Consider the following 130,044-nt stretch of genomic DNA (forward strand, 5'->3'; position numbering starts at 1 on the left):
TCTCCAACAACATAACTAGAACTGCTTTTCAGAACCACAGCTGTTGGATGATTAGATTATACTATGGACATGATTCCCTGCCACACACTAGATAATCGCTGCTTTTTAAAAGTTGGAATCCCATTCTAAAAGTCTGGCTGATATGTTTTGCAAATCAAATCTTTCCATTTGTCATTGCTAGGAATACTCAGACGCCATAACCACTTAGATAACAGTGACTTGTTCTTTAGCCAACAAGGAACCAATTCCTAATCCTCCTCTATCTTTCTCCTTGGTAACAATCTGCCATGCACTAATTAACTATTTTAATATGGTTAGATATTCAATCCGTACAATAATTTCATTATAAGAGATTTACCAATATCCTTTAACGTTAACACGCTCGATTCTAAGATTTTTGTTCAATGATTGTAAATTAGGATACCCTAGCTACTTAATAGGTGGATAATATACAAGTAGTTTAGCTCAGGAGCATAGTTCTCGGATTCTGTCCATCTAAAAAAGAATTTGAGTTATTGGTCTAACTAGAGGCCATCAGATTAACCTGAATTAATTATTTTTATTAAAATAACTTTGTTTTTCCTTTTAATTTCATGAAATTAATTTAATGAAATTTAAATCAAGTTTGACTAGATGAATTAAATCTTTAAAATCTAACTAGATTTACAGGTTTTACTAGTTTAATGTTTTTTTTTCTAATTTGATTTGAAATATAACTGAATTAATTAATCCATTAGAGATGTACTAGCAAAAGAATGAGGTAAGAGATTCCATCATGCCGGCCCTGCAGTATCCTTGCGGGATACAAAACAGGTCTACTTTTCAACAATCATACTAGCAGAAGAATGTTGATGCAGTAGCCGAAGGTGAATCTAGCTATCGTATGACACCTGAACTGATACAATCAATGGTGGAACTAGTGGGTTAATATGAAAAGTTTTCTGCTTTTTGAGTCGACCAGCCTCGTCAACAAGCCTACGAAAGTACGTGGAACTTGTGCCCATCAACATCATGGATTCATATAGAAACGTTTTCTGCTTCTTGAGCACTAGGCAAGATTTTATAATAATAAGAAATCATATTTAATATCATTCTTACAAGCATGAGATGCGATAATTAGCATTCATCAATCACAAATAACCACACTAATTACTCACAATTAATTAAGTGACTATGTACAGAAACACCAACTTATTTCAAATCACGGCATCTATTCTTGGACCAGCCAAATCTGGTTGATATGCTTGTGCAAGCCATAAAACCGATTCATACACCAACAGTTTGAGTTGTGTTGTGATCCCCACCTCCTTGATCAGTAGAGTTGTGATTTGTAGAAACTCTGTTCATTGATGGAGAAACCTGAAATATTATTGAAAAACAAAAGAAAAAAAAACCTAATTAATAATCATCTTAAACAAGGTTAAAAAATATATGTAAAATAGTTATTAAACACCGTCTAATCTACTATTCACGAAAATTAATCAACCTATATTGACCCTGCCAACACTATGGGCTAACTCGCGACTGAATAACTCAATCAAAATTTAATTTAATTTTTTAATATTTTTTAAAGCAATATCATTTTGATTGACCTCAATTAACTCCTCCATTCATCCCTTGAGCTGGAATAAACCAGGTTCAATAAAAAGAACGATAAAAATTACTTTATCTAATATATAATTTGTAGTAAATGATGGATGTAGTGTTTTTAATAATATATAAAACAGAAATAAAATTCTGAAAGCAAACACATGCCATGCTATATGCCTGGATATGAGCCTCCTGATGACGACTTGATCGATGGAAAACATTTGGGATCAGGTCTCGAGCTATCTCTGAGATAGCTGCGATGTCTAGCAAATGACCAAGAATTTGCTGGTAGGATCTAAGGAGTGCCTTCACAAGTATGAGAACTCCACATAAAGCCAATAGAAAGTATCCAAAAGGAGGGGCCAGTATCAACAGGAGTAAATCACAAGTAAGAACTCCAGAAAGGAGGGAAATGTATTCAAGCGTGACAAGAAAAAGTGTTTCCAGCAGCTGGTGGGCTCGTTGTAATAGAGCTATCAAAGCTGTTGAGTAGACAAAGGAGGTCACAATGTAAAGCAATATAATAGTACCATGTTCCTCAAAAAGGGACATTCCTTTGTTTGGATATTTCAGCTGAAGAAGAGCTAGCAACACGAAATTGAGAAAGCACATAGCAGCATGCATGGCGGTGGTGGAACTCATGATCAGCTCCAGCAGTTGCTCTCTTGCCTAACCAAAACATGAACATGAGATCTTAATTGCTTTAGATCATGAACAAAACAAAGAATATTACAAATTAATTAATGAATATTCCCCACAAACATGGGATTACATGCCTGCACATTTACCATATTCTTCAAATTCTTCCTTTCCCTTCTCTTAAGCCAATTCTCTCCTTCAAAAGTGAATTAAGGATTCAGTAAGTTCTAGGATATTTAACATATGAGAGCTAGATACAAACAAAATGGCTTGTGGTGGTGCACTCCATCTTGCCAACCTCATGATGTCTGGATGAGGTGATAAGCCCTTTTATCTCCACATTTTTTTAAACTGAGAATGCCATGGCGTAGGTGAGATAAGAAGAATTTGATAAAAAGCAGTGATCTTTTATATAATGCCTTTCCTCTTTCCGAGTAAAGATATGTTTAACCTATAGCTTTACCTAATAAACTTAAAGAAAGATGTGGTTGACAGGCTGCTATATATTGCCGCATCTCCCACCAATATTTGTTAATTTCAGGAAACTGCTGGACTTATAACTCAACAGTACAAAGTTGTAAGATCCAATCAATATTCAAACACTTGCAGGCAACATGAAAATACCTGCATTAGCGAGGTGGACCAGTTGCTTAGTTTCTTTTGAGAGGGCTAATTAAGCCGCACAACCTTTTGATTTCCCAAAATTATTCTGTAAAACAAAATTAAATAGATGCAGCACTTATCAAGAGAGAAACTGGGTCATTTGTCCTATTTCTTAGTCCATATCAACATTTGATGTTTAAATTTGAACAGAAGGACTTCATCAAATAACAAAGTGCATGTGGCATAGTTATGGAATCTGGTTTGAGGTTTTATCCGGGTTTAGAGCTCAGATTGGGCTAATCCATGGGTTACCAAGTTGATTATTTTGTTCAAAACAACATCAATATAAAATATCATTATAGTTCTTTTTTAGAGTTGACTAAATTAATTTTGGTTGGGTCAATTGATTGATAGATCAACTCACTAGATTACCCTAATTTAACTAAGTCAATATCTAAAACAGTTTGAAGAGAAAACATGACCGGGTCAAGCTTCAAGTTTTCGATCAACCCACTAGAACATGTTTTTTTTTAATAACTATATATCTAGGATGGTTTTATTAAAAAATTAACTGACATATTTTGTCCATGCCAAGGCTTGAAGCCCGAGCATCAGTGAAGCCATGCGTGTGACTTAAGGCCTAAAACACATTTTATTTAGGCGCTCTATTCTCTAAAAACTTAAGTGTTATTTGGAGTAAATTTTAACTTTTTACATTCTCGCTATATAAGCAACTATAAAAACTTGTTTCTTTCTTACATTCATGGGATAGTCTTATAAGTTCTTATTATTATTTCTCCAAAACAAGCTGTCAACCATGGTTTTTTTAGACTAATTTCTTATTCACTTATAATTTATTTAATCATGTGAATAATTCATGTTAAAGAACTTATGTTGAACAATAAATCCCAATGAAATTTTAACCTGAAAAATAAGTGGACTTTATTTTTAATTTGACCTCAAATGTATTGATTTTGGTCAAGATTTATTTATTTATTTTATCTTGTTCTGCTTCACATTTTCCCTAGGATGGTTTATTTAACTTTTTAAACAGGATCTCAAGGTATTTTCTTTTTCTCCATCCCTTTCCCTAGACTAATTTGATTGTTAATTCAATGTTTCACAAATTCAAAATCTATACTTTGAAGTGAAACTTTAGGGTTAGAAATGTCATGTTTGTTTTGCTTCAAATCTTTGCTGCCATAAATAAACTTCAAATTTCATACAGCAAATTTCATTAGTAGAATGCAAAGGATAACAGACATGAACCAAATTTAGTTTGGTGTAGCCAACCATTTTATGCTACAGGACACTAGTTTGATTCTCACGCTTCTATATATACAGCAAAAAATGACATACATTCTTCCCAAATTAGTAAAAAATAATTTATTACCTCTACAATTTTGATCTACAATCTGTCAGCTACCTATAAATAACATGTTCTTATGATGTATAACAAATAAAATAATCTGATGAAATAAAAAAAACAGAAATTACGTACTTCCATTCCTAAAAGAATGTTGATAAGATTTTTTTTTTTAATAATTTTTGTTTTAATTTGCTGGCTAGATTGCTGGTTGGAGCTTGTTTGAGGTGGAGCTTGTGTTTTTTTTTTTTTTAGGTATTTTCTGTTTGGATTTTATTATCCTTGTTCTACTAGGCTGTATTCAAGTGGTTTCTTATTTCTAATTTTAACCTCTTAGTCTCCATTATATATTTCCCTCCATTTCATGAGAAAAAAACAAAAAAGAAATATCAAGAACTACCAATTTCCTTGAAGCCATGGCCATCAGATTTCTGGCTTTGTTTCAAGTTCTTATTATCTATTCTACTTTTCTTCACATCATTCTTCCTCAGAATTCATGCAATGCATCTAATATAGTACCCAAACTTAAGCAATGTGGATTTGATGCAATATATAATCTCGGGACTTCAATTTCAGATACAGGCAACTCAGCCATAGATAATCCTTCTATTTGGCAAGCCATGTTTCCTTATGGAAAAACCATTAACGAAGCAACTGGTAGACCCTCTGATGGACTGTTAATAATTGATTACATTGGTGAGCAAACAATCTTCTTCTTTCTCTGTGTTTTACGTAACAATTATTACTTTTGAGAGTAAGGCTGGATTAATGCTATGAGAATTTTGCTTCCAAATTTTGCAGCAAGATCAGCCGATCTCCCCTTGGTCGTTCCCTATAAGAATTCTAGTGCATTACATTTGTCAACAAGTCGTGGAGTGAACTTCGCGTACAGCGGCGCTCCAGCCTTGTCAGAGGAAGCTCTTGCAAAAAAGAATATCACCCTAGATTGGGCAAAGCCTACTCTCAGTGTACAACTTGGATGGTTGGATGATTATTTCAAAGGATACTGTAATAATGTCAAAGGTGGTTAGTGGTTACTATGATATACTTCCCACTCATCATATCATCTATCTAGTTATTAAACTCATCACAACCTTTCATATCGATACACTAACTTGTCGATCTTAAACTTGATCTGAACTATATTTTATTTTTATTTAATTTAAAAATTAACCTGATCAAACCTAGATTAACCTAGTTATCATACTCAATCAATTCAATTGACTAAGTCAAGTTCGAGTAAGAACTGGTCAGGTCAGCTTAGTATTTACAATTTCAATCTCATATGTGTTTATCTTAGTGTTTACAGATTCCTCTATTTAATAGAACTGAAAGAAAGGCCTATAAATTTTAATCTTACACTTTGTTACGTTTGATAGACTGTAAGGAGGCAGTCAGCTCGTCACTTTTCATGATAAATTTCGGAACCAACGACTATGGTTATGCATTCAGCCAAAATCATAACATTGAAGAGATAAAGAAGAATGGCTTGGTGTCTGACGTTGTGGAGGCTATAAAACAAGCTCTTCAGGTACCTTAATATATATTTTTCCTTTTGTTTTAATTAATTACTTATCAGAAACAAGTTAATATGTTTTTTTAAAAAAAAAGAGCCTTTTTGTGATCATTGAAAATTAAATCAAACGTTTTGAGTTCTCAATCCTTGATTATTTTATCTTATTTTGTGGTAAATAAATTATGTTGCTTTAATTGGCTACAGAAAATCATTTCCCAAGGAGCTAGAAAAGTCCTCGTCTTTGGAGTAGCCCTAGATGGGTGTAGACCAATCTCAGTAACTATGGAATCTGCTAACAAATCTGCCACTTATGATCGATTTGGATGTGTAAAAGACAACAATGACTTCTGCAATTACCACAATGTTCTTCTTCAAGAAGGCCTTAAGGAATTAAGAGAGCAACATCCTGATGTACAAATAGTATATGGTGATCTTTACAATGCAATGCAATCGATTTTGGATAACTCCCAATCTCTTGGTGAGTGCTTTTTCCCCTTCATACACAATTATGTATTTTAATAAGAGAGTGTTTGAGTGTGTGGTAGTGGTTGCGGTTCAAAATGTTTTTTGTTCGGAAATACATCAAAATAATTTTTATTAATTTAAAAAAATTATTTTTAACATCAGCACGTCAAAACGATTTGAAAACATAAAAAAATTAATTTTAAATAAAAAAAATCATTTTTAAAAAAAACGCTGCAACGAGTAGGATTCAAATCAAATTAATTTGTTCGGATATAATATGGTTCTCACATGTTTAATTACTTCTTGCAACGTGTAGGATTCAAATCACTGACAGAAGCTTGTTGTGATGTCGATGTCGAAATTAAAAAGAAAGCTGTCTTGTACAAAGATAAACTCTGCGGAGCTCATGGTACCATAGTTTGCCCTAAGCCTGAAGAATATGTCTTCTGGGATAATGGACATTGTACTCAGAAGGCAAATGAGCAGCTGGCCGACTGGATCATTCAAGACATCTTCCCCAAGTTTCAATGCAATGCTTGACATATATATAGTTCAAGTATTATTCAAGATGATTTGAAATTCATGTTCTTGCTTCTTGTATCTTGGTTTCCTTTCTATATAATTTGTTTATTTTCATGATTCTTATATGTTTTGATCAAAACACTTTCTTTCATATAACTTCATAACTGAAACTCTAATGACAGACAATAAAAATATAAAATTTCGACTCTCAACTAACTCTCTGAATATTTGGAACCAAAACCATGCTTAAGAATCAAGAACATACACTAATAAAACAGAAAAGGCATCAAACATCGACGGCCACCTTTTGAGAGAATCTAAAACTACCTTATTTTATCAAAATCAATCACAATCATATTGTCTTAATACTTAGTAACATCAACAGCAACTCCAAACAAGATTTAAATAATAAATAGTGATGCAGGCAGAAGCTAAATTGAACAGCAATAGCATAAAAAACACAAGAATTTAATAAGCGAAAAGAGTTGCAGATATGAACCCTAAATTCGTAGGTTCATTCTTTGAAATTTAGATATATGGTCGATGTTTTTTTAAGAGGTTTACAAGATCTTTAAATAGGTCAGGAAAACCTGTCTTTACTAGAAAACAACCTAAAATCCAAAAATATTAGGGAAATTAAAACAAAACCCAAAATAAAAATAATAAATCCTAGAAATCCTAGAAAAACAAAAACAAAATTAGCCCAAATAGCACCTTTTGTGCCTAATTCTAGAAGATCCAATAGTCCGATAAGCAACATAGTGACTTCCTATAAGATAACTTCTTGTAAAATCACCTGGAAAAATTTAAGTATAATCCAACAATCAAATTTGTTGTTATCTCAGTTTCAAGGATCTAACAAAGTTTGGCACGACCAAGCTTTCTCTTGGGCTCAAACCTATCCCACTGGCCACCCATATAGTCTGTTTGGATCAGACCCTTATTTAGTAGTGTCAGATCCTCACTCAAATACTCAGAACCTTTAGTTTCTCCAAGTTTGGTTGTATCATTCTCCCCAGGTTGAAAAGAACTCATCCTCGAGTTCTATTATTTTTTTTCAAATAAGGTGTCAAGTGATAAACATTAAGGACATCAGAAGTTTTTAGATGGCTATGAAGGCAAAGAGAATCCACTAGAAACTTATCACAAGTAAGCACTGCTCATACTAAATCACCAACTCCAAACCCAACCCTTCTGATACAGGGCTTTATACTTCAATTTGTTGTCATTGAATTGTCTTCTTGATATGCTCATAAATACCATACAAGTAATAAGTCGTACCATCAGCTTGAACACTCAGTTATCCAATACGAGGGATAGGCATCAACTCCAGCACTCCAAAAGGGTTCTATCCATAGACAATCTTGAATGGACTTAGTTAGATAATTCAATTCCAAGACCTGTTATAAGCAAACTCTGCTTGCGGTAAAGCCAAATCCCATTGTTTCAACTTGTCTCCTATTAAACTCCACGGTAAGTTACCAAGGCTTCAGTTAACCATCTCTGCCTGCCCATCTTTGTAAGGATGATATATACTACTAAAATTCAGTTGAATTCTCATCTTACCCCATAAGCTCTTCCAAAAGTTACTTGTAAACTTCAAATCAATAGAGAAAATATATGCAAGGCTGATTAAATAAGTCCTACTTGCTCAGAACATGGTTTGGCTCTATTTTTTCAATAAATGTCAAACTTTCATCGCGAGCTACAATGGATGGTGGAATCCTAAGAAGGTGAAAGTAGAGACAGACTTAAAGGGTGTTAGAAATGTGGTAGCCATAGTTTTTCAAAGTGTTTTTCACTTTGGATAACACTAACATGTTAAAACAATCCATAAACATTAAAGGAATTAATTTGAAGTAAAAAAATTAACAAAAACACATGTTAAATTCCACTCTCAAACACCCCTTCAATATTTGAGAGGAAAAGACAGTCTAGAACAACAACCAGTCGTGTTCTTAATAACACGGGAGGATTTCAATTGGTTTAAGAATTGGTGGAGGTGCAATGGGAGTTCAATCAGAAGACACTTCCTTTACTCAAGAAGTCACTTGCAACCTTACCGACCATTTTCAACTCTCTTGTTCGCTTGTTGCATGCTATGTTTTTAATGGAAAGAGCAGAATATACTGTTTCAAGAATATAGCGAAAAAGAAAACATAAATTACCTCAACAGTATTCCCATACCTTCAAGATCAATTACACAAACCGTTTTTTGGAATCTTTTTATGATTGATTGTAAGCCACCTTCATGTCATCAACTATTTTGGAATTCTTCAGAATACAATATTTGTGTTCTTGAATTTGGCTATTCAATTTTTTTATGTCAGTTTATTTTTTTGGAGCCAATTGCTTCTGAGGAAGCGCTCTCCACCCAATATCTCGCCGGTAGAACCCTCCTGGCCAGTTGATTTCCTCAACTGCCTGATAAGCTCTGTCCCGGGCCTCTTCAAGATCTCTTCCAGTGGCAGTGACCCCAAGAACTCGGCCCCCAGTAGCAATGAAGTTGCCGTCTGAGTTCAAGGCAGTTCCGGCATGAAATATCTTAACTGTTGGAGCAACATTCTCAGCCTCCTCAAGGTTTTGAATCACAGTCCCCTTTTCATAGGACCCAGGGTACCCCTTGCTTGCCATAACCACCACCATGGCAGACCCTGGAGACCATTTCAGGGACACTCCACTTAGCTCTCCTCTACTAGCTGCAAGCAGGACTTGTGCTAGATCCGATTCCAAGCGAACCATCAACACCTGCACATTAATGCAAGAGAATCCCCCATTAGTTTTATGTCGCAACTATTGATATACCACACTTCCAGCAACTTTTGTGGGATAATCATGACAGCTAAAATCTGATGGCCAATTTATAGTGTGTTCAATCATGCACATGCACATGCACATGCACATGCACATAAAAGAAAATCAGCGCAACCTCCCCACTCATCATCGCCAATATAGATAACCCAACTGGATATTGCTTTAGTTTATGCATACAGTCATAATTTGAAGGTATGAAGAAACCATATCTGAATTACATCATGCTGTTTATTGATAATTTGAAACAAGTATTCAGGTTGACCCAATCACATCACAAACCTGTTAGGGAAAAAACCAAAAACCACGTCCTTTAATGATCACCTAAAATCTAAAAGTTTATGCAGTCAGTCACTGTTAAACGAATAATAAGACAAATGATAGAAGGTTTTCACCAGGAAGCAACAAACTACCAACAAGCTAAAAATGACCAAACTCTAAACTTTGATCCTTGAGCCCTGACGGGAACATATATTTTCCCAAACCAACAGTTTCAATAAAAACTCGTTTCCCCATCATTAGTAGCATAAAAGTGGTATAGGGCAGGATCTCAATCAAAATACAGCTTCTCCATGGGTATTTCACTTTAATCAAGCAGCAAATGCTGCATAAGACCACATCGGCACAACACTAATTCCAAAGACACAAGAATAACAACGAAAAAGAGACAAGAATATGGTGAGAGAAACTAAAAGAAAGCTAAATGGCCAGGGAAATAAGGACAAGCCTTCTGGGTTTTCCCTTTCACCATTTACTCTTACACATATATCCTAAGCCCACTCTGTGAGTAGTAGATACTGTAAACTAACAAGACATAAATAACCCAATAAATACAAGGGTCTAATGATCGCTCTTCCAAAAAATATAAATCAACATTGCAAATAATAATTCAGTTTCTCATGCAAGAACTGGGTTTATAATTTTGAATGCATATTACAGCCTGTATCTAACCTGACACTCAGGGTCGCCAAAGCGTACATTGTACTCAATTAGCTTAGGTAAGCCAGTCTTCTTCTCAATCATCAGCCCAGCATACAAAACACCTACAAACTTGCAACCCTCGGCTGCCATTCCCTTGACTGTTGGGTGAATTATAGTTTGCATGACCACTGACTGAAGTTCTTTTGTCAATACTGGTGCTGGAGAGTATGCCCCCATCCCACCAGTATTGGGACCTGTGTCTCCATCACCAACTCTTTTATGGTCCTGAGCAGATTCTAGAGGAATAGCATTCTCTCCATCCACCAGGGCAAAGAAAGACGCTTCTTCTCCTTCCAGAAATTCTTCAACAACTACGCAACAACCTGCAGAACCAAAAACACTCTTCACGAGCATTGAATCAACAGCTTCATATGCCTCCTCTAGTGTCATGGCAACAATAACTCCTTTTCCAGCAGCCAAGCCATCTGCTTTTATGACAATAGGTGCTCCCTGGTCCTCAATGTATTGCTTTGCAGAAGATGGATCTGTAAATGTTTGGTACTGCAACAATAAAGAAAGCTTTAATAACAGGGTTCCAGCAACAAAGAACTGGGAAAGCAAAGAGAGTGCCTTGAAACTTTTAGTCAGGTACGAATGAGAGGATTCCAGGCACACTATTTTGTTTCAATTTTTTTCATTTTCCAAGAAAAGAATTACTGATGAAACTAAGACTAAAAGAAAAGAAATGGCAATTGGAAATGTTCAGGAGAAGCAAGAAGGTTTTGAGTCTGCCTGGTAACTAAAACCTAAAGGGGTAAAAGGAATAAACCTTAGCAGTAGGAATTTTATATTTGTCGCACAAATTTTTCATGAAGTTCTTTGAACCTTCTAAAGCAGCTGCTTCTGCTGATGGCCCAAAAGTAGGGATTCCAGCTTTTACTAAATCATTTGCAAGGCCAGAAACCAAAGGTGCCTCTGGTCCCACAACAACCAGTCCAACACCCCATTTGCGGCAAAAGGAGATCACTGCTGAGCTATCAGAGATGTCAAGCTCTGGAATACAGGTAGCATTTCCAGAGTTAGAAATCCCTGCATTGCCAGGAGCACAGAAGACTGCATCACAGGAGGGAGATCGCTGCAAGGCATAGCAAAGTGCATGTTCTCTTCCCCCTCCACCAATAACCAACACAACCAACCTCTTTTCTGCAAAATTTGTAGGTGAAGGAGGATCAATAAACAAGAAAACAGTAAGACTAAAAATTTAACAACTATTTTAACCCAATTCTTTGTCTCCCATCTCAATAGAGAAAACAAAAACAAAAACAAAAACAAAAACAAAAACCTGTAGCAAAATATCATGGAAGTGTATGCAAAAATCAGTAAGATTTAAATGACTCCATGTACAAATAAAGAGGCAGTCTCAACTATGTAAGAAAGGAAAAATAACCATCATTGCAGCAGTAAAAAACTTCCCTACTTGATGACAAACTATTTCATCTCATTTATAACTTATTGCTAAACAAAAGAAGAAACTGATACATTTTCACGCAAGTGCCTCAAAAATAGATAGACCACCATGGAAATGATTCACAAGAAAAAACTAGTACCATGGTAGGAAAAAGGAACTGCATGCATAGTTTATGACAGGTATCGGCGACTGCTTTCACAATGGAGTTAACTTCCTAGGATTACCCGATAAACTTTGCAAATTTGAAGATGACATAAAAATCGGTGCTCAGAAGATCAACAAATAGGAACTTAAAATCCCCACTTCTCAGGTTTTAACCACTTACTCAATCTGACCTCAAAGTATCAAAGTTCCTACTCTTAAGTACAAACTTCAATTAAAAAAATGCAATGGAATATCATCTCAAAGTCCATTGATTGTTAATTTCTGCTCACAACATCCTCTCATCTTGTGAACAATAGCCACCTAGGCATGCTCAGCTACCCAGACAAAAATAATAGGTAAAAAAAAAGCTAACTGGATGATCAAAGAAACCAATAGGAAAAAAAAAAAGAGCAAGAAGAGGCAGTGGAAGTTGCAGCTGCACATCCTAAATGTAGAAAATTATGGAACTCCAACTCATACCAAAGGCAAAGGCAAGTACAACTTGAGAAAGTGATGATGTATATTCTTCATTCTATAAGTATACTAAAAATCCAAAGATAATTTAAGCATAAAAACAACAAAAACCAACAAAAGTTGCAACAGTGGGTCATTTATTTACCATCTTAAACTCTTTTTAAAAAGAAAACCCAACGATACTATGAAATGAAACATAGGAATACAAAACCAAAGACCATGTGAACAAATAGATGAACAGGAATAACAAAACTAAAATCATCAGTTCTTACCAGAAGCAATATTGCTGCCAGCACCAACTGAAACCGACAGCTCTGATTTCTGAGCAACACATTTGAAGACGATGGGAAACGATCTTAAGCCCTTAATTACATGGCATGAGTCCCAAGAGCTTTTGTTACCATAGGAAGTCAAGGGTCCCACAAAGCTTACCGAAGAAAACGAGCTGCTGAGGAAACAAGATTTCTTGTTTGAAGGCTGAAAGCAGCTATTGAGAAGTTTGAGAGAAGGTGGTAGGCTTAAGGTAGCACAAGACATGCTTCTAGCCCTCTGGATTCTAAATCATGCAGGTTTTGTTTAAACTCAATTTCCCCTACCCCCAGCTAGTATGGGATTAAGGGCTTGGTCATTGACGTAAAACTGCAAAAAAAAAAAAAATAGATGAGCATATGTTTAGATGCTTGGCAGAAAAATAAATAAAACGAGGGGGTGGTATTCCCCAATTAGATTTTGGGTTACCAAAAACCTAAGAATTGTTTTTCGTACTTCATTTCCCAAAAGAGATTGATATAAACAAGTACAGTGACACCATTGCTTGTTACATCTTTCGCGAGCTGGACAATTTGATAGCATTTACATCCTAAAGTTGTTAAGTCAAGACATGGAAGAGAACAGATGCTATGCTAAAAAGTACCACGTTTTGATTTTCCCAGAAACAACCGCAATCAAGGGCAGCCCTGAAGTAAATAGCTAGAGCAAACCAATTCAAAACAAAAACAGCACATGGACAAAAATGGCATACCAGAGCAACCCAGAATCTGATATGAAGAAATAAATAGCAATAATGTAAGGAACTGAACTAAAACGTTAATTACTGGTATTAAAAGAAGAAGCTAATAAACCCCATTAACACAAAAGCAGATGCTATGCAGCAGCAGAGAAGAAAACTGTAAAAAGAAGGAAAGGAAAGGAAAAGGCGAATCCATGTTAGAATAAATCAAAAGTTAACAAGTGGGACAGCTTTTTACCTCTTGAAATCGAAGGGAAAATAGACTTGTAGGGGGGGAGAAGAGGGTGGAGTGGACGGGGATGGGGAGTCAGCAGATTTTACGGAGCTGAGACAGAACCCCAAAGACACTTGAGGGTTTATGTGTTGTGTCGTTGTGTTTGTGTTTGTGTTTGTGTAGTAGCAAGTCAGTGACTCACAGTCCTGCCAAAATATAAATAGCGGCGAAATTTGGGTTAGAATTTGTGGAGTAACTACGAGGCTGTTTCGCATTTCGTTTTTACCTTTGTTAGGTTTTAAAATTGCGTTTGCATTGGGTGGGGGGGGATATATATATATATATATATATATATATGTTTTTGTATTTTTATAATGGGTTTGATTTATTAATATCAAAAAAAAATCTAAAAAAAAAATTAAAAATATTTTTGAGTAAAAATAACAATACCAAATACACTTTATGCTAAATCAAAGCCCTTAATTTTTCATTTCCCAATATAATTTATTTTGATCATACTCTCCAACCTCTTAATCAATAAGTATACATAAAAGGAGTAATTGTTTCATAGATTATTATGGATTGTTACAGGAAAATTATTATTTTATGTTTAAATGGGTTGCTTTGGTCTTTACTACTAGATCTTTGATCATTAAAAAATTATTTAGGAGTATTTAAGTATTTTTATTTTTACACAGTAAAAATATGTTTTTACCATTGAAATTAACAAAATCTAAAGTTGTTGACGAAGAAGGTTTTTTACTTTTCATTAACTTTTAAATGGTAAAAAAAATTCTTTATTCTATGATTAAAAATTATTAGGCTGCTAAGCAAGGGTTTTTTGGATTTTTCTATTCTTCATGTGTGGCAAAGTATGAATTTTACCTTAGAAAAAACAAAAAATAAGGTTTGTGTTCAGGGGTATATTTTTACTTTTACATGAGTTTTTTTGGGTAATTACCATGGTTATGGAGAGTGTTTTGATATTTTTTACATTTACTTTTTAATTTTTTAATTAAAAAAGTTGTTGCTGCATGTTAGGCACACACCAACAAGTGGATAGCATCTGCGCTATTTCGACACCACCCGATAGCCAAACGTGATCCTCCATCGTCTCTTTAGATGCGTCAATATGTTCTCTTTCATATGATATGGCGCGCGACAGTGTATGATGGTTGAATTATCACTGGTTATCATTTTTTTTCTTTCTTTTCTTTTTCCTACTAGATAAAGGGCACAATTTTTCTCTTTGTTTTTTTTTTTTTCAATTTCATTTCTCATTCTTTTTTATTTCTTATTTTATTTTTATTTTTTTTAGATCTTTTATTTTATTCAATTTAGTTATTCAATTACAATTTCTCACATATTTTTTTATTTTTTTCCTTATTCTTTTGATTTTTTATTTTTTTTTCTTGGTCTTTTTATTAAACAAAATTAACTTTAAATTTCATCTTTAATCAAAGCTTTATGAACATTGTCAAAAATTCACAAAAATATTTTAACAAGAATTAAGCAGGATGGATTTTATATATATATTACAAATAATTGAGCCTAGCACTATTATAAATCGACGAGGAACGGGACATACTACTATGCCTTGTTAATGAAAAATCTTAATTATCTAAAATTACAGCAACAAAAAAATTAATCAATTTTTTTCAATTCTCTCAAAAACTGGGATTTCTTGCCATTTTACTAAAGGCATGGGCAACCCTGGTTTGAGCCTCCAGGAACATACAGCGTGAAGGATGTCTTCCGCTAACTGTCCAAGCTCATTGCAACAGAGGCTAGGAGATTTCAGGGCATGCACTAGCATCAAACTATCTATTTCCAGCGTAACATCTGAGTAAGTTCAGACCATGTAAACCTGCCAAAGTGCCAAGGCTTCACCAACTTCCACAGAGACTGGTTTCTGCAAGGCTTTTGAAGCAGCTAGCATGACTTCTCCTTTTTCATTACGAATAATCACTCCCAATGGAGGAGGGTGTCAGCTTTTCTCAACTGTCTAGGGAGCACGAGCCATATTTCGGTTTTCAGAATCATATTCCTGGAACCATGCTAGATACCAGGCCATGCAATCTGCAGCTTCTGAGGAGTGATTCTCGAAGACAAGGAGATTTCTCTCTTCCCAAATATACCAGACAATACAAACCAGCATCTTTTCACCATCTACCTCTTTGGCCATATCCTGCAGCCACTTCTTTGTAGTGGGCAACCTTCCAAACCTTCACTGCCCAAGGACATTCCAAAGACATCTGGCAGATATGGTAGAAACCTGGACGTACTCCTTTCTTTCAAGGTTGCATTTCATGGGGAAGGCATCTAGACATGTTCTAATTGCTAACAAAGTTCAATTTCAATACAAAGTTCCACCATTGTCCTTCATTGCTAACAGAGGAGTTGCTGCTGTTCCTCTTCATTTCAAAATGACAAGCACTACAAACCGAAAAAATGTCATCGCTTATGAATCCTTTAAAAGTTATTTGGGAGTGGTTGCGGTTGTTTTTTAAAATGTTTTTTGTTAAAAAAATATATCAAAATAATATTTTTTTATTATTTTTTAAAAATTATTTTTGATATCAGTATATAAAAATGATTTGAAAACATCAAAAAAATATTAATTTGAAGTAAAATAAAAAATAAAAAAAAATCAATTTTTTTTAAAAATACTTTTAAAACACAAAAACAAAACGGATACTAGTAAATGAATTTGTCATTTTTGTTGTTAGAAAAATATGCTGCATTGATTGACAACTTATTTTTCCTTCAACAGGGCCTTGCAACGCAGCCCTCATCCCCTCATTATTTTGTGATGATAGGTTATTCTTATACTCACGAGATACAGAAGGAGCTTGGAAAGAGGAAGTTCAAGTCAGCAAAGTGGAAAGGAAGAGATGCAACAAGGAGAATCGATATTCATTGTTTAATATGCCGATTGTTTTTTCACAGATTCAACTTTCATATTTATTGTGATTTTAATGAAAATATATTTCTGATAAAAAAAAATACATGATAACTACTAGTACCAACAAGGCTAAAAGAAAGAACTTGAAAATGGAAAATCAAAATCTCTCATATAGAAATATACACAGAAAAGCCTTGAAGCATTCTCAAATGTCAAGGGCATAGCAACTTTTTCACTGCAACAAAATCTTCTCCTCTACATATGCTAAGTGAGACTCATGCATTACAGATTGCAGGAATTGAATCATCCCCTTCATTAGAAAATAATTGTGAACCATCAAATTATTCTGGATAAAAATCTATGTCCGCTGGTGGACCTCTTTGAAGTTTTTCTTGTAGATCTGATTGTTTTGGTAGTACAAGCTCAGTTCCCTCGCCAAACGTGGAAAAATATCTCTCTAAAACCATCTGCAACCAGAAAGGGGCAGTACATGAGAAAAAAGAAGATAGAGTTAGCAGAAAAATAGTGAGAACATCACAATATGAATACATCAGATATCCTTGACATGAAATTGAAATAAAATGTGATAGCGCACCACGGCAGCATAGGCATCGACTTTCTTTTGCCGAGTAGACTTGTTGAGGCCCCTGAAATAGTTGAGAAATAGTTGTCACAGATACAGGTCATAACTACTGAGAAATTTCTGTCAGCTGTAGAAACATTTGTTTGGCATACAAGTATCCAACAAGTAGGTACCATTATTTATAAATGCTTGTGCAATTTTTGCATTTCAGTGTAATAATGCAACCTTTAATTTATCAACCTGTATTTCTGCAAGGTAAGACGAAGCATCTCCCTTCAAATGTTAAAACAAAAACAAGCACAATAAGGTGTTATAAAGTGCAATCCCAATCACAACAATAAAACCTCAATTTGCATGTCAAACTTGAGATCAGTTCAAGAAATAAATTAGATCTTCTACACAATTATTATTTTTTCTTGATGCTTAATAATCCAAATAGATTAACACAAAGTGATGATATAAAAGAAGAAGAAAAGAAGCAACACACCAAGCATCTCATCTGTAACTTAAAAAATAAAGAACCTAATATATCATTATATACAGCAGAGAAGTCTAACATCCACCAAAAAATGACCCTTTCCTATCGATGATCGCGGTGATACCACCTTAGGAAACCTACCCTGCGCATTTAGATACCGGTCAACATGTAACAAACCAATTCATAACACATGCGACTCCCAAGAAAATCCAAACTTGCAAGCTATTCAAAGATATAGAACAATTTCACAAAGACGAGTGAATTTAACTAGGGCAGATAGCACAATGCTACATAACCGCAAAAATCTATCAAAAAAGTAGCACTAAAATAAAATTGTTTAAAGGAACAATTACATGTCAATCATTCGGTTAGTGGCTTCCGTTGATGTACCGTGTTCATCTTGTAGGTACACTCTCCAACCCCTGAATTTTAAAACTATGAATAACAATTATAATCCATATCTAAATGAACAGAAGCAGAACAAGCATAAAGACAGGTACAGTTTCACCTGTGAGCAGCTAGAACAGCAAACCTTCCAGCAACACTACGAACTTTGTTGGATTGTGGAGTTTCCTTACCATCCCAAGATTTTGGAAGCCCAATTATGAACTCATCTACCTCCTATATACAAACCATCATTTCCTTACACTATCATCAAAAACTAATACATGGGCCTTTTGTTTTTCGTAAGACAAGAAAACAAGAGATTTCTACCTCGTTTTCTGCAATTTCAAGAAGTCGAAGCTCAAGCTTTTGTCCTCGCAATTCCAAAACCTAAACATAACATTAATAAAACTCTAAATCTTCAAAAAAAAAAATACTAAGAATATATGGTAGTAATACCGTGAGAGGGCGAACGGTAAAGCCTTTGCTAAGGGCAACACCAGAGCGAGACAGTCCCAAGTCGACCCCTAGACTAAACCCTCCTCTCCACAGTGGGTCATTCTTCCGGCGAAGGGCATTGGGGGGGATTTCTTGAATGGATAACAGAGCCCTTAATCTTCTTCGGCATGGCTTATCACTATCAAGTTGAAGGGAAGACGTAGTGAAATTGGGAAATAGGAGATTGGTGGATGCCCTTTTAGAGAAGAAAGGCAACTGGTTTGAGTATGAGAGTGAACAAGACATTGTTTCCTCCTGCTCCTGGTATTTGGCTGGCCTTAGAGGATCAGTTTTTTCATAACTCATTTTTAAGTTTTTAACTTTTATTTTTTTTTATAAAAATTTTCATAAGAATCATTAAAGAGTTTTCCCCATAAAAAATCATTATTTTTCTAAATGTTAGTCATTTTAGAATATTTTTTTTTATTTTTTGCTATTTTTTATATGTTTTTAGGGAGTATTAAACAAGAAAAAAGAGAAAAATCAAGTCAAAAAATACAGAGAAGAAAAATTTAGTATAAAAGGAGAGAAAAATTGAGAAGTAGAAAATTTTGAAGAGAATATAAAAAGAGATTTTAATGAAAAAGTTAAATATCCTGGAAAATAGATTATTTTTATATGTTTGACAATATTATAGAAAATAAATTTAAAAATACTTTTTAGTATTTAATTATGTTATAAAAAATAAATTAAAAAATAATTTATTAATGTTTTAATTTTTTTCCTAGTTTATCTAACATATATATAACATTATATCAAATGTAACTATTTAACAATTTACAATAAAAAAATGAGATATGAAAGGAGAAATGATGGGAAAAAAATTATTATATCATATATTTACATAAAATTTATTTTATAAAATACAAATAATATACATATTTTAAATAAAATATTATAGATATATAAACTTGTTAAATATTTCTCAAGTAAAATCTATTGATATTTTTTATTTTTAAAATTTCAAAATAATTTTTTTTTTCATTTTGAAAAAGCCAAATTAGTTAATGGTAAGTAAGGGTTAGATATTTCGATTTTATTGGTATAAAGATTTTGTATTGGGGGTAAATAAATACAAAATTATTTTGATAGGTTTTTTATTTTTTTCAAGAGGGTTTAGGCAATTATCCCTTTAATATATATATATATATATATATATATATATATATATATATATTAAACACTTTAAGCTTATGTAAATAATATAAACACTTTACATCAAACATGGTTATGCATAAATATTAAGTCTTGATGTCATAGCCATATATATAAATTCAAATTAAGAAACATAAATATTTTTCACTAAATAACAAACATAAATATACTTGTTAAATAAAAAACATTGATTCTTTTATCCTAGTAAAATCATCTTAGCAGATAGACTTATACTAGTGTTGATTTATGAAATTTTGAACCCAAATTTTTATCAACGTAACATTTTATTCCATAAATATTTTTGCGAACACTTTATTTTGGACTAAATTATTAAAAGCATCACCAAGAGTACTCTCATCAAAACCTTAGGTTTTGAAATGTAAATGCTACCTCTCTAACTTTTCCAGATAACTTTTCAACATCATCATCATCTTATGAATATGGTTTCTCTTCATGTGTTGCCTTTTTTATGCACTAGAGAAAAATATCTTATTCTTTTGAAATTTCTTCATATGAACCATCATTTTCAATATAAGTAAATTGCACTTTAACGTTCTCTTCCAAGTCGATGTAGCCATATAGAATTTTCTTTTAGCTGCTATATATAAATTCTATTTTTTTCTCGTTCAAGCATAATAACCCCTGCAACGATAATGGATAGAGCTGCTCTTATACACGCCACATCAATAATTTTATTATCAATAACAAGTAAGTGAGATTTTACCCAAAATAAATAGAGAAATAAACATTCAAAATACATATAAAATATTTCCACAATCAATACAAGAAATTATTAGTAAATAATATGATGCAACTCTTGCAAGATGAAGGTGACATGTACTTGCAAACATTAATGTGAACACTTTTAGTAAGAAGCTAGGAAGCTTAGTGATAAAATAGCTGAACCTATCAAGGCTAGGGATGCTATTTGTACAACATAACAAAGCTTTAGCATAGTTTTTGTTTAATACAAATAAAATGTCTTTGTTTAAGTGTTTTTAATATAGTTTTCGTCCATTTCTTTTTTATTCCAATTCATTGTGATTTTTTTATTTTAAGATTTATAAAAAGGAAAAAAAAAGCTGATAGGATATAAAAATTGGTGAGAAAAGAAGATATTTGTTTGGGGATAAAAAAAAAAAAAAAAAAAAAACAAGGCTATATTAACTATAATCAACTGATCAGGGATTGTTTCATAATTTTTATACCCTATAGACTAATTTATTTAATTTTGTTAAACTATAGAGACTAAATCTTAATTAACTCAAATAATAGTAGTACCGATTTTAATTTCTTTACTGTTATGAATACAATATACTAAAGCTCTTAATTTCTGAACCATATAAAAGGGACATAAATTGAAATATCTTTCCAAACTCTTTCAAGAACGATAATTATTAAAAACAATTTATTAAACATCATATTATTATATTATTATAAACCAATCTTTTTTTTTTTATTTTAAGCAGTCCTTTTCACATGAATTTAAATTAAAATTACATATACAAATACAAATTAACTAATTTAACTGTAAATTGTCAAACTTGAAACATTTTAATTCATTATTTATCCATTTATCCACTCATCAATAATTTAAATAAAATATATTATATATTTGTAGATATATTAATTACCAAAATAATACACCTGCAAAACAAATTAATTCTAAGTAAATGACAAGCTATAATGATGGGCATACCATAAATATACATCACGAGTTACAGTTGTCTTCAAGTAACAACAAAAATACACCTTCACCAACAAGCAAACTTTAAAGCCTCAGGTTTCACAATTTATCCCAACTCCTTTCGCAGCACTCTTTCTCATATCAGGTAGAGGATGATCAGAGGAGGAAATTTTTACAAGTTTTGATACAAGACAACGGCATGTAAGATGAGTAGAACAAGGTTCCTGCAACAATTCCTAGGTGTGCAACGCCATGAATAAGTTCTGTTTACGAGCATACTCTGGAATGAGCCTGTTGACAATATCGGTCGGTATGCCTGAGAGCTCTGCCGAAACGAAACAGATTTATAAATTATCAGTGGCAAGAAAACTGAGGCAGAACAAAGTGAAAAACAATTCCAAATAGAATTCAGGTGAGAAAACCACAAAATTGAGGCTACTTTTTTTTGTGGCAAGGAAAGCTGTTGTGGAAGTTGGAAGACGTTCATTCAAGGACTAGGTTTAGCTTCTTGAATATGTCTCCAAATAAACATAGCAGCACCATGATGCACTGAAGGAAACTTACCCTGGGATTTAAAATTAAATAGTGGAGGAAGAGGGCGACCATTTGGGAGGCGGGTAGTTGGATCTCTCAATTCATCAAAGAAAGGGTGAACACAGGCTTCCAACTGCAGTACCACCAAACAACAAACCAAATTGATTAATAAATGAAGCTCATCACTCGAGCAAACAACTTAAAAACATGATAAACTTACAGCAGTGCATCGCAAATTAGGAGAGTACTGGAAAAACCTACAGACGAGGTCTACCGCTTCTGGGGGTAAACGCTTTTGGAAGACCTGGTGAATGAGAATATCAGACAAGATCTCAATAGTAAAATGAATTCTTGTAACAGAAAATATTGATTACTAATGCTTGCAATCGCAGTGCCGATACAAGAAGCTAGTGTTAAAGATAGGAGATGCATCAAGATGCAGGCATTCAGATATGATAAGACCGTTCAACAAAAGAACAGTCTATCTGAGAAGAAAGTTGAGCAACTAATATATGTTTTGGCAGCGTGTTAATCTCTTATGAAAGGACATTACATGTAGATAGGATGCTTTGAGATTTTTACTAAATTTTCTATGTTTAGCTGCAAACATTTCCAAGATTTAAGCAACTAGAGCAGGAACAGCTTGCCCAGGATGAAAACATGGACAGTGACTTGGAGGACCCTTTATTAGTTTTAACAATATGGAATCCATCTTTAAGAGAGAGAAAAGACTTGAATGTAGTAACCACTATATTATACTGCAAATTTTCAGCCAACTGAAACCAAAAAAAAGATGTAGAATAGAAGCCAGAAACATCATTAACTCTAGTTCACATTTATGTCTCCTCTCTCATTCTCAGCCAATTAGACAAGATAATTCCACTAGCTGCTCTACACTCTCTCGAGTCAATAGGTTAAGAAAATTCCACTAGTAATAATAACCTAATTTCCCATGTACTGCATTAAAATCTAACTATAAGTCTCAAATTTGTACTTAATTCATTTGTTTTTTTGTTAAGAAAGAACATAAAAGAACGTGAATTGATAAACAATATTCTAAGCTGTTTTGGTACCTTAGACATATAAAGATATAATTTGGATAGCACACCATTCTTGTATTTTCTCATAATGGCCACAGATGAGATTTATTTTCCCATGTTTTGGACTTGCAAGAGACTTTTATTGTTTAAGATATGATTATGTGCATCATTTGACTTGTTATTGAATGCATTCACAAATTTTAGTTTCAAAGACTACAATTTGAGTTATTTATTTCAAAGTTTGGATGATTATTTTCGTATTTCAGTTACTCTCATCTCTCACTCCATGCCACCAAGTAGAATAGGATCAAAGCCACAACTATCCTGCTAGTATGACACCCAAAAAAGTATTCTGCACATACTGCCACTGAATCAGTGGAAGTTCTTCACCATGAAACAACTTTGTAGGGTTGCAGCAGCGATTTGGCAGCATTGGCTTATTGGCACAGTGGGCTGACAAGAGTGGAGACTTGGACAGCGGACAGTCCAAGGCATGCTGAGACACAGTAGGACTGGCAGCATGGGTGTTGACAGTTGGGCAGTTGGTTTGTGGGGGGCAAGCCAAGGGAGTTATGGCAGTTTGGGACAGTTGGTGGCAATTTTCAGCAGTTTCTTGTGTGGGGAGAAATGGCCAGAACAGAGGGACATGTGTCTTGAATGGTGCTGGAACTTAGGGACAGTTTCCTATTGTAACTTCCACTATGTTTTGTAATATGTAGGCTGTAAATATTACTGTAGCATGCAATCAGAATGTGCATAGCACACAAGATGGACATTGTGTATTCCTTTTGTTGAGAGTTAATAAAAGGTTGGGAGTTTTCCTGTAATCTGCCATGTTTGAGTTTATGCATTATGTTGTTCATATTCATTTGTGTATTCCGTTTATTTACAACATTGAAAGAGCGTGGGAAACCTTTTGGGTTTGTGGGACAAATTAGTTGTAGGCAAACACGAGTGAATCGGTGGGCGAAAGGGCCAAGTCTAGCAGGACTAGACTGCCACATAGGGGCTGAAAATTTTGACGAGAAAGTTGACCCTGTGACAATTGATATAGAGCCTGCCTACTAAGAGAGAACTATAATCCTGTCACTTTCTACTATATAATTAAGTGATTTCATACCAACCAACCTATGTCCCACTTTCTTAAAATCTAGTGGCTACCCGGGCTTGCTCAGTAACTTTTGGGCCACCTTGTGGCAACTACTGTATTTAAAATTACTACTATACCCTGCAGTGACATTTTAACAAAGGTAAAAACTGATGTTGGGAGAGAGAAAAGTAACAGAGGACTTCTTTTTCCCATAGCAGCTGTATGGCCACCATAAAAACAAAGCCAAGCAAATCACCATGAAAAAAACACTAGAAGATACTAAATTTTCTGAAACTAATGTAAATCATAAATAAGTTACACTCTAAACTCGACTCTTCCAGACTAATTCTCAAAACAATTTCTGTAAAAAAAAAAGAACAGAAGAAGAAAGAATTAAAAGACTGTCTGTGATGACTTCCACAAAATTATCAGTGGTTGACTATAAAGGGGGATTAGGTTTGTATCCTGACCTGCCATTAGATCAGTTGGCCTCCAAAGAGGAGATATTCATACAGCCATAGCATGGATGCAGTATCAAAGGTTTGAACTTATATGCTAAAAGAATATGTAGCTCTTAAATGAATCATCTAAAGATAACATGTGAGATTCTAAGACTTCTGTGACAGTTAAATCACGCCTTTCCCAACAAAAGAAATTTAAACTAATGGTATATTAACTATATACAATTTACTGCTTCTCAAGATCACCACAACCCAAGTTAGCTAGCCCAAAGTAATTCCACAAGCTTACTCATTTGTTGGGTTCTATATGTATCAAAGATAGAAAATTTGCTTAACTAAGCTAGCCAAATTTATAAACTAATGAGCAACTCATTAAAATCAGTATAGAGGAGGAATAATGCATACTTTGTGCCATGGATGAGGCTTTATCTGTGGGAACTTAAATTCTGTATAGTTTGGGTTCATGCACTTTATCTCCTCCCTGGTTGGTGTTCCCAGAACCTGAAAAAACATGGAATTGTTAGCACTTTCTTCTTGGGAGTTGACATTTTCAACTTAGTGCAATCAGAAACACAAATGAAGGCATGTGAGAAAGGTAAGTTTTCTGTCTTCAATTCCATTCTTAATCTCCGAAGTTTAAATTGTATGTTTCTATAAAATTGACTTTCTTCTTGGGAGTTGACAATTTCAACTTAGTGCAATCAGAAACACAAATGAAGGCATGTGAGAAACGTAAGTTTTCTGTCTTCAATTCCATTCTTAATCTCCGAATAAATTGTATGTTTCTATAAAATTGAAGTTTTTCTTCTAGCTCTTTGATGTTTCTGTTTGCCACAAATTGGCAACCGAGACAATAAGCTAAGATTACAAAATCCAATGTCATTCTTCAACATTTACCCATTTCCTATCCAATATAGTCATCTAGAAAAGATTTTCAGAATTGAATTCTTTCCAGGGTAATGGGATTTAAGAAAAAATAGTCCAATAAGTATCTTCCCCGTTCCAAAACATTGAGCTTCACTTTTGTGCCATTATAAAACTTGGGCTGCCTTGTTCAGCAAAGGGAACTAGTTAAATCTAATTCAGCAATCACATCTTAAGAGGAAAGATATTCTGAAAAAACATGTGAGAATCAATAGCTTTGTCTACCTTAATGATCTCAACTAGTTGGTCAACTCCACTTTCACCAGGAAACAAAGGCTGTACAGTAAGTCAGAAAGAATCAATTAATCTGAAGAAATAAAGGGAAATGGTAACAACTATAGTAAGCAGAGTATAAACCTACCTGCCCAAGTAGCAACTCAGCCATCACACAACCAGTAGACCATATATCAATAGCAGTTGTGTACTCGGTAGCACCAAATATCAGTTCTGGAGCACGATAGTATCTTGAACAGATGTATGAGACATTTGGCTCACCTTTCACCTGTTAAAATGACAAAGGAAACAAGCTCAAGCAAAGGAGGAAGGAGAGGCAAGCATAAATATTCACTGTTGTATGAAAGCTTACCAGCACTTTAGCACTCCCAAAATCACATAGTTTCAGCTGATGTGTGGATGGATTCACCTAAGCAATGGACAATTTACTATTAAAACTAACAGAAAAGGGAGACATTTGAATAATTATGAAATGAATGCCAGTATCAAATAGAAAAACTACTTCTATCCAATCAAAATCAAAGCAAATACAAATTATGAGTTGGCATAAAATGAGGATGACCCTATCCTGTTTAAGCCACATTGACCACAACTAGATGCAACTAAAAGTGAGCTGTGCTAAACAACTTAAACTGCAAGCTCTTGGCCACCAATAAAGAAAGGTTTTTTCATATATTTCTTCAATTTGTTCCAGAAAAGCCACACGGCATCTATACATATACAGAGTATAGGAAAGTTTAGTTGTTTATAAATTTTAAACTATTCAGTTCTCAATACATATTTTGAAAAGGAATTTTCCCATCAAAATGTTACATCAATCATGAAAACATGGACCACCATGTGTGTAACTGAATTGGCTAGGCAACCACTAATTTGCATACTAGATGTTACTTATACATATAAATCTCATTCTACATGCACATGGGTTTCACCAAACAAAACCTAAATCCTTAAACAGAACATCTTACCAATAAGTTTTGAGGCTTGATGTCACGGTGACAAATACCAATGCAATTGTGTATATAGGCAAGTGCCCGACATATCTGCACTCGAAAAAGGAAGAGGAAAAACACAATAAGAATTGGTGAAGATTTATACACACATTACCATTTACCAGGATTTAAGCCTTGGTAACTTTAGCATATTTAATCTATGGATGACCTACACTACTTTTTGGTGTTTTCATCATACAGCTGTAGTAATTTAGCACTAGCATATAGGATGCTATGATAGATATGATAATGCAAACCATTTTATAAGTGGAAAACATAACTAATGGTTGAACCCAAAATTATTCGCTCCTAGAAAAATTTGCTTGTCCATCTGTGTCATGTAGTCCTCTCTCTGATGAAGCACCGTTCCCTTACCACCTCTCCACTCCCAGGGAGACAAAAAAAATTAAAAACAACAAAACAAAGCGCAGGGTGATGAGTTGCTTGACAACTCATGCCAAGCAGACAGTGTCAAGATTAACACAGAAGCTGTGTTCTATCTCCATAAACACCTAGGCTTTGATGTCAGGATTAAGTCTTGCATTTTAAAAAGTTTCATGTTATTGGCAGGCTGTGCTTCAGAAATTTTCTCAGCTCTTGTCAACAACAGGAATTATGCCAACATGGCTTTACAATCAACATGTTAGATGAAGGTTTGAAACTTTGCAGCCAAGTAAAGGTAGCGTTCATCAGTTCCATTTCAGTTTCTCAGCTGCTTTTGTCTTAAAGTTTCAAAATATCTCATATACAAGTGTATGCACACAGATAACACTGGCAGTTTATAACGAATTCGAAGTTAAAGGTAAATTGACTGTAATTGAGGGCTTCAAAATGCTGGTCTTGACTTTCTCCTAGCAAACCAAAAATTAGAATAAAACAGGTAAATGATTTTAATGGCATCCCTTAATGCCACTAGGCAGGAGGATCTTGTGACCTAGGAAGAATTGCTCCAAAATTCAGAGATAATCATCTTATATCATAAAATAGCCACTAGTAGGAGAATTTTGATCATTCCAGCTATTACAAAAATCCAGAAAGAAGTCGCTAATCAGTAGATCATTTGCCTGTACCAAGGACTTTACCCTCAGTGTTAGAAAGAGACAAATTACTGAAGAGCCATGCATCTCCATACCTCTTTCTAGCCTAGCCATGTGTAACAGAACAGCGGTCAGCGGTCAGTACCTGATTCTCATAAACCTGAAATGGAATTCCAAAACTCACTTTTTCCCTTTATTTCTCTTCTTACTCTCTCAAACCAAACTAAACCCTAATATTAACCTGCATCCTGAGAACTCAACCCTATTTCTGAAATTGGTGATTAGATCATTTAACCTTCCAAAAGCACCACCATAAACCATGTCATTCATAACATATCAGTGGCCAGCAATAAGCCACCGTATCATTCATCAAGCCACCTGCCAGCTATAAGCCCTTTACATACAATTTTGCAAACACCATCCAACATGAAGAATGACAAGGTATGAAGAAAGGTTTAGACCTTAACCTAACATGGAAGAACAAAAATTGGGTTGACATCTTAATCTCCAGTATATAAAATAGTAAGAACATTGTCACAAAAATAAAAGCAATGAAATTATGAGAAAAGAGTAGCTTTTAGTTAACACCACTTCCCACCATATAGCCACTTGGCAAGATGTAGCATTTCATCAGTTCAAATTACATGTTTTGAGCATGTCTAAGATGGCACCAGAAAATCCCTTGCACCTTTCAAATACCGTAGTTAGAAAAAAAAAAAAAAAAAACCTCTAGTTTCTACAGAATTCCTATAACTTTTTTTATTTCTTTTTTATATTTCACAAGCAGTGGGATTGGGATACATCCACCTTGATGTTTTGGAAACAGGCCTCATGCTTGGTAGCCCACAAGAACTAGAAAATCACAAGATATCCGAAGGTAAGACTTGAACCTGGAACCTCCCCATATCCTAGGGCAAGTCTTTAACCACTTGTGCTAACCCTTGTGGATTGAATTCAAATCACTGTTTGTAAGAGTACGATTGCTTTATTCCCCCCACTCAATTCATGAAAGCAAGATACATGGGACTGAAAATAGTCATAAACTAGAGACTAAAAAGGTAAGATGCCAAAATAGGACATAAGAAGGAACTAGCCAAATTGCGAACTAGCCAAAATAGGACATAAGAAGGAACAAGCCAAATTGCTATTTTACCTGGTAGGTGTAGAGTTTAACATATATTAAAGGCATTCGTTGGCTGTTCCTGCTGTAGTTCCTAGCAATACGATTAACAGTGTCAGGAACGTATTCAAGAACAAGATTTAGGTAGAGCTCTTCCTTGTCTGTAGTAGAAAAGAAGCTGTGTTTAAGGGCAACGATATTTGGATGATCCAGCATTTGCATAATCTGTAACTCCCTGTTCTTGTAGCGTTTGTCTTGGAGAACTTTCTTGATGGCAACAATCTCTCCAGTTTCCCTACATTTCGCCTGCCAAAAGTAGTTCAGATAAAGTTTTTTAAAAAATGTAATTTAATAGAAAACAGGGAGCAATCAATTCAATGTACAGCTATACTTACTTGAACAACAACACCAAAGGAACCAGTTCCAACCACATGTTCTGCTATATAACTGATAGTCTGTCAACCCAAACAAAGCAGAAGTTACTTAGATGTAAAATTTTCATCAACTAGGATCATATACAGAATGAGGTTTCTGTACTGCATTAATAAGTTTCCAACCTGCCTAGATTGACCATTTCGACCACCAATAGTGGTCCTGATAACATGCCCTGCTTCTGCACCCACACCATCAATTATATCGGGTTCACTATCCTGCAATGGAAGAGAAAGGAGGACTTCAGTAGATACAGAAAACATTAGTGAAGCCAGGTAAGCTCAATCGATTATGGAAATTGAGCATTGGTTTCTAGAATGAGTGAACCTCCCACATGAAGATCAAATCACCACGCAAACAATTTGCCAGTGTTTCAATTACAGAAGATACTCAAAGGAAGAAGCCAGTCATTTGATATCTAACAACAACAGAAAAGGGACAACTCAGAATAATTTAAAACAGAATCTTCTACAACATGGCAACTTACTCTGTCCTCGTCATGGTCCACCTTGTCCCTCAATCTCATCTCAAGCATCTCCCTGCCCAGCCAATCCACAGAACTAGACGAACTTTTGAAACCATTAACGGACCTGGAACTTCCAACTCCCCCATTTCCTAAGCTGGCAGACGACATGAGTACACGCAACAAGTATTGCACTTGCTAGTATTTCCTACCCTCATGACACTTTGCAGGTCTGCAATCCACCCAATCCAAGCACTTATCTTCCTAATAGAATTACAAAATTACAAGTCAGACACGGAAACTAAACATTAAAAAAAAAAAAAAAGATGCTAGAGGAGAGTTAATTTCACATACATAATTTATCAATCAACTCAAATAATTATTCACGCTAAATTTCACATCATATAATCTACAAACAACTTGAAAAGTTAACATAACCAATAAAAGCAATCGAGGGTTCTTTATGTAAGCTTGAAACTGCATAAATCCCATCAAATAAATGCTCAATATCCATGCTACAACTACTTAAACGATAAAATCAACCCAGAATTATATGCAGCACCACAAATAAAAACAGCCCAGTTGCTTGAAATTACTCTGCTTCTATCAAAACTATGAACCAACAAAAACTCAAAGATTGTAACTTTAACTGGAAATCAATGTTTCTTGTCGTGATCTAGCAATAAAAAACAAAACCCACAATTTAAACGACGCTAAGAAGATGAAAAGGAAAAACATCAAACACTGAAACAAACTTGGACAAGAATACTCAGATCTAGACCCAAAATTGTACCTCAAAAAACCCGAAAAAAAAAACATTTGATTAAACCATAATTACACCAACTCTTCAACAGATTCAACACAGATCATGATATAATAAATCAAAGACTCAACAAATAATGATCATACTAACCTGGAAATGCTTCAGGAGAGAGGAAACTTCTTGCATTTCAGACTCCAAGTGGAAGTAAAAACAAAAAAAAAAATGTTCTTCGATTGATTGATGAAACAAATATTTATTAATATAATAAGTAGTGCTTTTTACTCAAAGTATATTAATTAGTGATTTTGGGTTTATGGGTTTTCGATTTTCGATTTCCTTTTAAAAAAAAAAATATTGATTGTTTGACAGTTACCTGACAATGTTCAACAGCCTCTTCTCCCTTCTGATTCTGACCTCAATATATTATCTTCTGCTGCTCCTTCTCTCTTTATTTTATTATTATTATTATTATTATTTCATTATTATTTGGGTGCATGACACTTCGATGTATGCATGTATAATTTATAATATGATTATAATCTCTTTATTTTTTAATTTAGAGGGAGACTGTATCTATGATAATTATATTTTATATCCATACATACTTTATGTTATACACTCTGACTCCTCCATTATTTTTCGTTCTCATGTATAATAATTAATAATGCATGATTGTCCCTTTTTTATTTTAAAAAAATCATCTCGTATATGTTTGTATAAATATACGTCAACAAGTGTATCTATCCATGCCATAGTTTTAAAACCTGGTTCGGCCCGGTAGGTCGATCCAGGACTGGAATCGAGCGGGATTGATGAAAAAATAGAAAAAGTCATGACTCGGTGTGACCCGGCCGACCCGGCAGGTTGACCGGTGACCCGGTTGACCTGGCAAAACCCAGTCAAAAACCCGGTTGCAACCCGTTGACTTTTTTTACTAAAACGACGCCGTTTTGAATATTTTTTTAAATAAAAATTGACCCGGCCGACCCGGTCAAAACCCGAAACCCGGACCTTAGACCGGGCTGGGTTTAAAAACTATGATCCATGTTGTATTATAAATAAAATTTTAAATTAATTTTTAATATAAAAATCATCTCATGTGCCATACGAATATTGTAGGTAGGGTTCTAATTTAATGTATAACATAAGAAAGAAATAATGTCGATGTTATTTAATTAATGTACTAAGATGGATTTAATGAAAGAAATTTAATGCTGACTTCAATATTTAAATCTAAAAATAAATATATTCTTTTAATCATCATATAAATCCATTGAAATTAATATGAGTGATTTACTAATTTATACATGGATGTTGTACAAAAAATATACTCTGTTTTTTAGCATGGAAAGCCAGGCCTCTCAATAATTAGCATTTGACCAGCCACGTTTGACAGCTGCAATGACCGGCTGTTGATGATGCTCCACGCCATGTTTTCTGACTTTTTATATACTATCCTGCTTTTATATTTTAAAAATATTTAAAAAAAATTAAAAAATTTAAGTTTTTTTATTTTAAATTAATATTTTTTTAGTATTTTCAAATTGTTTTGATGTTCTGATGTTAAAAATAATTTTTAAAAAATAAAAAGAATATTATTTTAATATATTTCCGAGTGAAAAACACTTTGAAAAATAATTTATTAATATAAAAATTTAAAATTTTATTTGTTTTGACCATTCTTCTTAGAAAAAAGAATCAATAGAATTTTATTTTAAGAAAACTAAACGATAATGAATTATTGAAATTATATCACTTCAAAAGTATTGCACAATTATATTTGAAATTAGAAAATGTAAAAGTTATAAATAATAATAACAACAACAATACAAAAAATAATTTTAATACTTTTAAATTCAAAGTTATAAAAAATTATCTAATTCATAACTCGGTTCAAGATTCAGATTACGGGTTAAATAATTAACCTAAATCAATCCAAGATAGTATTGCTATAAGATATTTAAATTAAAATATGATATATGTCAAAATCTAGGTTGATACATCACCGACCCGACCAATAAATACCAATCAATTTCTGGTTTTAATATAAGACTTCAACCTAATTGCATGATTTTTAATTTTTTAAAAACATTTAATATCTTGAAAGGTCAGATTATTAACAAATATATATATATATTCAAGCAAAGTGATAGTAACTTCATCCAATCATCATCATGCATGCATGAAAAAACCTAAAGATTGACCTAGAAATGATTTTCTGTTCCAATTATTGAATGGTAAAAAATCTATACCCAACCTAAATGATGACCACATCAATAAAATAAATTGAAGAAAGGATCTTGTCTTCAATTTGTCCTAAAATCATTTTAATTACACATGCTTCTTGATACTTGGTGAAAGGGTATAAAATCTATAGGTTATAATTCATGGGCAATTCCAGATTTTTCATCGGTTAGTTTGTATTTGATTTTGTGGTTCATTTTTATTTAAAATTATTTTTTTACTTGAAAAAATATTAAATTGATGTTTTTTTATTATTTTTTTATTGTCTTGATATGCAAATATCAAAAATTAAAAAAAAATATTAAAAAAATATTTTTTTAATATTTTTTTAATTAAAAAGCACATTGGTTTCTTTTTTAAAAAAATTATTTATCTATATTTATGAATCGGGTGAAAGTTGATCCAATCACCCATTTAAATTAATATATAATCTAGTCAATACTCGGTTTGATTTAAAAAAAAAATAGTAAAACAACATTGGTCTAAACATTTTTTTTTATCAAATAATATTGGAATATTATTTTGAATTAATTTATTTAATTCATAAACTAAATATTGAGCTGGGTCATAAACCGAATTTATTGAATAACTTTGATACAAATCATGATTTAATTTAATTTAATTATATTCCCGTCTTTTTCTTATTTTTCAAGCGGAGGCGTGGCCATGTGACGCTGCCTACGCTTTAAGCAGTTATATTGGCCCTTCCTTTCCAAACCAACAACGTTTGGCACGTGGCATAGATTCCATAGAGGACCACAAGATGCGGGACGGTTTGTCAATTGTTGATTATCCAAGAATTTTCTTCTATGAAATAAATTCCAATTTATGTGATTTTGATTTCTTTTAATAATTGTGTATTGTTTACTAAGAAAAGTAAATTAATATTTTCATACTACATAAAAAAAAAAATCATAGCTTGCTTTAAATGATAATTGGCAATGCTAATAATATAATTAAAAATTGATTTTTAATATAGCAATCACTTTTTAATAATTCTATCGATGAAGAAAATTCTATAAAGTTTTTAAATATATGTTATACGTGCATACAAGGTTAAGAGTATTTTTTTTTGTTTTAAAAGTATTTTTAAAAAAATAATTTTTTTAATTTTAAATTATTTTTTCATATTTTTAGATCGTTTTGATATGTCGATGTCAAAAATAAAATTTAAAAATAATAATATTTTAATGCATTTACAATCCAAAATACTTTGAAAAGTAACAACTATTATAATACCAAATAGACTATGAAAGAAAAATCTAAAATAAATTTAAATCTAAAATATAAAATCTAAATTTATAGATACAAAATAAAAGTAAAATCTAAAACTATGAAAGAAATTAAAAAAAAGTGCACTATCATGAGTAATAAAGTGATTATACTATTTTAGAACAAGAAAAAACAAAAATAACAAGGATATGTTATTTTTCTTGTACTTCATTTTTCTAAAAATAAAAAAATTTATTTAAAAACTATAATAAATATATATTTATTTTATATCAATATATTTATCTTTTTAATAAAATATATTTTTGTCTCTCATATATAAATCTCTCCGCTCTATGCTTTGGAAATTTTAGAGAGGAGGGAGGGGGCACATACCACTAAACTTCTGTTTACTTGCTAGTGTTGTTTGCATAGAACTTGAAGTGTTCACGATGATGAAACAACAAAATTACTTTGCTCCCTTATTTTTTTTTAATAAAAAATAAAATAAATCACACAAATTTAATACAAGAATCACAATCGCACCCCCCTAAACATGCTTTTCCTCCGACGTTTTCATGAGAGAAAAGATAACTTCGAGACCTTCAAAAAAAAAAAAAAAAAGTAATCATTGGAAGCAAAAGGAAAATTCAAATAACATAAAGGGAAGGATATTGGCATGGTTGAAAAAGGAAAAGTAAGGAGGGTAGAAAAGTAGAAAAAACACCCATTTTAATTTGTTTGGAGGTGTTTTTTTTTTTGGATCCATATAAAAAGCATGTATTTTTAGTTTTTAAAGATGTGGTTTGTGCTTTAAAAAAGCATGCATTTATAGTTGCGGCCAGCAACAGACCCGACTTAGTTTAGAGATCAGATCACTACATTGTAAAGTTAATTTGAGAGCATCAAATCAATTATTTTATTTAAAATGATATCGTTTTAATATTTATTTCAAGTGCTTGGAATATACCTAGATATGCTCAACTGGATTTGGTATGGGAAATATGTAAATTGATTCGAAGCAAGTTTCTAAATGAGATTAAGACGGTGTTTGAAAGTGTGGTAGCAGTTGCTTTTCAAAGTATTTTTTGTCCGTGAACGCATCAAAATAATATATTTTTTTAAAAAATTATTTTTGATATCAGCATATCAAAGCGATCTAAAACCATAAAAAAATTAAATTTAAATAAAAAAAATTAAATTTTCATGAAATGTGATGCCTAACAGTGCCTAAATCTAGTTTTAGAATATCTTAACGTTAGTGGCTACTGGCTATACACCCTTTTTCCTTTCCTTTTTTTGCATGCTTCGCATGGATTGGTTGGACTTTGGAGCCTTTAAAGCAAACTAAGATTTTTTTTCTTGTGATGATCAGTGGGAGAGCTGGGGGGGCCTCCATGCATACACAGTTTCAGAAAATTCAAAACCTTAGGAGGTCAGTGATGATATGATACATGTAAAAGTAGAGCTACCCAGAACAGAAAAGCAACAGGATATTAAGTTAATTAATATATAATATAGTTTTAAATTTAATATTAAATCTAACTTTTTAAACCAAAACCTACCATTATGTCGAGCAAGCTGTTAGCACCATCTCTCAAACTTTAATTAGATCTCACATAGAGCGACTGTGCTCCCTCCCTCTCCCTCTCCCTCTCTGTCGCTCTGTCTCTCTCTCTCCATGCGTGCATTGATGTGAGTGCATGCATGAGTGCCTGTGTCCATAGGCACTGTCAATACAGATGGGTTATCTCTATCAGAAAGGGACTTCAATCCTTGATGATGCACCGTTTCATGTTTTTAAAGTTAGGGCAAAAGAAGTCCTTGATTTCTGAAAAAGTCAAGTACTGGTGGGATTTGATTGATAGACAAGACCTCTAGTAGGGTGAAACTGTTGGGGATTCCGACCGGGGGTGTACTGATAATTGCTCAAAGGGGAGGGGAAAGCACACTGACACACAATATTTAACGTGGTTCGGCAAAACCGCCTACGTCCACGGGAGAGAGTCATTGTATTAGAGATAGAGAAAGGGTTACAATACATACATGTAGAGGAGGAGGATTACATCCACTCTACTCAACTCATCAACTTATCTTTGCTGCACTTGCAGCTGCTGCAATGGCAGCAAGGCTGCTGCCATTGCAGCCTCTCTTTCTCTCTTGATCTCTCTACTGCACTCACGTTCTCTCTCACCTTTTGCTCTCTCATAATGTCTCTATTTATAGGCATTTCATGGCAGCTGTTCTTGCTTTGTTGTCAACATTTGTGGCTGCCAAACTCCAGCTCATTCAACAATGGTGGCTGCCAACCTTTGACATCTTGGATGGGTGCACATGCAATGGCAACAACCCAACAATCACCCCCTTTGCCATTCATGTGGGGCAACTGTCCTCTTGCTTCTTCAGCACAGGCTTGCATCTTGCAGCTCTTCCAAGCTTACCATTCTGAGAGCGTCTTTGGCCAAGTTTGCAGGTACTTGCCAAACCTTTCAATCACCAGAGTCACCAAAGCACACCTTTTCTCACACAAAAGGATCACTACAACCAGATGGTCTGCCACTTCACATCTGAAGAGTGTTAACGCTTGTCTCTGGGACACAACATTCCCCTTCGAGCGTATCAACCATGCTCGGTCCGGAATGATTCATCAAGCCTCACATCAAGGCTTACAACACCCCCTCAAACGGAAATTTATATTTCCAAGTGCGACAGTCATTATCTGAGTATCTCAATATGATCACGAGCTCACCACTCTTCCAAGAGTCTACTCATCCAGGAGTTGCGCCTGCCCTCTGTTCCACCCTAGGAACCACGCCTTACTTCTCCGTGAGTCTCCCGCTCTTAGTCGTAAGAGTCCAGGTAGCTCTCCACCTTTAACCATGGGGGCAGCCCATAAAGGTTGATCCATATCTATCTTCATACTCTGAGTATTACAATGCCATTACCGAGCTCACCACCTTGACAAGAGTCAACTCGTTCTCGGAACCTGCGCATGCCCTTCTGCTTCTTCATAGCAGCCGCGTCTTAATGCTCCACAAGTCATCCACTTATTGTCCAAGGCAAATGTCTTCTAGCTCATTGATCTTTAGCATGGGGGCAATATCCATGAAAGTCAATCCTGCATTTGTCTCCATACTCATCATAGCCACTTTATTGGTTATCCATCTGTCCACTCATATCCAACCATCACACTGGCTCTGGGGTTGTTCTGAACTTGGGCTCCTATCGTGGCCCATACACCTTCTCTAAGGTGTCTTCGCCCGTTGTCATGGGGCGGTCTGAACTGGGGCTCCTCTCATGGCCCTCACACCTTCTCCAAGGTGTCTTCGCCTTTCATAGGCGGTCGCATCCTCCTTCAGCTGAGATGCTTCAAAGTGGCTCCAAAAAAGTTCTCTACCACCATGTGCACTATGGGAGAGATTACTGCCACTGACTACATAGAAAGAGAAACTTGCGGTATACTCCTCGCAATCCTCCACCTCGATTTCTATGTTTGGAGCTTCTACGCCTTTCTGCTTGACAGCTCCACCTACACCAACTCTCTTTGGTGTCTTCGCCTTTCATCATAGGCGGTCGCCTTTTATCACAGGCGTTTGCACCCCCTCAATTAGGTGCCTCTGCAACAGCTCTCTTTCCATCCTTGCATGCATTGGAAAGGTCTTCGCCTGTTGTCTTCATCAAGAGCACAAGAGACTTCATGTTGTACAAACTTTAACAGTCTCTGCTCTGAGCTTCATCTGGGAACACTTCTTCTCCTTGCACCTGTTGTCTCATTACAGTACCTCGTTGGATCTTACAGGTACCTCTGCACAATCTCCGTGTGCCCTCGTGCAATTTTTGCTCTCCAGATTTCTCCCTATTCCTTGCTTATGTTTGACAGCAGCTCATCCTGTCACAACACCTGTCCAAGTCAAAAATAGGGTGCCAATCTTTATCCCCTTGCTGTATTTCTCTTCCATTATCAGGGTCTTCATCAATTCTCCCTTCGAGAAATCACAGTCACCGAATCTAACTTCTTTGGAGAAATCACCACTTCATCAGATCCTTGATCATACGGAACCCAACTGTTCCCTTGTGCCGTCATCCTGCTAGTCTTCAACCGTTTCATTACAAACTGCTATATATACGAAAATAGTACCGTATGGATAATCCTTCCACTAAGCAAGTTCCCAGGAAAGATTGGAGGGGTCACACTGGTCCCGCTTAAAACCCAACCTCCTAGACAGAACTTCTTAGGCCATATCTATCCATCGTACTGTCTTTCCGTATATACAACCATTTGCTAGCTTTGTTGCGGCTTTCCTTTACAAGTGATCTGGAATATACTGGTTTAATACATCATTTCTCAACATCTGGCGAGACTACCAGTTCTTAGATTCATCAAGATTGGTCTTCATCAATTTCCACTCTCCACCTCAAATCGTCCACATGATCGGGTGTCCAGAGTGTCCCAATTTTACCTTCCCTCAAGGCAATTAAAATTCTCCCCATTTAGCAGTTCAGCACATATAATTGGGTAAACATGTGCACCTTCTTCTTTTTCATCTCCATCGACCACCATGATGACCTTCAGATGCCTCCTAATCGGGCAATCTCTTTTGTTAATTCACCACCACCACTTTCGGTCTCAAATCTCAACGATCGGACCGTACCATTGCATCCGGAACGATCAAATTAGCTGGAAACAAGTCTGAAATCGTCCAAATCGCATTTCAGACGGCTAAGATTTGATCAAAACAATTCTGGCCTGATGAACGGCCCAGATTCAATCTCAGATCCGGTTGCACGTAGACTCCGCTGCACAGAATCTTATCCCTTGGCTCGCGGCTCAGCTCGGCTCCTTTTTGGCTCGGCTCGGCTAAACTCGGCTCAGTTTGGCTTGAGTCTGGTGACGTGGCAGGTGGGTCCAACTTTGGTGACGTGGCTGCTGACATGACATGCCTACTGTGCATGATGACTTCACCATTACATCAGGCTGATGTCACCATGGGCCATGCTACTGTACATGATGATGTCACAATTACATCATGCTAATGTCATCCCTGACATGTCTACTGTTCATGCTGACATCACTTTTACGTCATGCTGACGTCATCCTTATCCGGGTCAGCCACATGGGTCGGGTCAACTGGTATTCGGGTCGGGTCAACTCATCCGGGTGAAGAAGACGCGTGGGGCGCGTCTGCGCGCGTGGGCAGACGCCTTGCCGGAGAGTGATGGAGAGTGCGGCCATGTCCGACGTCCTATTTTGACGCCGTTTTCACCAGTGGCTTCGTCTCGGCCTCCTCTACACAGTGGTATGGTCAAAACACCATTTTGAGAACTTTCATTTTTGAGCAAAAATCAAACACCCCTTTAAACCATGTGCTCTGATACCAATTGTTGGGGATTCCGACCGGGGGTGTACTGATAATTGCTCAAAGGGGAGGGGAAAGCACACTGACACACAATATTTAACGTGGTTCGGCAAAACCGCCTACGTCCACGGGAGAGAGTCATTGTATTAGAGATAGAGAAAGGGTTACAATATACATGGAGGAGGAGGATTACATCCACTCTACTCAACTCATCAACTTATCTTTGCTGCACTTGCAGCTGCTGCAATGGCAGCAAGGCTGCTGCCATTGCAGCCTCTCTTTCTCTCTTGATCTCTCTACTGCACTCACGTTCTCTCTCACCTTTTGCTCTCTCATAATGTCTCTATTTATAGGCATTTCATGGCAGCTGTTCTTGCTTTGTTGTCAACATTTGTGGCTGCCAAACTCCAGCTCATTCAACAATGGTGGCTGCCAACCTTTGACATCTTGGATGGGTGCACATGCAATGGCAACAACCCAACAGAAACAAGATAGAGGAAGAATTACCTGTTGATTAATATTCAAAAAAATAAAAATAGAGGAAGAAGAAAAGGAACGAGAAGGAAACTTGAAACTTGGATCGATCTTTCAATATATATACTGGTAAAATGATCTCTCCCGAACCCCAACAAGAACATGAAACTTTTATGGAATGTGATAAGAGATACAGTGATAACAATGTAATTAGAGACATATATATATATATGTAATAAAGGGAGAACAGAAAAGAAACATTCTTTCATGTATAGTTATTAAATTCATGGCGGTTTTGCCCTAGTTGACGAGCCAACACAGTCTAATAAACTTCATTGATTTTTTTTTAAAATATTATTTAAAATAATATTATTTTAATTAAAAAAAACCAACAATAATATTGTTTTAAGATTGATGTAATAAATTCAGGTCATACCATGCATTATGAGATACAAATTCATAATTCATGTCTACCAAGTTGCATCATGGAGAGTGCAATAAACCAGGATACATGAGACTAAATATCATGTGCGTTTACATTTATTTTGAACAATTAATCATTACCTTTTTTGCATGATGTTGATGAGTCAAAGCCACATGCACTGGAAGGTTGATGATCCCCATGATTTTGATTTTATAATTGTGGTCAATCTTGGCATTCTCAAATAATATTTTTTAAGGAATTATTTAGTATTGCGGTCAAACCGTGCCTTTGAATTTTTTTAGATTTTCTTAGCTTCAAAATAATTTCTTCTGTATTTTTGGATTATTTTATATTAATGTCAAAAATAAATTTTAAAAAATAAAAAATATGTATTATTTTGATGTATTTCCAAGCGAAAAACACTTTGAAAAACAACATATATCACACTCCCGAACAAAACTGACACTAACAGAAAATCGATAAATACAAACAGAAATACCAAGGATATATTTAAATTGCCGACGGATTTTACCAACGGAAATATTCTCTCGGTATTTACCGAGGGAATTACAGTGGGAAAAAAATAATTAAAATAAAGCAAAAAAAATAATGATGTGTCATTTTTACCAACAGAATTCCCGACAGAATTTATTTTGTCAATAACCCCGTCGGTAAATTCGTTGGTAAACTGTGAGCATTGTTCATCATGTCAATTACAAAGGGAATCACCAATGAAAAATCTTGTCGGTATTTTCTAGAGAGTTTTGGAACTGTTCACTTTCCAATTGCACTGTTAATTCTTGTTCTTCTTCTTTTTTCCAAGCGTTTTTAGTATTATAGAGTGTTGATTTATAGTAATTTAATTATTTTATAGTTTTGTAAAATGGATTTTTTTAAATAATTATCGATGGAATTACATATGGTATTTTTCCGAGGGAAATACCAACGGAATGAAGCGGATAATTTTTTTGCGCGCCTTTTCCGTCAGTAAATCCATCGTTAATAATTTTTTTTTTACCAACGGATTTACTGACGAAAGAGTCATCGACAGAGCATTTCTGTCGGTGATTCCGTTGGTAAATTAATTACCAACGGAATGATAGTACAAATACCGATGGAAAATTCCGTATGTAATTCACCGACTTTGAATGAGGTCTTTCATGTCCCTAATATAAGAGCAAATTTGGTCTTTGTGTTTTTATTGGAAAAATTTAGGACCAAAGTACCATTTGAATCTAACAAGATTATAATAACTAAGAATAATATATTTATGGGAAAAAGATATTGTAACCATAGACTTTTTGTACTCAATGTTGCTAATAAAATGAATGAAAATGTATCTTCCTCTGCTTACTTGTTTGACTCTATTGATTTATGACATGCTAGATTAGGACATGTTAGTTTATCTTATCTTAAGAAAATAAATTCTCTTGGTTTAATTTCTAGCTTAAATTATTCATCTATAAATAAATATGAAATATGTGTTAGATCAGATAAAGAAGATGAGTATGTTATAATTAATTACTATTATGAAAAGAAAGGTATAATACATGAAGTCTAATGAGGTAGCTGAAAGAAAAAATATAACTTTAAAAGAAATGGTGAATATTATGCTAGTTAGTTCTTCAACACCTGATAATTTATGAAGATAAATATTTTATCTTCATGTCATTTATAAAATAGAATTACTTATAAGAAAATTGGTTTAACATCTTATAAATTATGGAAAGGTTATTTTACCAATTTAAATTATTTAAAAGTATGGGGTTGTCTAGCTAAGGTTATGTTACATGAACAAATAAAAAAAGAAGATAATTTCAAAAATTTCTTATTATATGTTTATTAATTATGCTGAAAATAATGTTGTATATAGGTTTTTAGTTTTAAAAAATGATATGCTAGATTGCAATACTATTATTGAAGCAAAAAATGCAAAATTCTTTAAATACATTTATCCATTAAAAAAATAAATTTCTCATGCATCTGTTAATAATAATAAAATTAATGAAACTCACATTGAGAAAGTGAATATGTGAAAAATATATCTTTAAAGATAGTTTCCATGCACGCCTCGGGTTTGTTTTTCTATTTTTTATTTCTGTTCTTCGTCACATTTTGTCCAACACAGATATGTCTCAACCGTCTCCATCTCTTCTCTTCTAAGTCAATAACCAAATGTTAGTCTATAGCTGGTCCATAAGTTCCTCTATTCCTTCGAAGAAATCTCTGATGGATCAATGGAGTTTCAAGGACTTCACCTCACACTTCTCACGGCCGAACCCTCTCCACATAACCTGTCTCACAAAGAAATAAAACAACAGCAGGATCATCCACAGCAGGGGAAACATTGACCTATAACAATAGCTTGCCTCAAGCTTTGTTTCTCAAGCCTGGTGATGAATCATGCAGTGACTCAGACAGATTCACTTAGATAAACCAAACATGATAGAGTGAATACGTTCTTCAAGAAGCCTGTTACTATCAATCAACTAGTTTGATGGCTCCCGGTTCTGGTCAACTTCAACAAACCTCTTATGGTCTTATCGTGAAAAGGCAGTATAAGAAGCCAATGATAGGACAAGTCAGTGAGTGCACGCATACCTCTGATTACTCAGCTTTGAGCTTTTAGGACTCGACACTTCTACGATCAAGTCCTTCCCACAATTCAAATGGCTCAGTTGCTGGTGTGTAAGCATGTAACACAAGCTTTCATGGGGTGCTGAATCTGCTGGACTAAGCACGCTAGGAACAGATATCAAGACAATATTTTGATCTGCACCAACTCCTCCACCCCAATCACTCACAGCAATGTGATGAATCCCCAAGTATTTTTGTGTGCACTGGTCAGTAAATCAATTCGAAGATGGAAGAAGACGATATCAGTATTGTGGCTAAAAACTTTAAACCAGAAAAAAAAAATGGAAATATGAACAAAGAAATAGGAAACTTACTATTTACTCGTAAAATGTTTGTGGCTAAAAGGAAAATCAACTCCATTAGCTCATCTGAATAAGTGATTTGGCATGTGGTGAGCATACTTCTCAAGCTCATATGGAGGAAAAGATAGTTCCATTGGGTCGAAACTTGTTTGAATAGAAAGCATTTTAGTACTTTACTGGAAGTGAAATCATCATTGATGAAAAGAGTGCAGAGCTTGAGGGGTGCCAATCAGCATGCATTTAATTGTTCGTGAATGAAGAGTTACTACTCAGATTCATTGCTATTATTTTTCTGCGTTACATCCTAAAATAGAAGATACTAGTTAGGTGCTAAGCGTCAAGTCGGGAGCCAATTTTTTTTTATATATATATAAAAATATTTAAAAAATCTAAATTCAATAATATTGGGTCGTAAAGAAAGATCCGAGCATTTAGTGTCCAGCGTTGCAGCTAGGTTTAAGGCTCTTAGATCTAGAGTTGCAGTCAAACCCAATGTTTTTGGGTCAGGTGTTGCAGCTACACCCAACGCTCTTGAATCTAGCTGCAATGCCAGCCCAAGAGCATTGGATCTGGCTCGAGCCCAAGCCAGACCCAATAGTAATATTTGTAATATTAATAATAATATATAACTTGTCTTACCCAAATTCATATATATTTTTTAATCTTTTCAAAAAAAAAATATGGTTTTTTCTTCCATAGTAATAATATTTTTTTTCAAATTTATTATTAATAATAATAATAATTTTACCCTTCAAATCTATAATTGTTTATCAATATTAATGATATTTTTTCAAATTTATTAATTATTATATTAATAATATTAATTATAATAAAAATAATAATATTTATAATACAAGTAATAATATTTATAATAACATTAAACTTATCTTACCCAAGTTTAAGTGGGTCTGGTTGCAACACCAGGCCCAAAAGCATTGGGTCCCTCTTAAATGTCAGACCTAAGAGCTTTGGGTCTAACTACAACACCGAACTCATTAGCCTTAGATCCTGACGACGGACCCAAGAACCTTGGGTCCTGACATCGGACCCAAGAGAATTGGGTCCTGAAGGTTTGGAAGCCAATTCCAAGTGTTTTGGGTCTGGAAGCTAATTCCATTAGCCTTAGGTCCTAACACCGAACTTAAGAGTTTTGGATCCGGACGTCGGACCCTGAGTCTTGGGCTAGACACGGTTGCAAAACTCAAAGAATTTAGGTTTACACCCCTGCCACACCCAAGCACCTAGGTCAAGCGCCCTTTTCATGCCCTAAGTTTTTTGGGTTTAAAAGGAGATGTCAAACCAAAGTTAATAATAATAATAATAAAAACAATAATAATTGACTTTACTTTTCAAATCAAATCTATATTTTTTTTATAATAATAATATTTATTAGTCCCAAATCAAATCTATATGTTTTTATTATAACTATATTTTTTGTTTTATAGTAATAATTGATTTTACCCTTCAAATCAAATCTTTATAACTCCCAATTAATAATAATTTGAAAATTCAATTGCATACATCTCCATACCATACAAAATTCCATCTTAGATGTTCACCTCATCCTTTCTAGATTCTTGATATAATCTTTCTCACATTTACATGTACTTATTCCAAGCACACTACTTCACATCAATATACACTTACTTACTTAAGTAATACACACCTGTTATCATTTTAAATTTTCGTATCATCCAGTCAACAATTTTTAACATCACAAGACATAAATACAAGTCCATATTTTTCTCAATTACATGCGTGTACACAAATTGATACATGCTCAATTAAATCATCATTCTCATATTAATATACACCAATTAAATGCAATTAACAAGCATAAAAAAATCAAATTACATCAATCTCATAATTCCCTATTTTGGCCGGCCATAACAACCCATCACACCATAAATTTTTCTTTGTTATTTTGACCCATTTCTACAACATCTAGCATCCTCCCATGCTAAGTTAACAATTTCAGAACTAATTATTCTTTCCTCTAATTTTGCCCAAGAACCCTAATTCTTTAAATTAGGGATTTCCTAAATAAACTGTTAAGAACTTGAATCAATACTAATCTTCATGGTTGGAGAGTTTGCTGCTTCTTCTCTCAATTCTCATTTAGGAAAAAATCTCATTGTTTTTTGCAAGAATGAAGGAGGGTAACGTTTTTCTCCTCTCCTAGGCTGCTGCCGTTCAGCTTATAAAGAAAGGGAGAGTGACATTTATCATGTACAAAAACACCCAGACCTTCAGACTTCGAGCTAAAATTGGCATTTAAAATCATTCATGCCTATAATCATACATTAATTCATTTAAAAATTCTATAATACTTTTCTAAATATTTCCAATCCAAACTTGTAAAAAAAACCTCCATGAATTTTCAGGTTAAAAATATATACCATGCCCTTTACATTCGCCGAACCATATTTCTCAAATTCATACACATCATTTATACAAAGTTTAAACAGACTATATTGAATTTCAATAAATTATATCACAGAACATCCTTTCATCGTGGATTTAATCTAGGGGTTTCCAAGCACACTTAATCATTATAGATCAAATTCATCATTATTTATTATAACAGAAGCAGCCATTGATCAAATTCATCATTATTTATTATAACAGAAGCAGCCATTGATGTTTCATTAAAGTGCCCAGGTTTCAAATTAAAGAGCTATCCGTGACACAAAGGGGTTGGAAACTAAATTCAGAGTCTGTTAATTCTTGTTCTAGGCATCATAACTCACAAAGAAATGCAGCTACTAAATGCAAGAAACCACAAAAACAAGTACCAGAGAGAAAGAGAGAGAGAGACCTGGGATGGGTTTTGTGAAGAGAAGTCCCACGTCAAACAGGCATATATGCAGTGACCATGTCAGAGCTCGCGTTGGGGCTTAAGAAATGTTAAAAAGAAAACACAGCAAATTCACCATCCATGTGATGCAGAGGTTTTTTTTTTTTTTTTTTTTGAAATGCTAAACCAAACCCATCACAATCCATCACCGTGTGTTGTAACAAGGCAATTTCCCATTTCAGCCAATACAACACAGACCGATTAGTTCCTACCAATTACAATATTCATCCACGCTTTTAAAATCCTATCATCAGTCAAAGCCATTCACAACAATACCAAGCTTTGCAAAAGACCCACACCTTCTACACTTCGACAAGAACCCAGTATAGGTAGCCCTAACTCACGAAACCGCGTGTAGCAGACTGCTTAACGAGACATACATATAACAACTAAAGGAATCAAGGTAGCAACACTTTGCTGTGATATATACACAGTTTAACCACGGGAATCCACCTATAGAAGTAGAGAATATCCCAATATCCAGTCAGTCAATGGCAAGAATGAGGACACAAATGGCTGCTCCGTTGTGTAGAACCCAGTAAAGGGATAGATGCCCTGGCAAAAACTGTGGTCTTATGTACGATTATAACAATGATATCTTTTTCTCCTTCCTTTTCTCCTATTCCGAGCTGTCTTTGACTAAGATCGGGATTTCACCAAACCCAAGTATTAATTACATCAATACCTGCATCATTGATGTCAACTTTGAATTTTCTTCTAGGTTTCCCAAAGAAAAACCTTCTCCACTGCCGATACTTCAAGCCTGATCATCTGTATAACAAAAAGGGACAGCCGCCAGCATACAGCAACTGCATGCTCCAAAATTTCACAGAGACTACACATTCCACTGCAGAAGTAATGCAAGACAGTAAAACATCATCAACTCGCCAAAAAGCCTTAACCAGAAATCAACATGATATCCATCAACTCAAGCAAAAGGCTGCTATTTAATGAATGAAACAGATGTAGTTGACCACTGAATTTAAATTTAGAATGGTGATGAATTTAGATCTATTATATAATACACAATTATTACGATCAAGATGCATACAGATTTGTTTATGGTCACGTTCAACAAGCTTAGTTGCCATTGACAACCCTAATGCATCTACAATATAATTTTAGAAGCCCAAAGCCCATCCCTTCATGTGTCAGAGTACTGGTTATCAAACCATCCAAATGTTGGTAATCATTGGTCTGAATGGTCAAGCTCATCATTAGGGACTAGGAGGATGCTGGCTCAAAAGAGGGAAGGAAAAGGAAGAGATAACAAGAAAGAGGAAGTGATGTAAGGAAGCACTAATATTGTGGCCTACCCGCACAACCCCCAACCCTCCAACTTTCCTCCAGTCAGTTTCATTCTAAGCATATAAAAAGGCAACAGGAAGGGCACAAGATTTAGGATAAAAAAAGAAAGGCCACTAGACTTATCATAAATGTTCTTTAGTTAAAAAAAAAGTAGCAAACATTTACAGGGAAAAACAATAGAGACTTACCATATCAAAACACTAAGAACCAGTTGACTTTTGAACCCAGACTTGCTTCTGTGAATCCAGGGAGCAAACCTTCAAGATATCAGTAAAAAAGAAAGAAAAGCAAAAAACAAAAGGAGGTAAAGTTTAACATCCAAAAATTAAGTGTAAGCACCTCATGGGACCCATAACCAGAAGAACCACCTCTTTTAGGAGTTTTTGCCTCAACAGTGGAGCCATCAGCATCCCTCACAATATGTGATGGTCCCCGACGACCAAAATGTTTATGTGATCCTACATAAAATCAAGCATCCAAGTTGAAACATGTAACTCATATTCATGATTAACACACATGAATTGCCAATATAAATGCTGAAGCAACATATAAGTTGAATGACAAACAAAAAAAACACTAACCATTATCTAAAGAAGAATGATTACCACGCCCACTTCCAAGAACTTTTACTTCTCCACTCCTTAAATTCAAGGAGTCAACTTTTACATCACCATGGTTTCCTAGGAGATTAAAGACAAAAGTTACTAAAACAAGTCACTTGAGGGTAAAACATCCTGCAGCCGAGAGTTGTTTCATCTTCAAACTGGTTAAGGTTTTTTTTTTTTATTTCATGTGCTGTCATATGCTTGTATTCTGCAAGTGGAATAAGCAATCATTTGAATTTAAAACGCAATTGCAAGGAACTCAAATGTCTCCAATATCACAGCTATGAACATATTTAGGCTGAAGATGACTAATGGCTTACCTTGTGAAGAATCAAACACCGACTGTGTGGATTGACTTGCAGATGATAACAAGGATTCATCACTTGCATAGGATCCATCTGATCTGCGGAGAGGAGTCCACACTCCACGATCAGGTCTATCCTTATTTCTGGTGCGCTTTTCCTGCTTCTCATTTGGAAAACCATGCAAATCATTCCCAACAACCTTGTCATCTGGTGTTCCATTTGCATCCTTCAAACCCAACTGTGCATGTGGAGGCCGAGGAGGACGTTTTTCCTTCTCTAGATTCGAGGTTTGCATCTGTGGCTCAGAATGGACTCCAGAGGATCGAATATGACGTGAATCCTTGTTTAACAGTATGCTTCTGATCATCCTTCCACTGGTTTCACGCCGCTGGCTCTTTAGAGCAGTCGAACTAATTATATTTCTATCTGAAGATGATATGCTCTGTTGCTGAGACATGGTGCCAGTAACCTGCAGAATCAATAACCATTAGAAACATGGTTTCAAAAATAACTAAGGTATCTCATGGTAATCATGATAAAACAAATGACAAAAGCGGGCAAAGAGTCATTTAACAACCAAACATAACTAAGCATGAATTATGGTTAATAACAGATAATAAACACATTTCAAGGCTAATCTCTCAGTCAGAATATGGGAAAAAATATTAGTTAACAGCATTCCAATCAGCACCGGTTAAGCATAATTATTTCAATCAAGAGCAACCCAGATATTATTCTGTGCCATTTCATTTGGCACAAGCCAACAGCAGACAAATTAGTTGCAGAACATCCATCTAAGAAGGGTCCCCACTAACACGAGATTGTACAGAAAAATCATGCCCTACTGTCTGTCTATGTATTTAGTATCTTCACCAGAATTTTTGCATTAGCTTACCTTTTGCACCCTTCTATTTAAGCAAAATTTCCTTCCTCTTTCTTGCATCATTTTCCAGGTTACAAGACATTAAAGAGAGGGGGTGAAGGAGTGAGAAAAGGTACTATCCAGTTGCATATTACAATTCCTCAAATACATCTCCCTTATCCTGCAACTTTCCCTCTTGTGATGCATTTCCAAGGGGCATTGAGAACATTAAACAAGCTTTCTCCATTCACAGTGTGCTAAGGTAACTCTGCCAATTGAATCACTAATGAGGGAGGACAAGAGAAATGGAAGGCTCACCAGTGAGATTTCCTTCTCCTTCCCTTTCAGAAGCAGGATTTTCTTCTTCCCAGAATCAGTAATTCCAGAAACTACTGAAATAAAAACATTAGTAACAGGCCATGCTCGATGACAGTGCTGGGAGTATAAGTATATTGAAACAAAAGGATAAAAATAAAATACACATGGATTCTAAGAAAAAAAGGCTCATTTAAATATCTATAGAACCCTGCATTCTTCACTTCCTTCCTATTAATTATGAGATGAAGGTACTTAAAATATCAATAATGGAGCAAACTGCGAGTCAACAATCTCAGACAAGTATAGGGAACATGTCAATGCATCTCTCTTCTGGGAAGAGATGCAAGATAGCCTGCAGCTTTTTCTTCTTATAAGAAAAAAGATTTATTCATAAAAATTAAGAACACGAATTTACAACTTTATAAAAAGGAGAATGAAGGGTGCTTTTCACCAAAAAAATGAAACAAGTGCTAATGCATTCCCTCAAATAGTGAAGAGGCTGAATGCAATTTGTAATAGCATACAGTATTAAGACCATAAAACAGGCAAGAACATAGTATTCAGTTTAAGCATCCTTGAAAAGCTAAGAATTAAGTTTCTCATCATACCGCTTTCATCTTCTAATACTGCAGTCCCAGACCCAGAACCCAAAGTTACAGCATTAGAAAGTTGCTGATCATCTCGCTTGGGAACGTGCACATAAGTTGATTTGTCTTTTCCACTTGTGCTTTTTGCAGTGTCCCTTAAAACATACTGCCCATTGGGCAGGGGAAAGAATTAATAATTTCCAAAAATATTGCATCTCAACATTCACTAATTATGGTTTCTAAATGGTTAAACAAACTTAAATATGCAGGTGAGGGTCAAAGGAAGGACTATGCAACAATATGGAAATGGAATCCTTCAATGAATAAAGTAACAAGATCCAAGCAAGCACCAACCCAAAAAATTCTAACAGGCTTGTATTTCCTATTGACAGGTAATTAACACCAAAGATGTTTTCTAATAGAAAACATAAATCTTCAAATACAATTCATGGTTTGGATCTAGAAAACAAGCACAAAGGACAATGTTTTCACCTTTTCTGATGTACAATGTTAATGTACAATATTTCTGTATTCCTCGCATTTTACCATTTCTGGCGAACACATGATCCCAACATGCAGAATAACCTCAAGATAGATTTAAGGCACTATCTACAACTTGCAGGGTAATTTAGAACAATACCTCAACAAATACTAAAGAAACAAGACATTAAATGTTTTCCATCTTCAGAACACCACTACACTGAATAATTTAAGCTTCAACCACTTGCAACGCTTGTTTCAATCATCAGGCCCCCTTTAATAATTTATCAAGCACTGCCAGGGATGCAGATTATACCAGGCTCAAAGTTCCATTGAAACAAAATCACGTAAATCACAGAAAACATGCAAGCTAGTAAAATAACTTCACAAACACATTCCCCTATGTGACTTCAGGAATAAATATAAACATGTACCATTGTTGTTGAAATTCTCTTCTTCTCAGAACCCCGTTTCAATGAGGATGAACTAGGACTTCCACTGCCACCAGCCCTTCTGCTCAGTTTCCCATTGGACAATATCCTCTGTCACCAAAATCAGAATTACTTTATGAAATTGTTATGGTTACATATAAGATAACCAGTAAAACAAAAAAAAATCATGCAAAGAAAACAGCCACACAATCAAGGAAAATACATCAAAATTGAATATCAGTGTCAAGACTTTAAATGCATATTAAACCATGAAATGAGCAAAGACATGTGTGCAGTGCACTACAAAAGAAAGTTATTCTTACTGCAAGTAAATTCCAGCTTTAAGTTATTCTCACGGTACCCTTTATTAATAACTACAGAGAAGAGTTTAAAAGGTACATATTTTTATTATTAGCATCTGAACTAACGCAAGGACTAAAATTGTGGCTCGCAGTCTTATTTCCCAGCGCAAATAATTGTGAAAGAAAACTAGAAAACCCAAAGTTCATGGGAGGCCATTTTTTGAGCTTGTGCTAGAGTTATGTTAAGATTTTTTTTATGAAAAGGTGTTGCTACATAACATCCAAGAAAAAGAATAATTGCCCAATTGAAGCGATTGTACATGCTAAATGGATTCATTGCAAATTAATATACAGTAATTAACAAAAGACTGTCCTGAATTCACCGACACTAAAGCTATTCACAATAGCATATAAAATTGAAAAAAAAAAAAGCTGCTTAAGTTAATTGACAATATTTGCATCTCTCAGTCACAAATATTCAATTTCAAACAATACCCGAGGTCCATTCTTAGCAACTCTTTTCTGTCGAACAAAGTCCATTAAAGGTGTGACAATGGGAGCATCTTTTGCAGCACCTGTATATACATCATGGGAAAATATCAAGCAAGACTAAACGAAAAATGAACTCCAATCCAGACAATCCAATCATGCATTCCCCCTATTTCTAGTACGATTATTTCAAAACGCTGCCTTTCAAGATCTTTGTGACTAACCAGCTCTTTCTGCTTCTCTTCTCTCCAGTTGTATTTCAGCACTGGGAAGATTCTCGACAGGCTTTGCAATTAATTCAAGGAACTCCAAATACTCAGGATCTAGATGTCAGCAAGGAAATGATTGCATTTACAAATATCAAAATGATGAAATGTTAATTTCATATCAACAAAAATTCGTCAATTTGATTCCACAAAAAAAGAAATCAAATACCTTTTGATATGGTGCCTTCCCGACCATCCTTCTTAGACCACTGTTTTGGGACGCGCTGTGAAGGAGAATACTCAACAATAGCTTTAAACTGAGTGCCTAAAAATACATGGAATAATAAGTTATAAAGATTATCTTACATCAGATCCTGCAATGAAAGACCGTGGTTTAAATACAAAAATATTTATATGTGGCCGCATGATTAGTGTATTAAAGATTTACCTTTCTCATTAACAAATATGTGGCCATTAAAGAACTCAGCAAAGTCAATAACATCCTCAGGCCTTTTGAAATCAATATAGGCTCTAGAATATGATTGATGCTTCTGGCTGGGAAACAATTTTAAGAAACAATCAGAAGGAAATACTATCAATCACACAGTTCACTCAAAACATGAATATGGGTTGAAACCATCTATCTTCACGTGTCATAATTTGATTATAGAAATCAGTGACTTGAAGAAAGGGTTGAACTTTCACCGAGAATCAACTCTTTAGAAAAGCAATAATACAACCGTCTAAAGTCTAATAAAATTTTGAAAAGGAAGCTATAAAACAGTCAAAAAGAGAAATGCCATGACAATTTGCAAACTGAAATTCCCTCCAAGAATCCAAATATTTCATCGATTCTCCGAGACATATAAAGAGGGGATATGAAAAACAGTAACAACCTATATTCAATTGCAGACTACCTAATTCTTTTCAAAGAATAAGAAAAACAAGATACCTGTACCACATTCCACTATTAGGGGAAAAAAGAAACTCCTTCACAGTCGAACAAAGGAAGCCTATAACTTGATAGCTACTTATAGTTCAGAATATGAGCAAGGAGAAAGAAACACAAATCGATCATGACAGAAGTTGAAGGATTAGCAGATAGATAACTTAGCACTCTCCTGTTTTCCCTGGTTTAATTAAACAAGGTAAATCCAAGCACATAAGCTATCAAATTCTTAAACATAAAAAAAACCCAGATAAAAAAAGGAATGTGCCAAACAGTCAGGAGTCTCGTGTTCTACAAAATTCAGCTAGCTAATTTCAGTTGATTGCCCATTACGCACCCAACCAATCCCCTTGTTAAAAAAATTACCAAGTCTATCCAACTTCATTCGAGGTAATAATCAAACCCTACCATACATGGAGCAAGGATAACATAAAAGAATAGAGGCAAAACTACCTCAAAACACATAGAAAGCCCTAGACGACCCTATACGAAACTAGAATGCTAGATAAAACCCTCAATCAGGTAAAAAAATGTAAACCCTAACCTGTTGTTGCCAGGACGATAGGAGAGCCAATTGTAGCGGCCAGAGAAAGCAACATCGATTTGCTCGACAAACATCGGCTGAGAAATCCCCGGCGGCAAGTGGCGGACCACCACTTTGGTCTTGTCAGACTGACCACCACCCTTCATGACTAAAAGAAAACAAAAGGAACAACAAGAAACCCTAGAAATCTAAAATCCCCAAATCGAAAGTGTAAAAACTCAGATGGTTTGCAAATTGGTTTAAGAAGATCGAAAATCAGTGTAAGATTACATCTTAATCGCGTGGAAATCGAATCGATCGAGAGAGATTGCGTGCCCTAATTTTGAAATCGAGCCCTGATCGCCATGCAGTAGGAAAGTCAGAGAGAGAGAGAGAGAGGAGTGTCGTGGGTATGTGTTGTGTAAAGGGATCGAGAGAGGGAAAAGGTGTGTCTTCGTAATCGTGTATATATACGATTACGGAAATTGGAGTAAATTATAAGTTAGTCCTTATAGTCTTACAAGAAGAATTAAATAGTCTTTTTAGTCTTAAAAACTAATTGGTTAGTCCTTTTTATCCTTTTTTTTTAACAAATAAAAGAAGGGGGAAATAAGTAAATAATATAAAAATATTAATGAGAAAGAAGGTATTTTTAAAATAAATTAATATTAAAATTAAGTATATATTTTTTAAGGGACTAGTTAATTAGTTTTTGAAATTAAAAAATATTTAATTCATTTTGTAAACTTAAAAGGAATTAATTTATTTTACTACTTTATGGATTTTTTTTTAAAATCATTCTCCAAATATTTTTTTTTTTTTGGAATTCAAATCAACTCCTTGTCTATTTTTTCTAATTTAGTTTATCCTAGGTTTCAGAGTATAGAACAATATCGTTATTGTGTTTGGAATAGATTTTCAAATTAAGGAATTAATTTTAATTATATGGGGTGAAAATAGTTTTTGGTAATTAATGATTGTGCTGATCTTATTAGTATTTGAAGTAACTAAATATTTGGCTAAATTCTATTGATGTACTTTTAATATATAAAATAATCAATAAGGATTGTAATGTATTAAAAATAATTTAATAAATATATTCATTTATATTAAATAATCTATAACTTTTCAAACTTACATTACTTATGTTTATGCTTTTTTATGGGAGTAATTGTTAATTATAGAAGGAAAAAAAAAGGTTAAATATAATGATATATAGATATATCATTTTAATAAAATCACTATATGAAAGAAAAATGAAATTGACTTACATAAAACACTAGCTTATTTGTTATATGTAAATGTAATAGTAAAAAAAGACAATAATAATGGAGAGAGTTTTTTATATTAATTAAGAAAAAGACATCAATAATAAGCTATTTTGCTATTGGTTAAGCAATTTAAAAAAACAAAATCTGCATGGCAGGCTCATATATAATTATTGATACTATTATAAAAATATTAAATTTTATTTGAAAATTATGAGATAACATGATTTCTTAAATATTATTTTGATGATTTTATTTAAAGATAATTTAATAATAAAATATAAAAACTAAAACAATTAAATAAATAAAAAAGGTTGAAGGCCATAAGAATCAAGCCCATTTAAGCTTGCAAGGCTCGTGAGTGAGTTTGATCGTTTAAAATAGTCAGGCACTTTTGTGTCTGTAAAGTTAGGCCTACACACTTGATTTATAAATTTTTTTTTTTATATGAACACAGACAATGAGACATTCATTGGAATAAAGATGGTTGAAAATTCAATGTATTTTTATCTAAACATATCATACAAATCTCAATAACCCAATTTTCAACTCCCAAACACTCTATAACAAGGCTAAAAACTCAAAATAAAACTTAATAAAAATAAATTTTAAGGATTTCAATCTTATTTTTTTAATATAATTAAAAACCAAAATCACCTCACCCAACTCTCCTCTCCAAGATAAATATAATGACCATAAAAATCGGCATTTTATGGTTAAGATATCACATGTCAAGCTCTTTCTTTCTCCTCTTTCCTTTTTAATAACTCAACTCTTTTATCTCAACAAGAAGGGTATAAAACCCGAGAAAAACAAAGTTTTAGAGTAAAAATATAAAAAGTTAAAATCATGAGGATATGGATAAAAAAATAAAAAAAATCACAAAGTTTTAAAGTCAAAATATAAAAAGTTAAAACCACGAGGACCAGGTCTAAAAAACAAAAAAAATCAAGGACCAAAATAGTATTTCTTTCATGCTCCTTGGACAATTATAATTACATCATGTTTTTTTTTTCCTTGTCGAAGGGAGTGAGAGTGATTTTGGTTCATAGCTATATATGTTTTTGCCTACTACTTGAAAATAAATCTTAGTACGTCACAAGGTAAAAGACCAAAGTCTCCCTGTTATTGAAATCCATCAACCAGTCTCAGATCTCCTGCACAATATAAAATGAAAACAAGTGAAAAATCGTACACAAGTGGCGTGAATGGTGGTTAAAAGAACATCTATATGAATATATATATATATATATATATATATATATATATATATATATATATATATATATTATTTTCTGGTCAAGGGAGAAAAGTAGTGGTGACTGAACTGTATTTGGGGCAGATTATTTTGGTGGTGTTGAGACTGTAGTAATAGTTATTTTAAAAAATATTATTTTAAAAAATATTATTTTAAAAAAAATATATTAAAATTTTAGTTTTTTAATATTTATTTTTGATATAACAAATCAAAATAATTTAAAATTATAGAAAATTAACTTGAAGCGGAAAAATTTAGAAAATGTTATGGATGAATATAAAGTGCAATTTTTTTTTCAATGTGCGAGAGAAAATGCAATTAAGAATAAAACCTAAGAAACTAGTTATAAAATACATCCATGGAAAATTGAAGATAGTTAATGAAAGATTTACACAAGATCTTACTCGTGATCAAATAAAAATCTAATGAAATTAATCCCTTTTGAACATGTAATAACTTTTTGTGAAAAATAGAATAGCCATAAAAAAATAAAAAAATAATAGATGTTATAAAAAGAACTCTACAATATCCAACCGAGGTATGAAGAAAATCCTAATAGATGAAAGTCTTTTTTTTTTAATAAAATTTTTTAGTGATTTTCACATCATTTTGATATTCAGATATAAAAAATAATTTTTTAAAATAAAAAAAATATTATTTTAATGTATTTCCGAACAATTTTTTTTTTGAAAAGCAATTACTGCCAAACTCTTAAACAACCTCTAAAAATTGTGTACACGTTTTTGTAGTAAAGTATATCTTATGGTTCACAAACATTTATTGTACTGTACTTTAAAAGACGTGGAAAAAATACAATGCATTTACTGTGGATATAGACTTATTGTACTGTTGACACAGAATGTTTGTACTATGGACAACACTATAGCGCACAAGAGCTTTGTTTTTGCTGTTTTTTAGTTAAAAAGTCTTGCTAGGAGTATTGTCTTTTCTTTTTTTTGTTCCAAAAGCACAAAGCCAGACCCAAATCGTTTCCGAAAGATGTTATTAGACCTGGTTCGACAGCCAAACCCACCGTTATTGGATATGGCTTGCAGTCAGATCCAAAAGTATTGGGTCCGGTTAGGCAACTGGACACAATGCTATTAGGTCAGGCTAGACAGCCAAACCCAAGGATATTGAGTCTGACTTGATCATCAAACCCAAAACTTTTAGGTCTAGTGCTCTATACTCATCATATTTATTTTATATTTTAAAAAAATTATTATTAAATACTGGGAATTGCGAATTAATATAATAGTATATCTATAAATCACGTTAATTTGCATAAAAATAACGGTATGTTCAATATGAACATGTCGTCTTGTAAAACTATTTGTTTAGTGTATTTATTTATGCGCTAATATTATCATAAAATACTAAAATGCAAAAATATTTTTATTTTTTATTCCAAAACAAAACAATAGAGGTCAAACTTAAGGAAAGATCGAGCATGGAAGAGCATCATTAATCAATAAATACAGCAAAGCAAAAGGAATCCAAGGGAAGAGAGAGTGTTTGTTGGGTTGGAGTTAGGGCTTTTTGTCTTTGACACCACACTGCCACTGCTTGCTCTCCTCCACTACCACTCCAAAGCCAAGACCCAACAACTACTAGCAATATAAAAAGCCAAGAAAGAGACTGGCATCACTCCTCTTTACTTGCCTCTTAAATCTCTGCCTCCACCCCTCCCCCCCCTGCTCCCATCCACATCCAGTAAGCCCTCGTCCTTTTCTTTTATTTACCTGCTTCGGTTCTGTTTCTTGTTTCATTTATCTTTTGAGGACTTGTTGGTGTTCTAATGTTGTTTTCCTTCTTTTTTCTTGTTTAAGCAGCTACATACAGCAGTAATATAACTCCTTTTCTGTCGTGTGTGTGGTTGTGTGATGGGAGAGAGAATCCCACCTGGGAGTTACTTCCAGTACCCTCCCTCTGGAGTCCATCATGCTTCTCCTCACAGGTCCACTTCTTTGCCTTCAGATCTTGAAAGGTTAGTTTTCACTCCTCATGTTTAATTGTCTTGCCGATTGATCTTTGTTATCTTATTATCTTGAAAGGTTGTTGCTTTCTCTAGCTTGTATATCATGGTTTTTGTTTTCCTTTTTATGTTGTGGGGTTGTGCTATGATTGATGGTTTCTATCCTTTTGACTTATTTCATGCTATTTTTGGTGTGGATGATGGTGTTGTTTTCACTTCTTGGTGTTTATTTTCATTAAACTATCACGTTCTTGTCTAAGAGAAAGAGGTTGTGTTTGATTTTTGGTATTGGTAACTTCTATTTTAAAAGATTGTTGCAGTTGAAATTGAAGAAAACTCTTTCTTTTGTTCTCATTTGAGAGAGAACTTCATGGATGATTTTCTTTTTTAACTGCAAAACCACATGCTAATAAGGGAAATCAGAGCAAATATTTCTTGTTATAGTGGTTCACTCTCTCTTGTGGAAAGAGTCATCATACATTGATGTTATTTCAAGCGGTTCTTCTTGTATTTTTGTGATTATCATGCTTTTCAGTAAATGTCTTATTCTTCTTTTGCCCTGCTTTACATGCCGATCGCTTTCTTTCCCAACAAAATTTGAACTTTTTCCCTAGATTTTTTTTCTTTTCATTTTGGTGTTTTTGTTCCAAGCATCTGCAAGTCATTATGGCACGATGCTTCTTTCAGTTCTCGTTGATTCCTATGAAAACAATAACCATTGACATCAATTTTGGGTATAAAAAGAAAAATCCGTTGTTACTTGTCTAGATTGAATTATTTTTCTGTTTTCTTTAGCATAAAGATCCGTAAATAGATTGTTATGTATAGCCACTTCAGTCGTGCTTGTCGTTTCTCAAAACTCTCCCTTTGGAGACCCAGTTTACTGCCACCCTTTCTTTGCATCAGCGTTTGGTTGGAAAGAAAGAACCTAGAGGAGTGACCAGTTATCCAAAATACTCAATCCATCTGAACTTAACAAAGTCTCATTACTATTCTCACTAAGCTCAGTTTTATGGACCTTTTTTTTCCAATATGACTACACTTTCTTTAAGTTGTTTGTCAGGTACAGACAAGAGTATATTATTAAAAGAGAGAAAGAATGATACAAGATAAACTGTAATTTTTATAGAGTCAACCAGGATAAGAATCCTTCTATGGAAGATGAAAGATCCTCTTTGCAACTGGTCTTGATTAACCAGCAACAGTGAAAAGCCTATTCCACATATACAAAGCTACTAAACATTGTAACAAAAGATGCTTTTATCTCCCTGTTATTATCACATATGAAACAGTTGCAGGCGACATGATCTTATATGGCCATTGGGATAGGCAATCAATCCTAATAAGTATCACAGTCCAAATAAAGGCCCTAGATTTGCAGGGTACTTTGGTGCTCCAGACGTAGTGATGAAAGAGAAAATAGGAGCTAGAGCTTTAAGTAAGATGATACAGAAAATACTTACAAGAGAATTGACTTTGATCCTGTGCCTCCATTTGCTTTAGAAGTTACTGACAACATGCTTCACTAGAAAGGGTGTAATCGCATATTCCATGAGACACTGCTACACTCCATAGAGTGTAAGCCGGGCATAGGAGCATTATGCAAACTAGAAAGGCAGTAGAGATGTGGAAACTCAATAGATAATGGAAGATTCTCTACTCACTGTTTCTCCTGGAAGTTAATGCTAGAAGCAGTACCTACGTTGTGTTTTAAAAGAGAACAGAAGTAGGGAGATACACACGAGGTAAATTCCAACAGCTTGCATGGGTGACAGCTACACCAAGGATGGCATGGCAATCATTTGTTTTTAGACCAAGCTTGCTGGGAATTGCCAGGTCCAATAAAGAACCATATTCCAAAGCAAAATTTCAAGAGGAAAAGCACCACTTTAATTTCCAGAAATAAAATGCTCTTCTATAGCAAGTGAGACTTTTCTAACCTCTTTAAATATTTTGTGATTCTGAATCAGTTTTTTACCTCTTCTACCCATGCTAATTTTGGCTCACTTCTCTAGCACGAAGCTACTTTGATCCAGGTACTCTTTGCTCCAAAGCATCCATGGGGTCTGTATCTGATGCACTTAAAATTGTCCTAGATGACCCCATATTAATGTATCCTCAATGGTTGCTGCCTTCACCATCTCGTGGAGTCTTTCATTTCTCACATCCCCATCTCGTGTGTGCACATTTATTGAAATGGTGCTTCTTTAACTCCCAACATTTCTTGTGCTGAATCCTATATCATAAATGGTCTAGTTGTAGTTTGTAAAATTTACTTTCCAACCCAGTTGCAACTTCTCAATTGCAAAACTAGCACTCTACTTGTTCTTGTGTATTTCAGTCCTCGATGTCATTTCTTCTTGTTAGATTCTGCCATTTAGGAAGTGAAATGGTGATGTTGAGACCTTTCTACTCAAACTAACAGCAGCTTGTTCACTTTCCTTGACATCACTCAAGTTGCGATGTGTTATTTCATTGTGGTTTTGCTTCATTTGGAATCACTGAACTTTGGAGTACTCCATATTCCTACTTTTGATGTATCCAAACTCAAGTTGTGACATAGTGCCTGGTCAATTCATCTGTGACCAAAGCAAAACAATATAGTGGAAGAACCTTAAGGTAATGTTGGTTGGGGATTCTTCATCTTGCTCCCAGCGGTCCTCAGTAAACCGGTTGGGAGATTCTTAGAAGATCCATATTAAAAGTAATATTTTTCTTTTATGAAGCTGTTAGTAACATGGTTTAATCAGGGATGGTCAGGGAAGCCATCTTTCTTGGGCATAAAATAACTGTTATGGCCATTGCAACTAGAAACCATTAGCTTTTTAACAATTTTTTGGTAATCCGTGCATTTAATAATCCTATACCCATGCAAGTTCCTAACAACTTTGTACCAATAAAGAAGTCTCAGATCTTCAACCCCAAGAAAAAAATAAAAAAACGAGAAAAAAACTTATATCTTGACATTGGAAGAAAAAATTTCAAGGTTGTAACTTCATTGAGGCGAGCACTTGGAATAACAAATTTTGGTGAAAAAATTGGGTGGGGAGCTATGAGGTGAAAAAACTTGAAAAAAGAGTAATGGAAACATAAACTGACAAAATAGGAGTTGTTGGGTATCTGACGGCCTTGAAATGTCTCAGAATAATGGCCACAAGGATGTGATGCAGTTCATCACTGAAAACCATTAAAAGGCAATTTTCTATTTATTATTTGCTGTTTACGTAATGTAATGGTTGGCATTTAAAACCATGATTGCTAAGCTTGTATTTTGTATTGTTGTCTTTTCCTGCTTCCTTTCACAGATCATACTTGTGAATAATTTTAAGAGTATCTGTCTGCATATCATGAAACATTTATCCATGATTGCAGTTCAAAACTTCAAATGTAAAAAAAATTACCATCTAAATTGCTATTGTTATGCACAATTTGAATCATGAAATGCCTTTCATCTCTAGTGTGTCCGTACCTACAACCCACAATGCTAATCTTGCTGTAAAAACTCAAATGTTTATTTTCTTTTCATGACCACTATTTTTTGCAAGTTTTTACATATGTGATTTGACTAGTATAACAATGACAGATATTTGGCCGAGTTATTCGCAGAGAAGCACAAGTTGGGGCCATTTGTGCAAGTTTTACCAAATTGCTGCAGGCTTCTTAATCAAGGTTACTGGATCATAACTTATCTTACACGATACATACTGTATATACACGATTGTTTATTGGTTGCATCACAGGTGTTGTTTTCTTTTGAATGAGTGATTTCAATATTGACGTGCATGGTTTCTGTAAATGTACCAGCATTTATCTGTGCATGCGATACTGGTACATGAAAGCATCATTACTTGTTCTTTCATGATTTTAAAGTAGATGATTGCATGCAGATCTTTAGTTTCGTTACACGGAGTGGACTAGCTTGAATACTTGACACACAAATGGGAAGGGAAACCCCACAACATTATATCAATGATGAATACAGCCATAGGGAGGCTATTGTTTAATGGATTTTTGGCACAAAAATATTTACCTTGAAGTTGGCAGTTTTTATTTATCTGCACATATGTTCTTGTCTGTTTGGACCTTTAGGTACATGTTTGAATTATACATCATGATGCCCTTAGTTGATCTCGTGGAAATTCTTGAACTATTAGTTTTCTAGGAATACATCAGACATCACTAATAGTATTCTCTAATGGTGTTTATCCACATGCTTGTTCTTATCTGCTTGAAACATGAAGTATATGTTTGAGCGATGCAATCATAGTTCCCATAATTGATCTGCAGGAAATTCTTAAAACTATTAGCTTGTAGGAAAATGCAGACATCACTCAGAGTAATATAACTGTCGACTGTACTGAAGAGTTTCGCGTAATCCATACTACATGCTTAGTTGGTATACTTTAATGTCACTGCAGAAATCAGAAGGGCATCAGCTTGCAATCAGGGTTTGGTAGATCATGAAAGATACGAGCATGAGAGTCCATTTAGGTCATTAGGTCAACATTCAAATGGAAGAACGATGGATTTGGAGGCATGGTCTGCTATGCCAACTGAGGTAATGCGAGTTTGTGGTTTCATGTGTGACTTGGATACTCTTGGTAGTTAGTATGCTATACAGGAAATGAATTTTACTTGACTTGCTTTTTAACTACTACATGATGATCCTGCTATCTGGCATTCTTGCTTTTTTACTACTGGTACTGTAGTGTTGTATTAGCAGTTTGTTTAACTTTGTTGTGAACAGAATCACTTTGCATTTTTGAATCCGAACATACAAAATGGCTTGATGTGTTCTGATTACTTCAATTTAACTTGTTCCTGTTTCTCTTTTCCCATTTCATTTGTTAATTGCTTCGTTCTTTCATACTTTCTGACACAAAATTTATTTGGCTATCATATTACCTCCCTCAAATTTCTTTGGAAGTTGGTAGTTTGATTCTTCATTATTTCCCTATCATGCATATCGACTTGAGAAACTGAAGAAAATGAGCAAAAATAAGACATTACTGAAGGCGATATTTCTAAGTTAGTTAATAGTACATCTGCAATGAGCTAGAAAAACAGTGTTGAAGATTGATGTGAATTGGAAATTTTCCTTTTCCTTCTTGGAAGCAAATCTTTGTTACGTGTTCTATCTTTTTATCGCAATATGGTAGGGTTCTTTGACCTTGAGTGTTTGATGGGAAAGCAGTGAATTTGAACATTGTGCTATATCATTTTTTTAGAGAAGTTGATTCCTTGAGAAACTGTAATTTTTGTGAACTTGCAAGAAAATTCTATGAAGTTCCAAGATATGAGTAGGTGACTTCTATTGGGAGTACGCATGTTGGATAAAATTTAGAAAACCAATGTCCTTGTCATCCAGACAATGTAACTTGAATCCTCATCATATATGTAAGGCCAATGAGTACTCACGAGCAACTTGGAAAATGTCCTGGACTATTTTTGGTTGTCTGCTGGACTATTTTTGGTTGTCTGAGTGCATCTCCTATGAATAGTATTTGACTTAAGTGTCGTGGCCTGCTTAGAAGAAAAGAAACATGATATTTCATGGAGGAAGAAAGTTGTTTAGGATTGGGTTAGCTTCCATGGCATATCTTGTACAAACCCCCATCTGCTGCAATACCTGAGAAAAATTAGTCTCCTCTTCTCATGCCCCAAAATGTCTTACTTTAGGATAACTATGACATCTTAGTTTTAATTTCTTAAACAAAATAATAGAAAATCCACGTGTCATGTCTTACTGCAGGAGAATGGGCATCTTCAAAGAATGGCCTCATTTCCAGCTGCTTCAATGGGTTGGCCTGGGGTCCCTGGAATTCCAATCACGCCTGTTGTAAAGAGAGTAATTAGACTTGATGTTCCTGTTGATAAATACCCAAGTGTAAGTCCAAGATGTTTCTTGAAGTAATGGAGATATGAATTAATTATCATTTCTAACTCTAACCCAGAATTTGGCAGTATAATTTTGTTGGCCGAATCTTGGGACCACGAGGGAACTCCTTGAAAAGAGTTGAAGCCTTGACAGATTGTAGGGTGTATATAAGAGGCAAGGGCTCCGTAAAGGATTCTCTAAAGGTATGAATGATTCTGATTTGTTTTCTATTTCAAGTCAATTGATAAAGCAGTTTAGTTTGCATTAGTTAGATAGTTAGGTTGCATGTCATGGTGAATCTGAAGTGAACTTGGTAAATGACTATAGCTTCTGCTTGCTATTGTATGACATGATGTTAGAAATTAAAATTTGTATTTGTATTTCAAGTATCGTTGATTTCTATGGTTTCTATTGAAATGGGGTGGGTGTCTTACTATCCTATTTTTCTCTTATTGCAATCTTCTTAAAAGGAACATGTTAATTTGTAGGTGATCCAACAAATAGCTCTCTGTGAATTTTGTTTAATGTTGATGTTCGTCTCACTTTGAATATTTATATTCAGTCGTCCATTTATGAAAGTTTTGATCAGTATTTGCACCATAGTTATAGTTTTTACCAAGTCATGCTACGATCCCCATGACAGAAATCTGACACATGTAGTTGCACCTAGATACTGATGTTGTTTGCAGTTGTTTTGCTATTTGTGTTAGTATTCATGGAAAGAGTCATAGAACACAATTTTTTCTTCTTTTTTCTGATATAATATCTAGCCTTCAAATCTATTTTGATAGCAGCTGTTATTCTTTGGTCACATTTTATTATGTATAGATTGTTCAATTTATATTGAGGAGACTTAAGTTGGTTGCTTGCATGTATTTTATTCTGTTTTTCATTGTAAACTATCATGATGACCATCTGTGCTGTACTTTACAACTTATCATGGGTGATTGTTAGTTTTTGATGTCTGAGTCTGACTACTTGGCCACCGTAGTACTGAAATTGTTCAAAACAGGAAGACATAAATGCCATGCTTAACTTGTTAGCACCTCATTTAACTGTAGAAAACTCAATGCAAAGAAATGGAAGGTGGAACCTATGGGCTGAACCTGTTCCTGCTTTCCATTAAAGAATGAACAATACTACTTCGTGTGTGCTTCACATGCTTGGGTGTATTATTTATATACTAAATTTCACGCCTCATTTAGGAGAATTTGTATTTTATGTTAATGTCCAGGAGAGGTAATATGACTGTAAATTAGTTGATCAGAAATATGACTATAAATGAGCCAGAGCTCCAATGATCCATTTTTGTATATTATATTTTCAATTCAGTTGCTTTCTTTGGTAGAGATATGGTACTCATATTTAGGAATCACAATGTTTAATGTAGAATCACTTTTTGACGACAGTGAAGCAGACCATTTATTTTCTGTGATTCAGAATGGAACTTCAGTTAAATATTTCTTAAATCCCTTGAAAAATAAATCTTTTGTCATTGTCTCCTTTGATAAATGATTTGTTGATTGCACAAGTAAGTTCAATGATCATTGTTCAGGTGATGCCTGTTTTCCCTCTTTTCAATCCTTTCCATAACTCCCATGATTGACTATGATTTTTCTCCAGGAAGAAAAACTAAAAGACAAGCCTGGATATGAGCACCTTAATGAACCGCTGCATGTGTTGGTGGAGGCTGAATTTCCAGAGGATATAATAAATGCCCGCCTGGAACATGCAATAACCATATTAGAAAGCCTCCTGAAGCCTGTGGTATGGACATGAATGACTTATGAATTTTGCTGTTAAATTCTAGGTCTCTGCCACAGCTTGCTGATTTTCTCTTGACTTGCACTCATTGCTATGCTCTCTTTCTGCAGGACGAATCCTTGGATCACTATAAGAAACAGCAATTGAGGGAACTGGCTTTGCTAAATGGTACTCTAAGGGAGGAAAGTCCAAGCATGAGCCCTAGCATGAGCCCAAGCATGTCACCCTTCAATACTGCCGGAATGAAACGAGCCAAGACAGGAAGATGACTCTGGTTTATTCATTGCTGGATGACGGCAACTTATTTATCGAAGCCCTAATGGCTTCTTGATGCTTGGGAGGGACCTTTGGAGGCTGAGCATTTGGCGTTCGGCAAACTGAACTCCTGTGTGTTGAGCATAATTGCTTGGAAACTTCCGCAGGTTATCTTTTGTCACTAGTTCTGTTCAATGTGCTTTAGTGTGTATCAAACAATCTCCAATTCTTTAACGTAGTATTCATTTGAGCATGGAATTATTCGTTTCATTAGTGAAATAAACTACTTGTAATCAATAATTCAGTTAGTTCTTTCAAGTCATGTGATGTAACTTTAAATCTACCTGAAGACTTTTGCACCAGTAATTCTATAATGTAACATCATTATCTCAATAAATGCACTAGTTTGACTCAAATGACTTGTAGCTCCATTTTTCTGCTATATTGTTTACATTTTACTGGGGCTATTTTTTCAAATTTTAAGGAATAATCAAGATAATGTATTCCTGATTGTAATCTAATCAATGAAAAGAAGCTAATCAAGACCAGCTGATGAAGACAAAACATTCATGGAAACATGCACTCATCCAACCAAGAGAATAAATAAAGGATTTTGAATTTTCTGTTTTCAAGTGTTAGCATGCTTATAGGACCTGATTAGAAGGTCTGACTTGGCTCCAAGACCCGGGTCATGGGTTAAAGTGTTAAGTAGATTAAAAGAAACTAGGTTTTTTCACCCAGTTGACTTGTCAAAGTCTTTATACGTTATAATCGTATTAAAGTAGGACACTATCGCCTGGAATTTTCTATTTTTGTCAAGCCTAGTGCTTTTATATAAACTTTTCCATCAATGATTATCTTTGATTTATGTTAAAATTCTTACCCAAATTCCAATTGGTTACTGCTTCCCTTTCCACCCTTGTCTTGGTGAGTATGCTTTTGGTCTATACAAGTAACGAATTTCCAGCAAATTCAAGAGTAAATAAACATACTCTCGCACATGTTATCTGGTAAAATTCGAATCAATCCTTCTCCTTCACCCGATGCTATGCTACAATCGCAAATAACATTCTTTGAATGTCTGGCATATTACCAAGACAGACCAAGAATAGGAATATTAACGGCGATAAAATTCGGAATTCGATAACTATTTTGTCTTTGATACAAGAGAATGTTCTCTTGGCACAACTGCCACCACCCCACTAGGGCTGCAACCAACTTGCCACGATTCCAGTTCTTGTGGTGGCCTCCACCACCGGTATCAGCACACCACAACCACTCATCGTTTGTAAAGGTGCCATGACAACTCTCTAATCCCAAATTGGTGAGGTATCCCAGTAAATACTGACTTGTACAACTTTTAGGTAGTGTTTTAAAAAGAAATAAATTATTTTAAGACTATTTTAGAGATAGATTTATATTTATATATCATCTCCATCCCCGTCCTCCAACCAAACACCTAACACATTTCTTTTCCTTTTGTATTTACCAGTTCTGTCGTGAGACATCAAGTGGGAGGAAGGTTTTGGAGGCTCATGTGTTGAGAAATTCTCTTTTAGGGTAAAAAATGAATTAAGCTTTTCGTTCATGATTGGATTTTTTTTATATAAAAAAAACAGGCATTATTTATTATATTGTGAAGTATGTGAGAATTTAATGTTATCCCTAACAATGTAATATCTAAATCTAATAAAAAGCTCACTATTTTCATTCTTACTTTTTTTTTCTCTCTTTATCTTCTCTTATTCTAGTTTAATATGTGATAATATTTCACATATATACTTGAGACATGAGAATAAATCAAATAAATTCAAAATATGGACTTGCACACCTTTATTCACTCTGCTTGAAACTTTTAAAAGAGTCAAGGAAAACAATGGGAATTTTTGAAATCTATTGATAAAACAACTATAATCTTAAACTATAAGGACATAAATGAAAAATTGACTAGTCTTTAGGGGCATAAACACACTTTACCCAAATTTGAATGCTCACTTTATCATTATGTCCCTAGTTGCAAACAAGTCCAAGAATATCAAGTTATTTTCTTGGATTAGAAGCAAGGCAGGAAAAAGCTTCTCATGACCAAAGATTGAGATTTTTAAAAATTTTCTGCAACCAAATGCAGCCCAGTAAATCCATAAAAAAAATTGCTCAGCAGCTGATGAGAGATACAAGATGTGTATCGGGAAAATTTTAATCACAATGAACATAGATCTCAAACAGACCGACAATGCACGAAGCCAATATGAAGTTTTGAAATCATTGAAGACAGAAGAAAAAGGAAGGTTAGAAACAAAGTAAATTCATTCACAGCAAGTTCAGAACCTATGTATTTTCAAACTCATTAAAAGCATATCCAGGTATTAAAATACTGTTCCAACACAGCCTGTATTCATTCATAACAAGCCTGTAAGGCTGTTACGACGCAGCTTGTATTCATTCACGACAAGCCTGTAAGGCTGTAACATTCAGACAATATTTCTTCATTTTCTTTAAGGATTTTGATAAGAGAAACTAAATAAGTCAAAAGCAAGGAGCGGGCACACACATCCATTATGGGATAAATATGGCTTGGAATTGGGGCTAGAGTAGGTGCCATAAACCATGAACACCACCATCAAAATTCAGAATAGAAGACGTTACATCAACTCATCCTTTCTGCTAATATGGAATATATATAAATATTCAAGATGCTTCACAAAAAAATGCTTTAATTCTACACACTTTGATGTGCACCAGAATAAAGAATTCATCTTTTACAAACTGGGAATAAGACTCGTAGAACTTACACAAAGTAGAATTTCACTTCTCTTAGTAATCAAAGAATTCAAATTCATGAAAAGTTTTCATTTGAACATGACATGAAAAGTAATACAGTATTCAATTGAAAAAAACATCTAACCTCTGCACAGGGATCACTACAGCCCAATCTTGGCTGACGGAGGAGCAAGTTTTCCTCCAAACAAATCTCTTTTAAGCCTGCACAACATAACCAAGGTTAGAACATAATATTGATAGCCAGCAAGCATCAAGATACATACTTTCATTCACAGCAAGTGCTAAATAACTTAATGTTTTAATGTAAAAGCAACATCATCTATAAGTTCAGAAAAATAAATCAATCGCACAACATCCGCAGAAGAAAACGCACTTGCACAGAACAACCATACAAACGCCTGGAAGTTTTAATCAACAAAAGAAGCAAAGTTACGTGCTGAATTAAAAACATTTTACACATTGACCAAACCTACAAAGAAAGCAGCAAAATCTCTCCAACTGGGTACCGAAAAACACACCTTACCTACAATAAAATCAAGTTGCAAGAATTAAAAATGTCAATCTCGAAGGCCAAGTTCAACTTCAAGCTCATCATCCTCTTCGAACAACTTCAAAAGACGGGCATACTGCTCTTCCCTTTTCTTCTTTTGCCAAAACTTGAAAAGGAAAAGTGCAAAGAACCCTATTGCCACAACGAAAACAAACACAATGGCAATCTCGGGCCCATCATTGTTTTTGGAAGCAGCATGCGGATCGGCCTTCGTCCCATTTTTTGCACCGGATGAGTCATCTGAGATACCTGGAAACATGAAAAAAAAAAAAAAAAGGAAAAAAAACCTGAATGTTACATGCACTGCATAGTTTTTTTCTTTTTTCCTTTTCTATTCAATGGATTCTATGAAAATTGAAGCATTATAATTTATCTATTTTTTATTATTTACCCACATGCAAATTCATAAAATAAAATAAAAATAAAAATAAATCAAGCCCAACAAGGAGAAATACAAGCATAAACTATACAAAAAAATAAAAATAAAAATAAAATCAAACACAATAATTTTTCTTTCAATGTTGGTAATTAAAGATTGGTAAAGAAGGGAGAAAAGGCGAAAGAGATCTGAGAGACAAACCTGAAATGAAAAGAAGAGAAAGTGAAAGGAAGAATAATAGAAGTACGGATCTGCTTCCTCCTGAGATTTCACTCATTGCGCTCGCTCGCTCGCTCAAAAGGGAGTGCGGAGAGATGGGGTGTTTTTAAGCGTATGTAATGGCTTTAGAAGGTGTTTGGGAGTGTGGTTGTGGTTGTTTTTTAAAGTACTTTTCACTCAGAAAAATATGCTAACAATATTTTTTTATTTTTTAAAAATCATTTTTGAGATCAGCACATCAAAATGATTTGAAAACATCAAAAACATATTACTTCAAAGTAAAAAAAAAAAAAAAATTCAAATTTTTTAAAAAGTACTTTCCAACAGCAATGCCAAACGCCCCCTTAATCAATCAAGAAGCAGACATGTACAAGGAGGAGGAAAGGTGTTCTTTTATTTTTAAAACTACGTTTTTTTTTTTTTTTTTTTGAAGTTGTAAATCTCTATTAGGTTCGGGTTTTGAGTAAAATTTAAAGATAAAAAATTAAATTTTGGGTTGCGTATAAATATTAATTTATTTAACTCAAATTTAAATATTATCTCCAAATAAATAAATAATTAAAAAAATTAAAATTATATATATATATATATATATATATCAGTCAATTAATTACTAAATAGTTTTAAATTATAATGTTTGGATTCGGGTTTAAGTTATAAGTTATAGATACTAAATAAACACCCAAAACCCGATTAAGTCAAATTTAATTATAAAAAATTCACACCTGTTTAGATTCAAGTTAAGTTTAAATAATTATTTTGAACCCAATTCCGTATAAATAATACAAAATTTAATTCATAAATATTCATTATCATTCTTATATTTCATGTAAAGTAACCGCTTGAGTTAATGCTTAAGGTATTATCTCTTTATTGTGTCTCAAATATTTATTAATTTTATTTTAAATGTAATAAATATAAATTAGTTGTTAAATGTTTTCAATAAAAGTGTTAAAATAAACTCCAATTTACTTGGAAGCACTTAACAAACATGTGTACATTGGATTAAGAAGTGATATTATTTAGCGTTCATTACATTCTTTTTTTTATATAAAAAATGATAAAATCAATCGATTTGAGACTTATTTGATAATAAAGATATTAGAAGATAGGTTAAGGATTTCCCCCCTTCTTAACCGTTTTATTTTTGTTTTATGGGTAAATTATAGTTTAGTCTCTATATTTTTTATGATTTTATTAGTCATTCTATAGGGTTTTTAAGATAAATAATTTTTTCTTAGTTATTTTTATTTTTTTTCATTTAGTTTAGAAAATAAAATATTATTCTTAATAATTTTATTTTTTCTAGTTTGTTTAGGTTGGTTTTTGAATTTGTTTAGAGAAATATAAACCACTTCGAGACGCAAACTATTTTAAAATAAATATTCAGTAATAAATTTTTGAATTAAGGTTTATGTGGCAACTCTATTCGGTAGAATTTGTATTGTTGATGCTCGCTGTTTTTCTTGCGTTGTTTCCATATGTGTAAATTGGTATCAAAGCCCAACGATTTCAATGGTTATTTGCTTGCTCTGTGCCGTAATAATCTTGTGTGGAAGAGGTAGCATAATATGACGTGCTCATATAGAAAAGGATGAAGAGGCTCTCATCGAGAAAAAAACGTTCAAAAACAGGTGATAGAAGACATACAAAAATAAATTATATAATTGAAAAGTCGTATTTAAAAACTAGTGATTAAATGCGAAGATAAATTGCAAAATTAACTTGTCAATTAGTAAAGGTGAGAAGCCCAGGGGATCGTGAGAATAATAATCACGAAATTCATAATTAATTTTGATAACTCATTTAAGAGACATCAGTATAGAAGACAACTTCTTGATCGAGATGAGTATTATAGAGACTTTGATGATCTCTTTATGATGAGATATATATAGATTGATATTTTCTATCAATTTATATATAATATTTATTTTAATGATGATTATATTGATAATAATATCACAAATAATAATACTAACAATAATGATGTTATTAATACTAACATCATTGATAAGTTAAAGGTTGAGTGTATATAGAACAAGGAAGACACTTAAAAAATAAAAATTATTAATTTAGGCTATGTTGATTCTTTTTATTATATACTTACTATTATCACAAAGACAACATATGTAGATGAAGCAAGTTTGAATTTTGTAATTCATTACTATAGAAGATAGAAGCTAGTGAAAGATAGATAATTTATTATTGTATCTTATGCAAATTTTACCATAAAAAGATTGAAGTTTATATTTAAAATTATTATATACTTGAAGTGAAGAAAGAAAAAAGGTTAAAGAATCATGATTGGACATCTACGAGATCAAGAAAAGAGTAATTTAAACTTGATGAGTATTTTTCAACATGGCGAGACTAATCCAAAAGGATTTTTAGGAAAAAATATTTGTTTTCCTAGTTATTTTTATTTTTTCTTATTTAGTTTAGAAAATTAAATATTATGCTTAATATTTTTATTTTTTCTAGTTTCTTTAGGAATTTTATTGTTTTTTCTTTAGTTTCAAGTTTTCTAATTTGTTGTAAATCTCTGATATGACTCCTTTAAAAGAAATATTCATTAAAGTGTTTTAATTTATTGTAAATCTGATAGATTATTCTAAAAGAAATATTCATTAGTAACCCTAATTTTGAAAAACTTATATTCTTGTGCTTTTTTTTTGTGTTATTTTCATTTGCGTCACATTTTTTGTGATATTAAAGTTATGTTTAGTATGACATTTACAAATTGATTTAAGTTTGAATAAGTTGTTTTATATTTTATTTTTTATTCAAATAAAATTATAAGCAATGTTTAGTTAGAAATAACTTTCGACTTAAAAAAAATTATTATAAAATTGAGTCATAATATTTGATTTAATCAAAAATAATTTTTTAAAACTTTTAACTTATTCTATATATTATTTTATAAAAGTTACTTTGAGTAATTTTTACCAAATATATTATAACTTATAAAGTCATTTCAACTTATCTTTAGCATAAGTAAAAAAATGGACTCCAAATATATTCTCCCTTTTTTCAACCTAGACCTAATTTTTCAACTGACCAATGTTTTGCATTGAAAATAATTTAAAAATCAAATGCTCAAATTATAAAAAATTAATCAATGGTTAGATATTAAATTTACAGTTCAAATTCTTTGATAATGCTCCAACATAGCAAGAAATTTATATAAACTAGTGTTTTAGCATATTTATATATTTTTTTCTAATTTATAATAAATTATTTAGAGGTACTTATAAGTGAATAAAATTTGAATGTTTATTAAATAAACATTTTTTATTTTATATATATATATAAAGAGTAAAAATATAACGTAAGCCACTAAAAAACTTATAAAAAATAACTAAGAATTGAATTATTTGGAATGATTGGGCGTTATGGAAGGCACGGTATTTTCTCCAATTTATGGGATCGGGTTTTGAAGAAGATTCCCACCTTTGCCATAAGTGTTTTCAAGCTCTCAGTGGGCATTTGCTATGATATCAACTCCTTATTGGCTTGGTGCTGGTAGCGTCAGAAAGCAGAGGAAAAAGAATGTGCAAATCCAACAATGATAAGCTTTTAATCTTGCTCGCTTGGCTAAACAGAGATGATGGATCATGGAGAACGAAGATTCAGTGGTATTTAAGGTTCTGCGAGGAAGCTGTTTCCCTCATTCTTCTTTTCGTTATGCTCAATCCATCTTACACATGGCGGAGCATTCTTGAAGGGACATGCAGAGGTGCTGAAAGGAGGTCTTGTTTAGAGAGAAAAGATGGCTCCCATCTCCTTCTACTTTCTGAGTCCAAAGTCTATGAGGGAACTTAAGAAGAGAAGGATAGGTTTCAGAAACAATAGCCTAGCAACCTTGCCTAACCAGAGTTCTGATGAAAGGACAATTGCAACTGCTACTAATAATCATAATCTAAGATATAAACTAACATAATACTAATCAGAAATCAGAACTTTTTAATTCAGAGATCCCAATCCTGTCAGCTTTTGTTTCTGACTTCAAATTGGAACTTTGAAAATCCTTGGTTCTCATCAGTCTACTTAGAACATTGCCTGGTGGGGATAGAGTAACAGCATTAGTTAATCAGAATGGTGGCCGGTGGGGGTGGAATGAGCAATTGGTTTTCAAGTATCCCTATTGTAGCCGGCAACATGCCAGACAAATGTGCGTGGAGGGAGGCGGAGAACGGTGGCTACACGGTGAAAACTGCTTATCAGGTGGCATTATCAATGAGTCGACCGCATATTGATAGCCTGGCATGCAGGTCCCTTATGCTAAAACAGACAGGAACTTATGGAAGCACAGGTTTTTTATCTGGAGAGCTTGTCGTAATGCTCTACCCACCACAAAGGTGGAGAAGCTTTTCAGGCAAGCAATAGTAGAGAGTCATGCATGACTGTGATCGATGTGGGCATCATTGCTGATTTCTGATCCTCTCACTACACTTGCTTTTTTAGTTTCGGCATCAATGCAATTTTCCTCACACCAGTAATTTGGAATGGGATGTCATGTCTCTTACTGTATTTCTGGAATCGGAAAAACATGGAAGTGTCTGGGAATCAGGTCACTAAAACCTCGGATCAACTGAGTTTCACCGGTCAATGTCTTGTTTCCGGTTTAACTGAAAACTCACCCTCCTGAAGACATTTTTGTTGTTGAAATCTTGATATCAGAATTTTAAAAAATTACTGGGATTGTTTGGCAAATGATATCTAGAAATATCTTAAAGATCTAAAGGAGATAAGAAAAAGAAATTCAGATTCTGTTGTTGATATACTTTTTTTTATCAGATTCTTGAAGAAATATATCGACTTCTACTGATCATAAGCTGAAAAATAAGATGCACAAATTAATTTTAAGAAGCATTAAGACATTAAAATTATTAAAAAATATCAGTTTAATATTTTTTAAGATAAAAAACAATTCGACAGAAGATATCACGTAATGCTAAACAGAAATCTTGGGATCACGAAGAAAATTTAATAAATTCCTCCCCAGACGGATTCTTTTGCAAAAACTATATAACTTGTTTGATTTTTCAGCTGTTCAATCTGTTTAGTACAGACTTTTCTAAGCATATGTAATCAGAATCCACAGAAAGAGATCAGAACAGAATCACCATAGCCATCTTTTTTCACATCATTACTCAGCAATCAATTAACATGCATTTATCCTGAAGAATATATATACGACTGATCAAGAGGTGCTAAATACACCAAATTCTTTTCATACTTGCTACGCCAGCAAAAATAAAAGTTTGTGGACACCTTCTTAAAGGAAAAGGACGATGTAAAATACACCAAAAATTCTTTTCATACTTGAGACCAAAACTTGGCACAAATTAAAACGATTGTATTCTTCTTTTGTTATGATCACGAGACAAAAATAATATTTGCTTAATAAATTAATTTTGCATGGACATGTTTAAGAGATAATTGCTTGTTATTATTCCAGTACTATACAATCGTACGTAAATCTAACAAGTAATTAATGGTTCTATATATGTTTGATTATTTATTCTAGCTTATAAATAGATAGATATTGTCTTCTTATTATTATTTGTAATTAAACACAAGGATTTGGCCTGCATTGCATGCTTCAGCAGTGGTTCTTCTAAAATCGAAAAGGATATATAGCAGCATCGCATGCTTTAGCGGTGGTGGCTGGGGGTTCTAAAATCGAAAAGGATTGCAGCTGCCCCCTCTTGCACCGCATGCTTTAGCGGTGGTGGTGGTTCTAAAATCGAAAAGGATAGCAGCTAAGAACACCTGAACGTTCGAAGAAGGGAATATTGAAGCACCTAAATCTTGGAAAGAAGAAAGAGGAAAGAGATCGAGAAAGCATAAAAGCCATGAGGCAACTCGTGATGGACTCATTTCATCACAAAGTAGAAATGTTCTATAAATCTACGTAGCTATGTAAAGATTCAGGATGTGTTTACTGCTTTCCTTGATGATAAGAAGGATCATACCATAGTTAATAACATGTAAAAGCTCCAACCAAGTTAAGCACTGAGAGAGCTAGCCTGATTGCTAAATTATTAACTACACTTGCTATATCTGCCCTTTTCATGAAGTTTACAATAATTAAATACAAAATAAAATAATTTTAAAAAAAACTCTATCATAAGAACTCCCTTTTATTGGAATTCACTCTTAAACTCTCTAAGCAAATGTTAGCATGAATATATGCAAGTTTCAAACTTAAAGAGTTTTCACTCGTAAAAAATATTAGAAAAAAAAAATTCTCGAAACCTCACTTAATAATTTAAGCTTTTAAATAAGGTATCAAAATACAATTTATAAAATTATCTAACATGCACAAAATCAATATTTAAAAACCAAAAATATGATTGTGTTCAAGCTATATTATTTTTCAAATATATTTTTAATATGTGTTATTTTTTAGAATTTTTACTATCGGTAAAAAAAAAAATTACACTGGTTAAAAGATGCTCTCTATGACAGAGCAAGAAAAAGGCATATTGACTTTGATCAGGTAAAGCTTAATATAAGATAAACAGATGCTAGTAAGATAGTCCACTCTTGAATTTTATTGTTCTTACCAAACCAAAACTTGGGCGCCGACACTTGAAGAAGTCGTTACATTTTTGTTCTCTAGCTGCTGCTCATTAATTCTTGTCGATACGAGAATTTTGTAACATTCCCATTTTTATTTTGGGACTATCACGATTATATATTTCAAGCTTAAGATGATGCTACAGCGTTGGATTTAAAACCATTATTATAAACATCCGGTTTGTTTTTGCGTTTTAAAAGCGTATTTAAAAAAAAATAAAATTTTTTTATTTTTTTCTTTACTTCAAATTAATATTTTTTTATATTTTTAGATTATTTTGATGCGCTGGTATAAAAAATGAATTTGATATATTTTTAAATGAAAAACAATTTAAAAAATAACCGCAACTACACTTCCAAACACGCTTAAAATCTAAATTTGCTCGGCAAGTTGACTCGAACCATATCCGACTTTAGATATAGAATTGTCTAAGTTAAAAAAATAAAAATCAACCAATCCAGTAAAAAACACAAACCAATCAACCAAGTTTTTTTTATATTTTTTTTAATTTAGATCAGCCTAGAATTAATTAGGTATTAGATCAACTCGATAAACCGGTCCAATTATTAAACCAATAGTTAGAGATCCTTTGTATCAAGTAGTATATGTAGACACCAATAAGATAGTAATTTTATTGTTCTCACGAAGTGAACACTTGGGGCCGATACTCGAAGTTGTTGGATTTTTGTTTTCTTGTTGATGCTTTGTATCAACTAAAAATGATAATAAGTTTGTTTTTTAATGGTCACGAATTCAAGTTCTTTTAGAACCACTGAAGATTTATATAATTATTAATTTCAGAGCTTGTCGAGGTACACATAAATTAGTCCGAGCATTCATATTAATAATAATAAAAAAAAAAACCTTGATAAGATAGTAATTTTATTTTTATTCTTACTACACGTACACTTGGGCGCCGACAGACACTTGAAGTTGTAGGTTTTTGTTTTCTGGCTGCTCATACTGATTGATACGAACATTTTGAAGTAGGTCCCACTTTTAGCTGGGCACTATCATGATCATATATTCCAAGCTGGCGTTGCTTCGATTTAAAATTATGTTATAAAATCTAGAACATCTCGGAGGGGTCGATATAATATTAATCACCTTCAAATCTAATCCTTAAATCATTATTTTTTTATATTAAAATAATATTATTTTAATTATTTTTAAAAAAATTATTTAATCCACATCCTAGTTATAACTATGTTTAAAACTTGTTAGCAAATATAAAATTCAAAGATATATTTATGTAATGGTTATAAGTTAATCTAATTGTCAACTTAACATATTAATTTATTGAAAATTAATGTTTTTAGTTTTTCAGAATCCATAAAAAATAAAAAAAAATAAAAAATCTTTTTTTCTCTTTCTCATAATATTATTCAATGCATGCATGCTTGCGTGTTAAATTTTTATTGGAATAATGGTTGAATAATAATACGTGGAACATTAATGCTTGCGTGCCTATGCTCTCAAGAGATTCCGAATTCAAACTTTTTTAAAAAATATATATAAGAAAAATATATTTTTTATCTTTATATGTTGAAGGCTAAAATTTATATACTTAAATGAATAATTCTTTTCTTTTATTTGTGTAAAGTAGAATGGATAAATATTATAATATGTGTTTTATAACCTTCATAAATTAATAACTTTGATTAAATAATATTTGTGTTTGGTCTAATTTAAATTTAACATTTAAATAATATCTCTATTAATTAATAAATTTTCATGGTCTTGGTGAAATTAATTTATAGAGGTTTAACTGTAATTTATGATGGTTAAAAAAACATGTAAGCTAAAATAATGAATTAAAAAAATGTTCGTAAATTATATGTTTTATGTAGGAGCTATTTATCTATGTATGTTTTGTGTTTTTTTTTTAACAAAGGATCTGATTATCTCTTCATTGTTCAGGTCTAGTTTGATTTTTTATTTTTATTTTTATTTTTTTATTTGATTTCATTAATTTTTTTGATTTCATTAAGTTTATGGAAAGTTAAAAATATTTTAATTTGGATTCATATTTTCTCCTATGTATTTTTATTATTATTTTAATTTGGACTGAAATTCTTTTTTTTACCAATGAAAGAAAAAATAATTTTCAAAACATAAAAAATGAAAAAAATTATTTTAAAAAACTTAACAAAATTTTCAAAACCTAGATTGTGGGGGGGGAAACTGAAAAACCTAAAAGAGTAAGAATGTGAGACATCCCAAAAACAATTAATATAACCCATAAAAAACATTGAAAAATAATGAGAATCTTGAAAAACTATTATCTTGCAAATTCTATTTCCATGCATAGACATAGTTCATTCTACAAGGCTTCTATATGGACATATTCTTTTACTTTTTTTATCCATTTTCTTCCAAGTTTTTTAAAAATAAAAATAAAATTTTCAAATCCTTACGAGATTTTTCCAAAATGTCAAAAAATACAAAGAATATTAAATTAAAAATAATAATAAAATAACATATTCAAGAACAAATATAATATCTATTCGGTTATTGTCTTATAATAAAAGAGATTGAGATCAATGTGAGAATCGTAAACATGTTTCGTTAAAAAAATAAAGATGAAAATATAAAAATAAATTTATCAGACGATTTCAGAGTGAGTTTTTATATTTTTTAAATTAAAAACACCATTATCTATATCTCTATATCTTTTATATTTCAAAACAATAACCCAACATTATTAAAAAAAAAAATAATGAATGGGCCTCACTAAAAAAGGTAATGAAGCAACGAAGAAACAACACCCAAAATATTCCTTTCCCTGCCTTTAATATTTAAGATACCAAGGAGAGCTTGCAAAGCGTAAGGAAACAGGCAAAAGATTCTGTCTGCTAATACTATATATATAAGTCCTTCCTTTTATCTATGAACAATGTTTATACATTGTTCTTAGAAGAAAAAAAATCTACAAGTCTACATTGAGTTCCAGCAATAATAATAATAATAATAATAATAATAATAAAAGAAGATGAGCGATATTGACTGTAATTTCGGGAACTGTGATTGTGATTGTGATCCTGATTGTTGCTGCTGTTGTCTTGATTTTGATCTGTGCTCTGACGGCTGCTGCTGCTGCTGTCCTGATTTTCATCAGTGCTTTGATGGCTGCTGCTCTTCGGTGAGAGTACTCCCAGTTTCTATCCTTTTTTCATTAAATTTTTTTTATTGAAATTATAGCTTTTTTTTTATAATTCAATGTTCATAGTTGATTATCGATGCCACCCACATAAATTTATTTACTTAATTTGGCTTTATAGTCAGTATATTAATTAGTTCATATTTTTCTTACTTAATTTGTAATTTATTAACGTAGATGATTGTGATTAACGGACGATTGCGGGCTAATGTTGTGTTTAATTTGCATGGATATATAGGACGGTGACCATAGTCTCTGTTGTTGTCTCATATGCATCGGAAGCAGTGATCGTCACAGAAACCATAGAGATAGCGGCGGCGTCCCATGGTTGTGTTGTTGGGATTGCGGTTCTCGAAGGAGAAGGACATCGTCTTCGGAAGGCCAATGGAGGCCGGATCCGAAGCAGAACGGCACGAAGAAAGAAGAGAAAGAGAAGAAGAAAGAGACTGGAACTTGCTGCTCAAGCCACGGGCCCTTTGATATCTCACCAAGATACAAGCATCAACATGACTCCTCCGATTGGAACAAAACCAAACATCAGTGCTCAAGATGTTCGTCCATTCCACCATCACCATTGGACCCTCCTAGGATCCAACAATTTGGTAGATTAGATCATGAGAAGCGTGTTATAGGGCATGGGATGTATTATTAGGATTTAATGGTGACAAAGTTGCAACCGTCTCGATACATTTTCAGGTGTTTTTTAATGGTTTTGATATACATATTCATGTCAAAATCATGGAAAATTATTAAAAATATATATAAATTAATACATTTTCAGTTGAAGATCTTGCAGAAGCCCTTTTTAAGTATATTAGGAAACATGTTCTTGATTTTCCTTTAGCTCTATGGTTGAATGTTTGAGTGGAGGGATATTTACCATGCCCTAATCTCTCTCTGCCTATTTCTTACTTCCCATGTAAAAATGAAGGGTGTTCTGAAGTGGATTTAATATGCATTAAGATAAATTCTGAGATCTCTCTTAAGACAAAACCTGGTGTTTGAAGTAAATATCTGCGAATCACAAAAAGGGGATCGTCCCTATACTGCAAAACATAAGATGCATGATCTATGATTTTGGTTCTGATAAAAGTGATAAGAGTATAGTTGTGCTCTAGTTTTTCCAATAAAAAGCTATATAATAACGTAATATTTGGTAATTGTTCTAAAATATAAGAAGAGATAGAGACTCGAGAGACATTAAAGTTGTGGATGCACGGGCAGCCTCCTCCTTCGATGTCGAATCTAATGGAGTATCATAATATAAGACGAGTCCTTTAAGCACAGGATTTTGAGTCATCTAAAATCCCTTTCTTTCTCTAGTGAGTGAAGAAACGAATGTTGAGTAAGTGAAGTGCCCCATAAGCTATATAAGGGCAAGCTACATGTATAAATTCCATGAACAGAGATTGAACTGAACGCTCAAAAGCTAGTCGATGATTGCCTTAACCATTCAGCAATGGATGCAAAAAGAAATCATTAACTTGACTCTCTCCTCTCGTGTCAGTTCTTTCATCCATACCATGTTGTTTTTCAAGCATAGTGTAAGGATCATTACAGCAATGATGTAAATGCTACCTCTATGAACTCGTGTTTCAGAAATAAGACCTTGTCAGGTGTCTCTAAGGTTGCCTCCAATACCCTAGTAATTCTTTGAATCTGAATTTTCCTCTCCGAATCAATAATTGATCAGTTAAAAAGGGGCTATTGCTTGTTAGATGACTACCTAGCTCCCATGCTTGACGGGATTAAGATAACACAAGGAGCTTTGAACCACGCAGTGCTGTTGCGTTGGCTTGAAGGTTTTGCTTATCATATTGGGAAATGCTCAAGAACAGAGCTAGCTGTCAGGGGTATTTACATGTTGGGAATGCTCAAGATCAGAAGCAGCTATAGGGTATTTATGTTGGCTTACGACTTGCTAAAGAGAAAGGTTACAAAACTTTAAGGTGAGGGGAGTTAAGAGTCTGATTTCCTTAGCTATTGTGACCCTTACCCTTATCAAGGGAACCAAAAATGATGACAGCAACATCCATGCTCATTTGTCAAGGCCATTCGACAGATTCTTCATCGGCCATCAGTCAAGTTCATTGCAAGGCAAATCGATGTGAATATTGGCTTGCTAGCCATGCTTTCTCCCCGGAACTGGAAGTTCGCTGTTTGCCGTTTGCCATTCCCTGTTGTTTTTTCCATTGTGGTTGAAGACATGCACAACTTGTAACTGTAGATTAAACTCCCCTTTTGCCCTTTCTATCGAAACTTGGGAAGATGGAACATAATTTTGATCACAAATACTGAGCACAATAGATTAATACACAAGAACCCTAGAGATTCTGGCAATTAAATGCCACCAAAAAACACGCAGATAACTTTGAGAAGGCCAAGTAAAGCGCATAAACAAACTTACACTATAGTTCAAATCATAAAAAGTCTAGACTTCAGTATGTGTCTGGGACAGGCGACAAAATCACTACCAAAAAAAGGTTGCAGCCAGAAACATGATCTTAATAGATAGAGGTTGCTTCACTTAAAGCACTTGGCATCCAAAAGGGCCTCCCCCTCAAATGGCTCACAATCTTCGATCATCTGACTGGCACGCTCCTTTTGAGCTTCATCTGAGATGTCAACCTTTGTCCATTCATACAGCTCCATGTCATAGCACTCGTCAATGACAAATTGGGGGATTTCTTGCCCACGGAAAAGCCACAGCCCCTTGACCTTGAATGGAGGCTCTGAGCCGATCACTAGCATCTTCCCAAAGGCATACTTGCGAGCCAAATCCATCCTTTGAAGAAATCCGCCGACTTTGTTCAGGGTGACGAACGACACAGTATTCTCCTCATTGTACTTATAGTTGCAGAACCACAGTGAGTAACCCTCAGGATCATACATTTCCCAGAATCCTACAATAGAAGTTGAAGATGAGAGGTCATAACTCCATTAATAACAATAAAACAAATCCAAATTTACTACACAAAAAAAAAAATAGAAACCAATTTCTTTTTTGCACAAGACCAAAATAACTTGGCACCACCCAAGAGTTCAAAGTAAACTCCTGTCAATCCAAAATAATCCAGTCTAAAAAAAAGCATCCTGATTTCTTCCCTAATTCTTCTTCCAAAAATAATCACACCAAATATATCTACAAGTTGGAGGCTATTTGAAAATAGCAGATTCGCTGCTCAGAGAATGGGCATGGGAGAAAATCAAAAGAAAAAGGGTAAGATATACCTTTGATAGCAACCTCACGGAAGTTGGTCTTGGTGTTAGAGTAGAGCCTCTTCCAATCATCCAAAATCATCTTGCTTGGTGGCAATAAATCAAGAGGATTTTTCGGTTTTGGCTTTGGTGCCTCTTCCTCTTCCACAGCAGGTTCAGCTTTGGGCTTTGCCGGCTCTTTTTCCTTGGCTTCTTTTTTGGGTTCCTCCTTGGCCTTTGACTTAGCAGATTCTTTGGGCGGACCAGGTTTCTTAGTAATTGGCACAACTACTTCAGCCTGCTTGACTTCACCCATTACCTTTTTGACATTTGGTTGATTAATCATGGTCCAGAAGTATCTCTCAACATGAGGGAACTCTGAGGTAAAGCTCTTAGTCATGACATGAGCAAATCCTAAAAAAAGATTGCATGTCAAGATGATGTCAGCAAGGGTCACAGAATGCCCAACCAAGTAAGTGTTTGAGGCAAGATGCAGGTTCAGGGCACCCAGTGCTCTCTTCAATGCAGAAATCGCAGCCTCCTCAGCCTTCATATAGCAACATCCATACATATCAATATTAAAGGGCCATCAACAATATGATAAAAAAACAGAACTAGCATACAAGGAAATCTTGAAATTACAGAATAAAAAAAATAAAGAATAAACTAATTAAAATGGCATAATCATGTCAAGAATACAATCTCCTTGCATGTGCATTCAATGTTGTCACATAATAGAAATCCGTTCAGATGCTCATCACAAATGGAAACCACATTTGTTAGTGACAAACTGTATTTACTATTCCGTGGAAAAATATTTATGATTGTATCATTCCATTCACTCTCTTTAATGTAGTCCCACATGAATATCTAATAGCAGGATTTCCCCTTATAAAATGTGGTCCTACATGACAAAAACATTTATAACTGGCAATTGGAAATGACTTGGCTAAATAAATAAACCAGTGTTAAATTTAACATGCTGTTAAAAAGAACTCATTCCAGAGACATAAAAGAGAGAAAAACTGGAGTTCTCAGAGAATGCAGAGCACAAAAAAAAATAGACAACTTACTGGAGGGAGATATGGTTGAAATCCCATTCTAGGATAAAGCCATCTTGAAATACCAGCATCAATCTCTGTTGCTGCAAAATCCATCCACTGCTCGATATGGGCCTAAAAGGATTAACACAAATAATAAAAATATTAGCATAACAAATTGTGTGAACACGAGCAACTAGCAAATACTATGACACCATGGTTTCACACTAAAGATCTTACATAATCAATCAATGATGAACCATATAGAGGATTGTCAGCCTTCAATCGAGTAACTGCAAGAACAAGTAGTAAAAAAACTCAAAAAAAGTGTCCATACAATTATCATAAAATCCATAACACATAACATCTTACAAGAAAGCAACCACCGGCACGCAGGCAAATCAAGTCATGCGTAAAGCCTTACCATAACGTGCAATTGCATTGCTCTCGAAGATAGGACCATCAGGAGTCTCCAAGACAGGAACCTGACAAAATTATTACCAGACCCCCTTTATTTAGAAATCTAATACAACACCAATTTCCAAAACATAAAAAAAAAAACATAAAAATAAAAATTATACCTTTCCAAGTGGGTTCATTTTGAGAAACTCAGGAGTCTTGTTGGTGACACCCATCTCAAAATTCTCAGCAAGTTTGACATCCACACCAGAGTATTCTGCAGCGATCAGTGCCTTATATGCATTTTTGTTCGTCTTACCGGCATACAATACCTTAACCGAGCCAAACCAAATTAATTTTAATCCCTTTAAGCTAATTTTCATAAAACATAACACAAGTGTAGAAAAAAACAAGTATAATTCAAGATTAGGTTAAATTGGATTGGAATGAAGAAGAAGAACTTACGAGAGCCATGGCTGAGAAAGGAAACGAGTCGCTCCAATTTCAGATCTGAAAACAAACAGCAAATACAAAAGTTAAGAATGCTTGTAGTAAAAAATCTAAAGCTAATTCAAGAAAAGAAAAGGGCGATCTGTGCTTACAGGCGTTGAGCACGAGAGCTGAAAGAGGCAACGAGAGAAATGTGAGAGAAAGTAGACTTCTATTAGGGTTTTATTTGTAGGCTGTGGAATTTTGCCTCCTGAAAGTATATTCCGTTTTTATTTATTTATTTCTTATTATTTTGGTGTCTCTCGATCCTCGTTCACATTTTATCCGACCATAGCTACTAGAGGGAGCAAATAAATCGAAAAATCAAGAAAAATAAAAAAAATAATTAAAAAATTAAACCATGAAAAAAAACTAATTAAATTGATTAAAATTTTAAAAAAATTGACCAGTTTGGTTTCGGTTTTATAAGCCTGAAATCAAAAAAATCAAACCGAACCAAATCCAAACTGGAAAAAACCGAGCCAAACCAACCCAAAATCGAGTCAAACCAAAAAAACTGAGCCAAACCGGTTTGAACTGGTTTTTGTCCTAAAAATCCGAATCAAAACCTGTTGGTTTGAACCGGTTTCAGTTTTTTTTAAAAAAAATCAGTTTAATTACTTTTTAAAAAAAAATCAAACCAAATAAAAAATCATCACCCTATCCTATATAATATAAATTTGAAATTAGTAGTATGGGGCAAAGTTATTAAACTTATCGTCAAATCTAACTTGTCTTGAGTTATAAAAAATGAATTGAATAGGTTAACTTATATTAATTTAGGTTTATTTTTTCAAAAGTTAAAACAATATAATTTTAAAGATATTCTTTTAAAAGTTAAAACGGGTTTTAACTAAGTTAATTAGATTGATCTGTCAGGTTGATTAAGGATTGTTAGGCCCAATCAAATAATTATAGTTAATTTTTTAAAAAACTCAAATTAAAACAGGATCCAATCCCAAGCATTATTTTAAAACCTATATCGACTTGGCAGGTTAATCCAAGATCTGATCAACTCGGGACTTGAACAGGTCCAAGTTGAAAAAGAAATGAAAAAAGAAAACGGCTAACTTGATCATAAATACAGATTAACCAATAACTTGGTCAACCTATGACTAACCCAATCAAAAAAAAAATCTAGCTATCAACCCTTTGACTTTTTTAAAAAAAATAAAAGAAATCTCTTTGATTAAAATAAAAGTGTTTTGATTTTTTTAAAAAAAATTATTAATCTTAATTAATTTTTCTAATTTACGATCAAGTTTTGCCCCAAAACTAATTAAGTTTTAAACTTTTGTTTGACATTACTATTTAATTGTGTTTTGGAATTATCTTTTTAATTTTAAATTATTATTTTGATGATTTTTAAATAGTTTTGATGTATTAATATTAAAAATAAATTTTTAAAAATAAAAAAATATTATTTTAATACATATTTAATTTAAATATATTTTAAAACATAATTTTATTACACTTCCATACAAATCCTAAAATCATAATCCAAAGGCAACTTGCATCGCCGGGCAGGGTGGTGTGGGGGTGACCTCATTCTTCAGTCATGTTTCAGTAAATTTTTGAAAAACGATCAGAACGCGGATCAAAACGCTTGAGCATTTCGGTCATATTACCATAAAACAAATCCGAAGAGAGGGAGGGACACACTTGACATTTCACACACTCCTCATTGATTTGATTTTTGAAAGAAAAAGATCAAAGCGAAGACATCGTCTTCTTCTTTTCTCATCTCATCGTCTTCTTTCTTTCTCTTTCTTTCTGAGGGCTATAAAAAGAAAAATAAAAGAGAAGGATGGCGAGGAGAGCAGACGAGGAATACGACTACCTGTTCAAGGTAGTATTAATCGGCGACTCAGGAGTAGGAAATCGAACCTCCTCTCCCGATTTACTCGCAACGAGTTCTGTTTGGAGTCCAAGTCCACCATTGGCGTCGAATTCGCTACTCGCACTCTTCAAGTTACTATTACCTTACTCTCTCTCTCTCTATTTACTCACTGCTACACTTTGCTTGATCTACTTCAATTCTGAATGTTTTGCTACTGGTTTGATTTTTATCTGCAATTCTCAACTGTCTCTGGTTCGATCTCGTTAAGTTATGGTTTGATCTGATTATTCTGATTTTTATCGGATTTTTGTGATTTTTGTTTGAAATTATTTGTTCGGTTGTGTGATTTCAGAGGTATTAGTGAGTGAATGTTTGATAATTAAGTGGAATTTTTGGTAAAAACTGGAAATGGTAATGTGGTTTGAGAAGTCATAATAATGATGATCACAGTCACTTTAATTGAAATTGCTGGATCTGAACTTTGGGTGGTAAAAGAGATTTTGGAGTAATGTAAATGAAAGGTACCTCCGAGTTGTAGACAGATAAAAATTTAATATTGAATTTGATAGGTTTAGGTTTAAGAAGATATGAGTTGTTGACTTGAGAGGATGTTTAGAAGGAACTATGAGGGTTGGATTTCTGTTAAGTCATAAAATCATAAGTACAAAGGGTGTGCTTTGGATAATAAAAGGTTGGGAATAGTATGAACGAGAGGTATCTTCTCTTCCCTAACATGCCATATTATCTCCTTTTTGTTATTCAGGCATCGATTCATGATATCTTCACTAGTGGTCTTGATGCAACTCTGACATAACTCAGGGGAGGTATTTCCTCTGCACAGAAAGAGCCCATACATTCTATCAAAATTGTGACCAGCACTGCTGCTGTAGAAACCTATCTTTGTGAGCGGCATTTGCATAGAGTGAAGAGAGTTTGGTGTTAAGGTTTGATGGGAAAGATTTATTTGTAGTGTAAGCAGATGAAGTCTTACATAAATGGTATTGGTATTCAACAATTTACTGGAAGTAGTTCTTTCCCATCAAACCTCAACATTACGCTCTATAAGTAGATGAATTTGTACATAAATAGTATTGGTATTCAAAAGAAACCATACACGCATCGGTATTCAATAGGTGTATGCTACATTACTATAAGAAGGACCGTCTCTAAGTATATGGGCTTTTCCTATGTAGAGAAGACACCTCCTCTGAGTTATGGTTTCAGATGCCTCTGACTGCATAAATTTCCATTTTTGTCTTCCATCGCAAAAAATTAATAAAAGACTCCTCTACATAGGAAGAGCCTATACACACTATCAGAATTTTGACAATTACTGGTACTGGTGTTGTAGAAACAATTCTTGAGTGTGGCTTTTGCATAGAGTGAAGAGACTTGATAGAGAACTGGTGTTGTAGAAACCATCCTTATGAGTGGTATTTGGATAGAGTGAAGAGAGTGGCAGTGAGACTTGATGGGAAATAACTATCTGTTTTGTAAGTAGATGAATTCATACATAAATGGTATTGAAGTTCTTTCCCATCAAACCTTAACGCCAGTGCAGTGTGGATTCATCTACTTACATTTCAAATAGTTCTTTCCTATCAAACTTCAACACCACTCTCTTCACTTTATGCAATGGTTTCTACAACACCATTGCTGGTCAAACAAAACCCTTGATGCAACTATGATAACTTAAGGGAGGTATCTCCTCTACATGATATCTTCAAGTCTTGATGTAACTCTGACATAACTTAGGGGAGGTGTCTACATAGGAAGAGCCCATATAATATCAGATTCTGACCAGCAGTGGTGGTGTACAAACCATCCTTGTGAGTGGCGTTTGCATAGAGTGAAAAGAGTGAGGCATTGAGGTTTGATGAGAAAGAATTATTTGTGGTGTAAGTAGATGAATTCATATAGAAACGGTATCTGTATTCAAATTGTTGAGCTGTGATAGAGTGTATAAGATAACTATAAAGAAAAAAGAAATGTCACATAGAACCTCCATTTTCTGCTAGTTTGGCTGCATCAAGTTCCATTGCTCTCTTCCATTGCAAAAAAAAATCTCCTCTACATACGAAGAGCTCATACACTGTATCAGAATTTTGACCAGCACTGGTGTCGTAGAAACCATCCATGTGAGTGGCAGTGGCATAGAGTGAAGAGAGTGTGGCGTTGAGGTTTGAGTACCGGCGATAATATGGTATGATAGGTGAATGCTACGTTACTCTTAAATGTTCAATATTCTCCATTGCAGAGCAAATTGATTGTTGGTGAAGAGAGTGTGGTGTTGAGGTTAGAATAGTTGTTCCCATCAAACCTCAATGCGACACTCTCTTCACTCTATGCTCAGATCATTCACTAAGTGGAAGGCACAATGATAGGTCTATGTTGCGTTAACTGTTCAATATTGTTGGGCTGTGATAGAACTACATTTTATGCTAGTATTGTCAGCCAAAGATATCATGAATCGATGTCCGGATAACAAAGAGCGATAATATGGTAGGATAGGTGTGTGCTACATTATTCTAACTGTTCAATATTCTCCATTACAGAAAAAAGGCTGACAATATGGCTGATGTTGATGCTACCTGTTAGGTTTTAAATAGGATCATAGCTATGTTGCTTATGAATTGGACTGGATTTCAGAAAAAATGGAAAAAAAAATCAACAATGAAAGAAGTATAATGGAATAGGCTTGAAAAGAAAAGGAAATTGCAATGAAATACTAATAAGCAGCATTTGCATTAGTATTTAACAAGTTGTAGTTCTGAAATAGATACTCTTAGACAGTTTTCAGACTAGACATGCACCAATGCACGAGAATACTGCCAAAGCTTTTATAGCGGTGCCATCCACCTCCTACCACTAGTTATTGGTGGCATATCTTGGCTAGTAAGGGTTCCTGAGATCTGTCTTCATTTTCTTAAGGAGATTATAGTAGGACTGTATGAGATTTCATGCCCTTCATGTGCTAAAAATGGATTTGTCCCACCCAGAAGGAATCTTTTAAACCATTCTTAGATCTTTTGTTCCAAAAAAACATAGAAACTGTTGAAGTGCCATTATAAAACATATCTTCATTCTCTTTTGCCTACACTTGAAGTGTGATGTTGAAGGATCTCTTCTTCATCATTACCATCTTCTCTGAGCTCTAAATGAAGCCATGGCTTCATTTATCTATAGAAAAATGTAAATTCTGATCTTAAATAACTTGGAGATATAGTTTGTTACCCTGGCTGTGATGGTAATGGTCAATTGGATGACTGGGTCATGTCTATTAGAATTAATCTCTTGGGCAAGCCTATTTCTGTGGAAAAAGAAATTTGAAGTTCCATGCAAGATGAAGTCCATTTTGTCCCATGCGTGTTGTTATAAGCATTTTTGTTGCTGTTCATTTACAAGCTATTGCGAGGTTGAATTCACATCTTTTAAAAAGCTAGTTTCTCCCTGTGTCTTATTTTAAATTTCTATTCTCCACTCTTCCATTTTACAATGTCAATTTATTTTCTCCACTTTCCCAACATGTTCCTTTTTAAAATGACCCTTATTTGTTTTGATAAATTACATGACCTGTCTTAAGTAAAAGTGTGAAAGTAAATATGGATCGAGAATAACTTTTGGCTTTGGGACATGATGATAAAAAAGAAAAGACTCTTGATCATCTAAGAGTGTGAAATTTTCCAAGATTATGTGCAAGAGACTGAAGATAATGTTTTGAAAATGTTAGAAGAGCCCTGATAATCAAACATAGAAATATATATTGAATGCATTACTAAGCTAAGGGTTGGTTTAGTAATTTTGGCCGTTCCTATGAAGTGTTCAGTAATATGTATTGTTGAAAGTGCCTTTATTTTTTTTTTAGTTTTGTAAAACTAAAAGTTATTTTGGTGCTATTCATTTGACATTACTGACACTCGTAAACAGGTTCAGGAGTATGTGACTTTTGGTTACAATTTAAAATTGCATTTGAGGCTAAATTTAAAAGCTCTTCAAAATGCATATCAAACAGCATGATAATTGGTTCCCTCGAATAAATGTGGCTGCTTACAGTGCATTTGCTATGGATTCCCATGTTCCAGATTAGGACATACACGTTTTCGCAATCTACTTGTCTGGTTTCTGTGTCAACATTACATGATTTTCATCCTATGTCATTCATGAATGTAAATTTATTTACTTCTAAAAGCATATTGTTGAGGACATTCTGTATTCTGGCTAGGTTGAAGGAAGGACTGTGAAAGCTCAGATATGGGACACAGCTGGACAGGAGCGATACAGAGCAATCACCAGTGCCTACTATAGGGGTGCCCTTGGAGCTCTTCTTGTATATGATGTTACAAAGCCAACAACATTTGAAAATGTGAGTCGGTGGCTGAAGGAGCTGAGGGATCATGCGGATTCCAATATTGTGATCATGTTAATTGGGAACAAGACTGATCTGAAACATCTTCGAGCGGTTGCCACCGAGGATGCTCAAAGTTATGCAGAGAAAGAAGGGCTTGCATTTATAGAGACATCCGCTCTCGAAGCAACAAATGTTGAGAAGGCTTTCCAGACAATTCTTTCAGAGATATATAGGATAGTTAGTAAGAAGTCACTTTCTTCAGAAGAGTCAGCACCTGCTAGTATCAAAGACGGGAAGACAATTGTAGTTGGAGGACCTGAGCCCGACACTAAAAAGACTTGCTGCTCTTCATCCTGAAAGAGTAAGTGTTGTTGTGCTGAATTTCCCCCTTTGGATGTCTCTATTTTCTTACCCTTTTTGCCATGTTCACTCGATCCATATCAGTTTTTTTTTTCTTCCTAATTTTTATATGGTCGAACCGTATTGTTGTTGAGATTTCATATGCCTTCACATGATATATTGAAAGTATTTTTTTTAATGTTCTTGTCACTGTATCACAAAGTTTGCTTCGAGATCACTTTGGTAATGATTGCAGAGAATTCCATTGATGTAGGGATGCAAATATAACTGTTGATTGGCATGCCTTTACCAAATAAATGCATCTTGCAAAGTGATATTGTTAATCCATCCATTTCCTAGTGTTGTGGTTATTGTTGGTGTTGTATATCTGCAACCCTTCTATCTGTTTTTCGTGTATCGCATCCTCGGACTTGCCTTATAAACTGAAGAACAATGGAGAGAGAAGCAATGGTGGTGATTGCAACAGACAGACGAGACAATCCCTCACAAAAACAAGCCTTCGACAATGACCCAGAACCACTCCATGCTAGGATGATCATGTAGCATGCATATTTCTTTTATCTATATCCTTAAGGCAACTTGAACTGTGAGTACCTTCATCTAACTTGATGCTCGGATCATGAGTTTAGCAAAAAAAAAAAAAACTTGAGATGACTGTCCTACATTGTTTTGGTAAAAAAAATCAATTCAACCAGAAACTTAACTAGGTGAGTTACCGAGTTGATTTGTCAAGCTAGATCAAGTTTTATAACTAAATTTTGATAGCTCGGAGATGAAGAAGATGAGCAAGACGCCTCACTCCACAAGTATGGACATCATCCCATAGCATCTTCATGGAAGCAGAGAAGGGCTATAGAGGGAATGACGCGAGGAGCCAACCTTCACGCTTAAATTGAGTTTTGCAACTTGTTTGTAAGATCCAAATGCTTCCCAGCAGTTGATCGTTCATTTCCATCGTTTCGTGACAGCCCTCAGGCCGCTCCAATTTCCAGCAAGGCCATGGCCAAGGAAGGCAGTGGCAGCACAGATGCTACATAGTCCCAAGTTATTTGCACTCTCCACCTAGTCTTCTAACCTGACAAGGTAACCCACTGACCAAAAACCTAGCATGAACTTTTTTTTTATTTTTTTCCCAAACCATTTTGAACATTAACCTAGTCAAATCCAGGTCGACATACAACCTAAATTACCTACCACGCTGTTCAGTGCTACAAACTTGTGAATCATTAGCCCTATCTTCTTCTTTTTTATTCTTATCGTTTCACTGAAGATACATTTAATTGCATTTGGATAAATACCATTTGCATTGCTTCAGATTACTCCCAATCAATTTGCATATATCATTCTTTGCCTTGCCATCACTTCCTGCTTTCAGAGAGCATAATAGTTGCCTCTTTCAGATATTTAACATTCACATTACATTTAAATATAATCTTCATCCCTTCAACAACATAAGAATTTTTTTCACAGATAGATAACTTAAAGCACAGAATATCTGACAGTATCTGGAACATCCATATGATTGCGATGTGAACAGCACATTTTTACCTACGAACCTCAGGACAAGCAACTAAAATTACAACACGGATAGCTAACCACAGCAGTTGTTCTTCTGCTCGATTGGCTGCCCCTTCATCTGAACAGTTCCGGTGGACTTGCTAGCGGTTGGCTGGTTACCCATTCTGCAAAAGATTTTCAGTTACACAGTTACGCTTTGATCTACTCCGTGCATAAAGAAACTGAGAGAAGAAAATAAAGAAGAATGCAAAGGGCATTAACACTGTTTCAACTTTAATAAGGAACAAGAAGTGATTTCAACTTTATTAATTTTAGTCCATGAATCACACATGCAACATACACTGCATCACAGCAACCAATTCGACAGGATTTTGGCAGAGATAATGCATGGGAGATTAATAATATGATGGCAAACATCTCCAAGCTTAACTATGCACCAAAACAGAATCTTAGTATCTTTCAAGCTGCGATTTCTTAAAATAGCTGACCTTTCCAGTTTAAGGGTGCACTTAGAATAACACATTTATGCTGTCAGTAATGGCTTTGGGTGTCAAAAACTTGTGTCTTCTATAAAATGATTCACTCCTAAAAAATCTAAAATAGCTAATTGAGATGACGTCCAGATAAAACAATGATTATTAATCATTAACAAGTGGTACTGGCAATCAATCAAAGTCAGCAGTTGAATTAGTAGCAGCAGGCACAGTTGGATTTGTGGGTTTACTTTTTCTTAATTTCACCAGCCATGGTTAAGAATGCCTGCTCCACATTTATCGAGTCTTTAGCGCTTGTCTCTAGGAAAGGAATGCCAAGCTCATCTGCAAACGCCTGTAGTTTATCCAGGTAGAAGAAAGAAAGATCAATTTACAAACCGACACCAGTATCTGTTAAAAAAACATCTGTTGGAATGCCCTTCAAGTTTACTGCTATTTCACTCATTGCTTCATCAACAGTAAATGCAACCGAAACTTAATTTACATACATCCATAGGAGGATTTCCTTTTTTTAGTATTAGAAGACATGCACAAAAGCAACCTTTTCAATACGGCTATAGATCAAAAACAACAATTCAAGGAACTTTTGGTCATCATCTCTCGAAGGATAAGCCCATTTGCATGCAAAAAAATCTCGGGTTCTGTACATTTGAGAACCATAGATCTCAAGATTTTGCAACATGCAGGGCCGCCTATATGTGGAACTAGACAATATTGAATATTACATGAAAATAGCACTTCAAGAAGTACATGTTGCAATAAACTTTTATTGGTCTTACTGAAACTGTAAGAAAAACTTTCCCTCGGTGCATATACAGGGCATACCAAATTAGCAATGCTAAATGAAAGCACCGAGTCTTACCACTGAAGTAAACGAAAATTATTAACAGGACTAGGTTATCGCATAGAGTAGAACTGGTCCTAAGTCCTAACTCGGCACAAGATCTTCCCTGATGGTTCAGCACACTTGGCCAGAAGAAACTTGGCACGGTAGATAGTGCCTCAAGAAAATTTAATATCACATCAGAGATAACTGATTTAAATGGATGTACCTTTGCTGTTTGAGTGTCCACGACCTTGTTCTCAACTAGATCACACTTATTCCCAACTAAAAGCTTGCAGACACTATCATTTGCATATCTATCAATCTCATTCAACCACTGCTTGACATTGTTGAAGCTCTCCATCTCAGTAACATCATAGACTATCTGTTGCAATCCCACACAATACAGATTATTAGGTTTTTGATCATGACTTCATAGAGCATAGTAAAATGCACATAATCATGGCACAATTTCCCAAAGCATAAAGTTTGTTTTCAGAAATCAGTAAAAGCAGTACGTGGGGAAGACCATATAATCAGCATGTGCGTGTTATGCATGCGGGCGTGTCAGTCTTGTATGCGAGAGAGAGAGGGAGAGGGAGAGGGAGAGAGAATGGAGAATTTCTCACAATTATCCCATGTGCTCCTCGATAATAACTGCTCGTTATGGTCCTGAAGCGCTCCTGTCCAGCTGTATCCCACTGGAAAGAGCAAAAACCAGTTAAATGTTAAACTTAAAAGTGTAATCATTAGGAGGAAAAAAAAGGTGAAGTGTATTTGTGACAATAGTTATGTTACACAAATCTTATCATGCCAACCAACAACATACGCAATAGTCATTGAAACTTCTCGACTATGAGCCATTATTTCAGACTGGTAACACACACTAAATAATTTCAAAGGGCTTTAACTGCTGAACTAAAATATCACCTGACTCATAATTTCAACCATCTTAATTAGTGCGTGCAAATGAATACATACCACCTCAACTCAAGAACACCAGTCAGCTAAATTTCCATATACTCGTATCAACCAGTTATTCCATTCCAACGAGACAGATGTGCACATATCTAGTTAGCGATCACCCTCAATCTCCATTTCAATACGTAAAAATAAAAAAAGGCACAGAACAAGAAACCATCTTTGAACGAAAAGACAGTTATCTATACTCACAATCTGCAGCTTGATTGTCTTTCCATCCTGCTCCACAGTTCTGATTTTCTACAAAATAACCAACAACTTTAACTCTTTTTAAAAAAACATCAAAACACATGAGCAGCGCGAGAAACATAGCAGAAGTACTTACAAAATCAACACCAATGGTACTGATATAGCTGTCTACATAAGAGTCATCCTGAGAAATTACGAAACGGGGTGAGAAACAAAAAACCCAGTTGAATTTAAACACTAATCACCACCCCATTTAACAATAACCACTGATATTAGCAATATATTAGAAACCCAATAAAGCACTAATCACTAAACATCAACCCATCTTCCTAGTAATCACATTAAGAACCGTGTAATCATACAAAATTAACAAAATGTATACTTATAATTGTTAGTTTCCAAAGCGTAAGAAACTCACAGCAAATCTGAGAAGCAGACAGGATTTCCCAACAGAAGAGTCTCCGATTAGCAAAAGCTTGAACAGATAATCACTAAAACATTATAAAAAAGAGATAATGTTAGCGAAAAATGAAAAAAGGAAAGAATTTAAAGAGAGAGAAGGAGTGAGAATGGCTTACTATTCGTTGCTCATGATTGCGATCCAAATGGAGATGGGAGATATGCAAAGCTTGTCTTTCTTATCTTGGGGTTTCTCTTTGACGAAGAAAGGAAGAAGTTGAGAGAGAGAGAGAGAGTTTTGTCCTTTGTTTGTCTCACTATCAATGTCAAGGCTAGGAGTGCCCACCACTACTGCTTTATTTGAGATGATAGCTGTTAGAAACTTAGAATATTAAAATGATAGAAAATTATTAAAAAAATAAAAATTAAAAATAATATTTATAACTATATAATATATAATTAATTTGATATACATCTAATTTTTTTAAAATTTAAAGTTTATTAATAATTTTTTGGTATGGGCTTGAAGCCCAACTTCTTCCCTTTAAATTTTACCCGAACTAACCTAAACCTAATTATATCTAAAAAAGATTTATTCATTCAAGTTATTATCTTTCAAGTTTAGGTAATGTTTCCATCCTTTGATTTTTTAGTTAATGAAGTGAATTAATTATTATTATTATTATAATATGCACCAAACAAATTTTTCATACATGGTATAATAATCACTAGTAAATATATCACAAATAAACCATAGAATAACAAATTATCATCTTGTAAAGATGTCTTAATTGCCATTTTTATAGTTACTAAAATCCAAACAAGGTCTAACTTGAAAAAAGAGTCGGCTCGGGTCAATTTTTATGTTACTAGGTTAATAATTTTTTTAATTAAAATAATATTGTTTTATTTATAAAAAAAATTGATGTTAACCTAATCTAATCTGGCCAAGTTGACTGATCACTTATTAACCCAGGAAGTTAATTGGGTTTGATCAGGTTTATATATTTTCAAATTAAATTAAAACTTGAGTTAACTTAAAATTTCTCAATTCAAGACTTGACTTAGGGTTGAGATCTGAAATGCAAATTTTTGGATCAACTCGTTAATGACACCTTCTTTTTTTTTGTGAAGGACATGATTGATTTTTCTAAATAAAATTTTTATGCAAATACTTGTACCCGGTGTAGAATAAACTACAGTAGTTTAAGCTTTTTTTCTCGTTAATTATATATTTTCTACTTTTTGCATTGAACTTTATATATAAATAAGTGTGTTTTAAATCTTAATTTTATAAAAGTTATAATAACCTATTTTTCATTTATGGATACCTGCTTTTCATTTACTTCGCATGTAAAAATCCACCTTATATAAATTTTAACCAAACATGTATTTTTTGAAACATATTTTTTAAAAACTGTAACTAAAAATACTTTTTCTAAACCTATATTTTTTTAAAAATTATAACCACAAAATTATCACAATACCAAACACACATATTGATGTGTCTACAAATATACTCATAAAACATAAAAAGATATAATCCAAATAATATATTAGATCTTTATTAATAGAGATTTTAAAAAATAAATTTTACATTTTCAAAATAAAAACAAAAAATCTTAAGAAATAGAAATAGAAAAGAAAAGAAAAGAAAAGAAAAGGAAAGGAAAGGATAAAAAAGAAAAAAAAAAGAAAAGGTGTTCGAGTTGACCACTAGCCAGAAATAGCTAGTAACAACCTAGATGTTTAGAAGTGTGGTAATAATTGCTTTTCAAAGTAATTTTTACTCGGAAATGTATCAAAATAATTTTTTAAATTTTTTTTTGACATTAACATATTAAGATGATCTTAAAAGTTTATTAAAGTGTATATTAAGTAAATCTTATTTAAAGTATTTTTCATGTATCATTTAAGATACATCACTAAGTGTTTTTATCTTTTTGTTATTTATAATAATTAAAATCTACTATTAAAATTAAAAAACAACATTCTAGGTAATGTTTAGAATAATTGAAATTGTGAAAGATGAGAATATATAACTCGAGGCACATCTAATATCGTTTAGTAATATTGTTGTTTAGTAATGTGTTGTAAATTGTTTTTAAAAATATTTTTTAATTAAAAATATATATTTTAATATTAATATATCAAAAAAATTAATAAATATCTATAAAACATATATTTTTATTTTTATTGTCTCTCTTTTTTGTACCGTGATATATGAAAATCATAAATGTAATCGAGTATATTAGAAATTTAGAATCCTATAATTTTAGACAAGATCTCATAATATAGAAATTTGGGTACTTAATTGAAATCACATAAGTATTTGGAATACTTATTTGTAGTTTTCCCTCTCATCAGATTCCTTGATAGGCTCGAATTCATTAAACCCTACACGACCTTAGCAATAGACTTCTCCTCCTGCTCCATCTTCTTCAAAGCCGCAAAGACACCGTCAAATCCTCTGGCTCTTCATCTCTTGAGACAACACCTTCAAGTGTTTCCTCGGAATGTGTTTCTCCGTTTTGTCTTGAATCACAACAGGTACTCTCTGTTTTCCTTTCTCTTGTGTGTGTGTGTTTTTCTAACTTGTTTTTGTCAGATTCGTTCGAAAACAAAAGTGTAAATCAATCCTTAAAATCAGTCAAATGAATCTGTTTGATATATAACACTCCAAGGCCGAATTGGGTCTCCATTATTTTCTTCTAAATTTGCAATTCTGTTGCTTCAAGGTATAATTACGCGGTTTTTAGTCTGTGGGCTTATTCAGTTTATTCGAAAAATGGTTTTTTTTTATATGTATTAATGGGCTCTGACTACTTTCCAAGTTCATGACGGAGCAATGAAAAAATTGGCTTTCTTTCTCATTTTTTTTTGATTTGTTGGTGCTGTAATTTAAGTTCTAAAAGGGGATATGTGCAGTTTTTAAGATTTTGGATTTTGGATTTTGATTTGAGTTTATATCGATTCAATGGTCATTCATTCACGCGGTTTGATTTCGGGTGCCTGACTGAGGTGTTGTGTGTTTTTTCTGTATGCAGTTCTTGTCGATTTTGTGTAATGGCAACCGAGAGTGGAAAAAGTTTTGCAAGGAGGGACCGTCTGTTGGAGATAGAGAAGAAGGTCAGCGGCTGGTGGGATGAGAAAGATGTTTTCCGGGCTGAACCTGGTGAAGGGACTCCTAAACCAGGCGAGAAGTTCTTTGGCAACTTCCCATTTCCGTATATGAATGGGTTCTTGCATCTTGGACATGCATTCTCACTTTCCAAGCTTGAATTTGCTGCTGCTTTTCACAGATTGAATGGGGCTAACGTGCTCCTTCCTTTTGGCTTTCACTGCACCGGTATGCCTATTAAGGCCTCAGCAGATAAGCTTGCAAGGGAGATCCAAAAGTTCGGCAATCCACCTGTGTTCCCTAAAGAGGTAGAGTCAGTAGAATTGCAACCAGAGCCTGAGGATGCAAATGCTGGTCAACCACCAGATAAGTTCAAGGGAAAAAAGTCTAAGGCTGTGGCAAAATCAGGTGGACAGATGTTCCAATGGGAGATTATGCGCAGTGTTGGGCTGTCCGACAGTGAGATAGCAGAGTTCCAGAAACCAGAAAAATGGTTGACTTACTTTCCACCACTGGCCATGGAAGATCTGAAGGATTTTGGCTTGGGATGTGATTGGAGAAGATCGTTTATTACAACAGATATGAATCCATATTTTGATTCTTTTGTGCAGTGGCAGATGAGGAAGTTGAAGGACATGGGGAAGATTGTCAAAGATAAAAGATACACTGTATACTCTCCCTTGGATGACCAGCCATGCGCAGATCATGACAGGGCAAGTGGTGAAGGTGTGCAGCCCCAAGATTACACTCTTATAAAGATGGAAGTGATGCCTCCTTTCCCGCCTAAATTCAAAGCATTAGAGGGAAGAAACGTGTTTCTAGCTGCTGCTACATTGAGGCCCGAGACAATGTATGGACAAACAAATGCATGGGTACTGCCTGAGGGCAAGTATGGAGCTTTTGAAGTGAATGATACCGATGTCTTCATCCTGACAGAGAGAGCTGCCCTTAACCTCGCCTATCAAGGCTTCTCAAAGACCCCCAAGCAACCTAGTTGCCTGGTTGAGCTGACTGGTTATGATCTGATTGGTCTACCATTGAAGTCTCCACTTTCCTTCAACAAGGTCATTTATGCGCTTCCCATGTTGACCATTCTGACAGACAAAGGTACAGGGATCGTGACCAGTGTGCCTAGCGATGCCCCTGATGATTACATGGCATTGCAGGTTTTGAAAGCGAAACCAGCTTTCAGGGAAAAGTATGGCGTGAAGGATGAGTGGGTAGTGCCTTTTGATATTATACCCATAATCAATATTCCAGAATATGGTGATAAGGCTGCTGAAAAGGTTTGCATGGACCTGAAAATTAAGAGCCAAAATGAGAAAGAGAAGCTTGCTGAAGCTAAGAGGTTGACATACTTGAAAGGATTTACTGATGGAACCATGCTTGTTGGAGAATGTGCAGGGAGGAAAGTCCAAGAAGCAAAGTTATTGATAAGGACCAAGCTCATTGAGACAGGTGAGGCAGTTATGTATAGCGAGCCTGAGAAGCGTGTCATGTCAAGGTCTGGTGATGAATGTGTTGTGGCTCTAACAGACCAATGGTACCTCACATATGATGATCTTGAATGGAAGAAATTGGCTGAGGAGTGCTTATCCCAGATGAATCTCTACACTGATGAGACAAAACATGGCTTTGAGCATACTTTGGGCTGGCTAAATCGGTGGGCTTGCTCACGATCTTTCGGGCTTGGTACGCGCATTCCATGGGATCCAGATTTTCTTGTTGAGTCATTATCTGACTCCACTATTTACATGGCTTATTACACTGTTGCCCACTTTCTACATAATGAGGACATGTATGGTTCTAACAAGACCCATCCTATTAGACCTGAGGAAATGACTGACGATGTCTGGAATTTTATCTTCTGTGATGGTTCATACCCAAAATCATCAAAAATAGAACCATCTATTCTTAATAAGATGAAACAGGAGTTTACATATTGGTACCCGTTTGATCTTCGAGTCTCTGGAAAGGACCTCATTCAGAATCATCTGACATTCTGCATCTTCAACCACACAGCAATCATGGCCAAGCATCACTGGCCACGCGGATTCAGATGTAATGGACACATTATGCTCAATTCAGAGAAGATGTCTAAGTCCACAGGAAATTTCAGGACACTGCGTCAGGCCATTGAGGAATTTTCTGCTGATGCTACTCGGTTCAGTCTAGCTGATGCTGGAGATGGTGTGGATGATGCTAACTTTGTATTTGAGACTGCAAATTCTGCAATCCTTCGCCTCACTAAAGAGATTGCATGGATTGAAGAGGTTTTAGCTGCAGAGGTATCCTTGAGAACAGGACCACCATCTACTTATGCTGATCGGGTGTTTGAAAATGAAATAAACATTGCTGTTTTAACGACAAAGAAGAATTATGAAAAATGCATGTTTAGAGAGGCTCTAAAGACTGGATGCTATGATCTCCAAGCTGCCAGAGATGAGTACAGGTTATCTTGTGGAAGTGGGGGCATGAATCGTGACTTGGTATGGCGTTATATTGATGTGCAGACACGGCTTATCACTCCTATCTGCCCACACTATGCTGAACATGTTTGGAGGGAGCTTCTGAGGAAGGATGGATTAGTTGTGAATGCTGGCTGGCCTACAGCTGATTTTCCGGATGAAACTCTTAAGGCTTCCAACAAGTACTTGCAAGATTCAATTGTTTTGATGAGGAAACTTCTTCAAAAGCAAATCATGGGTTCAAAGAAATCCAATAAGAAGGGAGCTCCTGCTGCAACACTAACTGAAGAGAAGATTACAGGTTTGATATATGTGAATGAGCAGTTTGATGGATGGAAAGCAGAATGCTTGAATATACTTCAGAGCAAATTTGACAGAAACACAGGTACTTTTGCACCAGAAGGGGAGATATTAGAGGCACTGCAAAAAAGTTCGGTTGGTCAAGATGCAAACTTTAAGAAAGTGCAAAAGCTTTGTATGCCTTTCTTGAGGTTCAAAAAGGAAGAGGCTATTGCTATTGGGGTTCAAGCCTTGAATCTGAAGCTTCCGTTCGGTGAGATTGAGGTTCTTCAGGAGAACTCAGACTTGATCAAGAGGCAAATTGGTCTGGAGTTGGTGGAAATATTGTCTGCAAATGACCATGATGCTAGAGCCAAAGCTGGTAGTTTTTCCTCTCTGTTGGATCAAAATCCTCCTTCTCCTGGACAGCCAACTGCCATCTTTTTGTTGAGGTGAGAGGATTCATTCACGTGCCAACTTAAATTTATCTACAGGAATGTGGCCTTTGTTGTTGTGAGACTTGTCCTTTTGTTTGTGGCCAGTAAACTATTTCCTTTATTTTTTATAATCGCATGTATTTATAATGTATTTAGATTTTCTGATGTATCCCGTGTTTGTCCTTATTCCTGTCCTGGTTAATTAAGCATAGAAAGTGCTTGAATGTTAACTTCTTATCAGTTGAATTGGTACCCAACTCTCAGGCTAAAGATCAGCCTATTTCCTTTTGTGTGCTGGCTTTATTTACTCATTCTGATTCTATTTCTGTTTCGGAACAGATTTGTTTTGTCTAATTAAGTGTTGACTGTGGCTTGCTGTTTAAACTGCTCTGAGCTTGTTTTTAAGCTTATCGACTTGGGTTAGGAGATGCTTCTATCTGACTGCTGGTTTGAGTCTCCATATAGCTGCTTATTCCTACCAGTTTGTAGATTATTTTACGTAGTTCTTAAAATTAATCAGATAGCCATGTAGTACATCGGCATTATGTCTCAGATTGAAAAGCTACACTTGTTTGTTGGAGGAAATGTTCCTTATCTTTGCTAGCATCCAATGATGGTAGCTTAATTCTATACATGAACCTTATGATTTTGTCATAATGCTTTTCCAGTTCAAAATTTGTTCTTGACTTCTGTTTTCCTTGAAAACACATTCAAGTTATCTTACTGCCATATATGGCTGTGTTGTGCTAAAAAAATTTATGTTCTGAAATTTGGCTTTTGTCCTTTTATCCTACAGCAACAGGTAGTTACAACGGTGCATGGAAATATGGTTTAGAGGTTTTTCATTACTTGATTTCAAAGCTGATGACTTTCCCATACAAGTTACTTTGAAGAAGCTCCGGGATGCAGAGTTCTTTCAAGAAATTTGCTCCTGGATTTCAGTTAGTTGTAAAAGGAGGTCTGTTATTGCATTAACTGTCTCCTTTTGTTGTCTAAGATGCTGTGTTCCTCTTGTTGGTTTCTACAAACTAGATATAGATGTTTTGGGAATTCAGAGATGGTTTTTCTTCCATTATAAGTATTCTCTACCCTTGTGTTTTCCTGGTAATGCATTTTCTCTATACAATTATAAATATTGAGTCTGTTAGGTTATATTGTATTTCTGTTCTCAGTAATTCTCATTTCAAATCTATCTTGATCAGGAATTGTGTCACGAACAAACTGCTGATTGTTTGATGGATGAATTTTGAAAAACTTTTATTTTTTTATAGTGTCCCTCTGTAAGTTCGTTTCTTTTTTCAAGAATTCTTTGGTACGTGACAATAAATCATCCTGGAAGTATGTTGTGTACAACTGGTGATATCATGTTAGAAATATATCGGCAGGGACCAGAATTTCTGCATTATGGCATCAAGTTCCTCTATTTTGATAAATTCTCTGGATTTGATTCCTTGTAAATATGTGAAGATAGGGCTGTTTTGTGTGCGTGCTAAGTACTATTGTCCTACAGAATCTGAAAAATTAGAAAGACAAATGCTGGGCAATTTCTCTCTGGTAAAAGAATTTACCATCTGATGATCAGGCATAAGAGATGAGAGTTGTTACTGTCAAAAGACCCCTCGTTGGTATATACGACTTGAGAAACTTCAACCTTTCGCATTTTCTATGTATACTCTGGTATTTACCAAGCATCAATTCAATGACAGTGAAGAGAAATCTTCAATATGCTTTTAGCTGCCTATTCAGTAAAAGCCATGCATGTTTTTCCAAAATGATAGCAAATTTCTTCGCAAGTGCATGGAAATTAGTGTAGGAAATGGGACTTTTTAGAAAGAAAGAAAAAACAAGAAAATCTACTCTGGGCAAAAGGGTCTGTCCAAGTCATCCCTGTGGCTAGGGATGGTGAAGTGCCTTAACCTTCCAACTTGTTTCTTCATATATCCTTCACAAAGAAATGACTTGGAGAACTTATCTTCCACCTCTCTGTTCACATCGTGCACAAAAACATCGGTCTCTCCCTCTTTCCTGTTTCGTGCCATCATTCCAGCTGTAAATATGGCAGTCATTCTCCCTGGTGCCTCATCATGGTAGCCTGTTGGTGCATCAACCATGATCAAGTCCCATTCTATCTCATAAACTTCACCAGGCAAACCTTTCATGGCAAGTTGGCACATGGAGAACTTCGGATCACCAACTGCTGTGCACTCCGGTCCCTTGCCTACTTCCATGAGATTGGCAGCTTCATTCACCTTGCTGTCATATGTGACATGATGGGACTCTAACATGGGAAACCGGCGTTTAATTTGCGCAATCCAAGCTTCATCTTCTTCTAAGAAAACTGTTCGTCCACCGTAGTTGAGTGCACTCCACATAAGGCTATCATGACCGAGGCCAAAAACCAAGAAGTTACATGGGGATTTCTTTTCTAAAACTTTGGCACTCACTGATATTTCTTTGCGTGTCTGCTGTGGGGTGATGGTTGAGGTTGTGTAGTGAACGAGAGCTTGAGTTAGGGAGCGTGGGATCTGAGTGCATGCTTGTGAGCAATTTGTTTCTCTAGCTTCTTTCATGGGGTTTAAAACTCCTGGTTGAGAGGTGGGAGATGGACTTTCCTGGGAAGACGGCATGCCTGATCGCAACACGAAAAGCACAAAGAAAGCAAGGAAGACACCAAAGAGGAGCATCTTAAGATTGGTGATTTGTTGGCCTTTAGGCCTCATATTGGATTTGATCTTTGGGATAGAGCGAGAGAAACTCAAAAAAAGGTCCTTGCACTTTTCGGGTTTGGAATGGAAAAGTAAAGGGGACTGGATATTGTTTGTTTGTGTTTTGGAAGCTGCATGCAAAGAATATATTTCGGTAGGTTTGAGTTGAGAAGTGGAGAGTTTGAGAGTTGAAGGTAGTGATTGCTTCTTGATGCTTAGACATGAAGGGAAGGAACACTGGATTGGATGGATACTTGATGAAGACTACATAGCTGCAAAGTTTATGGACGAAGCAAGCTTTTTTGTTGGTAGACCTGCAAGTTTGGTGGTATGTTGACAGTTTTTCTGAGTTTCTTTGTTCTGTTAACATTATGGACTTCTAATTCTTGGTTTGTGGCCATGTGGGTTTGGACTATGGAGTAGAGGGTGCTGTCTTTCTTGTGCACCTCTCCAAGTTTCAGACTTGTTTTGTGGTCAAGGAACTGAACGTATATGCAAACTTGTTTTGGTCTGTTTGACAGTTTGGTCAGGTGTAGTATAAATTGCGTTTGGCCGTGACCGCGATTACAATTTTAAAATACTTGTAGGACTGCAGCCAGATAATCTTTTTCTGCCAAAAAAAAGAAGTTATTTTACAGATTATTATGTAGAAAGGTAATCAAAAACCTCAAGCTAAAGCCTTCTGGATGAACTGGTAGGATAACTTCTCAAATGAAAAAGCACCACACTTGTGAACATTTACCACTACTTCCTGGTAATATAAAGGAAAACAAAGAAGAAATCTTGGGTTTTTTTGTATATCATTGATTATTTATTTTTATTTTTTTGGTGCAGAGAGAGATCATTTCAATGCCTTGCCACAATTGTTTTCTTCTTCACCGAGACTCTTTTTTAAGTAGAATTTTAAGGGAATTTAAGAGAGCAATTGTAACAAGGCCAAGACAAGACCTTTAAGAAGTTAGCAACACCTCTTTTATTAAGAGAAGATCCAAGCTCAAATCCCCTCTGGAGAAACGATAGGATTTTCAAGAAAAGCAAAGGAAAATGTATCTGTGATTGAAACAAAGGAAACACAGAAATTCTACTCAATAATCCAGAATCAAATGGTTTTTTTTTTTATATATATATTCATTATATTGCTATTCATCATGTGCCTGCTAGGGCAAAGAAAAGAACGAGTTACACTTTGTATTGTTATAAAGCTACCCCGAGCAACATTTTGGAGTGGCATCTGGGATTATTGCAGCCTCTCCACAGAATGAGGGAAAATTGATCCAAAAAAAAATAACAATCAGATTTTCAGCTGTACAAAGTATACCTTTGAAACTGGACAAACCAAAGAGAGTGATTTGGCAAACACATACTTGGTTGGTGTCATGAAAAATCCATCGCCAATCTTGTACTACACCAGAGGTGATGGATTTGATTGGCATTTCATTCATTTCTCTCCATTTTGCTGTTCGATGTCATGCCAATTATGGAAGATGCTTGTAACTATCTGATGGAAAGATGCCACTGATATTCCTTAATTGTCATTAAGGAATATAAAAAGTTATGTCATTTGCCATGCTCTCTTAACCCAGGGTCATTGACCATTTATTCTCTGATGATAAAGTAGTGATTGAGACTGTCCACTTTCATTGTTGTTCTTTTCCAAACAAGCTTTACGCATAGCTCGCTGGATTTGTCTCTCGTGCTCTTTGAGCATTTCCTCAATGTTTCCACCTTGAGGCACCAATGGTCCAGAGTAATGAACACGTCCTTTCTTTGCAGAATAACCCTGAGGCCACAAGCAAACAGTGCAAGTGATTAGTGCATTTCTACAAAAAGTTTCGAGTGAACAAACAAAAGTCTTAAATAACCATTCAAGGTACAAATGCAAAATTTTAACCCTGTCCTGAAACAAGTTATACACATTGTTAGCTTTGCAAGCACATCACTAGATTTTGAAAGAGCCAGTGTCACTCAATGCCTCCATATTGAGAGCAATAAGCAATCAGACTAGACATAACCTTGCATTTGCATTTCAATTAATTTTTCATGTAATCCAAATTTAATTTTTCACAACGTCCAGTTCCACTCAAAAACCAGGAATGACTGAATCAGAGGGGTCAAGGCAGCCTTTTTGTCATTCTTCCAACTACATTAATTGAATGAATCATGACACGGACGAGGAAGAAGATTATTAAACATATAATTGCTGGAGTAATTCCTTTACCATTGTAGACTCCAAACCAGGCTTCTTATGCGAGAAATTTGGCCCGCCTAATAGACTGTGGGAGGAATCGTCCAGATTGTTGTATCTAACATTAAAACTCTCCTCTGGCCAGTGCGAATTCATGTTAGTTGAACTGCAACCTTGAAAGTGTGAATCGCCTCTAACTGCAACTGAATTAGAAAATCTAGACAGGACTGCTTCCCGTTGAACAAAAGATCTCTGAGCGCTCAACTCTGCAGTCTGCCTTGGAGAAATAAAGTCTTGGCTAGGAGCCCTAAGAGCAGCATCATTGATATTCATATTACGTGAAGATCCAAAGTTTGTAGGATGCATTGACTGGCCAGAATGAGAGTAGACATTTCTTGTTGTTCCTTTGGCAGGACCAATAGGATAGCCAGAACCACCATCTTCTTCATGATTGTACTGTTCACTGATGCTTATTTGGTTAGACTGCCCTTGTCGCTTCTGTATTAGACATATAACAGAGGTAAATCATGACCTAAAAAACTAGTTCTCCATAGCATAAATAACTATAGGAACCTTCAGGAAAATACAGTCACAATTTACCTGTATGGATGCCTGCAACTCTGCATTGGCATCTGGTGCTGGCACAGCTTTACTTTCTTTCGAACTCCTTCTAGTTGATTCATGTCCACGTCCTTTACCTCCAACTGCTCTCCGCCTGGTTGCAAGATGATAAAGAGGTGGCATAAATAAAGTGCAGGAAAAATAAAATTCAACCATTACTAAATCGATATCAGGTCCTGATTGAGGATTTCTCCATCATTGAATCCATTAAAAGTTTATATTTCCAAGTTTATATTAGTGACGGAAGCTAGACAAACAGTCATCGGGTTCAGAGATTATGTGTCTGATTAAGGGCATCACAGTAATCCACAAACAAACATTGTTATTACTTTTGAGTTTTATTCATCACAAAAACAACCTTTTTTATTATTAATAACAAAAGGAAAAGGGGCAGCTTAACTGCTTTTGATGATTTGCAATAACAAGGCCACATCCAACTCTTGTCAAAAAGACAGATGCTAGGGGAAAATAATATGGTGAAGTTCTTTACCTTCTAGCATCCTCATCCCGAAACTTTACATCAAACTCCTTGGTTGGTGGGTACTTGGGCAAACTTGATGGATCACAAGGAAGAGGCTTCATCTTGAAGAACTGGGGAAGAGAAAAAATTCCTGAGATTTAATCATTTAAAGCATGCAAGTTCCAAATTAACAGAGTGGAATGCATAGAAAGTTAATATAAGCATCACAAACCCTGATAATACCACCAACGAAAAAAGAAGTGTAGAATAATTAAAGGGTTCTATTTTTATCACCACTTGTGACAGGTGAACTAACCCATTATGAATGCTGTTTCGATCACCATCCTCTTCTTTAGCAATAGCCATGCCTTTTTTCATCAATTTATCCACTCATAGGCAGAGTCAAACTAGCAGACAAACTTTACTGCAGGAAGGACGTTCAGGACTCGGATTTTACTTTTGCTAACTGCTCAGGGTGATATTATAAAGGGGTGTTTTGGATTGTAGTACAGGGTGCTTTTCAAAATAGCTTTTCACTTTAAAATACATCAAAATGAAAAAAAAAAATTCAGATTTTTTTAAATTTTTTTGATATCAAGCACATCAAAACCATTCAAAAACACTTGAAAAAAAATCAATTTAATGTTTTTTAAGCCAAAAACACTTTTGAAAAGCACCTAAACGTAGAAGCAGAAGTTGTGTCAAACACCCTGTAAATCCGAAACTAAGCATTAACAATTAATCGAGTGTAATATGATAATCGGATAAATAATGCTTCTGCTTCAAAAATCCTAGGGAAAACAGCCCCAACATATGTGGAAAATATAGCAAGTGAAGAAGACTTGCACTTGTAGACGTTTAAGACTCACAAAAATTCACAAGGTGAAATCATATTGTAATATAGAACTCGAATTACCTCACTATCAAGTGCTGAAAAAGCAGTACCACGGGGCTCAGGTTCTACTGCAAGAAGGACATCAAGCAGGGACAAAGCTGATGACGGAAAGTCCTTATATGTCTCAGCAACACAACGTTTATAAGGATGCTGAGGTTTGAAAATGGTTGCATGTGGCAGTTTTGATCTCTTCCAGTACTCATCAGAAGGAGACCCACAAAGTTTGAAGATTTTGTGCAGTTGCTCCACCTACAAATGATAGACATAAGATCTTGACACCCAAATAATTTGGCTAAATGTGAATATGCAATAACATTCTTTCATCAATCTTCCAGGCTACATTATTCAACAGATGAAAGTAACATAGGTTCAGCAGAGCTATAGAAAATTTGAACAAACACATTGCATGAAGGATTAAGATTGTGTCATTGATGCAAAAACACAATTTTCAGGAACCTAATTGCCAGTGACCATAAATCTGAAAGTAAACAATGCCATATAACATGTCATGATGCTGATCTTGCTGCTCTCATCTGTAGAAGCCATCTTCTGGCAAATCCACATACCATAAAGAAACCTCCATATGCCAACAGTTGTTGATCTGAGAGATTTTTCCCTAGATTGATGCAGAGACACCTGCTGTCACAGTGATCAAGGTCATGATGGCCAAACAGTTAGCCATTAATGGACAATACTCAAAACAGATCTTTTGATCAGCAGGTCTATTAAGACAGCCATTCATGAGATGATCACTAGGCCGCAACATGACCTCATAAACAGGAAAAAAAAAATTGTAAATGTTCCTATGTTGGCATAATTCATAATTTAGGGTATTTCACCATTGGAAATTGCCACTTCGAGTCAAGGATCAACAATTAACAATTCAATATGCTTAACAAGTTAATAATATATTAAGGCATTATTTCAATTATATAAAAAGAAAGCTACCTCAGTTCTTCCAGGCATGATAGGCTTCCCAGCAAACAATTCTGCAAGAATGCAACCAGCGCTCCATAGATCCACAGCAACTCCATAGTCTGTGGCACCAAGCAAAAGCTCTGGAGGTCTGTACCACAATGTAACTACCCGACTTGTTAGAGGCTGCTTCTGAGGTGAAGAGAAAAAAGTTGCCAGTCCAAAATCAGCAATCTTGAGATTGCCATTAGTGTCAATCAGAAGATTTGATCCCTTTATATCACGGTGCAATACCCCACGGTTGTGGCAATGTTCAAGTCCATGAAGCAGCTGCTGCATGTAACATTTAATCTGCAGGAAAAAAACTTCAGATCAACCTTTAATAAAGAAAAAAATATGGTAATAGATTAGCCAAGTTCATTCATTTGCTGTGAAGAAATAAGATCCGGTAAAGGACCAAATCTTTGAAATTGGGTGAGGATGGATCGCAGAGACAAAAATTCAGTTGAAAATCATCATTGCACGTACAACCTGCTTATCTTAATGGGAGAAAAAATCTCCTAGCTTCCTTTTATTATAAACGTTTTCATTTTGCTGGCCTTTCTAGTGGCTTGATGAGGAAAAACCATAAATAGTGTTATTATGGATTGCCAAGGAAAATAAAAATTTGATGCAAAAAGCCATTTCTTAGAACTAACCCATAGGAAATTAGGTGGCTTTCAGACACTCACGTCAATATATTGAGTTAGGCAAGTTTCACCTGGGTTCTTGACATTTTCAAAAGAGTTCAAAACTGTACTTGAAATAGCCACTCTAGAGTTTGTCATAAAATTTCTTCTTCTTCTTGTTTTTTTTTTCTTGTCAAATTATGTTAGGATCCAAAATATTATGTATCAATTATTCTCGCAGTTAAAGTTCAAATGAGACAGAGCAAGAACCTGTGCTTCGGTGAATTTAATCCCTGGTGAGGCCAAAAGCCCTGCAAGGTCATGCTCCATATATTCAAATACAAGGTATAAACTGCCAGACATTCTTGAAGCAATGACACCCTCAAGCTTCATAACATTTGGGTGATCAAGCCTGCGCAAAACAATGATTTCTCTTGCCATAAAGCGAACACTTTCTGGATCCATATTAGCAAAGCGCACCTTCTTCAATGCCACTATCTTATTTGTTTCAAGATCCCGAGCTTTGTACACACTGCTATATGTTCCCTGTCCAATCTGCATTGTTTGCAGAAAAGTTTACTGGTAAAGAACTGGGCAATAAACCAAGGAGTAGACAGCATTTAACAGCTAAATGGTGGTTGCTCAAAAACCAAGCATTGCATATCAAATAAAAAACATGCCAAGTTGCTGAGAAACTTTAAGTTTCAAATTGATTGAAACAAACAAATCTGAGAGGAGTGCTTGTCCAACAGAACCTAGAAGAATACTTGCTTCAGGGAAGAAGCCATTTTGCAAGAGACATGACTCGTTGCCTGCAGTAACATAACAGCGCCTCCATCCCTCGGACTAGCATGTTTCACCATTTTTGTCAATTTTACTGTTCAAAAACTTTCAGGGGTAAACAGAACATTTATTCTTACAAGAATATCAAAGTAGTCAAGGGTAAAAAATTCAGAAAGAAATTACATTTCCAGAGAAAACAAAAATCTCTACAAAGACAGCATCCATCTTTTAACCAATGACCAAAAGGCAACTGAATTTGAACAAAGTAATATGACTGCACTCTCAATGCACCCAAAACTAGGTTGTCCATTAGGAACCTAAGATATATGCGGCCGCAAGCATGCTTGCACATATACACATATTGTAGGTATAACATGAGGGGTGTTGGTTAAGGTTGTGCTGAGAATACATTTAAACATCGAAGAGTTATTGAATATATCGCAAGCTATAGCCAACAGGATGTATATACCAATTAGCAATTATTTTCAAGTTCATGGAAAGGGGAAAATGAAACCACTTTTTTTTTGACAATTCACTCAAATTGTCAATGGACAAGACAAAAACAACGAGAATCATGGAGACATACACCAAACTGACCTTATCCAGCTTCTCAAATGAATCTGCCCTTCGAGGCACCCATCCATTGATTGCTTCTCCAGCTACAGCAGTGAGCCAAGAAGGCCAACCAGCAACAACCTGTGCTCCTCTCTCTCCATTGCTCATACTCACTATACTAGAACTCATTCGATTATTAGCCTTTTCGATTATTTCCTTCTTTTCCCCCTCATCGGATGATACTGGAGCATACTCCACGTTATCGTTTCCAGGTTGATTCGATATCAAGCTAGCTGTGGCATCATTAGCACTGCCATCAACCTCTACCACGACTTCATCTTTTCTGGATAAAGAGACTAGCCGTTTGGCAGGCTTGTTTTTTTCTTTTCTTCTCACATTATTGTCTAAAAAATTATTTGCTCGACCGCCTTTCGAGCAAATGCATCCCATAATTCCAATCCAGAATTCTCAACCGTGTGACTGGTTTTACTACAATTCTTTCCAGCATCAACCCCAAAATATCATCATCTCCAACGTATAAATGTCCTAACTTATCCTACTCCGCATCTAATCAATCAATGTAGTTCTTGAAAGTTGAAAATTCTTAACTTTTGATATCAAGCTCTAACACAACAAGGAGAACCCAGATCACCAATTCAAAGGAAACAAATGATAAACATAAGAATCAATGGTAAATGCCCCAAGAAGAAAACTTTGAAAAAACTAAGATCAACCCAGATCCTCAAATCAAAAGATCAATAAAAAAACCATTTTGACATATCAACAAGAACCCAGATCCCAATCAGGTACAAAGATTGAGATACAACATTCAAAGATACAAACGTAGAAACAAACTAGAAAGACCCTTTTTTTGACAACTATTAAAACCATGCAAAAAAGAAAAAAAAAAACCCAATTACAAGGCAAAAAAGAAAAAAAGGATAAATTTGGACCCTTTTTTGGTCTTTGCAAGGTTATTGTGCGACAGCAAGATTGAAAGAGAAAGAGAGGGTATTTCGGATCTGGATATTTCCTAGAAATGCGAATACCCTTTGAAAATGAGAGATATTTTTTTGTTTCAGACAGGTTGTTCTTTCAAACTTCACTTCTGTTTTTAGCTTTTTTACAGACAACACTACTCCTGCAAGAAAGATTTGATTTTTTTAGAAGCAAAGCAAAGAAACAGAACACAATGATGCCAAGTGATGTGTGAGTAAGCGAATGAGCGAGCGAGAATTGAAAGGAGTGGGGATCCATACATCACATTAGCTTCTTCTTCATCTTCTTCCTCCTTGTTTTTTCTTGGCTCGTCTTGTTAGAGAAGCAAATAACAAAAGGATTTCTTCTTCTCGTGAGAAGAGAAACAGAGGCTCTTCCACGTGGCGACACAGTGGGCCCCGCATGTCCTTGTGGGCCCCGCAGTGGAAATCTTGCGTGATTGTGACTGCACTGCGGGGGGACCGGAGGAGAAGGGCATCATCATCATGGGCTGGGTCTTCTGGGGTTTTAATTCGACCTCGCTCATGCTCTTGAACTCAATCGAACCATCTTTATGACGCCCGTGTTAAATTGTCACGCATAAAAAGTATTAAGATAATTTAAAAGTATTTATGTTATTGAATAAAAATAATTATTAAAAATAATGGCCATTTTGAGAATATAAAATACAAGAGAAAAAGATGAGTATTCATGAGAGGGAGAGGGAGAGGAGTGGTTGGATATGATGAGACAACATAGGACATATTGCTCGATCATCATTGGCTTAGTGCTAAATAAGGCTTTTGTCTTGAACAAGATGTCTAACATTCTCGTAGTTAAGAATTGAGAATCTGTTTAGAGTTCATGAGCTGAAAGGGTGTGCATCTGAAATTGCAATATTTTCTATAAATTTTTTTTTATGTTTTTTTACTATTAAAAAAATTGGTTAATAAAAATATTTTTTAATCAAAGAATTTGGCTTGATTTCTAAAACAATGTTTTTTTTATTTTAAACGAAAAATATTTTTCAAAAAGTTGTAAAAAAATCAAAAGTCTCTTGTTTTCTGTTAATTTTATTAAATTTGATTTTTAATTTTTTGATTGCTATATATTTTGTTTTGAATTTTTTTTATTTAATTTTATTTTTATACCAACATTGATCCTTATTATTTTGATTGTCATTTATTTTTTTCTTATTATTTTCTTAATTGAAATTTCTTATTTATCAGATTTGATCTCCGTTCTTTTTATTGCTATTTATTTTACTTGAAATAATTTATGAAATTGATTTTTTTTTCAATTCTATCCTCCTTTAATTTTTTAATTTATCAGATTTGGTTTTCATTATTTTTATTTTTATTTGTTTTATTTGAAATAATTTATGAAACTAGATTTTTTTCAATTTCATCCTTCAATTTTTTATTTGTCAAATCTAGTCCCCAATCTTTTTAATAAACTTGAAAAAAAAACAAAATATTAATAGGTTATTTTTCAGGTCATTTTACATGACATGGTTAAATACTGGAAAATATTTTTCAACTTATTTTTCATGACACTACCAAACATAAAAAAATAATTCACTTTTTAAGAATTCACTTTCCATGAAATCTACTTTCCAAAAAAAATTATTTTTCAGCAAACAAACAGGGCCTCACAGTCATACCATCTTCTTTGTGTATTGAGTTTGTAGTTATTAAACTTAGTTTGTCATGATTGGTTGATAGAAGAAATTTAAGATTTGGAATCTAATCAAGGTTGTGTTTTTAGTTGAATTGAATAAGAAATTAGCTTAATGAAACCCAGTTGACTTGGTTAGGTTTTTAATAACCCAACCAACCATAGTTGACCTTGGAAAACTAATGGTGATATTAAGTTTCTCAATTATTTTTTGAAGATTTATGGGAAATGTTAAGAACTAAATTATTGTTTTCAAATACTTGTCATTCATAAACAGATTATCAAACAAAAGTAATGAATAAATCATTAACTATTTTATTATGTATTGTCATTCAAAAGAACTTTAAAAGTTTGGAATGTTTATCGTTTGTTGAGTTTGTATATAATAAGAATGTGCATTCTAATACATTGCATTAGCTTCTTTTTAATCTTCATTGTCTTCCTCCTTGTTTGTCTTGTTTTGTTATATAAGCAAATATCAACATAAAGACTTCTTTTTCTTCATTATTGTTTGTTTTTACATTTAAAACTGTATTTGGATGCATTTAAAAAGTATATTTGGCTGGAAAAAACATCAAATTAATTATTCTTTAGCGCTTTCCTAGTTATTTTGATATGATGATGTCAAAAATAAAAATAAAAAAAAACATTTTAATGCTTTTTTAAGTGAAAAAAATTAAAAGACAGGGGACCAAAGTATAAAAGCGCAACAAATGGGTGATGGTTTTAAAGTTCATAAAAAGTTTAATTTAGTCCTCACACTTTAAAAATTATACATATTTGGTCCCTCAATATTTTTTTTCAATTCAATTATGGTACAAAAATTTCTTTTTGTTATTTTTAGTCAATGGTTTGGGAGAGGAGAGAGAAAGGTCGTCAGATTCTAGTGGTAAAGAAAAAAAAATGTCGTTGACACAGATTTCAGTCACCAAAACAGTTGATCTTTGTGTCAAATGATTTCATTTGATGATGAGAGTTCATATTAGATTTTATTTTATTTTTTACTTTGAAAGTGCCTAAAAACATATCTGAGCTCGAGAAGATTTTTTGTTTCGGGTTTTGAAATGGTTTTTTGAGGCCATGGACAAGTTTGTTAAGGTTTTTATGGCGTTTTCTAAGTGTTTTATTTCAAAAATGGGCTGGAAAATGGGTTTTGGGTAAAAAAAACCTTCAACCCTAATTTTTTAACCACCACAGTAGCTAGAATCTAGGCAAAATTTGACGACATATTGTTTGATTTATTTTAAAAAAAAAAATCAGGGTGAACGACATGTCTCTGCCCTAACCGCAATAAAAAAAAAAAAAACAATGGCCCAGACACACAAGCCTTAATGAAATGGGCCAAGCTAGCTTAACAACGCTTGTCCCTTTTTTTTTTCTAAATTTTTTTTTTAAAAAAATTAATGTTTTTATATGTTTCTTTTTCAAAAATATTTTTTTATTTATATTTAAATTAATACTCCTTCTCTCTTTTATTTTATTTATATAGCCTCTTTTAAATGACAATTATTTTTTATTTATTTTATATGTATTTAATTTTTGAAGAAATTTTTGTGATTAATCTATATATTTTTTTTAATATTTTGTATAGATGAACTTTATTTCTTAAAATAAAAAAATATTTATTTCTAGATAATATTTATAATATATATAGCCATGCATAGTATTATTTTATCTTTTATTTTATTCAATCAATTTAATATGTGTGTCTATTCTTATTATTGCTTGATTGAATAAAAAAACTAATAAATAAATTTAGCAAATATAACCGGGTAAATATCTCATCTTGCGAGATTAAATATTTTAATTTACACTTATCTCTTGATTTTTCGAGTTTTATTTTTAGTTATTATTTATAACTTTTTTTATTTATTTATTAATATATTTAGTTCTTGATTTATTTGATTATATGTATGTATAAACTTTTTTATTTTTACTTAGAGATTTTTTAATTATAAAAATACATCAAAAAATACTTGTATATATAATTTGTTTTTATAGAAAACAAAATACATAACCCGCGATAAAACACATGTAAAATAATTAGTATGCCTACTATTAATAACGTTATGGTAAGAGTCGAGATATCATTGATTAACAACTTAATATCACTTGTAAAGTTCATGGAATGAAAAGGAGTGTGTGTGAAATTGGAGCATTACTTTTTATATGATTTTTTTCCTTTTAACAAATTTTTATCGTACCATTTTCTTTTTTGTATTGCATTTATAGTTATTAAACTTAGTTGTCCTCATGGGTTGCTAAAGGAAATTTAAGATTTAGAATATTATATTTTTAGTTGAATTAAAAAAGTAATTTATTTGATGTAATCCGATTAACTTGTTCAAGATTTTAATAATTTAGCTAAACTAACTAAATTAAAGTCAACATTTTTAGGACTAGTTAGAAATAGCATCGTTTTTTAGTTTTCTAAAAAATATTGTTAGAAAAGGAATAAATGCAACTTCTTATTCAAATGTAATATTTTTTTATCTAGAAAATTAAAAAACTAATTTTCTAGTTTTTAAATTTGTATTGTGTTTGGAAAATATATTGTAGATATTATTTTAGTTTTTCTTTATAATTTTTCATTGTTTTTCAAATGAAGAAAATATATGACTAATAATTTGTTTTTTTTTATATACAAAAACCTTCTAGCAGGGTAAAGGATTAATTTTTTTTACATTTCCATATTTAGTTAGTGTCGTAAAATTAATTTTTATTATAAATCAAATATAAAGTTTTTTCTGGTTAATAATACATTTTTTCATCATAATTTTTAATTTTAATAAAATAAAATTACTATTCTACAATTAAATTATTACAAATAAAAAATATTAAGATGGTATAAAAAGTAGTTGTAATGTTGATGTATTTTGTTCATGGAAAAATTCGTTTTCATTTTCATTTTGAATAAATAAACTCGTCTTACAATTCTCAATTGAAAAAAAAACTAAAAAGGAAAAAAAATCAAAAAATCAAGATTGATGATTGGATTTCGAAAGCAGAATTACAACTATAGTACATGTCAATGATCTAAGTATGAAAGATTTCATCACCATAATCTTTATTTTAGGGTTAATATTTTCTATTTATCATATAATGTTAATTGATTGCGTACTTGTACAACTCATATTGTAACATCAAAAGTCGATTTAATTATCAGGCAAACAATCATTTATAGCATGTAATAGCTATTTGACAGGTGTTTGTTTATCATAGATCATATAAATATTTTTTGGAAAAATAAATAAATACATAAGCTTTTCCAATATGATTTTTAACCAAAAAAAATTATAAATTAAAAAGTCTATACATATATTTAATTAAAAAAATTGAGAATCATTTGAGCCAATAAATATAAAAAAAGGTGTTGAATAATCTATTTGACTCGCCTCGTTGCGGGTCAAATAATATTTTTCTAATGCAAAATAATGAATATGTAGGTTTCGTTGATGTGTTTTTTAACACTGAGTAAAAAAATATAACTATGAATCAAAAAGCCAATGCATATATATAATAAAATAAAATGAAGATCATATGTGTAACGACCCAACTTTCTAAACAATTTGTAGATAATTTCCTCTTTGATAATGTTAAAAAAAATGGCAATTTTTTTAGTGGTAGTAACGGTTGATCGGAACAATTTTTTGGTCAACTAGTTTTTTCTATTGTTCTAACATTGCCCTCTATTGTTAATAGTAATATTCGACTGATTTTATTCTATCATAATTCAGTCGATTGGTTTATTCCATAATTTTAGCACTTCCCTTACCGGTTGATCAATTGGTCGATTGGTTTCATTAACCGATTGAGATAATAGCGAATTTTATTGTTTAATTCATCAAAAGAACAATTGGTTAAATTTGTAAATTTAGTTGGTCAATTCATTTAAGCAAAATCAAATATTTTTTTTTCATTCATCTTTTAAACTTTTGCCAAATTATCAATAACTCTCATCATGCTACATTTTTTTACATCATAATTATAGTCCAATAATTCCAGACTCATCTCATACCATTATATCCCATGATTCAAATTTCTAATCAATATACAAATGCAAGATATTACATAAATTCATAATAAAACATTATAAGTTTGATTTATACATTTAGAACCTAAAAGAGCAAAATAAATAACATAATATTGCAAGATCTACTAAGAAAATCTTATCAAAAGTGATAAAGTGTTATAATCATGATGTTAATCTTATCAATTAAGTAATCCTCATGGTAAGTTATAACTTAATTAAGTTCTTTAATCATTTTTATGATTATATTAGATCATATTTCTAAGTCACACTTTTCAAATCATTATCGCATCATTACAATCAACCAATTTCGAGCATTGTTTCACAATGACCGATTAACTAATTTCACTGTCTTTTTTATCGGGCGTTTATTTCCATCATTTGATATTCGATTTTATGACTTATAATCAATACTAGTTCCACCACGGAACAACTAGTTCCACGTCTCATTATTGAGCACTAGTTCTATCACAAGATAGCTAGTTTCACCACCCATAATCGAACACTAGTTCCATCACATGATGATTGGTTATTCAGCTTATTATCAGGCACTAGCTTCATTACATGATAATTAGTTCCTTGGCCCATTACCTTCATTATAGGATAAATGGTTTGTTCATCCATAACTAAACACTAGTTTCATCACCAGATGACTAGTTCTTTACACATCAAACATTAAAAAGAATTTAGCACTTTTAATGAAAATGTAATGACTTAATTTGTTATAAGGATATCAAGGTATCAAGCATCTACCTGAGCCTTGGGCTTGTGGTGTTGTCTTTTGTTGCCATTCTAAACTGTCAACCTTTTTTGTTCCAACAAGAAACATTATCATCATAAATATATTAACTATCAATTGAAATCCCTTTTTAATTTCCATTTAATCCAATTTTGGATTTAAATTATTTAATTTTGTGGATTTAATTTAAGACTGTTAGCTAATCAGGGTTTATTTTATCAGCCATATTATATAAGTAGTTGAAATAACATTGAAAAGATAGATTTTTATCGTGATTAATAATTGAATAACTTGAGGCTCTTCTTCTTTGGGTTATTCATTAAACTTTTAAAATTTATCAAATATATTGTCTATGTAGAGTTCTAACTATATATCTTCGATTCTTGGTCCAATTAATTATTGGGCCGAGGTTTTCTTATTTAATTTAGCTTTTTTAATGAGTATTCTAATTATTGATTGTGTATCCTAAGGTTTAACATTTCGGGTTCACATCGTTATCTTTATAGAATTAAATTTTATAGAAATATTACTTTGTAATTATTAAAATTAAAATTCAAATGAAATATATAAAAAATAAAGATTTAAAAAGATTCAATTACTCTACTATGGATTTGAAATAAATATTTTACATGTGGATAATGTTTAGAAACATAAAAAGAATCTTGAACAAGAAAAAATATAGGATGACCAAAATCCTTAGGAAGAAATTAAATTTCGTAATAGAAAATGATAAATAAGGTAAATTTTGAATATACTAATTATTTTTTTTTCTATTTCTACACATATTTTCTAGATATAAATATAATACCAACATTCAACATCATCATTTGTGAAAAATTTAACTAGTGGTATTTCGTTCTATCTAAGAAATAAAAATAAATTAAGGAATATGATTAATATAGTAATACATGGAATGATAATAAGACTATAAGAAAATAAATACAAATCATATATTAAAACATATTGGTTGTAGATGATAAATAAAGAACTTTATTAAATATTGTGGATTCTTATGTTTCCATCTCTTCCTTTGACACGTGGAATGCATATCCTATTTGAATGAAAACTTCCAAAAACCAATGTTTAAATATTTTAAAAAATATTATATATATAAAAATATTTAAAAAATATTATATATATAATATTATAAAATCAAACACCCACCTTAACATTTCCGTCATTTTTAAATTAAATAAAAATTATTTTTGAATAATTTTTTTGCATATATATTTTCTTCAAAATCTTCACAAAAAAAATTAACAAAAACCTCAACCCTTATTATTTTTTATTTATTTAGGCCCCGTTTGTTTGCTGGAAAGTAGTTTCTTTTTGGAAAGTAAATTCCGGGGAAAATGAATTCCGGGAAAGTATTTTTTGATGTTTGGTAGTGTAATGGAAAATAAGTTGGAAAACACTTTCCAGTGTTTGGTTATATCATGGAAAATGAGTTGAAAAATAACTTATTAATGTTTTATTTTTCTCAAGTTTATTAAAATAATGAGGAACAAATCTTACAAATTAAAAAATTGAATGAGAATGAAATTGAAAAAAAATATAATTTCATAAATTATCTCAAATAAAATAAATAATAATTAAAATAATAGAGATCAAATCAAAAAATTAAAAAAAAATGAAAGATGAAGAAATTAAAATAATAATAATTAACATTTCATAAATTATTTCAAATAAAATAAGTAACAATCAAAAGAATGAGGACCAAATTTGATAGATAAAAAATTTCAATAAAAAAATGATAAGGAAAAAGCAAATAGCAATTATAAAAATAAGGACCAAAATTAATATAAAAATTAAATTTTAAGAGATGAAATTGAAAAATAAATATTCAAAACAAATTATATATAGCAATCAAAAGTTTGAGGATCAAATTTGATATAATCAGCAAATAATGACATTTCTAAATTTTTCACAACTTCCGGAAAGTGTTTTCCGCCCAAATTTTTCAGGAAAATACTTTCCTGAAAACCAAGTTAATTTTTTCTTTGACTGAAAAGTGTTTTCTGTTGACCAACTTTTTTAATAGCAAATAAACACATAAAAGTTTGGGAAGCCACTTTCTGGAAAACAAATACAGCCAAAAGGAAAAATATTTTTCTGAAAATCAAACTAAATTTTTCTTTGACTGGAAAATATTTTTTGTTGACTGGAAAGTATTTTTGTTGATTAATTTTTTTAATAGTAAATAAACACAGAAAAGTTAGGAATGTATTTGAAAAGAAACATTGCCTTAATAGTAAAGATATTCTCGAGCCAGCTTGCCGTGAAATCAAGTTCAGATTCGTTTGGACAATCAAACAAGCTTAGCAGGAACCAAACTGGGTGAGTTACTCCCATCCTTGTTTTAGCTTTCCTTAACCAGACAACCAACCGCACTCTCTTTTATTTCTTAGCCTTATTTAAAAAAATAAAAAGAGAAAAGGAAAGAAATAAGACAGCTCGCCGTCAAAGCAGCCCCACGTAGGTAGGGATAAGCGACGAAGCAAAAGTCTGAAATTCGAACCTGTAGGTTCGGATTACACAGCTGGAGACAGGCTGTCTCCAACAAAGTCCCACTTAACTACACGGTCTCTCTCTCTCTGTCTCTCCCCCCCCCCCGCTACTTTTCTCTCGCTACCTTGGTCTTTCAAGTTAGGGTTTTCTTTATCTTGCTTCGTTGTTGTTGGAATCCCCATTTCTCTTTACCAGATCAAGTTTCTCTGCTTTGTAAGCTTTCGATTGATCTGATTCTTTCTCATTTTGGCTAACTTTTTTGTCTGCTTGGAGTTTTGCATCTTCCTTTACGATGATTTTTTGTTGTAGTTATCGTTTTCGTGTTTTTTTTTTTGCGGTTTTTTCAGTGCATGGTGATTTGGAGATGTTATGAGGATAAGGATAATTTTTTTCATTTTTTTAAATTATTTATTTGTATGTTTGGTTGCTGAGAAAGTTAAGAAAATGAAAATTTTGATAATTTTCTTCAACGGTTGAAGTTGGAGAAAGCATAAAATATTACTGAGGTTAATATTTTTTCTCTCGGAATTTAATAAGATCTAAATAATGTGAAACGTAGAGATTTAAATTTGCTGAAGAGGAATTAATGCATGCACTTGGAATGATTTTTTTTTAATAACCATATGGAAGAAGTCTCGAACGGCCTGTGCAGTGTGTTGTTTGTGATGCAGCATGATGATAACAGGGTTTCTTGTGGTTAATTATTAGTTATTTACTATATGCCAATGTTGTTCTTTGCTGGCAATGATGTTATTGCTTTTATTGGTTTCATAGTTGTCTTCTTTTTTCTAGGAATTCTGATGTTGATTTACAGATGTGTAACGCTGAATTTGGATGATTGTACTTATTTCGTCGTGAATGCCATGGAATGTATGATATATGTGATTTTGTTCGAGTCCTTGTAAAATGTGGTTGAAATTTGGGCAAGATATACTAATTGCAACTCGTCAAATACGCTATAGGTTGATAAGCAGCCTTGTTTTTCTGGCAATCTGACTCCCTTGCGTTACTTGCAAACTCTCAAACATGAACTTATCTGTTTGTAGTTTCTTGCTAAAAGACTCGTTTCAGTCGTGTAATCATTGCTGATGGTTCTTTACTTAATAAGGCTCTTCTGAGCTTGGTACTTACAGGATTTGGGCGTTGATATATAAATGATAAGTATGATTTAAATTTTGGCACCTTTTTTGAGTATTTTTAATTTTATGCTACAGGTGATTGGGCTGGAAAACTTGAGCCAGACAGAAAGCAGTGATATGTTGTGTTGGCTTTGGATTGATTGATGTCTGGCATCATACATGGGTTTGTCATCATTGCTACGTGCAGAGTGAGGGTTGATTGCTCTGGGTGACTGATTGGTTCAGTTTTCAACAATCTGATTCCAGTATTTTTTTGGAAATTTCCAATTCAAAATTAATCCTCGGAAGGAAGTGCATGCACGACCAGAGGAGGATTCTTTGTGTCCATGCTGGCAGAGAGCATGCGTGGAATTTGTGCTTCGGGTAATGCCCCTGACGAGTGCTGCTGCCGATGCATTGGGTGCGGTGACAATTTGTCTAGTCGCTATTTTGATTCTTTTTGGTCTGGTGTGCATTGCTTACTCATTTTACTTCCGCTCTCGTGTTCGTAGTCAAGGCTTTTCTCAACTCAGCTATTTTAGTGGTCCCTGGATCATCCGAATAACAATCATCTTGTTTGTAATCTGGTGGGGTGTTGGTGAAATTTTACGGTTAAGTTTGTTGAGACACAAGGGTAGAGTGTTGGATGTCCTTGACTACAAATGGCAGGAAACTGTCTGCAAATGCTACATTGTCTCGAATTTGGGTTTTGCAGAACCTTGCTTGTTACTCACCATCATATTTCTTCTTCGGGCGCCCTTGCAGAAGATGGGATCGGGAGCTCTTTGTCGCGGGTGGAATGGGAAAACCGCACTATGTGTCCTTCTTTATTGCCTTCCAATGTTTGTCCTTCAGCTTGCTATTATTCTAATTGGGCCGCAACTACGGAGTAGATTGAAAAGGTTGCCTCATTATTTTACAATCACTGCAACTCATGGGATGCATAATGCTACCTCCGATATTGCGCTTTGCACTTACCCTTTATTGAATACAATCCTTCTTGGGGTTTTTGCTTCTGCACTAACTGTCTACCTGTTTTGGCTTGGAAGGCGGATTTTGAAATTGGTCATCAATAAGGGTTTGCAAAAGAGAGTATACACGTTAATATTCTCAGTTTCAAGTTTCCTTCCATTGAGGGTTCTTTTACTTGGACTATCTGTTTTATCTAAACCAGAGCATTTTCTATTTGAAGCTCTTGCTTTCTCAGCCTTTCTTGCCCTTTCATGCTGTGCTGGGGTGTGTATCTGCATGCTTGTTTACTATCCAGTTGCTGATTCTTTAGCGCTGGGGGATCTTCGAGACTTGGAGGCTAGAAGATATGCCGCCGATGAAACCATTTCCCTGGTTGCAAACCAAAGCCATCTTGAAGAAAGTGGTATGAGCCCAGGCAGAAACTCTGACGCCTCAACCAAGCGCGGATCAATTTCTTTCCGGACTTACCAAAGAGATGGCACTTCTTCAGGGCCATTTGTGGAACTGAGCCTTTTTTCACCAAGTCCAGATGCCACTCCGCCAGAGTCACCTCCGCCTCTCGGCTGGCCTATGCGCCCGCTTGTGGACCCAAAAACTGGGCAAGGAACTGAGTTCTCGCAGTGAATATCAATTTTGTGATAAAGAAAAACTGATTGTAAAGGGTTAGTTTCCATAAGGATTTTTATTATTGGTTTGTTTTCTAGTTTTAGATTATCCTGGTTTTTGGTTCAGTGATTCCATGATCTGCTCCTCTTCTTTTTGTAACATTTTTAATGTTGATTTTTAATGGCGTCTTTCTAAATAGCCTCCTCTTCAGTCAAAGCAAGGTGCTTTCTCTTGTATTAATATTACCCTAAACAACAATGTCTAAGCTGGATCTTTTTGAGGAAGAACTTTTTGCAGCCCAGAAGATCTAAAACCATCACTCCCCTTCGATCCTGTCGGAGATCATGTCGGGTGGATGATTTTCTCTACTCGGCGATTACCCATTTGGTACTCGATTATAAAAACAAACTGTACTCATTAATGATTCAAAAAACCACAAAATATAGTCTAAACTCTAAATTCATGCATAAACCTCTAAAAACCTTTCATGATCCAGAGTATAAAAATATACACATCACATTAAAAGAAATAAGATTTTGCTTCACAACATGATAAAAACTAGGTCGGGGAGGATAAACCCGTTACCTATAAATTTAATTTTTGACTTTTGTTTTGAAACTAACTTAATAAACTGCAACCCAGATCTTGAACCGGTCAAACCTCGAGCCACATAACCATGATTAAAATTGATAAGTTTATAGGAAAAGAGCAAATTAGCATATGAGTAAATGGAAATGAATATTTGTTAGTGACATGTGTCACCCCCACCTCTACCGCCTCGCTCAACGATATAATTCTAAGAGGGCAGGGCAAGCGATGAAGATGAAGGTCCACCAAACATGTAAAAACAATTAAGAAAGAAAGAGAAATGGCAATGTTCTGGGAAGCTCCAGCAGGTGATCCAAAGGTCGGAGAAAAAATCTTTAAAACCAAGTGTGCTTAGTGTCATGTTGCCAACAAAGGTGATGATGCTACGAATCTAATATGCATAGGAATAAAGATATTTGGTGGTTGGATTATAAGTCAATTAAAATTTTTTGTTTGAAAGTTTCTATCCTCCATCTTTATATAAATTACCCCCACAACAAGTGACTTCTGGTACTTATAAAATTTTTTTTTTTTTTTAAGATTCGAAGACTCTTTGATGATAATCAATAACTTTTAAGAGAAAAAAAAATAATAATTACAAAAAAAAACCATTAAGTTTCAAGAACCAAAGTTATTTTTTTGATGTAATAAATATTCCAGTACTCGAAAAAATTTATTTATTTTGAATAGAAATTTTTAACCCTTTACCTGAATGGTCTAAGGGGTATTTATATCCTTCAAATCCAGTAATCTCTCTATCCTAGGAGGGTAAAGACATCTATTTCCACTATAATATTAATAAGGATTAGACGTCCCTGACATGGTCAATTAATGACGTATAAATATCATTGTCATTATCATTAACAAGAGAGACAAATATTCTTGACATTAATATTAATGAGAGACAAATATCCCTAACATTAACTTACATGATGGTTTATCAAGAGAAAATATATCAGGATTCTTCTCGTCCTTTAAAGATCTCTGAAGATAAGAATGAATTCTTACTAGCTGGTGTCTGTTAAGGGCCTTCCTTGTCACCTAGGTTCAGCACTTGGCCAAGCCCATGCTAAGATGAGTTTGCCATGGGACAAGTCCTTTCGGCACCTGGGTTTAGCACTTGGCCAAGCCCATGCCAAATTGGGTCCGTCCAAGGGCAGGTCCCCTTAACACTTGGGCCCAGCGCTTGGTGGAGCCCATCCCAAGTTAGGTCCACCCTGGGGCACGTCCCCTTGGCACTAAGACTTGGTGCTTGGCCAAGCTCATGCCAAATTGGTTTCACCTAGGGGCAAATCCCTTTGGCACTTGGGCTTTGTGATTAGCCGAGCCCATGCCAAGTTGGGTCGGCCCTAGGGCAGGTCAATTTGGTAGTTGGCCGAGCTTATGCCAAGTTGAGTCTGCCCAGGGGCACGTCCCCTTGGTACTTAGGCTCAACACTTGGCCGAACTCATGTCAAGTTGGGTCCGTCTTAGGGCACGTCCTCTTGGCACATGGGCTCAACATTTTTCCGAGCCCATGCCAAGTTGGGTCCGCCCCAATCGTCTTCTTTTAGGGAGTGGTTTAACCCTAGTCTTCTCTGCGAGGAATGAACTCCCTAGTTCGTCAGAAGGTGTTGATCATAAACAAGGTAGGTAGCTTAAGATATTGTTAGTTAATACTACTATTAGTGAAGAAAGGTTATTTATTAAAGGATGAAGAATTACAAGACCTAATTTGAATGGAATTTTGGCAGACAGTCAGGGACAACGCCTAAATACTCGTATTCTGCTGCGAACAAGAACATGGATATCATTTGGGGTGAGAATACTTTGTATGAGAACTTGCTTAACCCTAAAAAGGTATACATACCATTCCCTTACATTCTGCTTTTGACATAACTTTTTGATGAAGTCCAATTTTATCCTATAGGCTTGAAGGCCAAGCCGAGGCCTGTGATAAGATTATTAATCTCCTCATTCTGGCAATTTGATCTATTTTTTCTTGGTGAAATGACTGATGAATTATGCTCAATATCTGTAAAAGATCCCCTCTTTAGAGTTCGAGGACTCTTCGATAATTAAGTCAATATTATATGAAAGAAAAAACAGTTCTTTTTTAGAATAAAGCCCTAGAAATAGATATATGTTATTCGTAGTATAGAAAAATCAAACCTACCTTGTGGAGGTTACATTGATCCCTTTGATAACTTCTAAGGTCTCTTCTTTCATGTAAGGGGAAAAAGGTTCACATATCAAACAAATATCTTTTATTGTTAGGATAAAATATACTTGACTCATCAGAGTAAAATATCTCTAACCGTGAGTCTGACAGTTTGTCAGACCCACACAAGTTTGGGTTCAGTGCTTGGCTAAGCCTGGAGATGAACCCCCAGACCAACACATGCTTGGGCTCATCGCTTGGTTGGGCCCGGATATGGTGGGTTTGGCGGTTTGCCATACCTATACATGTTTGGGCTCGACGCTTAGTTGAGCTCAAGGATGGTGGGGTTGGCGGTTTGCCAAGCCCATATAAATCTGGGCTCAATGCTTGGTTGAGCTTGAAAACGGTGGGTCTGGCGGTTCGCCAAACCTATACATATATGTACTTAGTGTTTGGTTGAGTCTAGGAATGGTGGACTTGGCGATTTGCCAGACCTACACAAGTTAGGGCTCAACGCTTGGTTGAGCCCGGAGATGGTGGGTATGGTAGTTTACTAGACCCGTATATATTTGAGCTCAACAATTAGTGGAGTCCAGAGATGGTGAGTTATCACCTAAAATTTTATTTATTTTTTCAGAAAGAGGACTAAGGAAAAACAAAAAAAAATTATTCATCACTTTTCACTTAAGTTTCTGTATATTAGAATAATGAATTGATTGATTATTGAATATTAGAAAGAAATTTAAATATAATCTAATTTATTTTTAGGAGATCATTATGAGAAAAATTGAATTAACATAATATGATATTTTATTTTTTTCAAATTTATTTCTCTGGAATAAATTAGATAGGGTTTGAGTTTTTCAAATGAGAGTATTTCTGTTAATTTTTTTAAAAGTATCTAATATAATTAAATTGGAGAATAACTACATTTCTGATGATAATTTTTTGGTCAAACCATATTAAAAAAAAATCAATTTAAGTTCCCAACTCTTTTTATATTATTATTATATTAGAGTACCTAATCTTTTATTTTATCTATTTGAGTGATGAACTTTTTATTTTATTTTTTTTACCCGAGTTTTGAAAATGCTAATATGGCCGGAATCAATTAACACATGGCAAAAACTAGATCCCAATTTATTCATAAAAATAAAAAATATAAAGAAAATAAAACACATCAAAACAATAAAAATTTCAAAAATGAAAATGAAGTTTTCCCTCCTATTCAAGTTTTCATATTTGATTTATTATTGTTTTAATTTGTTTTTTTTTCAATTTGTAACACCTATTCTGTTTATATATATATATATATATATTATAACAAAAATTTCTTTCTCCCTCGAGGTTATTTTCTATATGATAATAATTATACGCACATATATCACATAATTGATTTTGGTGGTTTGGTCATAAAATATTATTAGAATCATGAGAGATTGAAAACTTTCTTAGTTTGCAAGAACACAATTAACTTAATCATATAAGATGAGGCTGGCCATTCCTCGACAACTTGATTAATTCCACAGGCTCTGAAGTTAACGACCATGTAAGCCTCTAGTGACCATCATATTAGCAACCATAGGGTTTGAACCCGAGACCACAGAAAGAGCAAACCTCTTGGTCCCAATCTCTTACCACTGGGCCACCACCTAGATGGTTGAATTAATTAGGTTTTGATAAGATAAGTCGAGTTTTTATCATGAATTATATACAGTACTTCTAGATAATATTGATGGTAAATAATTAATATATACTTTTAATTGGTGATGAATATTTATTCTGGCATTTGGAGATATTTTTTACGTGATTTTTTGGTATGATTTATCACTGCTTAGATCTTATGCCGTCCTACAAATTAAAGATACGAATATCACTTTTGTTGCACATACTACAAAATATAGATGGTGATTAATTAATAATTAATTTTGATAAATTAAAAAAAAACTAAATTACAATATATATTTTTTAGTTTTTTATGAATCTCGGGGTGCGAATTTGCCGAATGAATGGGACGGCAACATTAATTAATTATTTATATATAGCTATTCTCATGTTCTATACTACACTGAAATATATATATATATATATATATATATATATATATATATATATATATATATATATATATATATATATATATATAAACACACACAAAGCCAAAAAATAATTAAATTGTCAACTACTTGATTGAGAAAGAAACGAGAAACGAAGATGCTAATTTAGTCCTTTTCGATTTGTATTTAATTATTCATCATTTATTTATTTATTTAATTGCCTGTTTTGTTTTGTAATTTAGTCCGTACGTTTCATTTCCATTGTGCCCTCCCTAAAATAATAATATTTATAGAGTTTACATGACATTTAATTAATACAGATCTTGATTAATTTGGAAAATAAAATTGTGGAATCTCCAACAAATCTCAATTTGTGGGTTAAAAATAATAATAATAAAAATATTCTCAAATTAATTTGTAAGTTAATATAATTTAAATTTCTTTAATATACCTCCAAACATTAGAAAAAATATATTTCTATATTCTAAGTTTCAAACTTGAAAATTTAAAATAGAAAACAAATATTTTTACCACCAAATCACACTATAGTTAATTTAATTAATGTTTCAGAACATACATGGCAAATACAAAATAAAATTGAAACACATTTGATTAAAAAGACAAAAATATAAATATAAAATAAATATATTTTTAAAATAATTTCTTGATGAATTTTTATATTTTTAAAACACAGAGTATACAGAAATATATATGTTTTATCCATGTAAGTTTTGAGTTTGTTTTGTAATGTAATATTTGAGAATGCGGTTGAAATTATTATAAAAAAACTATCTCAATCTAATAATTTAAACCGTTAGATAAGGTTATAAAATATGATTTATATTTTTTTCTAACAATCATGTTTTATAAAATTTTAAATTTTTTTAAATCGTTTTAATATGTTAATATTAAAAATAATTTTTAACAAATAATAATATATATTATTTTAATATATTTTTAAATAAAAAAATATTTTAAATTATAACTTCATCAACACT

The 130,044-nt window shown here is 33.8% G+C and overlaps 15 protein-coding genes across 21 annotated transcripts; 6 read left to right on the forward strand and 9 right to left on the reverse strand.

Moving 5' to 3' along the window:
- Positions 1-4,614: 4,614 nt before the first annotated feature.
- On the forward strand, positions 4,615-6,719 carry LOC18109226 (acetylajmalan esterase). Its single transcript, XM_006387437.2, has 5 exons — positions 4,615-4,894; positions 5,000-5,224; positions 5,578-5,729; positions 5,919-6,192; positions 6,496-6,719. Exons 1-5 carry the CDS (start codon positions 4,615-4,617, stop codon positions 6,717-6,719), a joined length of 1,155 nt encoding a protein of 384 aa, XP_006387499.1.
- A 2,125-nt stretch (positions 6,720-8,844) lies between these two features.
- On the reverse strand, positions 8,845-13,949 carry LOC18098330 (phosphoribosylamine--glycine ligase). Its single transcript, XM_006384984.3, has 5 exons — positions 13,767-13,949; positions 12,792-13,158; positions 11,263-11,636; positions 10,464-10,994; positions 8,845-9,449 (listed from the first exon to the last, which is right to left on the reverse strand). Exons 2-5 carry the CDS (start codon positions 13,054-13,056, stop codon positions 9,033-9,035), a joined length of 1,587 nt encoding a protein of 528 aa, XP_006385046.2. The 5' UTR covers positions 13,057-13,158; positions 13,767-13,949; the 3' UTR covers positions 8,845-9,032.
- Positions 13,950-16,790: 2,841 nt separating this feature from the next.
- LOC18098331 (uncharacterized) lies at positions 16,791-18,911 on the reverse strand. The gene is made up of 6 exons (XM_024599819.2): positions 18,552-18,911; positions 18,423-18,482; positions 18,217-18,329; positions 18,062-18,130; positions 17,243-17,294; positions 16,791-17,114 (listed from the first exon to the last, which is right to left on the reverse strand). Exons 1-6 carry the CDS (start codon positions 18,894-18,896, stop codon positions 16,989-16,991), a joined length of 765 nt encoding a protein of 254 aa, XP_024455587.2. The 5' UTR covers positions 18,897-18,911; the 3' UTR covers positions 16,791-16,988.
- A 2,493-nt stretch (positions 18,912-21,404) lies between these two features.
- On the reverse strand, positions 21,405-31,049 carry LOC18098332 (shaggy-related protein kinase kappa). 2 transcript variants are annotated; one of them, XM_024599743.2, is made up of 13 exons: positions 30,896-31,049; positions 29,784-30,023; positions 29,422-29,514; positions 29,260-29,319; positions 28,898-29,170; positions 26,684-26,758; positions 26,068-26,124; positions 25,843-25,983; positions 25,707-25,757; positions 24,963-25,058; positions 22,187-22,270; positions 21,997-22,099; positions 21,405-21,757 (listed from the first exon to the last, which is right to left on the reverse strand). In XM_024599743.2, exons 2-13 carry the CDS (start codon positions 29,928-29,930, stop codon positions 21,669-21,671), a joined length of 1,269 nt encoding a protein of 422 aa, XP_024455511.1. In that variant the 5' UTR covers positions 29,931-30,023; positions 30,896-31,049; the 3' UTR covers positions 21,405-21,668. The 2 variants fall into 2 exon arrangements, with proteins under 2 accessions (XP_024455511.1, XP_006385048.1); XM_006384986.3 differs by having other exon boundaries at positions 30,673-30,945.
- A 15,130-nt stretch (positions 31,050-46,179) lies between these two features.
- Positions 46,180-53,839, reverse strand: LOC18098334 (regulator of nonsense transcripts UPF3). Of its 4 annotated transcripts, XM_024599454.2 has the most exons (14): positions 53,683-53,839; positions 53,413-53,560; positions 52,368-52,474; positions 52,149-52,244; positions 51,938-52,036; positions 51,720-51,799; positions 50,926-51,033; positions 50,033-50,177; positions 49,425-49,498; positions 48,260-48,713; positions 47,916-48,014; positions 47,674-47,792; positions 47,523-47,570; positions 46,180-46,873 (listed from the first exon to the last, which is right to left on the reverse strand). In XM_024599454.2, exons 2-13 carry the CDS (start codon positions 53,556-53,558, stop codon positions 47,535-47,537), a joined length of 1,563 nt encoding a protein of 520 aa, XP_024455222.1. In that variant the 5' UTR covers positions 53,559-53,560; positions 53,683-53,839; the 3' UTR covers positions 46,180-46,873; positions 47,523-47,534. The 4 variants fall into 4 exon arrangements, with proteins under 4 accessions (XP_024455222.1, XP_024455223.1, XP_006385051.1 ...); XM_024599455.2 differs by having other exon boundaries at positions 49,425-49,495; positions 53,413-53,839; XM_006384989.3 differs by having other exon boundaries at positions 53,413-53,839.
- Positions 53,840-57,462: 3,623 nt separating this feature from the next.
- Positions 57,463-66,205, forward strand: LOC18098335 (KH domain-containing protein At1g09660/At1g09670). Of its 2 annotated transcripts, none has more exons than XM_006384991.3 (8): positions 57,463-57,630; positions 57,750-57,904; positions 61,476-61,561; positions 62,311-62,450; positions 63,645-63,779; positions 63,857-63,973; positions 65,394-65,537; positions 65,645-66,205. In XM_006384991.3, the coding sequence occupies exons 2-8, from the start codon at positions 57,801-57,803 to the stop codon at positions 65,801-65,803; spliced, it is 885 nt and encodes a 294-aa protein (XP_006385053.1). In that variant the 5' UTR covers positions 57,463-57,630; positions 57,750-57,800; the 3' UTR covers positions 65,804-66,205. The 2 variants fall into 2 exon arrangements, with proteins under 2 accessions (XP_006385053.1, XP_006385054.1); XM_006384992.3 differs by having other exon boundaries at positions 57,464-57,630; positions 57,747-57,904.
- A 2,922-nt stretch (positions 66,206-69,127) lies between these two features.
- On the reverse strand, positions 69,128-69,776 carry LOC127905271 (uncharacterized). Its single transcript, XM_052452597.1, has 2 exons — positions 69,701-69,776; positions 69,128-69,369 (listed from the first exon to the last, which is right to left on the reverse strand). The coding sequence occupies exons 1-2, from the start codon at positions 69,774-69,776 to the stop codon at positions 69,128-69,130; spliced, it is 318 nt and encodes a 105-aa protein (XP_052308557.1).
- A 9,392-nt stretch (positions 69,777-79,168) lies between these two features.
- On the forward strand, positions 79,169-80,250 carry LOC18098337 (uncharacterized). Its single transcript, XM_006384994.3, has 2 exons — positions 79,169-79,446; positions 79,703-80,250. The coding sequence occupies exons 1-2, from the start codon at positions 79,430-79,432 to the stop codon at positions 80,073-80,075; spliced, it is 390 nt and encodes a 129-aa protein (XP_006385056.2). The 5' UTR covers positions 79,169-79,429; the 3' UTR covers positions 80,076-80,250.
- A 1,493-nt stretch (positions 80,251-81,743) lies between these two features.
- Positions 81,744-84,848, reverse strand: LOC18098338 (elongation factor 1-gamma 2). Its single transcript, XM_006384995.3, has 8 exons — positions 84,704-84,848; positions 84,567-84,611; positions 84,284-84,433; positions 84,127-84,187; positions 83,943-83,995; positions 83,736-83,837; positions 82,696-83,209; positions 81,744-82,367 (listed from the first exon to the last, which is right to left on the reverse strand). Exons 2-8 carry the CDS (start codon positions 84,573-84,575, stop codon positions 81,988-81,990), a joined length of 1,269 nt encoding a protein of 422 aa, XP_006385057.1. The 5' UTR covers positions 84,576-84,611; positions 84,704-84,848; the 3' UTR covers positions 81,744-81,987.
- Positions 84,849-86,247: 1,399 nt separating this feature from the next.
- LOC18098340 (ras-related protein RABA2a) lies at positions 86,248-91,316 on the forward strand. Its single transcript, XM_024599296.2, is given in 3 exon segments — positions 86,248-86,467; positions 86,470-86,561; positions 90,653-91,316. Coding segments are annotated over 3 exon segments (645 nt in total). The 5' UTR covers positions 86,248-86,397; the 3' UTR covers positions 91,136-91,316.
- Positions 91,317-92,539: 1,223 nt separating this feature from the next.
- On the reverse strand, positions 92,540-95,889 carry LOC18098341 (ras-related protein RABD1). The gene is made up of 8 exons (XM_006384998.3): positions 95,722-95,889; positions 95,562-95,634; positions 95,280-95,327; positions 95,147-95,194; positions 94,603-94,674; positions 94,203-94,358; positions 93,381-93,484; positions 92,540-92,820 (listed from the first exon to the last, which is right to left on the reverse strand). The coding sequence occupies exons 1-8, from the start codon at positions 95,733-95,735 to the stop codon at positions 92,730-92,732; spliced, it is 606 nt and encodes a 201-aa protein (XP_006385060.1). The 5' UTR covers positions 95,736-95,889; the 3' UTR covers positions 92,540-92,729.
- A 2,034-nt stretch (positions 95,890-97,923) lies between these two features.
- Positions 97,924-103,115, forward strand: LOC18098342 (leucine--tRNA ligase, cytoplasmic). Its single transcript, XM_006384999.3, has 3 exons — positions 97,924-98,092; positions 98,590-101,862; positions 102,644-103,115. Exons 2-3 carry the CDS (start codon positions 98,609-98,611, stop codon positions 102,651-102,653), a joined length of 3,264 nt encoding a protein of 1,087 aa, XP_006385061.2. The 5' UTR covers positions 97,924-98,092; positions 98,590-98,608; the 3' UTR covers positions 102,654-103,115.
- Positions 103,116-103,553: 438 nt separating this feature from the next.
- LOC18098343 (glucuronoxylan 4-O-methyltransferase 1) lies at positions 103,554-104,927 on the reverse strand. The gene has a single exon (XM_006385000.3). It carries the CDS (start codon positions 104,565-104,567, stop codon positions 103,701-103,703), a length of 867 nt encoding a protein of 288 aa, XP_006385062.3. The 5' UTR covers positions 104,568-104,927; the 3' UTR covers positions 103,554-103,700.
- A 714-nt stretch (positions 104,928-105,641) lies between these two features.
- LOC18098344 (probable serine/threonine-protein kinase At1g09600) lies at positions 105,642-112,963 on the reverse strand. Of its 2 annotated transcripts, none has more exons than XM_006385001.3 (9): positions 112,894-112,963; positions 111,677-112,775; positions 110,567-110,851; positions 109,662-109,979; positions 108,735-108,962; positions 107,849-107,949; positions 107,338-107,452; positions 106,771-107,235; positions 105,642-106,332 (listed from the first exon to the last, which is right to left on the reverse strand). In XM_006385001.3, the coding sequence occupies exons 2-9, from the start codon at positions 112,082-112,084 to the stop codon at positions 106,138-106,140; spliced, it is 2,115 nt and encodes a 704-aa protein (XP_006385063.3). In that variant the 5' UTR covers positions 112,085-112,775; positions 112,894-112,963; the 3' UTR covers positions 105,642-106,137. The 2 variants fall into 2 exon arrangements, with proteins under 2 accessions (XP_006385063.3, XP_024454533.2); XM_024598765.2 differs by lacking the exon at positions 112,894-112,963 and adding an exon at positions 111,052-111,173 and having other exon boundaries at positions 111,677-111,826.
- Positions 112,964-121,599: 8,636 nt separating this feature from the next.
- Positions 121,600-124,458, forward strand: LOC18098345 (uncharacterized). Its single transcript, XM_006385002.3, has 2 exons — positions 121,600-121,779; positions 122,781-124,458. Exon 2 carries the CDS (start codon positions 123,072-123,074, stop codon positions 124,278-124,280), a length of 1,209 nt encoding a protein of 402 aa, XP_006385064.1. The 5' UTR covers positions 121,600-121,779; positions 122,781-123,071; the 3' UTR covers positions 124,281-124,458.
- Positions 124,459-130,044: the final 5,586 nt, after the last annotated feature.

Source organism: Populus trichocarpa, chromosome 4 (assembly GCF_000002775.5).
Source record: "Populus trichocarpa isolate Nisqually-1 chromosome 4, P.trichocarpa_v4.1, whole genome shotgun sequence".
NCBI classification, from domain to species: domain Eukaryota; kingdom Viridiplantae; phylum Streptophyta; class Magnoliopsida; order Malpighiales; family Salicaceae; genus Populus; species Populus trichocarpa.

Coding starts and splice junctions, on each gene's coding strand:
- LOC18098332 (XM_024599743.2), bottom strand. CDS start 29,930: ATGTCGTCTGCCAGCTTAGGAAATGGGGGAGTTGGAAGTTCCAGGTCC. Junction 25,984..26,067: donor TTGGGAGTGCTAAAGTGCTG/GTAAGCTTTCAT, acceptor TCATTTTAACAG/GTGAAAGGTGAGCCAAATGT. Junction 22,271..24,962: donor AGCCTCATCCATGGCACAAA/GTATGCATTATT, acceptor CTCATTCACCAG/GTCTTCCAAAAGCGTTTACC.
- LOC18098341 (XM_006384998.3), bottom strand. Junction 94,675..95,146: donor AGACAATCAAGCTGCAGATT/GTGAGTATAGAT, acceptor TGCTCTTTCCAG/TGGGATACAGCTGGACAGGA. Junction 94,359..94,602: donor GAGGAGCACATGGGATAATT/GTGAGAAATTCT, acceptor GGATTGCAACAG/ATAGTCTATGATGTTACTGA.
- LOC18098343 (XM_006385000.3), bottom strand. CDS start 104,567: ATGAGGCCTAAAGGCCAACAAATCACCAATCTTAAGATGCTCCTCTTT.
- LOC18098345 (XM_006385002.3), top strand. CDS start 123,072: ATGCCCCTGACGAGTGCTGCTGCCGATGCATTGGGTGCGGTGACAATT.
- LOC18098335 (XM_006384991.3), top strand. CDS start 57,801: ATGGGAGAGAGAATCCCACCTGGGAGTTACTTCCAGTACCCTCCCTCT. Junction 61,562..62,310: donor CTGCAGGCTTCTTAATCAAG/GTTACTGGATCA, acceptor ATGTCACTGCAG/AAATCAGAAGGGCATCAGCT. Junction 65,538..65,644: donor AAAGCCTCCTGAAGCCTGTG/GTATGGACATGA, acceptor CTCTTTCTGCAG/GACGAATCCTTGGATCACTA.
- LOC18098330 (XM_006384984.3), bottom strand. CDS start 13,056: ATGTCTTGTGCTACCTTAAGCCTACCACCTTCTCTCAAACTTCTCAAT. Junction 11,637..12,791: donor TGGCAGCAATATTGCTTCTG/GTAAGAACTGAT, acceptor CAAATTTTGCAG/AAAAGAGGTTGGTTGTGTTG. Junction 10,995..11,262: donor ATAAAATTCCTACTGCTAAG/GTTTATTCCTTT, acceptor TTATTGTTGCAG/TACCAAACATTTACAGATCC.
- LOC127905271 (XM_052452597.1), bottom strand. CDS start 69,776: ATGAGTGAAATCTCAGGAGGAAGCAGATCCGTACTTCTATTATTCTTC. Junction 69,370..69,700: donor TTCTCTTCTTTTCATTTCAG/GTTTGTCTCTCA, acceptor TCATGTTTCCAG/GTATCTCAGATGACTCATCC.
- LOC18098342 (XM_006384999.3), top strand. CDS start 98,609: ATGGCAACCGAGAGTGGAAAAAGTTTTGCAAGGAGGGACCGTCTGTTG.
- LOC18098344 (XM_006385001.3), bottom strand. CDS start 112,084: ATGGGATGCATTTGCTCGAAAGGCGGTCGAGCAAATAATTTTTTAGAC. Junction 109,980..110,566: donor TTAAATTCACCGAAGCACAG/GTTCTTGCTCTG, acceptor TTTTTCCTGCAG/ATTAAATGTTACATGCAGCA. Junction 107,950..108,734: donor TTTCAGCACTTGATAGTGAG/GTAATTCGAGTT, acceptor TCTCTTCCCCAG/TTCTTCAAGATGAAGCCTCT.
- LOC18098331 (XM_024599819.2), bottom strand. CDS start 18,896: ATGAGTTATGAAAAAACTGATCCTCTAAGGCCAGCCAAATACCAGGAG. Junction 18,330..18,422: donor TTGAAATTGCAGAAAACGAG/GTAGAAATCTCT, acceptor GTTTGTATATAG/GAGGTAGATGAGTTCATAAT. Junction 18,131..18,216: donor GCTGTTCTAGCTGCTCACAG/GTGAAACTGTAC, acceptor TTTAAAATTCAG/GGGTTGGAGAGTGTACCTAC.
- LOC18098334 (XM_024599454.2), bottom strand. CDS start 53,558: ATGAAGGGTGGTGGTCAGTCTGACAAGACCAAAGTGGTGGTCCGCCAC. Junction 48,714..49,424: donor AGGAGAAGGAAATCTCACTG/GTGAGCCTTCCA, acceptor TTGATTCTGCAG/GTTACTGGCACCATGTCTCA. Junction 47,793..47,915: donor TCATTCTTCTTTAGATAATG/GTTAGTGTTTTT, acceptor GATTTTATGTAG/GATCACATAAACATTTTGGT.
- LOC18109226 (XM_006387437.2), top strand. CDS start 4,615: ATGGCCATCAGATTTCTGGCTTTGTTTCAAGTTCTTATTATCTATTCT. Junction 5,730..5,918: donor CTATAAAACAAGCTCTTCAG/GTACCTTAATAT, acceptor AATTGGCTACAG/AAAATCATTTCCCAAGGAGC. Junction 6,193..6,495: donor GGATAACTCCCAATCTCTTG/GTGAGTGCTTTT, acceptor TGCAACGTGTAG/GATTCAAATCACTGACAGAA.
- LOC18098338 (XM_006384995.3), bottom strand. Junction 84,188..84,283: donor AAATGAACCCACTTGGAAAG/GTATAATTTTTA, acceptor TAATTTTGTCAG/GTTCCTGTCTTGGAGACTCC. Junction 83,210..83,735: donor TTCAACCATATCTCCCTCCA/GTAAGTTGTCTA, acceptor TGCTATATGAAG/GCTGAGGAGGCTGCGATTTC.